Source organism: Sus scrofa, chromosome 16, assembly GCF_000003025.6.
Source record: "Sus scrofa isolate TJ Tabasco breed Duroc chromosome 16, Sscrofa11.1, whole genome shotgun sequence".
NCBI classification, from domain to species: Eukaryota; Metazoa; Chordata; class Mammalia; order Artiodactyla; family Suidae; genus Sus; species Sus scrofa.
The window spans coordinates 52,670,124-52,792,019 of record NC_010458.4 but is presented as its reverse complement, the minus strand read 5'-3'; the positions used below and the strand labels follow the sequence as shown (position 1 = coordinate 52,792,019).

The 121,896-nt window shown below is 49.4% G+C and overlaps 2 protein-coding genes and 2 long non-coding RNA genes across 7 annotated transcripts; 3 read left to right on the top strand and 1 right to left on the bottom strand.

The window, feature by feature from the left end:
• On the bottom strand, positions 1,012 to 10,194 carry LOC102158455. Of its 2 annotated transcripts, none has more exons than XR_001304780.2 (3): positions 10,108 to 10,194; positions 3,094 to 3,271; positions 1,012 to 1,469 (listed from the first exon to the last, which is right to left on the bottom strand). It is a non-coding gene; the product is annotated as an uncharacterized LOC102158455 (long non-coding RNA). The 2 variants fall into 2 exon arrangements; XR_001304781.2 differs by having other exon boundaries at positions 1,012 to 1,188.
• Positions 10,158 to 24,757, top strand: NPM1 (nucleophosmin). 2 transcript variants are annotated; one of them, XM_013990662.2, is made up of 11 exons: positions 10,158 to 10,432; positions 12,358 to 12,437; positions 13,274 to 13,393; positions 13,727 to 13,820; positions 14,121 to 14,227; positions 14,337 to 14,404; positions 18,186 to 18,243; positions 18,545 to 18,628; positions 19,385 to 19,486; positions 22,012 to 22,086; positions 24,384 to 24,757. In XM_013990662.2, the coding sequence occupies exons 1-11, from the start codon at positions 10,375 to 10,377 to the stop codon at positions 24,420 to 24,422; spliced, it is 885 nt and encodes a 294-aa protein (XP_013846116.1). In that variant the 5' UTR covers positions 10,158 to 10,374; the 3' UTR covers positions 24,423 to 24,757. The 2 variants fall into 2 exon arrangements, 1 of the variants encoding a protein (XP_013846116.1); XR_002339545.1 differs by having other exon boundaries at positions 10,249 to 10,432; positions 20,844 to 22,086; positions 24,384 to 24,565.
• FGF18 (fibroblast growth factor 18) lies at positions 31,774 to 67,153 on the top strand. 2 transcript variants are annotated; one of them, XM_013990660.2, is made up of 5 exons: positions 31,774 to 32,363; positions 32,532 to 32,568; positions 47,355 to 47,535; positions 58,882 to 58,983; positions 66,042 to 67,153. In XM_013990660.2, exons 1-5 carry the CDS (start codon positions 32,332 to 32,334, stop codon positions 66,392 to 66,394), a joined length of 705 nt encoding a protein of 234 aa, XP_013846114.1. In that variant the 5' UTR covers positions 31,774 to 32,331; the 3' UTR covers positions 66,395 to 67,153. The 2 variants fall into 2 exon arrangements, with proteins under 2 accessions (XP_013846114.1, XP_003134104.1); XM_003134056.5 differs by having other exon boundaries at positions 31,778 to 32,363; positions 58,877 to 58,983.
• LOC106508168 lies at positions 79,313 to 86,613 on the top strand. The gene is made up of 3 exons (XR_001304778.2): positions 79,313 to 79,612; positions 85,241 to 85,393; positions 86,011 to 86,613. It is a non-coding gene; the product is annotated as an uncharacterized LOC106508168 (long non-coding RNA).

Below are 121,896 nucleotides of genomic sequence, written 5' to 3'. Positions count from 1 at the left end.
GAGAAACTTCTCTTTCATCATGGAAGGTTTATCTCAAGATGTCCCAGCCCACTGGACTCCTAGAAATTTCACCAAGGTGGCAGACCCCTGAATTTTGTGAGATTTGTTTCCTATATTCTCATACATAAATGTCTACCCAAAATATCTAGAGTAATTGCTACTTCACGTTCACTGGGTCCAATCAGCATGATATCATTAATGTAACAAACCAGCTTAATATTTGTGGAAAAGCAACCAAAGTCCTTCCAGACTAGATCATGACAGAGGCCCTGAAGGTTAGATATAGCCCTGAAGTAGGATATTGAAGGTGCCTTGCCAGTTGAAAATAAACTGTATCTTGGGATGTGTTGATTTACTCCAGAAATCAAACCATATCTGGAACAGCAATGCAATAGAAGTTTATTTTTAATTTTTTAATTTTTTATTATAGTTGATTTCCATTGTTCTGTCAATTTCTGCTGTACAGCAAAGTGACCCAGTTACACATATGTATACATTCTTTTTCTCACATTATCCTCCATCATATTCGATTACAAGTGACTAGATATAGTTCCCTGTGCCACATATCAGGATCTCATTGCTTATTCAATCCGAATGCCATAGTTTGCATCTACTAACCCCAAACTTACAGTCCATCTCACCCCCTCTCTCTCCCCCTTGATAACCACAAGTCCATGTCTCCATGTCCATGAGTTTGTTTCTTTTCTGTATTTGAGGTTAATTTGTGTCATATATTAGACTCCAGATATGTGATATCATATGGTATTTGCCCTTCTCTTTCTGACTTACTTCACTTAGTATGAGAGTCTTTATTTCCATCCATGTTGCTGCAAAAGGCATTACTCTGTTCTTTTTGTAGTTGAGTAGTATTCCATTGTGTATATGTACCACATCTTCTTAATCCATTTATTGGTCAATGGACATTTAAGTTGTGTCCATGTCTTGGCTATTGTGAATAGTTGCAATGAACACAGGAATGCATGTATCTTTTTCAATGAAAGTTTTGTCCAGATATATGCCCAGGAGTGGTATCGCTGGATCATACAGTAGTTCTATATTTAGTTTCTTCTGAGGTACCTCCATAATGTTTTTCATAGTGGTTGTACCAATTACATTCCCACCAACAATGTAGGAGGGCTGAATAAGTTTATGATAATCCACTGTCATTTTCCAAGATCCATCTGTCTTCTACACAGGCCAAAAAAAAAAAAGGAAAGATGAATGGGGGAACGGGGTAGGAATCACCACCTCTTTATCTTCTTCCAAGTCCTTGATGGTGGCACTAATCTGCAATCCCTATAAGAATGCAGTATTGCTTCTGATTTCCTATTTTCATAGGTCACCATAAGTACACAGTTATAGTGGTTTCCACTTAGCCTTTTCTCCCATAATGGCTCTTATTCCACAGGTCAGGGAAGCAGAGTGGGAATTCTGCCAGTTGATGAAGATATCTATGCCAATTATGCATTCTGAAGCAAGAAAATGACAACCTCAGATTGGCCAATTACCAATTCAGGACAATGTGAGAGTCAGAAAGTCTCGACGGTAAGGTTTAGAGACAACTTTATCCAGAGGGCAAAACATGCTAAAAATTGGGTCTAGGTCGCAGTAGTAATAGAACTACAGAGTAGTCTGAATTTGTAGCCTCTGTAAGTGTCTCATGCCATGAGAAGGAGAAATGTGCCCCTGAAACCTGGAATGATGATAACTTTTTTTTTTTTTTTTTTTTTTTTTTTGCTTTTTAGGGCTGCACATGTGGCATATGAAGTTCCCAGGCTAGGGGTTGAACTGGAGCTGCAGCTGCAGGTGTATGCCACAGCCACAGTAACATGAGATCCAAGCTGCATCTGCAACCTACATCACAGCTCAGAGCAATGCTGGATCCTTAACCTACCGATCAAGGCCAGGGATCGAACCTGCATCCTTGTGGATACTAGTTGGGTTCTTAACCCACTAAGCCACAGTAGGAACTCCCTAGAAAGTATTTCATTTATTTACTTGGCCACGCCTACAGCATGTGAACATTCCCAGGCCAGGCATCAAACCTGCACCACACCAGTGACCCCAACCACAGCAGTGACAACACTGGGCCCTTAACCCACTAGACCACCAGGGAGTCCTAGAAAATACTTAAAAACTGGTTTCTGGGAGTTCCCGTTGTGGCGCAGTGGTTAACGAATCCGACTAGGAACCATGAGGTTGCGGGTTCGATCCCTGCCCTTGCTCAGTGGGTTAAGGATCCGGCATTGCCGTGAGCTGTGGTGTAGGTCGCAGACGAGGCTCAGATCCCACATTGCTGTAGCTCTGGCGTAGGCCGGTGGCTACAGCTCCGATTAGACCCCCAGCCTGGGAACCTCCATATACTGTGGGAGTGGCCCAAGAAATGGCGAAAAGACCAAAAAAAAAACCAAACAAACAAAAACAACAAAAAAAACTGGTTTCTATAGTTATTGTTTAGTCGATTAATTGAATCAACCAACAATAAACGTATCTACTGAGATAAGACACACCCTGAAGTTATCTCCCCAACATCTACTCCAGTCCTAGAGGATCCTGAACTTTCCAGTCACATGACTTGAGTAGGACTGACTTTTTCTTCAGTTCCAGGATGTGCCCTGAGTGGCCTAAATCCTTTGCTGTAATCCCCCTTCCCCTCCCTCAGGGACTGGATGACAGAGGAACAAGGAACCTAGTAGTATTTCCCAGGACATAGATGGGGAGCACTGAGGGAACCTTGACCAAAGGTAATCCAATCAGGAGAATCTCTGGACTTTTCTTTGACAGTTTGAAGAAAGACAGGTCTCCTACCCCCCTCCTTACCCTTCAGCCCTTGGAAATGAAGAGAAAGAATATGCATGAGGGAATTCAAACCAGGAACAGAGCCAGGGAGGGTGGAGTTGAGAGAATTTCAGAGTCATGTGGCCCTGGCAACGCACTTCACCACCGAGTCTCATCAGCCTTGCCTCTTTTTTTTTTTCCATCTAGTTTGAGTTTGACTTGGGGTTCTTGTGTGAATGTGGCATATTTCGCAGGCCTGACTTGGTAGGAGAAAAGAAGCAAACAGATTTTTCTTTCTTTAAACTTAAACTTTACCTTGTCAATTCTCCCTTCTCCATCCACGCAGTGTGTTGAGCGTTGCTTGGCGCTTCTGTCACTTTCAAGGTATTAGAATAGTCCCATTTTTAGGTGCCAAAAGTCTGGGTCAATTTAAGTTAAAGCTTCCATTTCTGATGTAGTTAAAAGCTTCTCAGGCCCACCCAGGATTAAAAACCTGCAAGAATGAAGGAGAAACATGATCTTTTCTCTATTTCTTCGCCTTGTTTTCTCCTCCTCCTCTATGCATCCTGCTGCTTTTGGGGTGCCCCAGTGTCAGGATGGAAAGGAAAGATAGGAGGTAAAAAACAGGGTCTAGCTTGATGGTGGTGGTTTAATCTGGCATCAGTGCCCTCCCATAACAGATGCCCAAATGCCAACCTTCGATTGGCACTGAAAAATTTTAGTGGAAACTGCAGCTTCAAGCTTTACCTTAAAAAGCAATAGACTGTATGAAATGGCAAAAATATCTGCAAATCATATACCTGATCTAAAATATATAAAGAATGCTGGAGTTCCTGTCGTGGTGCAGCAGAAATGAATCCAGCTAGGAACCATGAGGTTGTGGGTTGGATCCCTGGCCTTGCTCAGTTTAAGGATCCGGTGTTGCTGTGACCTGTGGTGTAGGTCATAGACATGGGTCAGATCTGGTGTTGTTGTGGCTGTGGTGTAGGCTGGCAGCTACAACTCAGATAAGACCCCTAGCCTGGGAGCCTCCATATGCCACAGGTGCAGCCCTCAGAAAGATAAAAAGACAAATATATATTTTTGTCTTTTTATATATATGTTGTATATATATATATACACACACACAACTATATATATACTATATATACTATAACTATATATATACACACATATATACTTATTTATATAAAGAATGCATATAACTCAACAGCAAAACAAAAACAAAAAAAAACCCCAAACAACCCAATTAAAAAGTGGGCAGAGGCTCTGAATAGATAGTTTTCCAAAGAAGACATACAGATGGCCAATAGACACGTGAAAAGATGTTCAACATCACTAACCATCAGGGATATGGAAATCAAAGCCACAATGAAATAACACTTCACACTTGCTAGAATGGCTATCATCAAAAAGATAAGAAATAACAAGTTTAGGAGAGGATGTGGAGAAAAGGGAACACTTGGGCACTGTTGGTGGGAATATAAATTGGTATAGCCACCATGGAAAACAGTATGGAGGTTCCTCAAAAAATTAAAAATAGAACTGCCCTATGGTCTAGAAATTCTACTTCTGGGAATGTATCTGAAGAAAACAAAAACACTAGGTCAAAAAGATATCTGCACCCCTATGTTCATTGCAGGTTGCCAAGACATGAAGCGTTAAGTATCCACAACAAATAAATGGATAAAATGTGATATCTATATCTATATCTAGATATAGATATAGATAGATATATATATCTATCTCAGATGGAGCAGCTGCAGGCCTGGACTTTGCCTGGTGCCAAATTGGTGGGTTGGCAAATAAACCACCATGAGTGTGAGCCACAAAAGTACCTACCCCAAACTTCTGTGCATAAAAACCAAAATGCCTGCTGCTTCTCTTCTGCCCACCAAATTTCATGTGAAAATATAGGTTGTCAAACACCCTAACCAAAATAAACATAGAGGAAGTTCAGCCTAGTCAAGCTGACCCACTGCAATGCCACCCAAACCTAGTCAAAACGAAATGATGGGAGTTCCCTTCGTGGCTCAGGGGTTGACGAACCTGACTAGCATCCAGGAGGATGCGGTTCGATCCCTGGCCTTGCTCAGTGAGTGGGGCCCTAAAAAGACAAAAAAAAAAAAAAAAAGGATGCATTCAGGAGGCTATTCAATGCTGAACTGATTGTAATATAACACAAAACTGCAAACAACCCAGATGTTCATTAGTGGGAAACTGGATAAATAAAACTAGAGCACATCTAAAATGGGATGTAAAAAAAGTCTTTATATGCTTCCATGGAATGAGGTCCAGGATAGAGCAATAAGTGAGGGCAAAAGAAAAAGGAAGACGCAAAACAATGAGAATGATACGTTATCTTTTATCTAAGGAAGTATTTCCTAGCTGTCTATTAAAAAGTCGTAGAAAGACAACTCAGTAGCAATAAGCACCGTTCACAACCAGAATGTGATCTCTAATACCTCCTCCCACTAAAGGATTCAGTGAATCCTTGGAGAAATGGCTAAATCTATCTCCAGGACAGGAAATGTATAATGTGAGCTTGGAATATACTATCATACCAAAAAGGAAGAAAGCTATCAAAGGCTACTGGAGCCATTTCACAAAGAATCAAAGCCAACTTGAAGGGGCTCTCACTGCCCAAGCTCGGTGACTGTAAGCACTGCCTCCCCACTCCTCAAAAAGAGAAGAAAAATGAAAACATTGGCGATATTAAAATTCATGTGCACATACACTTAAAAAACCTGAAAACAAAACAAAACAAAATAAAACAGGGTTCCACCTATTATTCTGAAAACAACCATATAATATAAAAGGAGAGATACATCATTTATGAACTATTTTTCTATTTTTCAGGGTAACCAAATAGTTCATAAGGGAAAGTTCTTTATAGAAGAATTTCAGTCAATAAATGCAGGGGGAATGATAAAATTAGAAATAAAGGAAGGAGGGAGTTCCCATCATGGCTCAGTGGTAAGGAACCCAACCAGTATTCATGAAGACGCGGGTTCGATTTCTGGCCTTGCTCAGTGGGATGAGGATCTGGCTGGCGTTGCCATGAGCTGCAGAGAAAGTCACAGACATGGCTCAGATCCCGCGTTGCTGCGGCTGTGGCATAGGTTGGCAGCTGTAGCTCTGATTTGACTCCTAGCCTGGGAACTTCCATATGCTGCGGGTGAGGCCCTGAAAAGCAAAAATAAATAAATAAATAAATAGAAATAAAGGAAGGAAACAATGGTCAGTGAAAACTTTTAGGTGAATGGAGGACTTTATAAAGAAGAATCAAGCTGACAATACCTGAATTTAACATCACAAAAAGAAAGACCACCAGTCATTTTGCGTACCTTGACACAACATGAGGTATTACAGCCACCTATGAAGTATTCTTGCCAAGAAAGTGAACATGATCCTGGTGAAGCCTTTATAGCAGAGCTGTCCAACATAATTTTCTGCAATGATGGAAATGTTTTTGTGTGCTTTCCAATACTACATCTAATTCTACAGCCATTAGCCAATGGCCACATGGCTATTGAGCACTTAACTAGGGAGACTGATATTTAAATTTTAGTTAATTTTAATTTACTTGAATTTTTTTCTCCTGCTTTTTATGGCTACATGTGTGGCCTATGGAAGTTCCCAGGCTAGGGGTTGAATCAGAGCTGCAGCTGCCAGCCTACACCACAGCTGATGGCAACACTGTATCCTTAACCCACTGAGTGAGGCCAGGGATCAAACCCACATCCTCATGGACACCAGTCAGGTTCCTTACCTCTGAGCTACAATGGGAACTCCTAATTAACTTAAATATAAGTAGCCACATGTAGTTACTGGCAGACACACCTGGTAGAGCATGTTATGTTGAAGCTTTAAAAAACTGTTTAAAGCCACAAGAAATGAAGAAGGGAAGTTGCCTAACAATTGCTGTGGCCTGAATATTTCTATGCCCCCCCTCAAATTCATGCTGAAATGTTATCCCCTAACAATGATGATATTGGTAGGTGAGGCCTTTGGGAGGTGATTCGGTCATGAAGGTGGAAAAGCCCTCATGATTAGAGCTTGTCTGAGATTCTGCAGAGCTCTCCCTGGCCCCTTCTACCACCAGAGAATACAGTGAGAGTCCTCCCTTGACCATGCTGGCCCCCTGATCTTGGACTTACAGCCTCTAGAACTATGAGAAACAAAGTTCTGTTGTTTATGAGTTACCCTGTCTTTTCCTTTTGCAGCCTGAATGGACTAAAACAGCAATATAGAAAGTATGACCGTATTTCTGTAAATAATAAAAGATGCATTTATTTGTATATGTATTTGTAATTAAATATCTGCCTTTTCATGTTCAAGTCTTTCTTAGAATATATTTAAAAAATTATTTTTAGACATCCATAAAGATATATGTAGAAAGTTACTATAGTTTTCTGCAGGGGCTGCCATAACAAAATACCACAGACTGGGTGGCTTAAACAACAGAAATTTCTCACAGTTTTGGAGGCCGGGAAGTCCAAGATGAAAGGGCCAGCTAATTCAACTCCTGCTAAGGGCTTTCTTCTGGCTCGCAGATGTCTGCTTTCTTACTACATCTTCACAAAGATGAGAAAAAGAAAGGTCTGGTGTCTCTTCCTCTTATTCTAAGGGCACCAGTCCTATAGACTGGGGTCCATCTTTATGACCACATTTGAGCTTTATCACCTTTTCACAGGTTCTGTCCCCAAATAGTCACACTGAAGGTTAGGTTTTCCACATACGAATTTTGGGAGAACACAAATATTCAGTCCATAACATTTATGAAAGTATTATTACTTTTTTTTCTTTTTACGGCTGTACCTGCAGCACATGGAAATTCCCAGAGCTAGGGGTTGAAAAGGAGCTGCAGCTGCTGCTCGGGATGCGGTCCCAGCTGCATCTAGAGGGAACCTATGCTGCGGCTTGCGGCAACACCAGACCCTTAACCCACTGAGCAAGGCCAGGGATTGAACCCGCATCCTCATGGATACTAGTTGGGTTCTTAACCCACTGAGCCACAACAGGAACTCCCAAATATTCTTTCCTTTTTTTTTTTTTTTTTTTTTTGTCTGTTTAGGGCCACATGTGCAGCATATGGAAGTTCCCAGGCTAGGGGCTGAATCAGAGCTACAGCTGCTGGCTTATGCTACAGCCACAGCAATGTAGGATCCAAGCCATGTCTGTGCCTACACCATTTATGGAGAAATGGATAAATTATAACATATCCATATTATGTACTAGTTGGACAAATGTCCAAAATATATTCTTGAATATAAAAAGCAAGTTCAACAATATATGAATCACATTAAAAAAAAAAAAATACAAAAAGAGCTCCCTTGTGGCACATCTGGTTAAGGATCCAGCGTTGTCACCACAGTGGCTTGGGTTGCTGCTGCAGTGTGGGTTCGACCCCTGGGCCAGGAACTTCCACATGCTGTGGGCATGGCCAAAAAAAAAAAAAAAAAACCCAAAAAATTCTCAAATACATAATAATTTTCTACTCACTTATATACAGTCTGGAAGTGTAATCACAAAACTATACGTGATTAACCTTGTACAAGGTCTAAATACTTCTAATTTTTAAAAAAGATAATGGACAATCATCACATTTTTAAATCTGAAAAGTGCAAAAACTTTTTTTAATTGCTTGACTCCATGAAATCATAACTAGACTAGGTGTCTGAAACAGAAACACAGCAAATGTATTTATATAATATGCACTATGGCTCCCAGAGAGTTCATGCTCTGTGCAAAACTGCACTGAATAATCATGGTCTAGAAAGCTGAAAGAAATTATAAAGTCATTTCAATTTTTCTTGCAGGGGCCCAAAGAACATTAACCCCTTCTCCACTCCCCTGTAGCTCTTTCTCTCTCTCATTCTAACACCTCTAAATCCGCCTCAGGCACAGTCCTCTCCTCCCTTTTATCAGCCTTTCTCAGTTCCTTTACGGATGTTCTCCGCTACATCTTTTCTCCCCAACAAGTGGCAATCCGTAGTAACTTTCCAAGACTCGGTTTTTTTCTCTAGTAATTGGTCACACTCTGCATTTTAAAAGATGCTAGAACCAAGCTGGTAAAGACTTTTTTCAGTTGGGAGCAGGGAAAAGCGGAGAACAGCTTAGTCCATTCACAAATAAGCATTGATTTCTCCACATTTTGAATTTTGATTCTGTTAATTATTGGTTCATGCGTATCACAGTTTATCTTCCCAAGTAGCCTATGTTTGGAGAAAAGGCGGTAGGGGATTGCTGTCACTATTTTTATTCTTTACAGTACTTTAATTTTTTAAATTTGTGTAAAAACCATAATTGTGGGGATCTTCAGCACCCCTGCCCGAGGAGCTGCGGTTGGGGGAAGGGTGGTCCTCAGTTTGACAGCGTACTTTAAGATACTCATTTCCAGGCTCGCTTCCAGAGTCTAAGTTTGTGTATTTCTTAAACGTCAAATGCCTTCTTTTCAGGCCAGAACAACCTTAGTGATGTTAAAGATTAAGAACTGCACAACCTCAGACACTGGACCCCCGTGTAATCCCCCGAGCTTTTAGACAGGTGTTAGTATTAGACTTGGAGCTAGAGAACCCTGTTTCTGTAACCACTCCGTCTGGGCACCTTACTTCCTCGTGGCGCGTCTCCCTGTCCGCAAAATGGGGATAGTCACATCTGCCTCTTACCTGTTACGTGGGGACATACGGTGGATACACAACCCTTTTAAAACTTTCTCTTTGGAGAAATCACCCAGGCTTGGTTCCTGCCCTGCTCATATGAAAGAGACCGATTTAGAACCCCCTGTTGGCCTCCCAGTGACGTAATGTCGAAGAATTTTAAATTCGGAGATGTTTCCTCAGAAAGGACAGGGGGTTAAAAACAGAACCGATTAAGTCTGGCCAGCAGCTACATCTTTTCTCCCCAACAAGTGGCAATCCGTAGTCCACTGTCTCTGGCACCTTAAGCTTTAACTTTGGGGAAACAATGAACTCTGGGCTCAGGCCTTCAGGCGAGCCAAAAAACTGGAAGTGGTTATGCCTGTTTGCAGGCCTGCGAGGCATGAGGAGATGGCGAAAGGAGAAATGAGCTGCTCTCTGGTTCACTTACAACCAGCTCGCCCTTCGTACCTAACCCAGCTAAGAGTTGCTGCCGCCATTTTGCAGGGTGGGCTGCGCAGGCTCTTGGCGCAAGGCCCGCGCTCCTGAGCGGGAGAGGACGTGGAAGGTTTGGAGGGTGGGGGAACGCGCGCTACGAGGGGGAAGTACGCGTGCGCACAGGCGGTGGCGGCGAAGTGGGTGGGACCAGGGTACGAATGCGCGTGCTCGGTGGGAGCCCGCGAAGTACCTGGAGGAGGTGGGGGGCGAGGTAGCAAGGAGTGATGTTGAAGAGCGCTTGCGCAGGAGAGAGACTGTGCGGGGAGGGGGGCTTCCGAGCACGCGCGCGGAGGCGGGACTTGAAGAGCTCTCGCGAGATCGTCAGGGTGCTATATATGTGCGCAGGGAGCCCGCGTCCTTTCCCTGGTGTGATTCCGTCCTGCGCGGCTGTTCTCCGCAACACTAGTGGATTATCTCCGTCCGCCTTCTCTCCCACCCAAGTGCGTGCCACCAACCCATGGAAGATTCGATGGATATGGACATGAGCCCCCTGAGGCCTCAGAACTATCTTTTCGGTAAGTACTGGCGTGTTGGGCCAAGGCCGAGCGCGGCCTGGTGGCTTTGGAGTGGGTGGTGGAAATCACACTGAGGCCTGGGCAGGTGGAGAAAGCTAAGCAGGCTGGAGGCCTGCGGGAGTGGGAAGCGAGCTGCTGGGGTCCTGAAGCTTAAGGATGGGGACCTGGGAGGGCGAGCCGGCACCACGGAGTGACTGGGAAGTAAGGGCGGCCTGAAGCGTGAGCGGTCCGAGGCCCAGGGCCTGAGTTAATGTGGAACCCACCGGTTTAGGGTTGGGCGTTAGCTGGGGCACGTGGTAGAGCTCCGGGCATAATTTTTTCCTGGGGTTGCGTGAGTTGGTAGGCTTCTGATTCCAGACTAGTGCCTGATGCTGGACTCCAGGTTGGTGGTGCAAGAGATTGTGGGGGATCAGGGTGTGAGACGTGGGCTTCCTATCTGGACGGAGAGGACAAATGGAGCCTGGCGTTGTCCTACAGGCCTAAAGGGTCAGGAGGTCTAGGGCCCAGACTCGGCCCGGGTTCTTCGGCCGGTTACAGGGGGATGGGAGCCGCGGCCCGGCGTGGGGAGGCCGCTACCGCTGGGAGCACGTGGTTGCCACGTGGTTGGGGGAAGGAGGGGTGTGGGCGCTACATCCGGGGTTCACTGGTGTCTTGTCACTCCGAGCCTGGGGTCCTGGGGCTTAATTGAGGATGGTGGACGGGAAATTTTAGGTGAAGTGGTTCGTAGCGCCAGTACTCTTGAGGTCTTTGTTAAGTGGTTAACATCAGTGCTGGTAGTTCTAGAGTTCTTTTTCTATCTCTCCGCGCTCTTTGCAGATGACTTACTGATACTCGGAAAACTGAAGGTTGCACTTAATAGTTCCAACCCCACAACGCTTGCTTCCAGAGCTGGTGCTTTACAAATGATTTGGGAGGTGGGCAGCAGAGGCAGCCTTCTGTTAAACTTGTAGTTCTATTACCAAGGTTTTGTTGCTCACCTCAATCACACAGTGCCATCCTAGGAGACTTGGGTTGGTTTTTCAACTTCACTAAACTTAATTGTTAAAGCCATTTTTTTTCGGTTAGGTTTTGAAGAAGTGCAAATGCCTTCAAGTTCATTTTGTTATATATCGTGCTGAGATATGTTAATTGAGCAGGAACATTTATACATCTCTTGCAGTAAATAAGTAGATGGCAATTAAATGGTATTATTTAAATTAAAATTTAGTTCTGACTATTAAAATCAGTTTGCCTATTCATGAGTGGTAATGGTAACATGCGCTATACATTAAGGGTTTTATTCTTAGCCGGTTTGAAAAGCTGGAGTTTCTGATCAGTTTATATCAAAAACGTTTGTGTTTACCCTCGGAAATATCCCTGGGATATTTCTAGTTTTGCCTTAGATATAATTTCTGAACAGAGTTTATATATATCACTTGTTAGTTCAGAGATGGATTGTGGACCCGTGTAACAACCTTTAGTTCTCCTACTTTGTAGTCTTTCTGTGTTGTAAATACAAGCTGTCGATGTATGTGTTTGTGTAACCACTGTCATTTCTAAATTGGCACTCCTCCTGGGAGTTGGGGTAGGTAATTCAACTTTTTAAAATAGTGGGGTTTTTATCAACATATGTTAGGTTTGGTTTAAGTTCCAGCTTTTACTAAATCTTTGATACTGTTTCCACCTAAGAAGAGTGTAGTTGAGCATAAAATAGTATGATGGAAAGGAGGAATTTATAAAACTATGAAAGTTATTTGCTCTATATGGATGTTATTTGATGTTTATAGACTTGTGTGTTCAAGAAGGCCTGTAAGAGGTACTTCTGCCTTGCTTTTTGGTAGCTAGAATAGAATAGTAAAATCAAGTAACTTTTGGTTACCCACAGTGACGTTTCATTCAGTGTTATTTTTCTCCTTGTTATAGTAGGGTTGTTTCCTCATTTACAGGTTGTGAACTAAAGGCCGATAAAGATTACCACTTTAAGGTGGATAATGATGAAAATGAGCACCAGTTATCTTTAAGAACGGTACGTAAAACTTTTCAAGACAAAGTACTCTCGATTTCAGACACCGCTTAATTTGTGTGGCTTAACATTAGAAAAGTATTTCTATAGTTGTTGTATATGCTTGGTTTTCCACGTGTGTTATAGAAAACCTGCCGTCTTTACCACTCATTTGATATTTTGAACAGTCCAATCACACTGTTCAGCTTTCCTTATTTTCACTGTTACTGTTTCTCTATTTGCTTTTTAGGGCCGCCCCTATGGCATATGAAAGTTCCTAGGCTAAGGGTCAAATTGGAGCTGCAGCTGCCGGCCTACACTGCAGCAACACAGGATCCGAGCTGCCTGTGCAAATCTGCACTGAAGCTCCTGGCAACATGGGGTCCTTAACCCACTAAGGGAGGCTGGGGATCAAACCCGCATCCTGATGGATACACATTGGGTTGGTAATCCAATGAGCCACAATGGGAACTCCCCAGCTTTCCTTATTGTGTCATCTACTTTTCTTGAGTTGTATTAAAAACTCTTTAGGGTAGTGACAAATATACATCTTGTTCCCCAGAGACTAGGCTATAGCCTACTACTTAAATTGTAGGTGGCCGGTAAATGTTAGGCGATTCATACTGTGAGTTAACAGTGGTGATGGCATAAGTATGTGTCATCAAATGCATTTTAGTGTATTTGTTCAAAGTTACTGAGTATGAGACTAGGGTCACATAAAACTTGAAGACAACTTTGAGCTCGTCAGTTTTCCATCAGTGGTAATAATGGAAGATGAATAATTATTCTGTATTTTAAAAAACTCATGGGGGGGCATTGTAAAATAGTGACAGTTTGAAGTACTGTTTTTCTATTCACAGGTCAGTTTAGGGGCTGGCGCAAAGGATGAGTTGCACATTGTAGAAGCAGAGGCAATGAATTATGAAGGCAGTCCAATCAAAGTAACACTGGCAACTTTGAAAATGTCTGTACAGCCGACGGTAAGGGCACTTTTATGCTTGGGATTTTATGTCCTTCTAATTCTTAACATTAAGATGGGTATCATTTAGGTTACACTAAGGAGATTGGGGAATGAGCTTTGGTTTTTCTTATAGTCAGAACTGTGTTGTCATTGGGGTTGACTGATCAACTCTTGGAACAAGGTGGTAGCTGCTTGCTTATCAGAGGTGGAAAAAAGATTCATTGGTTTGTTCATTTGGCCAGATGGGTTTGCTTCTTCAGTAACATTTTTAAGTATGAACAGGTTTTATATCAAACATATAATCTTAATTTTCTTCACACTATTTAGTGATGGATAAATTTCTCCTTTTTAGGTTTCCCTTGGGGGCTTTGAAATAACACCACCTGTGGTCTTACGGTTGAAGTGTGGTTCAGGGCCTGTGCATATTAGTGGACAGCACTTAGTAGGTATGTTATTTTTGTGTTATGTTGTTTTATTTTTCAGCAGCTACTTTGTTGCCAATTTGGAATAGGGTGTCTTTAGTTATAGTACTACTTACTGTCTGAGTTCAAGTGGGAATCTAGTCATTTGTAGCATGTAAAACCCAGTAATGAGTGTTAGCACTCAAAATACCTTTTTTTAAAAAACTTGTACCTTTTTTACTGTTTTTCTATAGAATCTCACTTTCAAAATACTCAGTATCCCTTTTTCTGAGTTCCTGCTGTTGGTTGAGTTTTCGTGGTAGCTAATAACGAATTTTATTGCAGCTGTAGAGGAAGATGCAGAGTCAGAAGATGAGGAGGAGGAAGATGTGAAACTTCTGAGTATATCTGGAAAGCGTTCTGCCCCCGGAGGTGGTAGCAAGGTTCCACAGGTATAGATGTGATTTATTGCACATTGAACTTCTTGTGGCCTTTTGTTTGGTAGTTTGGATTAATTATAATTAGTACTTGCTTAGGATTGTGTCCGTTTATTTTTTTAAGAAAAAGGTAAAACTTGCTGCTGATGAAGATGAAGATGATGATGAAGATGATGACGACGATGACGAAGAGTAAGTAGTATGCCCTTAGAAACCTGACATAGTTGCATGGGGAGTTATAAAAATTATTGAGAAAAATCATCCTGTGGGATTCGTGACAGTTACAAAAGGTAAATGGTCAGTGGTTGTCAGTTTGGGTTAAATGAACTGAGGTAAAGGCTGGAGTATGCAGCATTTCCCAAATGCATTTGACTAGGTGACTTTTTAGTCTGTGATCACATTCTTACATGCTAACAAGTCAGGTGTTGATGATGAATAGTTTGTAATAAATGGATTGAGGAGAAAGAAAATCTGAGTAACGCCAGCTACATCGATTTTGTAGGTTGTCATGTGAAGTATTTTCATCACAAAGGATCTTGGCATGTGATTGTCTGGCCCTCATGAGAAAATACGATTCTATGGAGTTCCCGTCGTGGCGCAGTGGTTAACGAATCCGACTAGGAACCATGAGGTTGCGGGTTCGGTCCTTGCCCTTGCTCAGGCGTTGCCGTGAGCTGTGGTGTAGGTTGCAGACTCGGCTCGGATCCTGCGTTGCTGTGGCTCTGGCGTAGGCCGGTGGCTATGGCTCCGATTCGACCCCTAGCCTGGGAAACCTCCACATGCCGCAAGGGCGGCCCAAGAAATAGCAAAAAGACAAAAAAAAAAAAAAAAAAGGAAAATACGATTCTAAAAGAGAGTAGGATTTTCCTGGAGAATTTTAAGATTTAATTGTAAATAAGATTTGATATTTTTATTAGGCCAGGCTATGGTAAATAAAGTGCTATCCATTTTATGGAATAAAATGGTATTCTTTTCCTATATGCTGTGATATGAAAACTTCAATATATTGAATTTTTAATTGCCTGTCAACTTTGTAATTGATAATTAATTACCTGTGTGTCAAACTTAAACTCAGTGTAATGAGTGTTTGTTATTACTTTGCTTGAAAGACATTTCCTGTCTTTCAAATGAGGATGATTCCTGCTGTAACTACAGCATAAATAGTTTGTTTCTCCCTGCCATGTCAAGTTATCCTTGAGGTAGATTGGGAGGGAGGAATGAAAAGTGTAGATGGTGTCCAAGTCCAAAACAGTAAGCTCAAGAAAAGTTCAGGAAAGAAATGGTAGTCAGATACATAGAGGTGGGGGGCAGTGGATGCTTTAAGGGGTGTGGCCAGAGAACTATGTAGTGGGTCACTTTGGAGGACAGTTTTTAGGGGACCGCCATAGTGTTGGGCCCTCAAGTATGACTGGCATGGGGCTGTGCCCCAAGTGTACAGTTTTACACCTTTGACCACAGTGGGGGCTGGGTCCCAGTGATGCAGGGACAGCATGGAGTTTCTGTGTTGTGTGCCGCAGGGGCCAGGTCAGGCATGAGGTGGTGGGCAGAAGGAGTGTTACTGGTTCTTCACTGAGGTGGCACTGGGATTTGCCTTGATACCACCCAATAAAATGTTACTTAATTTTTTAAAAAGTTAGTGTGGTATTTTCCCATAGAAATGCCCTTTTCCCTATTTTATTAGGGAGTATCTTAATAAAATTGCTTATGATAACGGATTTATAGAAACCATTGTCATTTGAGTATGAGGTAGCACATGCAGTTATTGGATTCTAGGGTCAGAATTGACAAAATTAAAAATCACTTAAATCACTTTTTACTATTTGATTAGATAAAATTTACAAATACATACTCCCATTCCATTGGTTCTTTAGGTTCATTTTCATGACAGTTCTTTTTTTTTTTTTTTTTTTTGTCTTTTTGTCTTTTGTTGTTGTTGTTGTTGCTATTTCTTTGGGCCGCTCCCTCGGCATATGGAGGCTCCCAGGCTAGAAGTTGAATCGGAGCTGTAGCCACCGGCCTACGCCAGAGCCACAGCAACACAGGATCCGAGCCGCGTCTGCAACTTACACCACAGCTCACGGCAACGCCGGATCGTTAACCCACTGAGCAAGGGCAAGGACCAAACCCGCAACCTCATGGTTCCTAGTCGGATTCGTTAACCACTGCGACACGACGGGAACTCCCTCATGACAGTTCTTTGCAGAAAAACTTTTAATGTTCATAAAGTCAAATTTATTTCTAGTTTATTATTCTAGTGCTTTTGGAGGCAAACCGAGTCACACCTAAGAAACCATTGGCCAAATCTTTGCAAAGTTTTATAGTTTTAGCTCTTAACTTTTTGATCTTATGTCCATTTTGAATTTTTTATATGTTGTGAGTTAAGAGACAACTTTTTTCTATTCCGGATGTCCAATAGTCCCAGCACCATTTGTTAAAGACTTCTTTCCGCTTTGAATGGTCCCCAGCACCATTTGTGAAAGACTTTCCCCATTGAATGGCCTTTGCCCTCTTGTTAATAGGGTGAAGTTAGCATGAATAAGAGTTTATTTCTGGACTCCTCAGTGCCAGTCTATGGGAATATGTTGATCCTTTGGCCAGTAAAACACTATCCTGATTTCTGTTTTGTGGTTTTTATAAATTTCAATTTGAAATCACTTAATGTGAATGCTTCAACTTTGTTCTCTTCCAAGGTTGTTTGTGGCTACTTTGGGTTCTTGGAATTTCAGTATGAGTTGTAGGATCAGTTTATAAGCCAGCTAGGATTCTTTTAGAGATTGTTAAATCTGTAGATTAATTTGGAGAGTTGCCACTTTAATCTTGTACTGTCTGTGTGTGTGGAATGTTTCTATTTTAATTTCTTTAAATATCCATTTTCTTTAAATTCTCAGCTGTAAAAAACAACTCACTGTTTACTATCTTCACTATTTAAGTCTACAGTCCAGTAGTTTTAACCATATTCACATCGTTGTGTGACATCTCAGAACTCTACTGAAAACCATAACTGTTGAACAAAAAGTCCCCATTTCTGCCTCCTCCCAGCCCCTGGCGACCATCAATCTTTTGGTTTCTGTAAAAAGTGATTACTTGAGATATTTCAGTGTAAGTGAACTTACACGGTATTTGTCTCTTTGTGATACCTTCTTTCACTTGGCATTATGCCCTGAACACTTATCCATGGGCTGCATTTGACAGGATTTTCCTTAAGACTGAATATTCCACAATATGTATACATAGGTATATGATGTGGGTTTTTTGCCTTTTTAGGGCTGAACCCAAGGCATATGGAGGTTCCCAGGCTAGGGGTCCAATTGGAGCTGTAGCCGCCAGCCTACGGCCACAGCCACGCCACGTTGGAGCCACGTCTTCAAACTACACTACAGCTCACGGCAACCCACTGAGCAAGGCCAGGGATCAAACCCTGCTGAGTCGTGCCGGGAACGCCTATGGATTTTTTTTTTTTTTTTGTCTTTTGTCTCTTGTCTTGTCTTTTTAGGGCCACACCTGCGGCATATGGAGGTTCCCAGGCTAAGGGTCTAATCAGAGCTGTAGCCCCCAGCCTACACCACAGCGACACCAGATCCGAGCTGCATCTGCGACCTACACCACAGTTCACTGCAACGCCAGATCCTTAACCCACTGAGCGAGGCCAGGGATCGAATCTGCAACCTCATGGTTCCTAGTCAGATTCGCTTCCACTGCGCCATAGCGAGAACTCCTGATTTTTTTTTAATACATTTTTAACTGTTGAACATTTGTGTTTCTTCTGCCTCTTAGTAATTAGGAATGTTATGCTGCAGTGAAGATGAAAGCACAGATTATCTTTAAGACCATGCTTTCAGTTCTTTTGTCAACCCCCACAAGTTTGAAAGTTCTTTATACCTTGATTGACTAAGCTTGTAGGTTCATCCATTTCCTGGATAAGTTTTTTAGATTTTTTGAGTCCCTCAGTAATAAGGACTTGCTTCATTTGTAGTGACGATGATGATGACTTTGATGATGAGGAAGCGGAAGAAAAAGCTCCAGTAAAGAAAGTAAGTAAGACACAGTAAAGTAAGATTGTCAGAAATGGCTAAAAACAGAAAATGATGGGGATTTTTTTAGTGCTGTTGGCTTCGGAGACAGTCTCTAAGTCCTGAGTAGGGCTGTCCTGGAAATTTTCCTAATAGTGGGGAATGATCTATTTTCTTCAGCTGTATGGACTTCTCCCTATTATACCCCTTTTGCCAAGATAATTGTTTCCTCTTAGTTTGCTGCTTTTATATGGTTTGGCAAGTTTTATTTGCACTAATAAGTCATATAGGAGGAGCATTGATTAATAATTTCTAATTGCAGTCAATACGGGATACTCCAGCCAAAAATGCACAGAAATCAAACCAGAATGGAAAAGACTCAAAACCGTCAACACCAAGATCAAAAGTAAGTGGTAACATACACATCAGTACAGGCTCCACTGAAGTAATTAGGTTCTAGAACCTAAAATCTGTTAGACCTTTGGAGAACACCTGTGGTTGGTAAAAATGCTTGTTGGTAATCACTCAAATACATAGACAGTTGATCCTTGAACAGTTTATGTTTGAACTGCATGCACGGGTCCATTGTTACACAGGATTTTTTTCAGTTGTAAATACTCCAGGACTGCACATCCACCTTTTGGTTGAGGAACCACAGATGTGGAGGGCTTGTAATTAGTTACACACAGATTTTCTGTCACATAGAGGGCCAGTTTATTGTGTAGCTGACTTCTAATGGAAGAGAAAGTCAACAAAGATTTTTTTATTGTGATACGAAGTTGTGTCAAGGGTCTTATAGTGCAGTTTCTCGGTGTTGGCTGCATCTTGGGGAGGTGATCATTTATATGCTAGGGAATGGGCCTCTGGGCATCAAGCTGCATTAACTTTCTTGCTTCCTTTATGTGTAGAACTTGACCTGGTATTAAATACAAATGTAGGCTCAAACTATTTTCTATTCTCTAAGGAATAATTTAAGCACAAAAAATAGCTGCTGCAGTGACAATGCTGGATTCTTAACCCACTGTGCCACAGGAGAACTCCTATACTTGTTTTTCACAAGAAAAGCTTTGTAAGAATTTCATTTATTGAGAAAATTCAGATAGAATGAGTCTTAACAGCTCTGTGTACTCTTAGGATGTTGAAATTTGCCTTTTTTTTCCAGGGTCAAGAATCCTTCAAAAAACAGGAAAAAACTCCTAAAACACCGAAAGGACCTAGTTCTGTAGAAGACATTAAAGCAAAAATGCAAGCAAGTATAGAAAAAGTGAGTAAAGCTGTCTTAAAGAAAACAGGATTGGTTTATTTCTCCTTCAGATGATGCCTTTCTGGGATTTGGAACAGGACTCTTCTTCCTCATTTTTTTATCTTCAATACACCACTCCTTTTGTGGTGTGAAATTCCTTCAAAAATGGATTACAAGTTACTTACATTATACTTCATATGGTGATTTTTTTTTCCCCACACATTTCAATTTACATATGCTTTATTTCCCACTAAAAGGAATACAAGTAAATAAGTCGTGGGATACATTCTGTCTTCAGATTTTAAAGTGAGCTCAATGAGAACATTTACCTTTGCCTGTTCTGGTTCTGGTTATAAGATGCTATGGAGCCAGCAGGGGGCGTATGAATCTTGTCTAAAATTTCACACAGCTGCAAGAGTCCAGTCTTTGGCTGCTTGGTATTGTAGGGGTTTTTCGTTTTTATTTTGTTTTTTTTTTTTACTTTATTTTTTTGCTTTTTAGGGCCACACTCCTGGCATACAGAGGTTCCCAGGCTAGGGGTCTAATCGGAACTGTAGCCGCGAGCCTACACCACAGCCACATCAACGCCAGATCCTAGCTACATCTGCCACCCAAACCACAGCTCACGGCAATGCCCAGTACTTAACCCACTGAGCGAGGCCAGGGGTTGAACCCAAAACCTCATGGTTCCTAGTTGGATTTGTTTCTGCTGCACGCCATGGTGGGAACTCCGGTATTGTAGTTTTTTTTTTTTTTTTTTAAATGACTGACTCTAGTCAGAAACATTTTCCAACATTGAGTAATTTTTATCTTTTGCACGAAGGTGTTAGCAGTCAATGACATGATAGTGATGTCTTGACTTTTGAGTGACTAATGTTTACATTTAGTCCCTTTCTGTCTTAAGTAATGGGAACCTGTAAGAGATTAGCATTTGTCCTGTTTGATTGATTTGGTGTGGGGGCTACACTTAGAAACTTGAGTGGACTTTATAGAGTATGGAATAATTGCTTTCAGTGCCTTAATGTATTTGAGAGAAACTTAATTCCGTGAATAATATTCTTAGATCCCAGTTACTTACTGGGAATAGATGGGGTGGTGAAGTTTACTGATTCTTTTCCCCATGTTTTTTTCTGTGCTCTCTAGGTTCTACATGGCCTCAATAGATTTCCTTTGCTTGTGCAGTTATGAGTCAGTTGGAGAACTAACGTTTTAGAACCAGGATGTATTTTTTTTATCTTGCTTTAGTACTACTGTAAACATTTTAGCCTTCCGGTATCTCTGCTTTATTTTTATCCCTTGGATACAGTGCTAAAAATGACATTTTAGATACCCCTCCCCCCAATGTTAATATGGTCCTATCTCCTTGGTTTAATTGCAGGCGCATTGAACAGTCCTGGGCACTACTGGTAAATTAAGCCCAAAGATGGGGAGAGAGGAAAAGGAGAAACAAATATAGTCCATACTGAGTATCATCAACAATCCAGACTGAAGTCTTCTATTTTAATCTCGATCCCCTTTGCTGATTTTGTCACCTGCCCACGCCCCCTTCCAGGCTGGAAGCAATCTCTTAATTGCCTAAAGCACTTTTCTTTTGACTGCTATTACTCAGTGATCCTTAAACTTTGCTTTCTATTACTTGTGCATTTGCCTCACCTCTTTGACCGTGTTTTAATCACCTTGTATCTCCCTAGCTGTTGAATAAATATTTGAATCAAGTAAGAACGTATGTGACAATAATTTAAAAGTGTGAATTATGGCAAGGTTTATTTTCTAGGTGATAGAGGCAGTTAAATAAATTATACCGGAGGCCTTCTTGATCTTTTTAAATGAATAGAAGGTTCAGGTTACAAGAAAAATCAAAATAGGAAACAAAAGTCATAAAATTCATACATTAAGATAATTCTAAAGCAGTGATAAGTATAAACATTTCAAGCTCTTTTAAAATATTTGGAGATGCAATGCTTTGTAAATAATGTGCTGCTACTATTGTGGTTTCTTCCCTATGTCAATAATTAAAAGGAATTCTGAATTTTTTAGAGTTTAGGGAAATGTAATAGTATTCCCCCCTGCATTTGACTTCTTAATATCCCTTGAATTGACTCCCAGGTTAGCACTGTGCTGGGCCGAGGTTCTTGGTATATCTTTAACAATTTTCGGCACTAGTATATATGATACTCGAGAGGACTATGTTTTGTCTTTGATCCTAGGTCATAGAGGGGATGATGAAGCTGACTTGTTAGATCATACAGCAGGCTGTCAAGTTGACATCAGTGATGAACCACAAGCATAGCATACTTTGTGTTTTTAGAGTGATTGGGAGGAATTTGAAACTTGATGCGCATCAGTCTGAGAGTACCATGGAAGACCTAGGTTCCAGTGTTGTACAACAGGTCTAGGGATAAAAAGGATTAAAATGAAAGAGTTGAAAGGACAAGGAGTGGCTCTCAATCCATGCAATAAACAGCATGCAGATCTTTGAGGAATTTCATACATATCTCTAAAAAACAAGTGTTTCTTACCCTTAATAATGGCTTTTGTCTCAATAGGGTGGTTCTCTTCCCAAAGTGGAAGCCAAGTTCATCAATTATGTGAAGAATTGTTTCCGGATGACTGACCAGGAGGTAATTGAACTTTCTGGAGACATGACTAATTCCAAAATTTATTGTGATTTATTACATTATTTGTTTAGTCTCTTTAGGTGTTGGCTTCTTTTAAAAGGTTCCTAACCACAGACAATACTTCAGATTAAATACATGGAAAGTCTTAAGAATTTAGTTGGCACAGAGACTGAGAAGACATTTTTTCCCAGCTTTCATATAGTTAGTTGGTAAATTATCTCTTGGTTACTGAACTCGGTTTGGTTTGCTTTTGGTACTCTGTTGGCCAAGGAAATGGGCTGTGGTTTTCCTTACTGCTCCATTTGGCTACTTTTGGGCCAGTCTGGTCCTTTGCTTTCTTGTGAGTTGGCAGAAATGATTTTCTGCATAAATGTTATGGGAAGCACATTTTGCTGAAATCAAGCTGAGTGTAAAATCTGGAAGAAGCCAAATTGTACTCTATATACTGAGTCAATGTTAGGTTTTTGTTTTTCTTTTCTTTGGGTGGGCTGTGACAAGTAGCTGTGGGGTCTCAGTTAGTTCCCAGACCAGGATTGAACTCCACAATGAATATTCAGAATAGCAGACGTTTAGTGAATGTAAAAGTTCTATTGTTTGTTTTTTTTAAAAAGTAGTAGGCAGCTGTTAATTCAGTATTGAAAATGGTGGAGAGTCAGATATAAACCATTGTCTATTAACTAACAGGTAAGCTAAGAGATATATAATTTCAACTAATAGCGAATGAGGTGGTAAAATAAAAGTCACAAGAAAAATTCAGATGAAGATAAAATAACAACCAAAGTTGCAAGGGCCTTCCACACAGTATAGCATCAGTCTTGTGGCTAAAATAATTGAACACACTGCTGTCAGGAATATTTTCTGACTCCCAAACTGTAAGCATATTTTCAAATGGCCAGGATGAAATCTCTGCCAGATAGTAAGTATGATGGCTTGGGTTCTTATACCAGAGATTATAAAATTATCACTTTTCTTTCAGAAGAAAAATTGCACAAGCAATGAGAAGAAATGATCACTATTTGCAGCTATACCATAAGAATGTGACACACTTTAGCTGTAGATAGTGATCATAATGTTGCTTTTGAGGGTTTGGGTAGTGAAATCACTTCCAGATGGGGCTTGAGAAATAATAAGCACGTTTTTGTGGAAACTCACAAAGAACTATGTCCACTGTATTGTAGTGGAGAGGCTACAGATAAAAATTCTGTACAGATGTTTGTGTAAAGGTGCAAACAATGTTTACTCAAAAGTTGAAGCAAAGCATAAATGATGAAGGCGTTTGCTGTCCCATTTTTGGGGGGGGACAACGGAGTATCATGAAGTTCTTATTCTATACTTAAATAAATGATTCAAGAATGGCTGTTTGTAGACATCCAATATTTGTTGAAATCCAATGACTGTTTAACTACTATTTGAGAAATCCCTACTTGAAGCACTTTATTGAAGAAAAGACTCCCAGAGTTCTTGGTGATATTTTAAATAATCCATTGAATTAAGCCTACTTATTTCTTTTAAAGAGCAAGAACAAGTCACTGAAGTCCATTGCTTTAAAGGGACTTGTGGCCAAAAACATCAACTATTTTCTTTTTAAAAAGAGTCATTCATGAATAGGAAAAGAAACACCACTTGAAGTAGATAATACTGTACTTACATGATTGTAATTGGAAGTGGGTTTTTTTTAAATCACTTGAAGGTTTTGGTGTTTACATGGATGCTATTAAAGACCAGCATGAGGATAAGCAGATTGAAGTCTGTGTTAAAGAAGGACATAGAAATGGATGAGGGTGGTTGGTTGCTTTTTTGTGTTTTGAAAGTCATTAGTGTTTTAAGTCACTAGGAGATTTCAAGAAGGAAAGGTAAGTTAGTTATGGACGATGATGATAATGTACTGTCATGCCAAAGAGCTTGTCTGAGTAGCTAATAAGTGGCAGAACACGTTCAGTATGTATACTGTCTCTAGTGCTAATGCTAGCATGTGTTCTCATTAATGAGTGTTCAGTAGACAAAACGAAATAATTTGGATGCGATTACTGTAGACACTTAAAATGGAAACAAACTGTAGGCTGTAACTAAGGACAAATTCTGCAAAACAAGGAACTGTTGAAATTTCACATCAGGAAAATACAATTACCAAGGAGTAAAGATGATGGCTGGGTATACATTTCCTTGAAATCAGTGAACCCCTTTTTGGTGGTAGAATGAAAAATAGATAAATTGAACTGTATAAAGAGACATGGTTTAATTTATTGGTGTCTATGAAGTGTTGTGGTTTTTTAACCACATTTCTTTTTTTTTTTTTCCAGGCTATTCAAGATCTCTGGCAGTGGAGGAAGTCTCTTTAAGAAAATAGTTTAAACAGTTTGTTAAAATTTTCCGTCTTATTTCATTTATGTAACAGTTGATATCTGGCTGTCCTTTTTATAATGCAGAGTGAGAACTTTCCCTACCGTGTCTGATAAATGTTGTCCAGGTTCCATTGCCAAGAATGTGTTGTCCAAAATGCCTGTTTAGTTTTTAAAGATGGAACTCCACCCTTTGCTTGGTTTTAAGTATGTATGGAATGTTATGATAGGACATAGTAGTAGTGGTGGTCAGACAAATGGAAATGGTGGGGAGACAAAAATATACATGTGAAATAAACTCAGTATTTTAATAAAGTAGCACTATTTCTTCTGTTATTTATCCTCTTTATGCTTTGTCAAAGTATGTGTACATAAAATGTATCCTGAAATCTTTGAGATAGTATCCTGTCCTATCCCTCCAAATAGTTCTGCTTTCTTGGGGTTAACTGATCTATCTTCGGGAAGGATTTAGTGCTTTTACCTTCCTACCTCTTGATAATTATAATCACATGAGGTTACCTATCCTCTTACCCTAGCCTTTTCGCTCCCAAAGAAAATCTGGCATGTTAAACAGACTGCAGCAGCCTTTCTCAACTGGGGCTTTTCTGCACTGCAACCGAAAATGATTTCTATGGCTTTTCTCAGTTTAGACGAGATAGTACATAACATTTGGTAGGGAGGTTAATTGATTGCATGGAGTGGTTACATGAGGACTTTAGGAACTAATCCTGAGGACCTGTTTATCTTTTACCAAGATACAGTGGCATGATGGGGCTGGATTCCTGTTCCTCTGGTTTTGCTATGATATATCCTCCAGTAGTTTGCTCATACAAGGGAAGAGCATTTTGAGTTTTTGCATATCTGAAAACATCTTTTTTGATGTCAGGTTATGTGCTGCTTTGTAGGCTGAGTTTAAGTGCATCTCTTTTGGCCTAGTCTTTTCTGTCTTTGTATATTTTTTATGCAACCAGTTTTTCTGAGAGCTAATTAAGATTGCTTTATTGCTAGTATCCTGGAATTTTATAAGGTGTCTTGTCTGGTTCTGGGCCATCTCCTGCGAAGATTTAGTAGCTTCCAAATGCTTCTACTTGGTTCTTTGGGGAATGTAGTATCTAAAGTCTGAAGAAACTTTCTCATCCCATTCATTGTTTATTAGTTTCCTACACCTCTAGCCTGCTTATCTTTTATATTAATTAGGAGGGTGGTACTGGCTGACTGTTCCAGATACTTTGATGGGGGTTTTCCAGAGTAAAACTTATTTTTGGAGGGTGAGGAATAATGGTGTATTAGCCAGTAGTATCTCAGTTTTCAGGTGTTAGGTACCTCTTCTAGTCATTTCGTGGATGACTTCTAGTGGATTTCATCATTGATAAGTTTCTTCTCATCGGCCTTCTCTATTGTAGCCTGTAGCATGGGGAAGTCACTGGGCCAAGGATCAAACCTTTTCTACAGCAGTGACAAGGCAGGAACCTCAGTTACTAGGCCACCAGGGAACTACTTATATCTTTACTGTAATGGAAGCTCAGTAGGAGATAGAAAATGTTCTTTGACTGGAAAGGATGTTTTTGTTGTACCTTTGATTTTTTGAAAAATCACCTGCTTTAAATTGATAGGACAAGCCCAAATCACATAACCATCCTACATTTTAATTAGAAAGTTGCTGTGTTTAAATAATGCCACAGGGAACCTATGTATGTTGTAAGTTGAGTCCTTTCTTCCCTAGTGTTGGAGTATGTGATGTCGGAGTGATAATTGTTAGCAGAAGTTACTTAATAACATAATCAGAAATAGAAATATACGTTCTTCATAATGTCTTTTTAAGAAATTCTTTTGCATAATGTCTTGAAATTTAAGTCAATTTTTGAGTTCCTTTATGTAGAAGTTAATTTTGGTTTACTTGATAAGGCTTTTATGTGGCAAGAAACCTGAAAGGGACCTCTAACCGTCTGAGAGCAAGTAATTGGCCTTACTCTTTGTCCAGTTTCTTAGCTCATTAAATAGAGCTAATCAAATGCAGATAGGGCTTGGGTTTTGGAAGGGCAGGAATTAGATGATTTCTCTGTGGCTCAAATCATTAAGATATGAGCCAACTAAATATGATAGTAATTTGAAATCTGAACTGCTTCTAGGGTTGTGACTTGCCTTTGTATGGTACACACTATTAGGTGAGATTGGCCATAGTTAGATCAATATTGGTTTAGTTGAAAACGATTAGGATAACCTACCATGGAAAACACTTTTTATTTTTATTTTTAAAGCTTTTTTGGAGTTTTATGAGACCAATAAAACAATTGCTTTTCCATTGTTCCTACTATTACTCATTGATTTAAAGTAGAGGGAGCTGTAAGAAAAGCTGGTTTATTTGTTTGGGAATTAAAATGCTTTTAGCAGGAATAGTAATTGGTTTAGGTGTGTCTGGAGCTTGAGTCTTTCTTGTTGAGGGAATAACTTCAACTTAAGCTAGTCTGTTGCATATGTTGCCTTGATGGCTTAGTCCTCTGTAACAACACCATGTGTTACTCTACAGACTTTTTTTTTTTTTTCAATCCCATTATTGCCTCCACTTGTGCCTAACTTTGGAAAACTTTTCAGAGCAGAGGTTGATGTCTTAGCAACCCTGAAAGTAGCTATTTCGAGTGTAAGTATCCTAAATTCAGATTTTCATACAGTGGTATTTCAATCCACTGTTGGCTACATCTTTTGGCCAACGGACTCCCCTTCACACTGCTACTAACATCAGACTCCAGTAAGTAGGAAGTAAGAATGGCATTTAGAGACCACAGCCTGGGTGGGAGTGAGGCTCATAATCCTGAGCTCAGGAATTGTTAGCAGACTTTATCTGGGGATGATTAGATCAGACCCCTTTGGAAAAGCAAGAGGAACACTAATAAGCACTAGGAGGACAGAGATAGACTTGTCAGCGTTTGCAGGAAGCTTCTCTCCATTTAGTATCTTAATCACATGCGGTTAAGCCATGAGGAAGAACTCTATACACAGGTAGGTACCTAAGGCCTGAAACAGCACAAGGTAGGTTAGTAAAGTAAGGCCTTTTGGGGGGTGCAGATCCGGCTGTCTGAATTAGTGGGTAGTGCAAATAGTGGTTTATGGGATAAGGGCTTTTTGTCTTTTTAGGGCTGTAGCCATAGCACATGGAAGTTCCCAGGCTAGGGGTTGAATCGGTGCTACAGCTGCCTGCCTACACCACAGCCACAGCAATGCTATATCAGAGCTGTATCTGACCTATACCACAGCTCACGGCAACGCTGGATCCTTAACCCACTGAGCAAAGCCAGGGATGAAACCTGCAACCTCATGGTTCCTAGTTGGGTTTGTTACCACTGAGCCATGATGGGAACTCCCTGGAATAAGGTTTCTAATGGTGTGTCTTAAAGCTTGCAGAAGCTACTAGCTTGAGGCAATGGGCCGGGGCGGGGGGATGTGTTAAGAGTCACGCCAAAAAAAGTTGGTCTGGGCTGTGGAGATGCAGGGTTATAAATAAAGTTCAGAAAGTCTAAGCCTATTTCCCAGGCAGATCTTAACCAAAGAACCAGTTGCTCCCTGACACATAAACTTGTTAGTAGATCCACCGTTTTTTAGAAACTAAGCTTTTTTTCATAGGGAAGTTCCCAGTCCAGGGATTGAACCTGTGCCACAGCAGTGACTACGCTGGATCCTTAACCCTCTGAGCTACCAAGGAACTCCTGTCATACATTTTAATGCTGTGAAAATACCAAGAGCTGGTTTCCAGACCATTTTCAAGCTGCATCTGTGATAAGGGTCTAGAGTAATGAACAATAAAAAAAGGTTAACCCCTCCAGGGTTTGCCTTCCATTGGGCAAGCAGCATACATTCTCAGCTCCCCTTAGGACAACCAGAGATTTTGCAGATGAGAATCTGCTCAGAAAACAATTTGCTCAAACCTAGAGCTGGCAATTGAACGTAGGTATGCCGTCTCCGAAGCCAAACTAGCACACAGCCACCTGGCCTCAGCTGCTGTGCTTGGACTGATACCATTTTTGTTTTCCTTACTGCTGCTGTTGCACCATTTCAATGTATCACCTGCAGTAAATAAGCTTTTCAAAAAGTAAACTGGAATTTGACCCTTAGTTTCGAAGCCTTTGATAAATTGCCAGGTGGGTATATCCACTGTTGAGTACTACTTGGAGTAATACTGATAAGAGCAACAAGGGATGAGGATAAATCTCAAACAGGCTAAGTCAAAGAAGCCAGACACAAAAGAACATGCACTATGATTCCATTTCTGTGAAACTAGAATCGTGCCAGCAGGTTAATGAGGATTTGAGACTAGTGATGGATATGGGGAGGTTGCTTGAGAAAGGTGTCTACATAATTACATTTGTCAAACTCCAAGTACTCTTAGAGGAGATGCTTTTAAGTATTACATAACTAGTGTCTAAAAAGGCCTTTGAGAGCTACCTGTTGGCTTCTGACAGGTGCCATTACCTGTTTTCACCTTCTTGCCACTCTTGGTTAATTAACCCTGCCTGTCATCTAGCTTTTTCCTGCTTGTAGGCAATTGACAATTTATGCCTAGAATATTTTGCATGGCTTGGCTTTCCCATCTTTGGGTCTTAACCTAAATAGGTCTTTTCTATCCTGTTGGTTTCCTTCAAAGTATTAGTTTGAACTTATCTCTTGGCTTATTTGCCTACTGCCCATCTTCCTTAGTAGAGGTAAAGTGCTTTGTAAAAGCAGAAACCTTGTTAGTCTGCATCCAGGGCCTGACACAAAAAATGACTACATAGTGACTACCAAATGAGTGACCCTATTAAGTGCTATGTGAACATGTCAAATTCAAATAGAAAAGGCTCATTTAAGAAGATTCATCTGGGAGTTCCTGTCGTGACTCAGTAGTAAGGAACCCAACTAACATCCATGAGGACCTCTTTCAGTGGGTTAAGAAGCTGGTGTTGGCATGAGCAGACTTAGATCTTTCTGTGGCTGCGGCATAGGCTGGTGGCTACAGCTCCAATTCAACCCCTAGCCTGGGAACTTGCATATGTCGCGAGTGCAGCCCTTGAAACACCCTCAAAAAAAAAAAAAAAAAAAAAACTCACCTGCATGGTAAATTGATGGGTTTGAAGGTGTGAATGATGGAGAAAAGGGAAATGACAGGATTTGGAGTCAAAAGAGATTCTCAACCATAAATTGAGAGTGATCCTACCTTCCAACTTCATGAAATTGTGGAAAAGAAAAAAAAGTGATAATAACCTGGAAAACAATTGGGATTATTAATGACAGCTAAAACATTTGGCACCTTCATTGTGCGCCAGACTCACAACACAACTATTGTTACTTTTCTTAGCCATGGTTTGTCGATGAGGAAGCAGTTACTGAAATTGATGAGTAAATGTTGGAAGCAATACTCAAAACCAGGGCCTCTTTTTTTTTTTTTTTTCCTGGCTGCACCCACAGCCAAGTTCCTGCACCACAGCTGTGGCCATACGGGATCCTTGTGCCAAAAGGGGACTTCCCAGGACCTTTGGGTTTATACTGTTGCTCAGAATTTCTCTTGACTGGACATTTGGATCAATCTTATTGGGGTGATGGCTTTATTTGTGAAAAACACTATCTGAGTCTTGAAAAAAATTGCAAGCATTTTAGAACATAATTATACACCCATTCCATTCAAAAGTAATAGAAAATAGCAGTAGTATAGGAAACTGGAAGTATGGTTCTTAGCCAGGAGATACTTCAAACACCCCACTTTCGTAAGCCAAAACCACCTCTTGAATGTTCTGTCAGAGGGCTTTATAAAGCAAGCTCAAGGATGGTGGTGATGTCTCAGGCCCCAAGGGCAGCATTTCTATGCCTGTTTTGTGGTTGGTCATCACATCCTGTCTTACCAGTTCTGGCAATGAGAATGTCTAAGTTCAGTCCAGTGCTTCACACAACTTTCTCCATCACTCAGCACTTGGTTTTAAAAAGGTTTTCTACACTTGTGTTCAATGCGGAAACAGGCTATCTTTAAGATAGCTTCAGCTTTGAAAGGGAACTTAAAATAGCTTGCAGGGTGGCCTGATAATCAGAACAATTGCTGATATTTCATTTTCCATGACTCTAGGAAGTAGCACTGTTTGACAGGGCCTACCTTAGTTTTGCTGGAAGTGAAATGGGGATAGCAACCCTAGCCAATGGTGCAAGAAGGTTCTTAACCAAATAGTCTGATTCCTGCGTTTTGCCTTTTGAGCTTGTTCAGTTTCTTTCATGCTATGACTGTTTCCCTTAGTATCAATCAGGCCAAGCAGAGCCTGGCTGCCTGGAGCTATAGACGGTGTGAAGCAGTTGCCTGAGACAAGAACACCCAAATTTTGAGGTTGGTGGGAAGGACAGGAGTCATGCCTCTGAAGAGATAGAGGCGGTTAGGCGAGATGTCCTCAGAAGGGACCTGATTAAGAGTCAAAACGATCAGTATACAAGGAGTAACGAATCTCAGTCTGGAGGCCAGAAGAGGGCCTGCAGTGGTCGCTGACCAGAGTCCTGCTGGCTCCTCCCGGGCCTGCACAGCCCGACTGGGCTGGGCTGCAGCGAAACTTCAGGACCGCTAGGTGGCAGCCGTGCGTTTCCAAAGCTGTCTCGCCTACTGGAGAGCCCAGCTGGGATCCGACCCGGGAGCTCAAGGTGGGGGGGGGGGAGATGCGTAACAGACGCCCTGGAGACCCTCTCCCCCTCAACGGCAGGGACAGAGACTGGAAGAGGGCTCACTTGGGTTGGCCAGCCGCCCGAGAGGGTGTCTGGGACACACCACGATCCTGCGTGGACTCAAAGGGCGGGTAAAAGAGACCCCCCCTTAAACGGAGCCGCCCCGAGGGCTGGGCCTGACCCGCCCCCTCCCGGCTCCCCACTCAAGCGCTGGTTGGTGTGAGTGAGTGCGACTAGCGAATGTGGGCGCATGAAGACGTTCCGCACCTAACTGCGTTCTTGGGGACCGCTGCCTGTCCAATTCCGGCAGCGTTGCTCCGTGGCGCGGGTCATTGCGCCCAGACACAGAATTCCGACGGCTTCCAGCGCTCACCAGCTCCAGCCTCGCGGGCTCTGCCCCTTCGGAGCTGCTGGTCCCGTCGCCGAGAGTCTGAGCGCCTCCCTCCAACCCAGGGCCGCCAGGAGAAGGAGGAGGCGGCAGAGGAGAGGCCGCGGCAGGCAGGCAAGCAGGCAGAGCCGCCTTTGATGTGGGCGCGGCGCACCCAGGCGAGCTGAGCGCCCGTCCGGCCGCGCCCCGAGGGGGGAGCCCCCGGGCCCCGCATCCTCATTGTGCCGGCTCGGGCCCGGGCCCGCCCCCGGCCCCCCGCCCCCTCGCCGCCCGCGCGTAGAAAACGCCCCGGCCGCCGCCAGTGGTGGGAGGCGGCGATGCGCACGGCCGGAGAGACTCGGAGGAGGAGACATGAGCCGGCGGGCGCCCAGACGGAGCGGCCGTGACGCGTTCGTGCTGCAGCCGCGCGCCCCGGCCCCAGAACGCTGACCCCTGGCCCCGCGCAGTCCCGCGCCCCATCCGGAGAGCACGCCCCAGCTTCCAGCCCCGCCGTGCATGCTGCCCCCGGAGTGAGCCTGTCAGCCAGCCTCCCGCGGACGCCCGGACGGACGGCCAGCCGGCAGTGAGCAAGCTTCTTCGCACCGGCCGGTGCCTCCTGCACAGCGGCGGCCGCCCCGCAGCCCCCGCGCCAGCCCGGAGGGCGCAGCGCTCGGGAGGAGCCGCGCGGGGCGCTGATGCCGCAGGGCGCGCCGCGGAGCGCCCCGGAGCAGCAGAGTCTGCAGCAGCAGCAGCCGGCGAGGAGGGAGCAGCAGCAGCGGCGGCGGCGGCGGCGGAGGCGGCGGAGGCGCCCGGTCCCGGCCGCGCGAAGCGGACATGTGCAGGCTGGGCTAGGAGCCGCCGCCTCCCTCCCTCCCAGCGATGTATTCAGCGCCCTCCGCCTGCACTTGCCTGTAAGCGCCCGCTCGCGGGGCTGCCCACCCTGCCTGGCAGTCTGTCGGTGTGCCTGTGGTTCTGTCTGCCTGCCCAGCCGTTTCTCCGACTTTCCGACTGCATATCTGTCTGTACCTAGGTCCCCCTCCTTCCAGTCTCACTGACGGCCTCTCCATCTCTCTCCGCAGGTGTTTACACTTCCTGCTGTTGTGCTTCCAGGTACAGGTACGTGGGCTCCTGACTCTGACCTCTCCCCCACCCCCGCAACTGCCTCGCGGTACGTGTCGACCCCCCTCCTCCGGGCCGCGCCCCCTCCCTGCGCCCCACCCCTCCTGGGCGCCGAGCCCAGTGCACCTGTTCCCAGGGCGCGGAAGGGCGGCTCCGCACGCGCCCAGCGCAGGAGGGGGGACCGGCCAAGGGCAAGGGGCTCTGCTGTGGGACTCAGGCTGGCGCGCGCTGGCGGGGCTACGGCTGGGAGGAGATCCCCGGAGCCGGCGGGCTCAGACGCTGCAATGTGCCCGGTTCTAGGCCCCCCGGCTCGCAGCGGGTGAGGAGTTAGGACGTAGGGATTTTCTCTGCCAACCGTCCCTTAACATCTCCGCTCGCTCTTCTAAACAAAAAGGCTCCTTTCAGACGAGTGGATTTGAAGTCCAGGGAGAAAGCTTCAGTTGTAAATTACTCTGTGGTTTCAAAGGCGTTTGCAGCATTGAGAGGCAGAGGGAGAGAGAGAGAGAGACAGAGAGACAGAGAGAGAGACAGAGACAGAGAGAAAGGGAAAGAGACAGAAAGAGGAGAGGCTCGGGTGAGAGGAGCAGAGCAGGGTGCCTGGGCCGAGGGACCACTGCCTGCGAGGCGGCTCCGGAACGGCCGCGCTCCGCACACCCTTGCCCAAGGTGGGGCAGCCCTCAGCTGGTTCCTCGCCTCACTCCCCGCTTGCTCGCTCTCCTGAATCAGAAGAGGGCTTGGCGCTCGGCCTGGAAAGCACTTGCTAAAATCTGATCTGTTACTTCAGCAGCTTTCAGACTCGGGAAGGTCTTGGCACGAAGACAGTTGGAACACTTGGGCTTCCAAAGCCCTGGAAATGAAGGAAACGCGTTGGGGTGGGGGGAAGAGAAGAGGGGCTGAGGGAGCGACTTCAGCCCCGATTAGAACCAGACCAGGCTGCCTCAGTTTGGGGGGGATGGGGGGTGCAAAGGGAAAGGGAATAGGAAGTGCCAGCTGCCCTAGCCCCCCATCCACTTAGAGCTCTGTGGGAGGGGCCCTAGGAGGAGCTGGACTGGGGCCAAAAGAGATTATCTGCCCCTTCCCCCTCTGGGTTGAAGGCAGGTGTCCTCACAGGGTTAGAGAGGATGCTTAGGCTTTAGCTTTCTGCATTTGGGAGGTGCCCAGGGAGAGCACAGAGCAGGAAAAATGTGATTCTCCTAGGTGTGCGTGTTGAGTGCTGTTGAGACTCTGCGGTCTCTTAGAGCCGGTGGTGGTGGTGGCGGCGGCGGATCTGCTTATCTCCCCTCCCGCTGCTGCCCAACAGGATGGGCACTGAGCTAGTCGGGGCTGGGGGCTGGACAGACGGATGAGTTCTTTCCCTCTTTTGGCCAGGCTGGGGTCCCCAGTGACTCTTTGAATCAATACCACTGGAGTCAGTAACTTAAGACTGGCTGTTTGCCAAAGCAGATGTGACCCTGTATGTGGCGGGGGCGGGGTGGGGAATGGCTGGTGTCAGAGAGGCCAGTGCCAGGCATGGTTTGCAGCTGAGTCCCCAAGCAGAGAGCAGACCCCAGGGTCACTCCGGGGCACTGTGTTTGTCCCACCAGGGTGAGAGCTCTTTTTCTGTGTGCTGAGCCTCAGGGTGGGGACGATGAAATGGGCATGAAGTAGAGCCTTGGCTTTGGACCTTGTTGCCTGCTGCCTCTTGGTCCTTGAAGTGGGGCCCTGGAGGGCTGCTGTGTGGTCTTTGTGTTCTCTGGGGGAATGCGAGGGAGGACTTTGCATCCCACCTCCCCGTTCTGGCCAGAGCTAGAGCCAGCCTCTCGGGGAGAGAGCTGGGTGGTCTCCGTCTGGGTGAGGGGGTCCATCTGGCTTAGGTCTTCCAGCAGGTGAAGGAAGGCTCCTCTCCCCTTCTCCTACCCCCCTCTTCCTTTGCAGCCTTTCCCCTTCCAAACTGCCTTCGGACTGACCAATGTTTTTAACTCAAGGTCTTTGCACCCTTCAAATATCTAAGGATGGGATGCTGGGGGGAGGGGTGGTTCCTGAGACACTTGAGGGCAAAATGGTGCCCAAATGTACTGCGGCGGGGAAAGGGTTTCTAGGCTCCCCATAGATTTTTGAAAGCACCTGTGATTGCTGAAAGATAAAGCAGCGCTACCCTAAGGGTTATAGGCAACATTGGCACCATCAAGTCCCCCTTCATACTCTAGGGACAAGGTGGAGTGGTCATTGGAGGCGAGGATGAGGGGGTGGGACCCCCGTGTGTGTGCTAGTTGCAGGAGGTCCCACCCCGGGGTCTGCTTTCCACTGTGGTGTTGGACCGATACTGGGAGAGCAGCTACTTCCTTTAAGGGTGCGTTTGGAGGGTGGCAGTGAGAGCGCCTGTGGTGATCAGGGCCCGGGGGGGGGTGCTCTCTGCCCCATGGGGGGAGCTCAGGGCTTTGGCATCCTGAGGGCTGGGCCTGAACCCCAGCCTCATCTTTTCCTATCAGTAGACCTAGCTTCCTCATTTGTGACAGGGGTGGCCCTGAGGCGGAAATGGTCCATGATAGGTGTGGAAGAGGTTTCTCGAATTCTCAGCCCCCTGGGAGGGCGCCTTGCTGTGCTGGGAACTCTGTACACCTGTGCCCTTCCTTCCCCCACCTCCATGTTTTGGGAAACTGGTCCAGTCCTCGCAACAAAGTTTCTGGGCTCCTCCCCTCTTCCCATCCATCCCCAGCCACCAAGCCCTGAACGGGCCCCCTGGCCCCAGCCACATTTCCCTGAGCACAGTCAATGCCAGACACAGCCCTCCCACCCCCATGTGGCGAGCCCCGCCCTTTTGCATCCGCAACCCCCTGGGAGTGGGAAGCTGGGAATTTAATAAAATCCCTTCTCCACACGACTTGGGACACCGTGGATATCTCAAATCGGAAGAATTTTAAAAATTTCCAAGGGGAGCAACCGGCGTGACCAGTAAATTGCTTTTCTGCACTTGGCTGAGCGCTGACAATGACACCGGGCTGGGCCTTTCACACAGCTCACCCGGCACCTGCCTGACATTGTTCCTGCCGCCAGGCTCGGCTAGGTCCTGGCCTTCCCCAGACAGGCCGGGCGTGAGGCAGGCCAGGGCAGGGGGGCTTCCACCGGCCCCTTGTCCATCCCTCCCACAGCGCTGCTTCCTCCCTCCCTGCGAGCCTTGTTCAAGTTTGGAAGTTTCCTTCCACATCCCCCTTGCCTGACCCCCCACACCTGGGCTCTTCAGGTTTAAAGCCTTCCTTCAGGCTGGCCAGGATGGGAAGCTAGAGACAGAGTCCTTTGGGACTTGAGGAGGACAGAAAGCGGTTCTCTTGGCTCTTTTCATTTCTTTTCTTTCCTTTTTTTTTTTCTTTAGGGCTGCAAGTGTGGCATATGGAAGTTCCCAGGCTAGGGGTCGAATCGGAGTTACAGCTGCCGACCTACACCACAGCTCACGGCAACGCCGGATCCTTAACCCACTGAGCGAGGCCAGGAATTGAACCTGCGTCCTCATGGATACTAGTCAGGTTCTTTTCCACTGAGCCGCAAGGGGAACTCTGGCTTGTTTAATTTCTTAAAGCAGCGACTCATCCATCCATCTGTCCAGTCAGGTATTCAGTCAACAGATACTTGCTGGGGGCCTACTTCTTGCTGGCCCTTGAATAAGACTAGTCTATTCCCGGCCTCAAGGAGCTGCCAGTCTAGAGAGGGAGAGTTCTAGATAAACAGGGGTTCTTCAGTCCCCTCTCCCCACACTGCGGGGTGTCCAGAAGCAGGGAGCATCCTTCTGACAGAGGAGGAAACCAAGGCTGGGGAGACAGGACCTTTTATTTGGAGAAAAAGTGCTGCTTATAAGAAGTTCACAATGGCTCTTGCGTCTGGAGGCTGATGGCTCTTTTTCTACCATTCTGCAAGGGAGACTGCAGGGGGAGGGGATAAGAGTCCCGATTCACAGGTGGAGAAACTGAGGCACAGAGTGGAGAAGGGATTTGTTCTAGGCCATGGGTAAAGACTCAAGACTCTGAAATCGAGATCTTTTATTCCTCCCACGCCAGGCAGACTTTTTCAGAAATACTGAAATTATTCAGAAAGAATGCTGAGGAGAAGCCTCAAGAGCCAGGCTTTGGGTCCTTGGTGAGAGATCCAGTGGGATCCTCATGATAGGCCCGTGTGGTAGGGGATGCTCAGAGGCCAGGTGGGCGTCTCTGTGGTTGAGGGCTCTGACTTGGTGTCTGCAGGCCCTAATCTGCCTGGAATATTCTGGTCTGAAAGGGTTTCGGAGCCAGAGGTGGGTGTTTTGGGTGGGTGGGGGCCTGGGGGATCCAGCGCTCTTCTCCCAGCTTCTTTCTCAGCATGGGGGGAGGGAGGAGGGGAGTGTCACCCGCGTCTCACAAGTGTCACCTGTTCTGAGACCAAGAGGTGGACTTTGAAAATGTCTTGCAGTCAGCCTGGCCAGTGTCCTGCAGGCTCTGGGCAGTGTGTCAGGGCCATGGCGCTGCCTCTTCCCTGCCCTGGGCAGCCATGAGGGCACAGTGGGCCCCCAAAGGGAAATGGAAGGGGACAGGGAGGACACTCCTTTTGATTCTGACTTTGACCTACAGCAGGGAAGTTGTTGGCATGGGAAATTAGGGTGCAGATGGGTCATGCTCACAACTATACTGGAAGCTACCGCCAGGTATTACTGTCTCATTGTGTGACTGACACGTTCTCACAGCATCTGGGTGGTGCCTCACAACCGGCCTGGAATTAGGGAATTCTACAGGAGGAAGAAAGTAAGGTTCAGAGGCATGAAATAATCTGCCTTTGGTCACACAGCGAGAGAGAGACAGAGTGGGTTTCCACTCTAAGGGGCCTAACCTGGGACCCAGGCTCATTAAAGGCTCTAGAGTCTGCTGGCCTGGTTCAAATAGTCACTCTGTCTTGTCTTGGCTGTGTGACCGTAGACAAGTTACTTGACCTCTCTGGGTCTCAACTTCTGCATGTATAAAATGGGAAGAAAACAACTAACGAAACAGTCCCTACTTCCCAAGGGCATGGAGCAGGGGAGGGCGCAGCGGCCAGTGGTTCGAAGTCTTGTCTGCATTTCAAGACCTAGTCCCTGTGCCTCTTGCTCTGGGAGGGCCTGCCCTGCCCCCCGTCAGCAGGATAAGCTCCCCTTGCCCATGACACTGCCACCTCCTGGTGACTGAGGAGAGGAGAGGTGTTGATTATTTCCTTTCCAAGGGCAAGGGTTGTCTGATGAGCATCTGTGTGCCCCAGATTTGGGGCTGGGTTGGGTTTGCCCCCGATTCCCAAGGATCCATGGCTGAGCACTTAGGAAAGGTCAATGCCGAGGGCCCTGCCAGCGTGGCCCAGGCTGGAGGAGAGCCACTGGGCCTCGGAAAGGGCTGAGGCCTGCTGTTGGCACCTTGGGTCTGAGTATGGGGATTAGTTCTGAAGCATCAGTGGGTAAGTGGGTCCCTCAGGCTTTAGACAGGCTTGCCGGTTGTGGCGGGGAGAAGTTTTGAGTTTTCTTTGCTCTGACATCTAAATGGAAAAGGGCCTCAGGCACATTTAAAATGATGCTGTGCCAAAGACAAGCCTCCCACGGGCCACAGAGCAGACTGTCAGGATGCCTGGGTTGGAGTCCTGGCTGTCACTGGCTCATTGTATGACCTCCCTCTCTGTGCTTTGATTTATCCACCTGGGTATCTTTGAGGTGAACGAGGTGGCCTCTGTGGTGCTTGAATGTGGGGGCTTTGGCATAGGAGAGGCCTTGGTTTGAATTTTGTCTTTGCTGCTCTGCAGCTGTTCAACAAATTCCTTCCTTCCTTTCTTTCCTTCTTTTCTTTTTTTTTTTTTCTGTCATTTCCAGGCTGTACCCATGGCATATGGAAGTTCTCAGGCTAGGGGTCAAATCAGAGCTATAGCTGCTGGCCTACACCACAGCCACAGCAACGCCAGATCCGAGCCATGTCTGTGACCTACACCACAACTCATAGCAATGCCGGATCCTTAACCCACTGAGTGAGGCCAGGGATCGAACCTGCAACCTCACGGATACTAGTTGGGTTCATTACTGCTGAGCCTCGACGGGAACTCCCCAGCAAATTTCTTAAACTTCTACCCTATGCACCTCAGTTTTCCCCACCTGTACAATAGGGTAATGAGAGGTACCTACTTCTTAGGGGTTATGGTGAAGACTAAATAGGATCGTGCACACAGAGTAGACCTCCCTGTGGCCAACCCTCTGTAAATAATCGAGTAATTGCTCAATCAATGATATGCTGTGTGTGTGTGTGTGTGTGTGTGTGTGTGTGTGTGTGTGTGTGTAAGATGCTGCAGGGTGCTGAAGAAAGCTAGGAAGGACACACTCCTTGCATTAATGGCATCAGGCCCCCTCTAGCCTGAGCATAGGCCTTGGGTTTTGGTCTGGATTTAATCCTCACTGCACCACTCACAGGCTGTGTGGCTTTGGGAAAGATCCGTAACCTCTCTGAGCCTCTACCTCCTCATCAGTTGAGAAATAGGAATAGTAATACCACTCCTTGGGCCTGTTGGGAGGTGTAATTGAAGCCATGTCTTGGACCTGGTATGCAGTAGGTACTCAATCATGGTGCTGCTCCTCATGAGCAGTCAGCAAACATTTGTGGGGTGCCTCCTGCCTGGCTGGCCCTGGACTGGGTTTTGGATGGGATGAAAACACATCTTAGGCTTCAGCGTTTTCCCCAGTGTTCCCTGTGAAGAGCTGGCCGGTGCTTTGGGCAGCTTTATTTACCACTCTCCCCATCCCCATCATGGAACCCCTTAGCATGTTAATCAGTGCCCTGTGACACAGTGTGTTCTCTGCTGGGGCTCCCAGGGATGTATAGGAGCTCGGGCTCTAGACCCAACCCACCTGGGTCATACCCCACCTCGGCCACTTGGTCGCTGCATGACCGAGTGAATTCTCTTTGCTTCTCTGAGGCTCATCTTTAAGGTGGGCATCAGGATGAAATTACCCTCTTGGGATTGCTGGGGAGGTGAGTTCTGGTCACTGGTGGAAGCGCTTGGCCCTGCGCCCGGATAATTGTAAGTGCTTGGTAAATGGGAGCTGCAGTGACGCCTTTGACTCTGCTGTGCCTAGAGGCCTGCTTGTCTGCCAGCTCCTGGTTCCTGGAAGTCAAGGGAGGTCTGGCCCATCCTGAGGGCCCTGTGGCACCTGGCACAGACCTGGCCTGCAGCATGAATATTGGGCCAGTGAGTGGAGGGGTGAGGAGCAGCTTCTCTGGGGGCTGGGCACCTGGATTGAGCCCCCAGCCCCACCCCCAGTATGAGGCACAGGGCACGCAGGACCTGTCCCAGCCCCCAGGGACTCGAGAGAAATCCGAAGGATCTGTGCAGGGGGACAGAGGCTCAAAGATGCAGCGGGTAGTGTGATAAAGGGTCCTGAAGCCAGACTCAGGGCAAGGATGAGGATCTGGCCAGGGAAGGTACCCCATTTGGATCTCGAAATAGGAGCAGCAAGCTGGGTAACGACTGTGAGCCTGTGTGTGTGTGTGTGTGTGTATGTGTGTGTGTGTGTGTGTGTGTGTAAAAGCCCTTGCAGGCACATGGACCATTTCTACATGGAGCAGCCCAAGGGGCTCAGGGACTCCAAGCCCGTTGGGGTGGCTGACACAAGTTCAGGAATGGAGGTGATGCAAGAGGCCACGGTGGGCATTGAACGCTGGAATAAAGGGCTTGTCTATTACCTCTTTAGCAGGCATGGACCACGCCTCACATGGGCTTCAAGTCAGAGGGACTGGAAAGAAGGAGGAAGGGAGGAAAGAAGGGAGCGTGGGTCTTCAGGGGTCCTTCCCCCTCCTTCAGACTGGCTCCAGGGTTGCCTGGCCACAGCACCCATATTGACAATCTGTACAGAGAAGGCTGATGTATGGGGAGAAGGCGCTCCCGGTCAGCGCCTTGGGTGGGCAGTGCCCCTCCCGTGCGGATGGCTCAGCCCTGCCAGTCAATACGTCGATAGCCCCCGGAGCTTAATGGACAGGCGGGGGGGGGGGGGGCAGGGCCCTTTGGAGCCTCACTCTGTCCTGGCTGGGTGGGGAGTGGGGAGCGTGGCAAAGAGAGAGGAGCGGTCTGGGGCTGAGAGGTGGGTGGGGGCATCTGTCTGCGGGAGCCAGGCTCGGATTCGGGGCTGGGCCCAGCCTTCCTCCTCCCGTTTCTGTCCAGGAGTGTCAGCGACAGGAAGCTGAGAGCCAGAGATGGGTCCACTTCTTGGCTCCATGAGTTTCTGTACCCCTCGGGCAAATCCCTTGGCCTCTCTGTGTCCCCCTTCATCATGGGGACAGTAGCCGTCCTGACCTGCGAGGCGTGAGGAGACAGCGCCTGGAAAGTGCTTAGCTCGGGCCCTGGCATCGAGCAAGTGCCCTCGAGCGGGGAGCCAGCATTAGTTTCGCTCTCAGCGACAGTAATCACGCACCAGCACTGTGGCTGGTATCCACTCCTGGGCCCGAGTCCAGGCCTGCTCTCGAGGAAGAGGTTGGAAGCTGCGTTTCAGGGGGGAGGGGGCCTGACTCTCTAAGGGACCACTCCTGGAGCAGGGTGCCGGTCTCAGGTTCGAATCCAGAGTTTGGAGAAGCCCCGAAAGGCCTGGGCAGGGCTGTCCCCCGAGGCTGCTGCTGGGGGAGGAGGCAGGCGGTGGTGGAATGTGGCCCGAAGTCTGTGGGCTGCCCTCTCCTGGGACCACGGAGACCCTCCCTTTCTGGGCAGGCGGCCTGGAGACAGCGGCACAGATTGTATGAGGCTTCGAGGATGGGGACCCGGGCGGGAGGGGGCAGTGTAACCCCATATCCTCCTCTCTGGGGTTCGGGGTGAGCTCAAGGCCTTCCGTCGTTTTCTGTTGAATCCTCCACCACGGTCCCTGCCCCATGTCTGGCTTGTGGCAGGGGGCAGTGGCTCTCCTGAATGGGTGAAAGGAGATGGGTGACAGAGAGAAGGGAGGCTGAAGCAGGCCAGGGGGAAGCGTGGGGAGCGTGGGTTCTAGGCTGAGCTGAATCGAATCTCAATTCTTTTTCGAACCCATTCTATGCCTTCTGGACGAGCAGTGTAACCTCTCTGAGCCTTAGATTCCTCATCTGTAACATGGGGATAAGAGTCACACCAACCCATAGGGCTGCTCTGGCGATGACCTAAGATAAATGCCCACAGTGGCTCTCAGCACAGAGGACGTGCCTCGTAAGTAGTGGCTGTTTAGAAAACAAAACAAAAGAAAAAGAAAAAAAAATAAGATACTATTGTTATGAAAGTTTATCTGAGATAAACAGTTGTGAACCGTTTTATTCTGCTGGTGAGAAAACTGAAGGTTAAAGAAATCTAATAAGTTGGGGAGTTCCCGTTGTGGCTCAGTGATAACGACCAGATTAGTATCCATGAGGATGCGGGTTCAATCCCTGGCCTCACTCAGTGGATTAAGGATCCAGTGTTGCCATGAGCTGTGGTGGAGGTCGCAGGTATGGCTCAGATCCAGCATTGCTGTGGCTGTGCCATAGGCTGGCAGCTATAGCTCTGATTCAACCCCTAGCCTGGGGACTTCCATCATGCCTCAGGTGTGACCCTAATATTAAAAAAAAAAAAAAAAAAAAACCAATAAGAAATGTATTTTTTTAAAAAAGACATCTCATAAGTTGGTGATTTAGCATGGAGCCAGGTTACCCCTGAGGTCAATGAGCGCGAGTTATCTTGTTGTTTTCTGTACATTTTATGTATGTGTATTTTGGCTGCACCACAGCATTGGGAAGTTTCTGGGCCAGGGATCAAACCCACACCACAGCAGTGACAATGCCGAGTCCTTAACCACTAGGCCACCAGGGAACTCCTAGTTATCTTGTTGAATGGATGTGATGAGGGCGTGCTGATATAACGTGTGTATATAGATGATGTGTGATGTGGCAGGTGTTGTGGGGAGGTGGGCCCCGGAAGAAATACGAGCCCCCCCCCCAAACATGCCTTCAGAGCCGTGAGTGGATCAGCGAGGCTGAAACCTTTATTAAAGGGAACAATGGTGGCTATTGGAGGCCCCATTGGGAGGGGGGACCTGGGTTGATGTCTTGAAGCCAGCCCTGGGTGGGGAGAGCTCACCCAGGCTCTTTCCACCCCACGGTAGGTTCTGCACAAGGTGACTGAAAGAGGAGGCCTGGAAGGTAGGCAGGGCTGGATGGGAAGAGACCACGTGTGGTCTCTGTGCTGTAGGTGGAGGGGAGCCCAGCAGATTTTGGAGCAGGAAGCCCCCTCACCTCATGCGCTAGAGAGCTGCACTGACGAGGCCAAGACTGCAGGTGGAGGACGGCGGACGGTGGGAGTGGGAGGGTCTGTCTCACGGAGAACCACATCCAGCATCCCTGCTAGGGTCTGGGAGGCAGACCTAGAGGGGACAGTTGGGTGTATTGAGCCCTTGGTGCCTCGGTGCAGTTCCTGGATCAAGGAGTGAATGTTTCTACCTGAGTCCCAACCCCCAGGGAAGGGAGGGGGCCACCTGGGGGAGAACTGGGGTTTCAGTCAGACTGCAGGGGGACCCCACTATAGGCCACCCTGCTGTGGGAAAAGCTCCCTCTACCCAGAAGATAACCCCTGAGTATGGGGTTGGGGGAGGAGAGACTTTTGTAAGGGACCTTGCTCTGCCCCAGGAGACACCGGTCTGCTGGCCCTGCTCACCTTTCAAGAGCTGCAGCATTTGCATTTCTGTCACCTTGCAGCTTTTCTGCACCCCTGGTGATGATGCATCTGGACACGTGTTAGCCAGGTGGAGAGCTGCCCTGACTGTTCTAGGAAGGCCTGGAAGACAGGCTCCCTCTTGGGCAGCGAGGCCAACTGACCTGCTCCCCAGCTAGTGGGAAAGAAGGAGGGAGAGCATGCTCCTGAGTGGCCTTTGCATGAGCTCTGCAGGCAGGACCCTGGAGCTCTCTGGCCCCGGGCAGGTGCCTCAGAGGTCCAGTTTGTGGCATGGATTCTAACTGGTGCCTACCTCTAGGGGTGGTCAAGGGAATTTGACCAGGTATTATGTCTTGAGAGTGTCTCAGAGTGCCTGGAACAGAGGAAAGCTTAGCAATTGATAAGCTTTAAAAACCCTCTGTCGGGAGTTCCTGTTGTGGCACAGCAGAAACGAATCCGACTAGGAACCATGAGGTTGCGGGTTTGATCCCTGGCCTCGCTCAGTGGGTCAAGGATCTGGTGTTGCCATGAGCTGTAGTATAGGTTGCAGACACGGCTCAGATCCTGCATTGCTGCAGTGTAGGCCAGCAGCTGCAGCTCTGACTCAACCCCCAGCCTGGGAACCTCTATATGCCACAGGTGCTGCCCTAAAATAGCAAAAAGAACCCCCCAAAAACCAAAACACAAAAAAGCAATCCTCTGTTGGGCACTCTGCTTGTCTGCGTGGTAAGGTGATAAATGGTGAGGCTGATTTTGGCTGCCTGGTTTTCCCCATCATAGCCATAGTTATCCAGCCAACATGTGCTGGGTGCCTCCTGGTGGAAGAGCTGGAGATTCAGGGATGAACCAGACGAAATGGACTCTGGGGACAGTAAGCCATGACAGTGGTGTCCAGAGGCTGTAACCGAGCCTGAGGCTGGAGGGCAGGAGGCACTTCCAGAGGAGGTACCTGAGGACCGGTGTCAGCCAGGCAGAGGGGGCCAGGTGCCTTTGGCGGAGGACCCGGCATGTGCAAAGGCCTGGAGCACCCCTGTCCCCGCCCCCCCCAACACACACACACACACACACACACACACGGAGGTCTTGCCCAGGAAGCCCAGGGGTCTCCCTGCCTTTTCAAAAGGACAGACTCTGTTTCCATGTCAGAGGCCACTCTGCTGCCTCCCTGCGGAGGCAGAGATGCGGCCACAGAGTGTGGCTTAGATGGTGGAAGCTGGGCAAGATGGATTGTTCCCCCACATCCCGGGGAAGGGCCACTGGATAGCCCCTGCTGACCCTGGGTCACCCGTGCTGCCTCTGTCCAGTGGGCCAGGGAGAAAATCGTTAATGGGAGGCCGGCTTCTGGGCCAGGGCTGCTCCCCTCGGGGGCCTGGGGTGAGGAGATTGGTTTGACCTCTGGTCGATAAGGTCTCCTGTGAGCAGGAGGAGATCCGGAGGACAGGGAGGAGGGCTGGAGGCCTGCCCTTGGGGGAGGGGACAGGGCCGGACCACCTTGGGAAGCCATTCCAGAAAGATCGCGAGCCATGGGGTGGGATGGGGGGCATCTTTAGGACACCTGCCTGCCAGGTGTGGGCCTCGAGGGGCCCTGCGGCTCTACGGTCCCTCAGCCTCAGGATGTGAAATGAGGCCGGTCCCGGGGTCAGTTTGGGCCGTGAACAGGCTGGCCATTGCCGGGAATGGAAGTGAAGAGTATACATACTTGGTGGGCCAGCGGCCAGGCCCGGAGCCACCAGGCTGTGCAGCTCAGAGCAACCTACTTAACATTTCTGAGCCTCAGTTTCTATATCTGTTAAATGGGGGCAAAAAACACTCCTGTGTCCTAGGGTTGTTGAGACGATCAAAAGCACTAACATCCTCCCAGACTGTAATCTGAGCAGCAGAAGGGCCTCATCTCTAAGGACGGGCGCGTGTGGGAGCGTCTGTATCCTCTCAGTAGTTATTTCTACCGGGCAACTGTTCTAAGACTTTGTATGTTTAATCTCCGCAGCAACCCACGCGGCGGGTGCCATTGTCACCACTCTCCTTTTGTAGGGGAGGAAACCGAGGCACAGAGAGGTCGTAACTTGCCCAGGACCCCTTCGCTAGGGAGTGGCTCGCCCTGGGTTTCGAACCTGGGTCCGGCTCCTGATCGCACTGGTGGGGCAGGTGCGGCCCAGTGAGGTGGGGCTGAAGGCAAGCACTTTGGGGCCACAAGGCCTGGGGCGGACTCTATCATTGCCTGCTCTGTGGCCTTGTGGGTTCCGCTGCGGAGCCTCAGTTTCCTCATCTGGGCTGTGGGAGGATGCTTCTGCTCTGAGGATGCTAGCGAAGGTTAAATGAGGTAGTCCAGCTGAGGTGCCTGTGGGGAGGGGTGGGAGGACGTGGGCAGGTCACCCAGGGCTGGGGTGGGAGGACACAGAAGCCTGGCCTGGGCATGGGGTGTAGCGATGAGGAAAGCACAGTCCTTGCCCTGGGGAGCTCACAGCTGAGGGGTGAGACAGCGCTCAGGCTCCCCTGATTCCAAGAGCTCCCCAGTGGCCTGAGTGGCATCACGATCTGATGGGAATGGGGTCTTGCAAGCCTAGAGCAACCCAAGAACGCTGTCTAGACTTGAAGGATTATTCAGCTTTCTGGCTAAGATGGCCTGGGACAGGCGAGCAATGAGCAGGGCAGAGGAAGACCTAACTTAATGCTAGATGGGATAAGAGGAGTCCAGATCTTCTCAGAGTTCACTTGTTCATCCCTCTATTGACAAATGTTTGCATTTCTACTGTGCTGTGTGCTGGGGATATAGCAGCACACAAGTGGCGGGGCAGGGGGTGGGCAAACAAAATCAGATAAATCGATGTTATGTCAGGTTGATCGATGCTAAAAAGCAAAGCATAGTTGAGAGCTGGAGAGTGACAGAGGTGACAGAGGTGGGGCTGCCTCAGAAAAGTGGTCAAGGAAGTCCTGCCTCAGGATGTGACATTTGAACAGAGACCTGAATGAACCAGAGGAACCAGAAAGCAAAAAATCTGGGAAAGAACTAGGAAGTAGAGGAAAGAGCAAGTGCAAAGGCCCTGGGGCATGTGTGCCTTTTGTGTTTGCAATGCTCAGAGGCCCAATAGGGCAGCCGGTGTAACTGGTGGGGCGAGAGGAATGGTAGGAAAAATGTTGGGGGCTCACCTTGCAGGCCCTTGAGGCCTTCATGGGGACTTTTATCTAAACATGATGGGAAGTCCTAGAGAGTTTGGAGGGGGAGGATTACATAAGGTGACTGGCTTTGGTGGAAGATGGATGGCAAGGGGGAAAGAGGAGAAGCAGGAGGCAGGTGAGGACGCAGGTGCAAGTTGTCCAGGTGAGGGGCCGTTTCGGGGAAGGGAGCCTGGAGAGATACATGCTGGTATAGCCAGCAGTGGCTTCCTGGCAAGTGTGGTCAGGCATGAGCTCAACCTCTAGGGATAAAGGGAATTTCAACGTGAGCTGCCCAGCAAAGTCTTCTCCATGAGGGCCTGAAGATGTGGGCAAATGCTTGGTGGTGGTGGGGAGTCTGAGGACTCTTGGGGTACGGAGAGGAGACACCCCACCCCCAGCATGAGCTCTTGGGGGAGAAGTGACAGTGGGCTCTGGGGCATTTGTTCCCAAAACGGAAGTTGCCAGGCCTACCTCCTCCCACCCAGGACCTAAACAGCCATTATAGGCCCTCTGTCCTCCCTCTCCCATCTCCATACTGACTTTGGTACCTTTCTTCCCATGTGCTCACTTCATCCTCACAGCCACCCTGGGTTGTGGTCAGGGCAGGGGCTCTGCCCCACTGTTTCACTGGGGAAGAATCTGAGGCAGAACAGACCGTGTGCCCAAGGTCCCGTGGAAGTCCTCTGCGCCATATTTCTTGCTTTCATTTGGGGTCATGCTGGAAAGATAGCAACCTTTGTCAGCAAATAGACCTTGAACCTGAATCTTAGCTTTGCCACTTCCTGGCTGAGCCACCTTGGGCAGGTGCCTCACCTCTCTGAGCTCCAGTTGCCTCATCTGTGACATAGGCGAGGTAAGCGGGCACGTGCCAATGCCTGGCCCAGAGCTGGCACAGGAGGAGGCCCTGGCTCTTTGCTGTGAATGGGGTTCCTGCGCACAGCGACGCTCGACTTCCAGGGTGGCTCACTGTCACCCCTTTCCCTGCGCAGGTGCTGGCAGCCGAGGAGAACGTGGACTTCCGCATCCACGTGGAGAACCAGACGCGGGCTCGGGACGATGTGAGCCGTAAGCAGCTGCGGCTGTACCAGCTCTACAGCCGGACCAGCGGGAAGCACATCCAGGTCCTGGGCCGCAGGATCAGTGCCCGCGGCGAGGACGGGGACAAGTATGGTAGGTGCCAGCCCCTCCTTCCCCCTCTCCCCACCCCTTGCACTGTGAACCCACTCTGGCCTCTGAGACCTCCGGTTCAAATCCCAGCTCTGCCACGTCCTGGTGCTGAGCCTTTCTGGGTCTCGGTTTCCTCATCTGTAAAATGGGGATGCAGTCGTGCAGCCCTGAGAGCCTTGTTAGGAGAGTAATAACGGAAGACACCCTCTTGCTGGTAAATGCCCCATTAAGGCCAGTCGTCCTGGGTATCAGTGGCTTGCCTGATGGCCTAAAAAGGTTGCTGCTCCCAGTGGCATTGCTCACCTGCCCCAGGTTCAGATACTCAGAGAGGTAGGAACTCTGGGGAACTGCTTTTTGGATGCTGCTGGTGGTGGAGGAAATCTGCCTGGTGTGAGTGTGTGCACATATGTACATATGTGTGAGCTGTGTGCGTATGTGCTCAGGGGGGGCTTGAGCTTGTGCACCTGTGGGGCATGAGCACTCACAGCACTTTGGGCCATGGGGTCTCCTTGACCCGCCCTTGACCCCGGAACTGCACAGCTTTCCTCTGGGGTGTTTAGGAACCATCACCTGCCCCAAGCTTCCTCTGCAAGGGGTCTGGGAGATGTGCGACCCTGACTCCCTTCCCTCCCCAAGCCCCCCACCCACAGAGACCCTCATCAGTGGGGGAAGCAAGCAGGACTCCTCCTTCCTAGAGCTTGGAGGGTGGATTTGGGGCCAGACCCTGAGCAAATACTGACCGTGTCCCTGCTACTTCCTGGCCTCCCAGACCCAAGCTCTGGGAGGTGTCTCAGGCCCCAGCCTGAGCTGGGGGGAGCTGGGGCTGTGGGTGGCAGGCTGAGGCCAGGGTCCTCTGTGTGTGAGTGTGTGTGTGTGTGTGTGTGTGTGTGTGTGTGTGTGTGTGTGTGGCTGAGCCTGCCAGCCTGGGCTTTGCCGAGATGGTGCCCCGCCTGCCCGCCAGCCCCTGCCCATTGCCGTCAAGACATGACAACAAGACAAATACTTTCTGGGACCTTTTATCTTGGACACCATTTATTTTCCCTCAGCCCCGGGGCAGGACTGACCTCATGGTAGGGCCCAAGTGTGGCAGCTGCACTGCCACTGGGGGCTGGGCCAGGCCGGGCAGGGCTGGGCCACGCCGGGCTCCCGCTTCTCCAGGCCAGCTGCCTCCCCTTCTCCTCCTGCCCCGTGTCTCTTTCCGGCCTCCGTTCCCCTCCCTCCCTCTGCCCCCTTCTTCTTTTCTGGCTTTACTGGCATTTCTCTCTTTGAGTCGTTCTCCCCTCCTGGTTCTTTCTGCCCATCTCCCAGTCTCCCCCCTCGCCATGATCTGTCTCTCTCCCTGCTTCCCTCCCTCTGACCACGGCTTTCCGTCCCTCCCCCCACCCCACCTCTCCCAGGCCCTCTGCTGGCCGCCTCTCTGGGGCCTCGTCTCTCTGGGCCCCCCTCCGCGGGCGCCTGGCTGTGCGGGGCAGATCCAGGTGCGGGTTTTCCCTGGGATCTGCTGTCCAGTTGCTGCCAGGGAAGGGGCAGCTGGCTGGCTGGGGCGGGAGGGAGGTGCCCGCCTGGGGAGTCCCGGGAGCTCTCGCTGGCCCCTCCGGGCTGGGAGAGTACAGGGGGGTCAGGCTCTGGTCTGGACCATCTGTCCAGGCTCTGAGATAGGAGTCAGGAGTTTGGGAGGGAGAAGGGGCCAGAAATGGCTGGCCCCCCGCTCCAGAAACCACTTGCCGCCTCGTTCCCTCTGCGCGAGCTGGAGAGTCAGGGGAGCTCACCTGCCGTGACCTTGTCTTCTCTGGGCCTCCCTCTCCCTTCTGACATCACATGGGCGAGGCTAGAGCTGTGGCTCTTACACATCAGCGTGCCTCCGAATCACGGAGGGAGCTCGTTAAAATGCTGATGCTGCTTTGGAGGCTCTGGGGTGGGGCCCGAGCTCTGCATTTCTAACGAGCGCCTTGGGGCTTCGGGCCACCACCCTTGGAGCGGCCACGGCCTTGCCCATCTTGGCTTCCCCTCCAGCTCCACAAACTCTCAATCGAATGATTCTCTGTCGAGACATATGTTTATCACTCCTCCAACCCCCTGACACCCAGTGCAGCAAGGGGACCTAGCTGGCCGAGGAGGCTGCTCCCTTTAAATGTCGCATTAGAAACGCAGATGAGGCAAAGGGACCCCATCTGTGAGCCCTGGGAGAGGAAGTGAGACAATGGAGCCAATTGAGGCTTCCAATCTAGATAATCAATACAAATATTATTGGGAGGGTGATTTATGGGGCCAAGGCAGCCAGGAGGATGGGGCTGCGTTAGAGGGCGGCCCTGCCTATGGGGGAGGGGAGGCTATGGGTCCTTAGTCAGGCCAGGGGGCCCAGGACGGTCCAGGAACCCACGGCCTCCTTCCCAGAGCTCTGTCCAGCTGAAAGCAGGGAGTAATCTGAGACCCGCATTCATACACAGCGAGAATGCCGTCTGGGAATTTCAGCAAACATCAGGTCTAAACCATCCCAATAAATGCCTGCAGTCTGGAATCCCCACAAACCCTTGGAATCTCAGATGTGAGTCTGTAGGACCTGCAGAATCTCAGATTCGATGGCCTCCTGAGGCACTAGCCTCCACGGGCAGGTGCAAGACCCAGGCCCACCTTTGTCTGGGGGCCCTGCCTGGGAGCTCTCGGTCGGCTTTACAGTGGCAAGCAGTCTTTTGTGAAATCTGCATCGATGTAGCCAGGCTTCTAGACCAGGCTCTTCTCCAAGAGGGTCTCCCCATGGCTCCTGAAGCTTTCCCAGAGCACTTGGAGGGCCCTGAGGGTGGCTATTTCACATATGAGGGACTTTCTTAGCTTTGGCTTGGAGAGAGAGGTTTGGTAGCCAGGGGGCTCGAGGTTTAGGTAGTAAGTCCCCCTGGCTATGCGGGGACACGGGGTGGCGGGGGGAGGCCCCCTGCCCATCTGGGATTATTACATCGCCCCTCCCTTTCCTGCCCTTGGTCCTTCCTGGTCCCTGCTGTCTCGCAGGTAGGTGCTACCTTGATGAAACCGCCCTGGACCAGCAGGCAGGATCCCTAGCTTCAGTGGCAGCTCTGCCATGGAGCAGCTCTCAGTGCCTGGGACGGGCATGTCTGGCTCTGGGCTCAGTTTCTTCACTTGCCAGAGGAGGAGGAGAAGGCTCTACTCCACCTGCCTCCAGCTGGGATGTGGGGGCATCAGCACCCCCTGGCTGCAGGAAGCAGGGCTGCTGGGTGATGAGACTTGAGTCTTAGCAGAGGAGAGGTCACCCGGGCCAGCCTTCAGGGAGGGATGGGGGCCCCCCGCATAGGGGATGGTGCTGTGGGGGCCCTTTGGCTTTTATAAGTCTTGTGATTGGCTGTTCCTGCCTGCTTTCATTTCAAGAAAGGACTTCTCTACTTGATAAGAACAAAAACCCCGAACACCCAAGGTTTTGCAGTAGGCCAGCCTCCAAGACTGACAGTGGTCAGACAGGCCTGAGCAGGCCCCTGGAGGTGCTACGACAGCCAGGGAGGTGGTCTCTGGCGAGGCTGAGCCTGTGGCCTCTGGAATCAGAAGGGATTTGAAGCTCGGCTCCATCACTTACGAGCTGGAGACCTTAGCTGTGAGTTAGCCTTTCTAATCCTGGTTACTCTTTTCCAAATCGGGGTATTTGAGATGAGAGGCTACCTTATGCTCAAAGATGATATATGATTACTAGAGCAAGACCATTCATAATAAATAACCACCTGGACTCATTGCTGTAATACGGGGACTGGGGGATCCGTCGTGGGCTCAGATCAGGGTGCCCCTCACGGGAACGGGTCCCTGGAGCTTCCAGAGGGATGCTGCCTCTCTCTCATCAGTGGGGCCTGACGAGCTGCAGGGAGAAGAGGCTCCTTTAGCATAATTCCACGCAGCAGGGTTGTCTGGCCGCGCTCTGGCTGCCGTCTCAGGCTGGATGTGGAAGAGTGTTTGGATCCTTCTGTTGGGTGTGATCTGGTCTCTCAGGTCACACAGGGGTCCCTCTCTCACTTGGTGATACAGCGTTGAGGGAGACACACCTGGTCCCAGTCCTCAGGGGCTCCCAGGCCAGAACCCTTGCTCTTTCCTAGGGGCTGACTCTCCATTAAGAAGAGCCTGGGCCCCTCACTCTCTGGGTCCCCTCAGGCCCTTCCTGTCCCTCCCTGCACCTGGGTTTCCTCACGTTGTTGGGGAGGCAGGGGGCGAGGCATAGAGCTGGTACCCCTGGGATTCCTCCAGCTTGGCTCTGGCTTAGTCTGTGATTCCTGCTGTGTCGCCGTTGCTCACTCAGGGTCACGGGGTGCCAGCCTGCCTCCGGCATGGGCTATGCCCCACGAGGCACCCTTCCTGAACCCACCCTGGCTCACCCTTGCCCCTCTGAGAACACGAGCTCCTTGAAAGCAATAAACATTTTGCAGACAGAACACTGTAAACCAACTGCAATGGAAAAAGTAAAAATCATTAAAAAAATAAAAAGCTTTTTGCCTAGTACATGGTCTGTCAGAAAGCAGGTCCTCCTTAAAAGTTACTAGATGGGAGTTCCTGCTGTGGTGCAATGAGATCGGGGCATCTCTGGAGCACTGGGACACAAGTTTGATCCCTGGCCCGGCATGGCTTGGCACCACACGGGTTAAGGATCCCTCGTTGCTGCAAGCATAGGTTGCCGCTACAGCTGCATCTGATCCTTAGCTCAGGAACTCCATATGCCGTGGGGCGCCCACAAAATTTTAAAAAAGGTTACTAGGCGAATGAGTAAACATAATTATGGGGCAACGCACAGCACAGTCAGAGGCTGACTTGCGTGTCTCGCCCAGGAATGTATGTGGGGTCTTTCAGAGCTTTTGCTGAGCTGGTGATGGAAGTGGGAGGGGGCCCTCTAGTCTCCTTTGCCTCATCCTGGTACCTGCTGGAGGGCCGTGCTTCAGCAAGGGGCCAGGTCTTTAGGGCTGCTTGGTGTGGCTGAGGCAATACACACCCCTGCCCCAGCCCCCCAACTTTCTCTCTGAGTCTGATGCTCCATGCAGCAGTCCAGAATGTGTCAGTCAAAGGCTCTCATCTCATTCAGAATGAAATCCAAGTCCTGGCATGCCCTGGCTCCTGACTAGCCCTCTAACTTTGGATTCCACTGCCCTCCTCCTCGCCTGCTCTGCTGCAGCCCCATTCAGCATCCTGCCCCTTGAACATGACTCGCCAGGCCTCTCCCCAGCCAAGGGCCTTTGCTCCAACCTCAGGCCGGAGTGCCCTTGCCTTTCTCCCGCATGTCCTCAGCCTTTTGCTCCCTCCCTTCACTCAGACTACTGTTCAGTTGTCCCCTTACCAGAGAAATCCTCTCTCTGTCCTCTCTTCCTAGCACTTCTTGCTACCTGCCATTCCATTGTGTATTGGTTACTTGCTCTCTGCATTTCCCGCTAGAGTGCCACCTCTAAGGCTAGGCGGCTTCTGTCTCCCCATGCGCAGAGCCAGCCACAAACCAGTGCTCAATATATGCCCGAGCTGGTGAATTCGCTGGGAGTGTGGACGGCCCCCTGCCCCCTGCCCTGGGCACAGAGCTCAGCACACAGTAGGTGGTTGGGGAATCCGTGCTTCCTCCCACCTCCTCTCCCGTCCTCCCTTCCCGCCAGCCTTGCATCACGCAAAGGTGTGCGGTGAGCCACAGAGCCCGAGGGCTTCTCCCGGCTGGGAAGGGGCATTCAGATCTCCATCTCAACCCCTTGCCCTCTGAGCACCTGCCCCATGACTTCTGTCCCCAGTGAGGAGTGGCCACCCACCCCTGCTGACTCTGCAGCTCAAATGGCCACATGAGGGCTCCAGCTAGGATTAAATATAGCTCCTGATCAATCCTATCGATTCTTTCCCTCTTTCTTTCCAGCAAGCCCACGTGGCCTGCCAACCTCCTTGGGGGACGTTAGGAGAAAGGGAACCATGAGCACCTTTGGAGAAAGGCCACAGGGGCGGAGGTGTGTGTGTGTGTGTGTGTGTGAACAGCAATGTTGAAACATCTCCAGAAAGGATCCTTCCCCCCGCCCCCACTTCTCTCCTCTCCCCTCGACCTGGTCCCCCTTCAGAGGGGAGGAAGGGAGCACTGATTCCGTCTGACCTTCCTGTGCCTTTTGTAGCAAGGACGTTTCCTTGCTGGAGGATGATGCCTGGAAAGTGGCCAGCAGCCCTGTCAGCATCTGAACTGTAGCGGCCAGCCGCTGCTGGCCACCCTGTGCTTGGCCTGGGTGCGGGCCGGCTCTGAACAGCATCTCACTGGCTCCCGGCTCCTCGCTGCTCTCTCAGGTCTTGGGGGCTTTACCCCGAGGCTTGGGGGAAAAAGAAACTGATTCTCCAGCTGAGTTTCTTCTAGTTGCCTTTCTCTGGGTCCTGTCTCCTGTGTTCCTCTTTGTATGTGTCTCTCGGGGTCTCTGCCGCTCTGTATTTCCCCGCTGTTTCCTACCCTTCAAACCCAAAGTGTTCAAGGCGAGGCCCTGGATTGCGTGCAGGGAAGCACGGCTAGAGAATCCTACCGCAATCGGCCAGTCAATCCAGCAAAGTCAGTTCTCCTTCCTCTGCCATCGCCGGCCTGCCTGTTCCGCTCTGCCTACTTCTGTCTGAATCTCTCTATCTCAGACTAGCTCCGGCGTTACTCTGCCTGTGTTCCGACTCCTGGTCCTCCTGTGTGATGCTGGATTGTAACTTAACTGCTCAGTTTCTTCATCTATAAAATGGGCGTGAGAGTTCCTACCTCATAGGGTTGTTGGGGCATTTCATGTTCAGGCTCTAAGCACAGGGTCTGACGAATGGTAGATGCTCAAATAAGAATTAGCAGTTATTTTGTTCATTGTCATTGTTACTCTGGGCATTTAAGAGAAATCTGGGGTGGGGCGGGAAAGACAGTGTGGGTTTTTCTAGAGAGCCTTTCTTTCCAGCTCCTTTGCTTTCTCCTTCCTCTTCTCCCTTGTCTGCTTCCCTCTCCGATGCTGGAGAAGGGACTGGGCCCTTCGAGTTCCCAGCACCCAGCCATGGGCAGGCGCTGGGCTCCTGCTCCGTGGCCCCTGGTGGGCCTGGCCCTGTGGCCTTTCCCTTCGGGGAACTGAGCTGTGGGGGCCCCCCCATCCTGTCCTTGCTTGTCTATCTGGTGCATGCAGCCTTTCCTTCTGGTCCAAACCAGATCTGAAGCCATTTCCTACCTCTCTGGCTGTGGTTTAAACCCAGACTTAGCTGCTCCTCTAAGCTCCCCCCATATCCCAGAATCGTCTAGAAGGTACCTTCCTCAGGATGACCGTAGGCACCCCTTCCTCCCTCCGGGTCCTGTGGGGGTGGAACTGGGGAGGTCTGGACCCCAACCTTTGGCTCTTTGGGCATCCCCACCCACAGACCTCAGCCCTAAGAAGCTGAGGTCAAAGCCAAGACCTTTCCTGCCCGCCCTTGGTGTTTGTTCATTCTCTGCTCCTGCCCTCTGCAAAGGGAGTGGCATGGAGGCAAAGTGACCGGCGGGGGAGACAGGCTAAGACCCAGATTTCTGGGTTAGCAGCCTGCCTGGGTGTGAATCCTGCCTGTTTTTATTTATTTATTTTTTTTAATTTTATTTTTGCTATTTAGGACCGCACCCGTGGCATAGGGAGGTTCCCAGGCTAGGGGTCGAATCAGAGCTACAGCTGCTGGCCTACACCACAGCCACAGCAACGCCAGATCCAAGCTGCATCTGCAACCTATACCACAGAGCACAGCAACACCGGGTCCTTAACCCACTCAGCGAGGCCAGGGATGGAACCCGTGTCCTCATAGATACTAGTCAGGTTCATTACCACTGAGCCACGATGGGAACCTCCTGAGGAGGTGACATTTGAGTTGAGATGTCAGCCTAGGAGATGAGAAGCCGCTGCTTATGGGAAACTCTGGGCAAAGCCAGCTCCAGGTAGAGGAGAAGTGCAAAGGCCCTGGGGTGGGTGTGTGCTTGGTGTGTTAGAGGAGGAGCACCAAGGGGGGGTGTGGCCAGTGGGCTGTGAGTGAGGGTGGGAGGTGGGGGCAGGCAGCAGGGGCCAGATGGAGTGCCCCTTAAGGGTCCCCGTAAAGAATCTGGCATTTGAGTGGGTTGGAGATCCTTGGGAGGCTTTAGCAGAGAGGGGACACAGTTCGTTTTCTACTTTCACAGGATCCCTCTGGCCGATGGGTTGAGAGACTGCCGGGGGGCAAGAGTGGCAGAGAGAGGAGGAGGGGATGCCAGGCTGGGGAGGAGGGAGATAGTGTCCCCCCCACCCCCCACCTGGCCTGGGACAGACGTGAGAATGGATGCGAACGGAGATGAGGTTTCTAGCTCCTGAGGGCTTCATCTGGGGGCCTTGGGGTCTTAGGTCATGAGACAAGGGGCGCGTGATGCTGAGAACCAGGCAGGCTCTGGGGCAGACCTGGTCTGGGTGGGCGGAGTCTCTCTTTCTCTCTTTCTGAGAACTGCTGCTGCTATTGCTCCCCAAAGACTTTACATAATTCTGGCCCGGCTCCCTCCTCATTATGTCATGCGCCCGAGCGGAGTCTAGGTCACTCCATGGCTTGTTGCGGTTGAGGGGGAAGAACAGATTTCTGGCCCCCTGGGTGCAGACTCTCCCCACACTGGGGTGGGGGTGGCGAGGCTTGGGGGGGGGAGGTGCAGTCGAGCCCCTCCCCAGGCCCTGCGGATGGCTTAGGCAGAGGCCAGCGCTTCCCCGACGTGCCGTGGTTGAGCAGAGGTGGGGGCTGTGCTCTGAGCCAAGTCTCCCTAGAGCTGGGGGCCCTCCTCTGGGATCCCGGCCGCAGCAAGAAGAGCCAGGCAGAGCTGAGGTCAGCCCTTCCAGCCGGGTTGCTTCTCCGAACCTCAGTTTCCTACACTGTAAAAAGGGAACCAAGACACCCACCCTCCCTGGGGATGTGCAACTTTAGCATGCAGCCGGAGCTGTTCTGAGGACAGAGGCCCTGGCAGACAGAGCTGTTTCCCTCTGGGACTCACTTGGGGTCCTGGGCCTGGCCCCTGCGGGCTCCCCCTCTTCTTACAGTTTCCTGTCCCTCCCCCTCTCCAAACCGGGAGACAATCAGAATAGGGTCAAGCCCCATCTCCACGGCAGGGGTGAGGAAACTGAGTCTCAGAGGGGTGTGGGGCTTGCTCAAGGTCACGCAGCCAGGATGGCCGTGGCAGAAATGGAATCAGACCCCATGAATCCCAGCCTAAGGCATTTTCCGATAGACTCTTGGTGTGGGGTACCAGCGACCCTGGAGGATGCCGAGGAAGTTGGGGACAGTGGGAGCACCTTGGGGAGGCCAATTCTGCTCTGCCTCTGCCTTTTTTTTCCACTCTTTTTTTTTTCTGGGAAAATAGTTTTGTTTTACAGTCATTAGGAAACTTAAACAACAGTTACTGAGCTTCCCCTATCCGAGCCTCTGAACCCAGGGTGCTGGATCCTTTATATCATTTTAGGGAAGCCTTGAAATAGCTGTTGACAGTAGGGATGACTGACTAGCCCCATTTGACAGGTGAAGAGACTGAGGCCCAAGGTCAGACAGGTGGCAAGTGGGGTCAGGAATTCAGAGCCATATCTGTGCACGCCAAAGCTCTCACCTTTCCCTTTACATACGCTGCCTTCATCAGAAACTCCTCGGAGTTGAGGACCCTTCTGACCCCCCAACAACCCCCATCCCATGGGGGCCCTGAGCTTTGTGAAGAGATACAGAAGGCAAGTCCCAGAGCTGCTCTGATGCTTGGCCCTTGGTTCCCAGGGACCAAGCTAACAGGAGACTTATAGGGCGTTTGAACTAAGGGGAACAGGCAGCCTGAAGGGCTTGTAACCCCTTATCTCGATGTTGGTTAATATTCTCAACTCCGTGTTTACTGGGGATGGGGGAAGGTGGAGAGAAGAATGTGCCCCCCACCCTTGTTCCTAGAATTACTAAATTCTTGTTAGATCTTTAAATTTTATGTAAATTCTTCTTTTTTCCCTTGGAAAGATGGGTATCATATTTTAATTAGTCGTGGTGTCAAAGGAGGGCTAGATTAATTATTGGAAATCCTGAGTTCCAGATGGTTTTAATTTTCACAGCAGGGCACCAGGGTATATATTTAAAAATTTTTTTTATTAAAATCATACCTAGTGTATTTTAGGGGCACGGAGGTACACTCTTTGTGGCTCCAAGGATACTGTATTTAGGGCTATGATTTTTGTTATGGAGAAGCAAGTCCCTTGCCACTGAAATTACAGTTTTGTGGGTGAGGGAGGGGCAGGTGCTGGGAAACAAAAGGTCAAAGGAGGGAGGGACAGAATGGGGGGGTCATAGGCAAAGAAGGCAGTTTTGGAGGGGTTGGAGGGAGGTGGTTGCGGGGCGGGGGAATGGGCCTAGGAATTCAAGCTCAGAAAAGGCACATGACCCACCAAAGTCACACGGCACCCTACTGTACAGAAAACGTGGAGTGGCAGGGTGACAGGGAGGGGGCTTGCAGTATCCCTAATTGAGGCAGTCACCCTTTGGCCACTTGATGTCCTTGTTCAGTCAGGCCTTTGGGGATCAGCTCTGGACACCCCTAGTCCGGAGGGGGGCTCTATGAAGCATGGGTGGTTTAGCATGGGGTCCCCAACTCTGGACTAGGGGATGTTGGGTCCTAATTGGGACTTCTGGGCTCCTGGGAGTTGGTTACCCCTCAGCGTCAGTGGCTTTGATTGAGGAAAGTGAAATTTTATGCAGAGAGCATCCTTTCCCCAGGGCCTCGAACCACTGCTCCCAGGCCCTTTCCCACCCAAGTGGACAGGGCACTCCCTCGCCTCCATATCCCCGGGGGGAGGTGGGGAGGGGATACTCCAGATGTTTGCCCTGGAGGAAGGGGCCTCTGACCTAAGTTTTGGAGGAAGTAGCTTGGCATTCCCCAAGGCAGTTTGTGTGTGTGTGTGTGTGTGTGTGTGTGTGTGTGTGTGTGAGCTCACGAGCATCTGTCTGATCCCTTAGGCCAGAGACTCCTGCTTCTCTGGGGTTATTTGTGTGGCTATCGGCCCTGTTTTGGGGAAGGGAGTTAAAGGGGGGTGGTTCGTGGGTGATGAGGGCGAGAGAAGGCACACCGATCTTTGGATCTTTCACCACAAGGGACAGAATGCCCCTCTGGCTGGAGCGATCTGGGTCCCAAGTAGAGTCCAGAGGAGCTGGGGGAGGGGAACAGGTGTCAGGCAGCTTCTCTCCCTGCCTGAGGGGCAGGGGGCTCCCATGAGACCTGTCAGAGCGGTCCCCTGGGCCCGATTTTGGGCAGTGTGGGGGTCCTGGGACATTGTCGGGAATTCTATTGCTGAGTCTTTAGGCCACGCCACTGTCCCCGGTAAAAAAATGTGTCTTGTTCTCCTTCTGCCTTTCGAAGCCCAGCTCCTAGTGGAGACAGATACCTTCGGGAGTCAAGTCCGGATCAAGGGCAAGGAGACGGAATTCTACCTGTGTATGAACCGGAAAGGCAAGCTTGTGGGGAAGGTGAGTGATGGCCTGGAATTGGGTGGGTCCCCTCGGCAGCTCTGGGTAGCTGGAACAGTGTGTCCAAGGCCCGGTCAGCTTCAAATGGAAGCACCTGCGAGAGACAGAGAGAGAGAGAGAGAGAGAGAGAGAGAATGTGTGTGTGTGTGTGTGTGTGTGTGTGTGAGATCGCTTCCTCTCGCCACTCCCACCTTGTCTCTGTCCCCCCAGGCGGAGGGATCCGTGGCTGTGACCCAGGGGAGCTTACAGCACTCTGATCTCTCCTGGTGGAGGTGGAGCTTGCTCTTGAGTGGGAGAATCCTTGAGGGGTTCTGGGGCTCCCTGCCCGAATGTACCTTATGTCTGGGAACAGGGAACCAGCAGGCCAAGGGCTGGGGGCTGCAGCATTGTTTTCACAATCATCAGGGGTTTACGATTCCTGGAAGCAGTGCCTCCGGAACCCAGCAGCCTCATCAGTGCTGGGCCTTCTGATTCTAGCCTTTCAGGAGGATTTTATTTCTTTGGGACAGGCTAGAGAGCTGCACAGAACACATTACACAGCAGGGGTGAGGGGTGATGGTGGACCCACAAGCCAGGGGTTCTGAGCCTCCTGCTTTTGCTGTGTGTCCTTGTTGGTGAAGCTCACACACTTGCTTCCTTTGGATGTTCCAGTGGAAGGTGTTACTGGCAGTAGCTCTATGATGGAATCAGGCCCCATGTTCCCTTCTCTCTGCAGGGACCCTGCTCACCCCCTTTCCAGCTTGTACAAGGGTGATTTCTGCTTACAGGTGGCGTGGGGAGTGGGTAGAGGGCAACCCCAGATTCCAAGGAGGACAGCTTCTGCTGCTTGGGGGCAAGGCCCAGGGTGATGATTTGCATCTGTTACACCTTGTTGGAGGGAGAGAAGCCTGATCTCAATTCCTGTTTAAGCCAGTGGTTTGGGCTTCCTGAAACCCCCAACTTTTAGTCCTCTTCCCCTCCCCCATACCCAAGTGCCCAGAGAGCCGGTAACAGGCCAAGGACCCCAGCCAGGGTATTGTCACTTATGATTGCTTCATAACAACAGGTACCAGTAGGCTCTGTTAATTGAGCACCTACTTTCTGCCTGGCCCTGGGCAGAAATGCTCCCAAATAATCCCGTGAGGTTGGTACCACCACCATCCCCCTGGCACAGATGAGAAAGCTGAGGCTTGGCCACGACCGGGCACTCCTCCCAGGTCCCACATTGGAGCGAGGCAGGCTTCAAAGCCCGGTTTGGAGTCCAGCCGCCCTGCCCACACCAACTGAAGCTTCTCAAAGAGCAAAATAATAGTAATCCGCAGAGCGCAGCCCTGGGATGCCGAGGAGTGGTTTTCATTAGTGATTCACTTTCCGCGCGTCCCGAGGCGAAGGCGAGCCGGCCGGCGAGGGGGTCTGGGGCAGGGGCGGCGGGCGCGCCGGGCGCCGGGTCCCCTGGCCTGGCCGTGCGTTTCCTGTGGCGGCGCAGCCAGCCCCGCGTCAAGGCGCTTTGTTCTCCTGCCCGCCTGGGCCGCCTCCCAGGCCCAACCTGCCTGCAGTTGTGGACTCGGCTTTCTTTTTCTTTTCTTTTTCTGCCCCCCTTTTTCGCTCTTTTTCTGTGTAAAGGAGGAGGCGCACGCAGCCCGCCGTGCCAGTGCCCGCGCGCCCCTCCCTCCCCGTCTGCGCGGTTCCCGGCATCCTGACCCCAGGAGGGCCGGCCCGGGGTCAAAAGAACAGCCCCGTCCCCTCGGGCCGCTCCCCGCCGCCGGCCGCCCTCCACCCGCCCGCCGGCTGGCCGCTGAGTCACCGCTTCCACAGGAGCCGGCTCCGATTTCCTGCCCCTCGCCCTCTCGCCCGTCATTAATATTGGGGACGGTTCAGCTGGCGGCGGGGCTCGGCGCAGCCCCGGGAGCCCCGGCCCTCCCTTCCTCTCCCCTCCTTCCCAACCCCCTTGCGGCTGCTCCCCCCATCATCCCTTCCTGCTTTCCGGGCTGGCCTGGGAGGCCCCAAGGGCATCCCCCTCGAATCCACCTGTCCCAACTTTGCCCCAGGGGCAGGTTCCCCCTGTTGGCCTCTGCCTAGCCCAGCGCCCCTCTCGCTCTCCGGCTCCCGCAGCTGGAAGCCCCAGATCTTTGGGTCCCTCTTCTGTCACAGACTCCTGAGCCAGTCAGGCCGGGTCCTGGGATTACCCTTGATGGCTGATGTGTGTTTGCTCCTTCCTCAACTCCTGCCTCTTCTGGCCTCCTACCATTGCGAGAAGAGTGTTCTTCTAGCTGCCTTCAGGCCTTGCCCCACTGCCCCCGCTCAACTTTCTAAAGTGCCCAAGGATCAGGTCTCTGCCCCCCAACCCAGCTCAGAACCAGTTCCTGGATCCTCACCACCTACCTGAGAAAGGCTGCATTCTCTGGGGAGAGGCTCTCTGCCTTCATGTCACAGACACATGGCACTGCCAGCCCCCGCTCCCTGGATGGGGACTTGAGGCTTTGTGTGTGCTGTGTGTGCCCTCCGCCAGGACTGCCCTTCCCTCCACCATCTGCCCTGAGTACTGGCTCCTTCTTCCATAGCCTCTAGTTCGTGCACCCACCCCGGAGCCCACAGCCCCTCACACAGCCCTCTCTTGCTGGTCTGCTAACCTGGATTGTCACTGTCTGTCTTTGTGCCTGCCTCCCCGGCTAGGCTGGCAGCTCAACGAGGGCCAATTCTGGATCTGTCGCACACCTGCCCCAAAGGCTGCAGAGACACCAATGAAATAGTCACGTGGTGCCTTGCTTTTTGAGGACTGACTTTTCACCTACAGCCAGAATTAGCCCCATCAGGCCTGGGAATCAAAGTGCCCTGACCTCACTGAGTCTCAGTACCCTCACCTGTAAAATGGGAAGAGAATGCTGGCACTTATCTTAGTAGGCACTTACTTAGTAAATATTAGTTACCTTCCCTTTGAAGCCGGGTCCTTCACTTTGGGGCCTCTTGACCTCAGCTTAGGCCCTGGCTCCTTTGGAGGAGGACAGCTTTCTCGGCTGCTCTTGACCCTGAGTGTTGGTCTTCATGCATCTGGCCACAGCTGGACACATCGTTGAGCCCCCAGCAGAGCCTTTTCCCATGCTGCAAGACCCTTGGCGGTGCTGCCCTCTCTGCTGCATTGAACCCATCCTATGCCAGAGCTCTTCTCCTGAGCTCCTGGGAGATAGGTGGTCCCCCCTCTCCATGCCACCTCTCTGGGTCCCACATCCACCTGACCCAGGGAGGCAGTACTTCCTTTCATTCCATACATAGTTGTTGAGTCGAGTACTATGTACTAGGCAATTTTTCGATTTTTCTCATCTGCCCCCTCCTGTGTGGTCACTGGTGTGTCCTCTTTGGGGGCAGCATAGGGCCCTCGGCCCTTTCAGGGCAGGGGGTACCATGCCCACCACCCCATCTTTGTGAAGATTGCTTTGGTGAGAAGCAACTGAAACCCAATTCAAAATGCCTTTAAGCAAAAAAAAAAAAAAAAAAAAAAAAAAGGAAAAAAAAATTCCTTTTTTTTTTTTTTGCCTATGTAACTAAAAACTTTCAGGGGGTAGTTCTAGTTTCAAGTAAGACTAGAACTAGGGGCCAGATGATGTCATCACTATTCAGTCTTCAGATCAAATAGAAGGAATCGGACTCCAGTTTGGAAAGACGGAGGTTGGAGGTGGTAGAGGGGAAAGATGATCAAATTCTACTAAGTCACCAAGGTTCTGGGATGGGCTATTCCCGTCCTCTCTAAATATTGATGATCTGCCTTGCCTGAACCAATTGAGTCAGCATTTGGGGGGATGAGGCCCAAGCACATGTGTTTTTTTTTTTTAAATCTCTGAGGGGTTGAAGAGGTAGTCAGGGCAGATGGTCAAGCCCCGGGCAGCCTACTGTTCGCTGCTTATCTGCTGGGTCTGAGTTTGTGGTGGGGAACTCATGACTGTCATAGGCCCCATGGCTCCCCCAAGGGGCTCCTGACCTCTGGAGCATTGGGAACCTCAGCTTGAAGCCCAGTTTCTCAACCCAGACGTGTATGAGCACGTGTGCCAGGCACCATGCTGGCCCTCGAACCTCCGAGAACTGGCTTCATGCTGATGGTGGCTCTGTGGTCCTGGGGCAGGCGAGGTGTTTAGATGGGCAGCGCCCACCGTTCCATAGGCTTTCTCCTCATGAGCCTGCCTGTCTGGGACTAGACAATAGAGAAGCGAGCTGCAGTGGCAAAGACAGGTTCAGATCCTGGCTCTGCCACTTAACAAACTCCATGACCTTGGGAAAGCCATTTTTGCCTCTTTGAACTATTTCCTTCTACCAGCTAGAGGCTACCTCAGCAAGTTAGGAGGATTAAACGAAATAGTGGGTATGAAATGCCTGGCCTATAGTCGGCGATCAATAAATGCTAAATGAGGAGTTCCCTTTGTGGTGCAGCGACTAGTGACCATGAGGTTGCACGTTCGATCCCTGGCCTCGCTCATTGGGTTGGGGATCCCGTGTTGCCATGGGCTGTGGTGTAGGTCACAGCCAGGCTTGGATCCTGCGTCCCTGTGGTGGTGGTGTAGGCCAGAAGCTGAAGCTCTGGTTCAACCCCAAGCCTGGGAACCTCCATAGCCATGAGTGCGGCCCTAAAAAGCAAAAAAAAAAAAAAAAAAAAAAGCTACATGAATGAGTGAATGACTGGGGAGACCAAGGCAGGCAGGCAGAGCGCTCCACCCCTCTACTCACTCTGTCCCCTTCTCAGCATATCCCCCAGAAGGGGCCTCTCATAGCTCGTGACAGTCTCAGGGACATTCGTAGGGGATCCAGGAGGCAGATTTTCTTTTTGGAGGAGAACCCATCTTTTGGTGTCCCCCCCACCCCCATCATTTCTATCCTAGGAGAACTCTCATCCATTTACCCACAGATGCTCTGAGCACCCCTGTCTTGGCTTGAGACCTGTGCTGAGCTGAGAGAGCAACTGACAAGCAACCCCGACCTCCTGAAGCTCTAGGGCTGCTGAGGGGAGGCGGGCAGATAGAGAATTGCTCTCTTGGGAGGTGGGAGGAGGAATGGATGTTGAGGGGGTTCAGATGAGGGGGTGTATGAGTCCAGTAAAGTCTGATGCTTAAGTAGAGGCTTGAAGGAAGAGGAGGAAATGGCCAGGGAGCTAGGTGGCAGTCAGGGACGGCTTCCCAGGGGAGGCGGTCCCTGACCTGAGCCTTGTAGGTCGAAAGCAATTTTCCAGGCAGATATTCTAGGGTGGGGAAACAGCCATAGAGCAGGCTTTGTCCAGTTTGCTCCGACTGTTCCATTGAGACTGGCCAAGGGACCTGGACTCAGGTTGGACAGACAGCTTCCAGAATTACTCATGAGGGCTCCCCCCTCCCCCAGTCCAGAGACCCCTGCTTTCTATCCCCCTTGAGGCTCATAGGCCCCTCCCCTGGCCCTTGGCTTCCCTCACGCAACCCCTCACTGCTGACCCCGCCCATAATGTCCTCTGGGGCCCGCGTGTGTGTCTCCCAGGCCCGCCCCCTGCCCACTCTGCAGCCTCCTCGAAAGGTCTCTGCTCCAGAGAATGTTTTCTTACCCCGTCTGTCCCTTTACTGCAAAGTTCAGCACTTTGTCTGCAGGGCCCGAGCTTGCCCTCCGCTCAAAGGTGAACGTTCCTGGAAGCTCCAGCCCGTTTTCCACTTCAAACAAAAGGCTGGAACTCGCACCTCAGTCTCCACGCACAGCCAGACCGCTGGGCTTCCAACTTGGCTGGGCATCTGTCCGTAACGAGGAGTGGGCCCGGCCTAAATTTGGAGATGTTCGTTGGAAACTCGAATGCTGCTAATTCAGGCCTTCCAGCTTTGTGTGTTTCCCACTCTTCCACATGGAGCAATTTGCCTTTCTCAAGGAAGAGATTCAAAGCCTGCTTCCCACCGCCTTTTGTGCAGATCGGATCCAAGGAGGGAGGCCAGACCGACCAAATCACCTGCTCTTCAGAAATGCTTTAGCGAGTTCCTACTGCACGCCAGGCCCATGGATACGCGTCATTCCCCATAACATCTCTGTGAGGCAGGAGGCCTTGTCCCTGTTTGGTCCAGGCGAGGAGTCCAAGGTTTAGAGAGTGGAATCAACTAGCCTGAGGTCACAGAAGGAAGTGTTAGAGTTGATGCAGCTTCGGACTCTGAATCCAGTGCTCCTTGCCTGGCAGAGTCCCCCAGGGGGTTCACCTGGGACCCAGAAATCTCAGAACCATGAGTACAGGCCTTGGAGTTTGGCTGTGCTAAAACTATTTTTAGAGGCTCCTCTCCCTCTTCATACCAGATATTAAGATGGAGCACATCCCACACGAAATGTAATTTACAGTTAACTGTGTAACGGCGGAGTTGAGTGGCAGTTGAGGAGTTGACTTCATCTCAGGTTTATTGCCCATCGGTTGGGACACCTTTCCATTGCATGTGATAGACCACAGTCTCAGCTCTTTTAAAGGAAGCAAGATATTATTGGCCCACATAACAGTGAGGTAACTTGAGCATTGGAGGCAGCTCGGTCCAGAAGCTGAAAGATGGGAGGAGGACTTGGTTTCGCTCATCCGCTTCCTCTTGGCTTCGCTTCCTCCAGGTTGGCTTTGTGGTCGGACAGAATTTCCCCTCGTGGTGGTACAATGGCTGCCTCCACTTTAGCCTTACGTGTTGTCCAAGTTTAAATCGGCCTTTGTTTTGGGGGATCACTTTATGCAGGGATCTTGAGCAACACGGATTGGATGGCTCAGGCCACCTGACTTGCTCTGCACCAGTCAAAAGGATGTTTTGATGGGTCATGTCTCCGTCTCTTGTCCTAGCGGAGCTGGGGTGGAAGCTCCTGGCTGTAGGTGGAGAGTGAAGAAGAGATGATTCCTTAAATGATGGGGGGAGTCTGTCAGTCCCCTGATGGGTGAGTGGGGAGGATGCAGGGGCCAGTATGACAGATCCAGGGAGTGAAATCGCTGAGGCCAAAGCTTGGGTCAGGTCCTGTCCACTCGGCTATCCCAAGCCTTGGCCACCTGCTATTGCCCACTCGCCGTAGCTCTGCCGCTTGCCCCTGCCCGCCCCCGTCTCACCTCCTCGTGCTCTCTCCTCCTGCAGCCCGATGGCACCAGCAAAGAGTGTGTGTTCATCGAGAAGGTCCTGGAGAACAACTACACAGCCCTGATGTCAGCCAAGTACTCTGGCTGGTACGTGGGCTTCACCAAGAAGGGGCGGCCACGGAAGGGCCCCAAGACCCGGGAGAACCAGCAGGACGTGCACTTCATGAAGCGCTACCCCAAGGGACAGGCAGAGCTGCAGAAGCCCTTCAAGTACACCACAGTGACCAAGCGGTCCCGGCGGATCCGCCCCACGCACCCCGGCTAGGCTGGCCCCGCCGTGGCCCCGCCAGGCCGCCCCAGCCCACACTCACACTCACGGAGAACTGCAATCAGAGGAATATTTTTACATGAAGAAATAAGGAAGAATTTCTATTTTTGTACATTGTGTTTAAAAGAAGACGAAAACTGAACCAAAATTCTTGGGGGAGGGGGCGCGCTAAGGATTTTATTGCTGACTTGAAACCCCCTATGACAAAAGACTCACGCCAAGGGACTGTCGTTACGCACAGGTGCTTGTGTCTCTCTGGGGACAGACAACTCTAAACTCGTCCCCAGAGGACTTGAATGAGGAAAACGACACTCTGAGAAACCAAAGTCCTTTTTCCCAAAGGTTCTGAAAGCAAAAAAGCAAAAAAAAAAAAAAAAAAAAAAAAAAAAAAAAAAGCAAAAAAAAAAAAGAGAAAGTGAGAAAGTAGTACCCCCTCCCCCCAACAATTCCTCTCCCCCCTTTTCCCCAATCCCCTCTCCCTGCCCCAAACTCCAACAAAAATCGCTCTCTGGTTTGCAGTCATTTATTTATTGTCCGCTGCAAGCTGCCCCGAGACACCGCGCAGGGAAGGTGTGCCCCTCGGAATTCTCGGCGCCTCGACTTCCGACGACAGACGGCCTCGTCCAATCCTGGTGACCCTGCATTGCTCGCAGTTCTGGAGGATGCTGCTAATCAACCTTCCGTGACTCACGTGACCTAGTACACCAATGAATAAGGGAATATTTTAAAACCAGCTATATTATATATATTATATATATATAAGCTATTTATTTCACCTCTCTGTATATTGCAGTTTCATGAACCAAGTATTACTGCCTCAACAATTAAAAACAATCAACAAATTATTTAAAAAACCAGGAGGCGAGTGGTGGCCCGGGGGCAGGGCTCAGGCACCCTTGGTGTTTCATTCTTTTTGGTCTGAGGTCGTTTGCTCCTTCATTCATTCAGGCATTAGTCATTCATGCGTCTAGTCATGCCTTCCTCTATTCATTCATTGACTCAGGCTATGCTCCAGGCACTGTTCTAGGCACTGAGAACGCAGCCTTAGACAAAGCAGATGGAAACCCTTGCCTCCGGAAAGATTAAACTGTAAAGAGTCATTGATTCGATGGTTGACTCAGTCATACGTTCACATACACGTGTTCTCACATACATTTACTCGGCACCTCCTATGTGTCAGGGCTGTTCGAGCCACTGGGGATTTATCAAAGAACCCAAGGGAAAAAAATGACAGCCCACAGGGAGACTGCACATAGAGTAATTCTCTTGACAGCCATGATTCCTTGCTGCCTTCATTGATTTATTAATGGAATTGTTTATTCAATTGCATATATATTTTTTTAAGCCCTGACTAAGTGCCAGGTACTCATTTAGGTACTGAGAATTCATCAAGGAACAAAACAGACCCCCCCAAAAAAAAAAATGTGTATCTCCCGGAGTTTGCTGTCCAGGGCTTATGGATGGAGTCATGTGTGGCGCTCACACCCGGGTTTTGCCAGGCACAGGCTGAACAAGGCAGTGCTGGTGGTTACTGACCTCCTGGTGATGGAGCGGTCTGAGGGCCCCCGTCAGGAGGGGACTTGGTGTTTCTCTCCTCAGACTCTCACGGGTTGGAGCACGAGGAGGATGTCTGGCCTTGAACTTCCAGGGCCCTTTTCTTCTAGTTTCTCAGGGCTGACCCAGGATGTGAAGGGGGGGCAGGGGGGGATGCCGCGTTAGTCTTGGGGTGGAAAGCAGGTCAGGCAGGAGGTTGAGGGGAAGGTGCCTCTTCTAGGGTCCTGCTGCTGTCGCTTGCCTCCCTTGAAAATGCCCCCTGCCACGAGTGGCCAGAAGAGGTCCCCCTGCGGAGAGAAAGGGACAGGGGAAAGTGTAGGGGGCAGAGGGCTCCCGGGCAGGGAGGCAGCTTGGCTTCTTCCAAGCTGCCCGCTCCCTCTAGGACCTGCCTCAGTGCTCAGGCCAAACACCATTCTTGGTTCTGAGCTTCATCCCTGGGCCCTCGTCTCATGTCCTGCATGTGCCTGTGACAGCACATCTCCAGGGACTTTTGTGAAGTCCTTTCAGACACACCATCTCCTTGCGACCTTGGGATAACTGGGGAGCAATGTACTACCATTATGGCCAAGGTATAGATGGGGAGACTCAGAAAAGTTTAGCTGCTTTCCCAAGATCCCAGAATTAGTGGTGGGGCTGGTACCCAACCCTGTAGCCCCTCTAGGATTGCCATAGCTTCCACTTGGTGAGTGCCTGTGGGGTGTCAGACCCCAGCTTCCTGTCCACCTCCCCAGCTTCCAGAAAACATCCCTTGTGTGAACTGAGGTCCCTCTGACTTTCACATTTGACAGATGAACAGCCTGGGGCTCAGAGAGATCACCCACGTGCCAAGGCCTCAGTGAGCAGCTGACTGAGTCTGAGACCCTTGAGGATAATAAGTGTGATTGTAGTTGTCATTTATGGAGCACCTATTATTTGTCAGTTTCTTTCACCCTCTATTACTTAAGTGAAACAATAACCCTGTGAGATGGATATGTCCTGTCTTGGGCACTGAAAGTTTCAGAGAAGTGATAGGACCTGTGCCGAGCAACCCAAACTAGAAAATCATGGTCCCAGAATTCAGTCAATCATTCATTCATCCAGTAAAAATGTGGTTCATTCTGTGCCTCATGCTGTTTCAGGGGCTAGAGATACCGCAGGGAGCTGCACAGAGCCCCTGCCCTCTTGGAGCTTACATTCCGCTGGGAAAGATGCAGGAAGCCAAGCAGATATAGAACATGATATCAGATAGAGGTAAAGTGTAGGAAAAATAAAATGGGGTGAGGGGGCTATTTTAGATAGAATGGTCAGGGAAGGCCTCTGAAGCGGGGACCTATGCAAACACTGAGGGGAAGAGCATTCCAAGCACAGGGAACAGAGAGTGCTAAGGCCTGGAGGCATGTCTGGAATACGGAGGGGCCAGTGGGGCTGTGGCAGAATGAATGGGGGAGGGAGGCAGAATTTTGGAGGGGGCCAGACCGTGACTTGAGCTTTGATTCGGAGTGAGATGGGAGCCACATGTGATGTGCCTTACACTTTACAGGGACTGCTCTGGCTACTGTGTGGCGAAAGGTGGGCAGACTCCAGCCTGGGGCTGCCTGAGGCCAAAAGGACCCTGCACTGCCTCCTACTGCTGGCTTTGCCTGCCTCCTACCCCAGTACATCCCCCAGGGTCTCCATCCCCAATCCACAGGCAGCCGGCACCTCCCAGACCCAACACCTTGCCTTTGCTCCATCACAGGGGACCTGAGGCCAGGGGTGACTTCCTTTCCTTGGCCCTCTAAAGACTCACTGGCTGCCCAGCAGCGAGTTTCTTCGCCCGTCTGAGTCTGACTTTGGGAGATGGAGACAGAGATTTCTGGACATTTCCTGAGCTATGAGGAATGCATTAATGATAAGCAGTGGGCTGGTGGGAAGATTTCTCCATCAAGGATGACGTCTTAGGATGCTTGCTTTGGGGCAGGGGGTGGGGTGGGGTGCTGAGTGAATGTTTCCACAGTCCAGCTGAGTAGAACCCTAGTAAGAACAGCCACCACTTTTGAAGCCCCTACTATGTACCAAACACAATCTTTTGCTTTTTTTTTTTTAGGGCCACACCTGCTGCATAGGGAGGTTCCCAAGCTAGGGGTCTAATCGAAGCTACAGCTGCCAGCCTACAGCAGAACCACAGCAAAGCTAGATCCGAGCCACATCTGTGACCTCCACAATGGCAATGCCGGATCCTTAACCCACTGAGTGAGGCCAGGGATTGAACCCGTAACCTCATGATGCTTAGTTGGATTCGTTTCTGATATGCCATGACGGGAACTCCCCCAAGCACAATCTTATTGAACCCACCCAACCAGTCTTTGGGGTGGGCATTTTTAGCCTCACTTTATAAAACAGGCTCAGAGAGGCGGAATCACTTGCCTGAGGTCACACAGTAAGTAGAGAAGCTAGGTTTTGAACCCAAGTCCGTCTATCCCGAGAGCTATGACTTGATGCCAGCCTGGATGCTTGGAGCACTCAACATCTGTCCAGAGTTTCCGTCTTTCCCCCCAACCCCATGGGTCCTGCCTCAGTGTCCATCACCCCCCAACCCCCCAGAGGAGGGAGACAGATATAAACCACATTTCAGGTGCCTGATGACAGCCCATCCTTGACCCCATGGATCCTCCCCAGGATGACCGTGTCCTAGAGGTCACGGGGATCTGGGACTTAAGGCACCTGCATTTCTTTTCTGCTTGGTCACTTTGCCAGCTGTGTGACCTTGGGCACGTCACATCTTCTTTTTTAGCCATGTCCCTCCTCAAGCCAATTGTTTTTACCTTGCAGGGCCCATGTAATGTTCAAAAGAGATAGCAGGGCAAATAATTGGGGATTATGCCTGCCCAGCAAGAGCTGGAAGGCAGGCGTTTTATCCTCAATCTTTTCTTGCCATTTTCCTTCAACCTCCTCACTTTAGACAGGAAGGGAATCATGACCCAGACAGGGGAAGAGACCTGCTCCAGGGCACCCAGCGAGTTCATGACAGAGCCCGCTAGATGACCAAGGAGCAGTGGTGATGCCGATGATAAATGCAGTGGGGTATATGGGCTGCAGCCGAGGGAGAGGAGGCAGGGCTCTTTCATGGAGGTCAAAGTCAGGGGGCCCCTCCAGTGATCAGCGAGGTCCCTCTTAGCATCCTTCCCAAGTTTGCTTCTCTGAGCCAAAGAGGCAGAGTGTGGGAGAAGAGGGCTGAGGTCTCTTGATCCCGGACTCTCATCCCCTGCCCCCAAGCCCTGCAGTGGTGACATGTGCCAAGCGTTAGAAGTGAGTAAAGGGGTGCCTTGCCTAGCATTTCAAGGGGCCAGCAGGCAAGAACAGGTCCCCACACTGGGAAAGAAGTGGGTTTGGGGATGAGGGTACGCTCTCTCCTTACCTGCCACCCTTGGCGTGGTTTGAATCTGTCTCCTCCTCCTCCTTCTGCTTCTTCTTCTTCTTTTTTTTTTTTTTTTTTTTGTCTTTTGTCTTTTTGAAGGCCGCACCTGTGGCATATGGAGCTTCCCAGGCTAGGGGTTTCATCAGAGCTGTACCTGCCAGCCTATGCCACAGCCACAACAACACCAGATCCGAGCCACGTCCGCGACCCACACCACAGCTCATGGCAACGCCAGATCCTTAACCCACTGATCGAGGCCAGGGATTGAACCCGCAGCCTCATGGTTCCGAGTCAGACTCGTTTCCACTGCGCCATGATGGGAACTCCTCTGTCTCCTCCTTCTATGGCCACCCCTCCCCTGACTACTTGGGTAGGAGAGGGACGTGACACCCATCAGACACCTCCTGTGGACGGTGGCGTGCACACACCCTGTCCAGGATGGTTCCTGGTGCAGAGGGAGCATTTGGTACCTTGGTTTAATAGTAGTAATCTGTGATCACATTTGATCGGCACAAGAACCTTGCAAGCTAGGTGTCAGGAAACCCATTTTGTAGATGGGGAAACTGAGGCCCATAGGAGAAGGCAGTTGGCCCCGGGTTTCACGGTAGAAAGTGACGGAGCCAGATGTGAAGCTAGGCCTCCTTGTTCCCATCTTCTACTTCCTCGCTTCATCCTCTTCATCCCTGCTTTTGTTGGGGGTGGAGAGGAGAACAGAACATGGAAACTTGGGGCAAGAGAAATAAAGCCTTCCTACTGGGCGGGTGGAGAGGACGTGACAACCAGAGGAGGCTGGGTCTGGGGGTGTTCCTGTCAACCAGGTGGGGGAGGGGTGGTAAAGCCCCAGGCCGAGTGCAGGAATGAGATGCTCTCCCGGCTCCCTGCCCACCTGGAGCCTAACAAGGCTGGGCTGGGATGCCTCGGGCTCGAAAGCCCCGTAAATGGGCAGAGCCCTCCCTCCACAGCCACAGGATCGGGGCTTCCAAAGAAACAGTAGTGAATGAAGTGCTAAAGATGTGAAGGCTGCTCCCCAACCATGCAATTAGGGAGTGGGTCTGTTACAAACATTAGGCGGGGAGTTGGGGACCAGACGGCGGCAAGGATCACCCTGCTCATCGTGTCCCGGAACCGCCTGGCCCCCTGGCTGAGGTTTCCAGCTCTGGCAAGGAGAGAAGGTGGCAGGTAGCCCCGGCGTGTGGACCCCCCCAACAGAGCAGGCCAGCAATTAACCAGGCATTCCTCCCCTCCCTGGGCAGCTTCACCGACCTAATTAGCACTTGCTAGAGTTTCTGCCAAGCTCCTCTGCTTGCTTACTTGCAGAAGGAGCAACTCTTCGAATGTTCTAGCCTGCCAAACTGACCACTGCAGCTGCAGGCACCATTGTAGCCTCTGGGGTGGGTCAGAGGTGCTGGCTGATTTTATTTATTTATTTATTCTTTATCTTATGCTTTAGCTGCACCCACAGCATGTGGAAGTTCCTGGGCCAGGGATAGAACCCGTGCCACAGCAGCAACCTGAGCCAGATCCTTAACCTGCTGTGCCACCGGGGAACTCTAGTGCTGGCTGAATTTAAAAGACTGTCGTAGACTGAAGTTTCATTTGCCGAAGCCATGCAGGGCTAATGGTCACTGAGCACCAGCTTTGTGGGGGCATTTTACCCAATCCTCTTATTTAATTTTCTTACCATAATCCTCTGAGATAGGTGTTCTTTTTTTTTTTTTAAGAGGTGCACATGTGGCATATGGAAGTTCTCGGCCTAGGGGTCGAATAGGAGCTGCAGCTGCCAGCCTATACCACAGCAATGCAGTATCCGAGCTGTGTCTGTGAGTCTGTGATCTACACCACAGCTCATGGCAATGCCAGATCCTTAACCCACTGAGCGAGGCCAGAGATTGAATCCACATCCTTATGGATAGTGGTTGGGTTTGTTACCACTGAACCACAATGTGAACTCCTGAGGTAGTTTTATTTTTTTATTTTTTATTTATTTTTTTTTTTTTGCTTTTTTTTTTTTGCATATGAAGGTTCCCAGGCTAGGGGTCGAATTGGAGCTACAGCTGCCAGCTGATGCCACAGCCACAGCAACGCAGGATCCAAGCCACCTCTGACCTACACCACAGCTCACAGCAATGCTGGATCCTTAACCCACTGAGCGAGGCCAGGGATCGAACCCTCATCCTCACGGATTCTAATTGGGTTCGTTACCACTGAACCACAACGGGAACTCCTAAGATAGTTATTTTTATCTGCTTCCTACCAAGGAGGGAACTGAGGCTCTGAGAATGTCAAGGTCAGGAAGGTCAGGTCTTAGTCAAAGTCATCCATCAGACTCCCTGAATCCTGCCTGTGACTCTTGTTACCACAAAGCAGCCCCCACAGGGAGTTGGTGTTACCCTCTTCTCTCCAAGGACAGAGGATCAGAGGGCAAAGTGACATGCTCAAAGTCACTCCGTTATTAAGTAGTGGAGCTGGAGGTGGGGGTTGGAGGGATGAAATATTCTAGGTAGAAGCAGCATCATGTGCAAAGACCTGGCTGAGAGAGCAGGGCTTCTGGGAAAACACAGCAAGGGGGCCAGGGGAGGGTTTATGATTTCAACATAGGAGTGGCCACTTGGCTGGCAAAGATGGAGGAGGGGGTGTTACTGGAGGACTCGCCCTGGGTCTCTGTTTTGTTGGGGAGCCTGGGAACCCGGGCCAATGGACATTAACGATGGTGGTGATACCACACCTTCCTCAAGCACCTCTGGGGGCTGCTTTAGAGTCCCATGTGTTTCTAGTCCCCATCAGCTCTCACCTCATGGTTTTCGCAGCCACTGAGGATCACGGTCTGCATCAGTGGTTCCCAACTAGGGTGACCTCCGGACACTGGGCTGTGTGGGGGGACACTTTGACTTGTCACAGTAGGGGGCTTGCTACTGGCATCTAGTGGGTAGCGTGCTAAACACCCTCCCATGCCCAGAGCAGGCTCTACAACAAAGAATTACCTGGTCCAAAATGTCCACTGTGCTGAGGCTGGAAAACTTTGGCCCAGATCCATTCTTTCAGGAAAGTTTGGGCAAAATGGTGATTTTCTAATTCTATCATGTCTTCTGCATCGATCGACTGGGATTCTTCTGTACACAGGAACTTTTCTCCCTAGAGACAATTACTGCAGGAAAAACAAGGGCCTGATTCTTTTTTTTTTTTCTTCTCTTTTTACGGCTGTACCCGTGGCACATGGAAGTTCCCAGGCTAGGGGTCGAATCAGAGCTGTAGAGGTCGGCCTACGCCACAGCCACGGCAACATGGGATCTAAGCCGTGTCTGCGATCTACACCAGGGCTCTCGGCAACGTCGGATCCCCAACCCACTGAGCGAAGCCAGGGATCGAACCTGCATCCTCATGGATACTAATGGGATTGTTTCCATTGAGCCACAACGGGAACTCCTGGGCCTGATTATTTATTCACCAATTTTCAGAATAATTAATTAACTAGCATCCTCCAAAGATAACCAAAGTCTTTTTTTTTTTTTTTTAAAGTATCACCAGCGGAATTTTAAGAAATTTTATGTCTTTCAATCCATGACAGTGATTAGTCTTTGCGAAGTTCAAGTTCTTCCATCTTTGACCGGTGACGACTCCAGGGAGACAAGACTGGAGACATTTCAACCATTTGACATGAGGGTCTTGTGTTCTTTTGTCCCTGTCCTAGTGTTCTGGTAGCTTCTTTGCTTCCAGGGGTGATGAGGTAGCTCTGGTTCATCTTGTCCTTTTTTTCTTTTTTTGGCTTTTTAGGGTGGCACCCTCAGCATATGGAGGTTTCCAAGCCAGGGGTCAAATTGGAGCTGGAGCCACTGGCCTATGTCACAGCCACAGGAACACAGGATCTCAGCAGCGTCTGTGACCTACACAGCCGTGCACAGCAACACCGGATCCTAACCCACTGGGCGAGGCCAGGGATTTTACCTGCATCTTCATGGATACTCGTCAGATTCTTAACCCACTGAGCCACAACAGGAATTCCCTATCTTGTGCATTTTAAAGCTCTTAGCACAGTGCCCGGGGCGTCCCGAGTGCTCATTTAATGCTGTGACTATCGTGAGAACAGAAACCAGCCCCTCCGAGCTGCTTTCCTTCAACCCCCACGGCATTTGGACACTTGCTTCCTGTACCCCCAGATGGTCTGGGGCAGGTCCTGAGCGTGATGAAGATTCACGTTAGCCAGAGACGGTGGCAAGCAGTGGCTTTGTTGGGCAGTGGGACCTGCCAGCCAAGAGAGCACATCTATTAGAAGCCAGGGTAAGCCGGCAGAAGAGAGGGGCAAATTAGCTAATTCAGGAGTCAAGGCCTTGCTTTTGTTTTCACTGTCAGTTTTAATCCTGCCGTAACCTTTGACCTCAGCCTCGGGGCAATTAGTGCCTGCAAGTGAAGTGGTGGCGGGTTTGAACCTCTGCCATCATCCCCGGGCTGAGTCAATACCTTTGCATTCTATGACATGTAATTGAGGCAAAAGGGTTTATTTAAGCTAACAAATGATTATTTCCCACAATAGAGCCTCCATCCCAGTTAGTGAATTGGCTCTTCCAGGCATCCTATGTTTTGTGTGCGACCAAAGCCTGGATTTCACTGACCGCTTTGTCCTCTCCTCTCCTCTTCCTTTCTCCTCTCCCTCCTCCCACCCCTCCCCTTTGCCCTCACAATTCATTTCAGTAAATTCAAAGTCACTAGCATTCACGGGGCACCTCCCCTCCATTAGGCTTAGGCTGTAGGCAGGCCAGGCCCTTAGATCCCAGGACAATTCTGGCTCACCCCCGAAGGATCTCACAGCCTCGTGACAAAGACAGACACATAAACAGATAAATTATAAATTATGCTGTGATGTGATAAGTGCAAAGTAATTCAACAAGTCTAGACAAAGAAGATAGATGGTGTGGAGGGGTCTTTGTGCAGAAGAGTCTAGAAGGGAGACAATACTGTAGACATTTGAACCATTAGACATGAGGTTTCCATGGGCCAAAGAGGGATTTTGTCCAAGTGGCCCGAGGGTAGTTATTCAAAAGAAGGTGGCACACTTGTCACTACGGAACACAGATTTGGTTCGGGTTCCCTGCTCCCCTTATGGGGTCTTATACTTCAGAGAAGTCTTGTGCCAATCTCATGCTTAGGAGCTGAGTCTTGATTCATCAAAGCCCATCATGCTAATTGCATTCCCCCTGCCAGTGACCGGCTTAAGACAGGGCCACCTGACTCTATTCTGGCCAATGAGCTATGGCGGGGAGGGGGGCATCTGAAGTAGTGGGAGAGGGGACATGTTTCTATGGAAGTTTCTTAACCCTTAAAAACAGACACAAGGAAATCATGATTCCTTTTCTGAGTCTGGACTTTGGTGAGGATGTGATGGCTGGAGCTGTCATAGCCTTCTTGCAACCATGAGGAGAACCTGTTGTTATATTGAGGGTAGCAGAGCGAAGAGATGGAAGGATCCTGGGTCCACGATGCCATTGTTCAGCTGCTGAACAAAGCAATCTGGGGCTTTCCTGCCTTGAGAAGTCTCATGTTCAGAGATAACAAAATGTTCTCTTTCAGCTGGATTTTCTGTTATGTGCTGCCGGAAACTTCCCAACTAACAAGGAAGAGGAGGTAGAATTTGAAGAATGAGTCATGAGAAGGAATAGGGCATTTCAGGAAGAGGATACAGCCCAGATAATGGTGCTGAGATAATGGTGCTGAGAAAATAGGAAACGTGCATCATAAGTGCACGGAAGGCTTAGTTCTGAGAGGTCAGATAAGGCTCCGCCAGGTTAGTCAGCATCCCATTTCCCCTCTGTCTCTGCCTCCCTCTGTTCCTCCATTCCTCCTGAGAGGTTCCTCTTCTTCAGGCAGCCTCCTCTCCAAAGGTAAATGGGAGGGAGATGCAGTTAGCAGCAATCTCAGCCTAGACATAAAACGTTATTGAGTATTCATTCTTGGCCCAGGCTTATGCTAGGCTGTCCCCTCTGGACAGAGTGCCTAGTCCAGGGACTGCGACAAAAACGTAAAACCTATGTTTCTAAACATGTGATCATTTTCAGAAGAGTGGGGTTTTAGATGATTCATGGGCTAATATTTGTTTTTGTTTTTTTAATTTGAACAGCTATGAATTTATTTTAATGATCGCTTTCTATTCATGGCAGAAATACACACTTTCTTTTTAAATGTATTTAAGCAAAGGAAAAAAAGAGTTCATTTAAGGAAAATTACCTGGTAATATGGTAAAACTTGTGCAATGAGAATTAAATAGCTTGTACATGCATGTGTGTATGCTCAGGTTTTTTCCTAATCATTTGAGAATAGACTTCCGGTCCCTTAGGAACTACTGTTGTGTGCATTTTATGTCCCATTACTGGGAGATGTCATGCACATATATGATCATCCATGCTCTTACCGTATTCAGTTGGTCCAGAATTTTCACTCAGGATTTGTCAGACCATGAAAAGCCTCTCTCATGTGACAGAAGCTATGAGACATGAGACTTGGGAGCTGTTGGCCTGTTCCTTGCCCTGCCAAGGACCCTGGGCTGGAGAGAGGAGGCAGGCAAAGAGAAGGACAAATAGGAGATAGAGTAGGTTCTCATTATTCCTGGTAGTTATGTTCTACAAAGTGACCACAAACTGAATTAGTGACTATCCAGCCGTTGCTCCTAGGGGAAATATGGGGTTAGGTTCCTATGAGGCCCTGGTCACAACATTTTCATCAACTGATCAATGCATAGGCTTGTTTTGCTTGTGTTTCTGTTTAAAGACACCTTATTTAACATCACAGTTGATTCACTAAACTCACAGCCAGTGGCACTATAAACTCAAGCCTGAACGAATCTTATCTAACACACATGTTTTCTCTCTAAGGCTCATGGCAGCCTTCTTGCACTTAGGACCACTAGAGAGTATTTCTCAACAGTGAAATCACCCACACAAAAGCACTCAAATGAGAAGAAAAAAAAGAGTGCCATTAAATAGATGTACAAAGGACACCTTTTGCACAATACAGGAGCTGAGACCAGAAAGCATAGAGTCACCTCTGCTTGCTTAACTTTTGCTGGGAATGTGTGTGGCAGATGACTCAAATTTTTCACCACTCTGTGCATGTCCACAAATAACTGTGAAAATGATCTAGGGGTTGCCAATAAATTTTAGCAGGCAGACAAATTCCCAAATACAGAATCCATGAAATATGAGAATTGACTGTAAGATAGGTAGATTGATGAGGTGGGGAGGTGGGGGGAAGGGAGGGAGGATGAGAGATCAGTTTCTCAGCTCTGCTGGGATTTGAGTCACTGCCTCTAGCTACTTCCCTGCTCTTATTATGGTTTGAATATTCGCTTTTTGTTTGATATCTCGTCTAAGATATTTCAAAGTCCTTTCCACTTCCCACTGCCTTTTGTTTTGCCCCAAGCCAATTCAATCAGTGTCCTGTTGCTTGCAACCGAGAGTTCAGGGCTTAGTATAGAAAGCCCTTGGTACACAGTAGGTCCTCAGAGAATGTGGGTCCCTTTCCTCATGGAATGCAGGGTTGGCTAAAGGTAACCAGTGAATGTATGTCCTAGGGAAAGACAGAGGTTGGGAAAAAAGGGCTATATAATAATAATAATGTAAAAAAATAGGGAGCGACATATTTCCAACTCTTCCTTTTACCCTTAGCAGGAGCAGTCACTTCTTGCCATGTTCCAGTACAGATGGAAAAGTCACTGAATTACAAACCCAGTTGTAAGCTATTTTTGGTGGAGTTGTGGGGTGTGTGTGTGTGTGTGTGTGTGTGTGTGTGTGTAATGTACGCATCGGGATTCTTGGCCACGGCCTCTGTTTGTATCAGCTGTCAGCAAATCAGAGGCGCCATACACGTTTGTCATAATTCATTACATTAATTAACCACGTTTGAGAACTGGGCACAGGCCAGAGGGGATGCGGGGGAGGGAAGCCTCCACATTGTTGTGTCTGAACCTCCTGGGTCAGAATTTCCACGGTTTGATGGGCTGCCATCGCCTGCACATGTGTCCCCTGACACGCGGACCTTGATGAAATCATCATGTTTACATCTCTGAATATTCTCTGCAGATGATGCCCGTGGCGGGAAGCCAGAGGCAGAGAGCATCCCAGAATTTGGCTCTGGAGGCCCATCTCTGAACCCAAAAAGAGTTTGGAATTACCCTGACGTCCGATACCATATTGGGCACCCTCCGCTAGCCCTCTCTGGCCAGGTCCCTGGGCAGGCTGCCTGGGCAGGCTGCCTGGGCTGGGCCTTCTGCAGAACAAATGGCGCCGGCCATGCACCCCCACTCAAGGCGTGGCGGGGGTGAAGCCATGCTCTCTCCTCATTCCCCCTTGGAGTGAGTGCCAGCTGCCAGGCTCAGGACTTGCAGGTAATTGTTGACTCTTTTGCCACATCCAGTCTCCCTCTACATCCTACTCATTCCTCTTCATTACCATTTCTCAGGGTCTTGGACCTCAAGGCTGCTATCATGCTACCCCATCTGGGTCTCCATCACCTCTCACCTGGACCATGGCAACAGCCTCCTCCCCGGCCTCCTTTTCTCGGTTTCTCCCTTCCATCTTTCCTGCAGGCTGCAGCCAGAGGGAGTTTTCCACAATGTGAAAACCTCTCCTGTTGCTGTTCCTCCAGTGGAAACAGGTCCTTCCCATTGACCTGCGGATTCTTATGACGGCTGTCAAGGCCCTTCCTGGCTGGGCCCTGCCAGTCATTGATTCGCGTCCATTTTTAAGCATTATTCTCCAGCCTCCCTACTGTTCTTCCAGTAAGTTTCTGTTGCCTAAGTTAGTTTCTATTGTGTGCCGTCAGAGACCCTGACTCCCGAATCACCCAAGGTTTTATTTGATCTGTATGTTATATTAAGGCAATTTTTTAAAAAAAAAGATAAAAATACCCTGCTTTCTTACCTTGTGCTCAGTAACTGGGCCACCAATCAGTGTTTAGCCACTGAGTCTTTGGTGCTTAGAAACTAGGTTCTAGATGACATTGTTTAAACTACTGGATGGAACCTTACCTGAAGCCAGTTCTAAACATTACCCAGTTATTTTAGTCAACAGATTCTCTTAATGTTAGAATTAAATGTCCTGTGACTTTCAACTTAACACAGACTTTGAATTACGAACTGTTTTTGGACAAGGACAATGCCTGCTTCATCCTGACCATATGATCTGCTAGGGTAGACTTTTTATCTGTATCATCCAGGCCTATTACCAACCTCGTCCCTTCCTTGGTGTAATTACCCTCTACACATCTCTTACCATTTATGAAGTGCTCTCACATCCACTATCTCATTTAAAACTGCCAACATGTGTGGGAGGCATGTGTAACTGTACCTACTTTATAGATGAGAGAACCAAGGTTCAGAGAAGTAACAGGCTGCTTTACTTCTCACGTTGTTAGTGAGAAGCAGGGCTAACTTTTAAATCCTGTCCTCTGATTGAGATCTTATACAGTTTCTTACATTCGTAAGTGCATGAGTGCATGCAAGAACAACAAAAATGACCAAATGCCAGCGAGGTCAGAGAGCTTGCTAGGCTTTGGAAATACACCAGTGAACAAGGCAGAGTCCCTGTCCTTAAGGAACTTATTGGAGACACAGACCTTGGCAGCGACCCATGATGGGGGTGCCTCTTCATTCTGAGCCTGAATAGCTGGTCAGCAAGCCACCACTGGAGGGGACAGAATTCCACCCTTTCCAGTCTCTTCATCTCACTGAGTAAGGTTCCAATTCCAGGCTTAGGTGGGGCAGGGGGTGGGGAGTGCAGGTTAGAACAGATGCAATAGACTGTGTGATTGGGGAACAGGCTATTCTGCAAGAGGAAATTGAGACACTCTTAGGAAGGGGAAATAGGAACAACAAGTGTCCACTATAATTCAGGACATTTACTGGATTCCAAGGCTGTCTTGCCTGGGTATGGTCAAGAGTTAGAATTGCTACACTCTGGCTTTTAGTAAGTGGTTTCCCAATTTGGGACATTAGGTTTTTTCCCCCATAAAGTCCTTTTGACTTATTTTGGAACCATATTCTATGAATAAGAATGTTGCTAAGCCTTCTCCTGAGAAAGCAGAGGTTGGTGAGAAGAGCCAGTGCATTTTTTTCATTTTCTTCTGCAGTAACATAAATACCTCCTCTGCGCTCCCTCAACCAAGGCAGGCATGATTAATCGAGCCTAGCATTCTTTCCCCTTGAGCCCAGATAAAGCCCCAGAAATCTTATTCCAGCTACAACTAATTGACCAGAGTTGGCACATGCGGTAACACCTATTTGCCAGTCCTGTTTTGGGGACCGTGGGACAATGGGAAAAGTCCCTTCCTTTCTCTGGGCCTCAGTTTCCTAGTCTGCTCAATAGTAGCCCAAATGACCTGTCAGGTACTTTCTGATTCTGACTGTGCGGGAATGGAAGATCTTTAAGGTAGGAAGACACTTCTGTAGGGCAGGCTTTTAGGCTCCAGATGAAATTTACCCTCTCTTTTTCCCTCTCCTCTTGGGGCCTTCGGGACTGGGACGTGGGTGGGAATCAGGTCATGAGCTGGGACCTCAGACTAAATACTTTCCTCCTTGTGATCTGTGCAGGGACAGTGCTAGAGAACCCCCAAGCCTCAGGCGTGTGGAGTCCAGGAGCAAATCAATCAAGATGGTCACCATTTATTGAGTACATATACGCATGCCTGGCCCCACCTCTAATCTTTAGCACAACCCTCCAAGTTAATATTCTCTCTCTCTCTCTTTTTTTTTTTTTTTTTTTTTTTTGCTTTTTAGGGCCACACCCACAGCATACGGCAGTTCCCAGGCTAGGGGTCGAATCAGAGCTGCAGCGGTGACCCACACCACAGCCACGTGGGAGACGAAGCAGCTCACAGCAACCCACTGAGTCGGGCCAGGGATCTAACCCACAATCCTTGTGAATACTAGCCGGGTTCATAACTGCTGAGCCACAACGGGAACTCCAGTGTTCTCATTTTGTTTCAAACTGAAGTCTATTTGATTTACAATATTGTGTCAGTTTCAGGTATACAGCAAAGTGATTCAGTTATTTTTGTTCAGATTACTTTCCAGGATAGGTTATCACGAGACACTGAATACAGTTCCCTGTGCTATACAGTAAATCTTTGTTGCTTATCTATTTTATTATAACAGTTTGTATTCATTAATCCCATACTCCTAAGTTATCCCTCCCCTTTCCCTTTCCCTTTTGGTAACACCTTGAGTTTATTTTCTATGTTTGTGAGTCTATTTCTGTTTTGTAAATAAGTTCATTTGCATCATTTCTTAAAAAGATTCCATGTAGAAGTGGTATCACATAATAGTTGTTTTCTCTGTTTGACTAACTTCACAAAGTAGGGTATTCATTAGGTTCATCTATGTTGCTGCAAATGGCGCTATTTCATTCTTTTTTATGATTGAGTAATATTCCATTGGATGTATCTACATTTTCTTAAGCCAGTCATCTGTCGAAGGGCACTTGGGGCTGTTTCCATATGTCAGCTGTTATAAATAGTGCTGCTATGAACATTGGAGTGCATGTATCTTTTTGAATGAGAGTTTTCATCTTTTCCAGATATGTGCCCAGGTGTGTGAGTAGAGGCTCATACAGTAACGCTATTTTTAGTTTTTTTTTTATGGACCCTCCCTGCCATTTCCCATAGTGGCTGCACCAACTTACATTTCTACCAACAGTGCAGGAAGGTTCCCTTTTCTCCACACCCTCTCCAGCATTTATTATTTGTAGACATTTTTTTTTTGTCTGTGCCTGCAGCAGGTGGAATTTCCTGGGCCAGAAGTCGAACTCGCATCACAGCAGCGACCAAAGGCCCCTGTGGTGACAGGGCCGGATCCTTAATCTGTTGCACCACAAAAGAACTCCTTATTTGTAGACTTTTTAATGATGGCCATTCTGACCAGCGCGAGGTGGTTCTTCACTGTGGTTTTAATTTCCATTTCTCCTGTAATTAGCAATACGGAGCATCTTCTCATGTGCCTATTGGCCATCTGTGTGTCTTCTACAGGGAAGATGTCTGTTTAGGTCTTCCGCCTTTTTTTTTTTCTTTTTTTTTTTTTTTTTGGTATGTCCTCATTTTTCTCTTACCAAAGAGGGTGCTGACCTCTGAGGGTCTTCACCCACACACTCACCCAGTGGCAGAGTCAGGATTAGAGCTCAGGTTCTGTGTCCATAGCTCTTTCCCCAATTCTTCCAGCTAGAGAGGCCCCTAAGGGTCTGATCTTTGGTACTTAATGGGATTTGCCAGACCCAGCGCCACCCCTGGCATGCCACTCTGTCTCTTCAGCCAAGACTGCCACCCCGACCGTCACGCTGCTGTTGCTCTGCCCAGCTCCTTCCCTCCTTTCTGGCTTCTGTGTTCCCTCTGTCTATCAGCCTATGCCTGCCTTCTCTTTGCCGGGTTGCCCAGGACTGTGATGCTTCACACAGATGTCTAGAGAGGGTAGTGCCCGAGAACTGACGTTCTCCTTCCACGCTGCACCTTGGCCAGGGACAGGCTGATACCGGAGCGCAAAAGCCCCCGTGCCCATGTTCAGAATCTGTGCAAACTCTGAGGGGTAATGCCCAGCCCAGAGGCTCCCTGCGGGATGGAGCTGAGGCTATGCCTTTGCCCTAGCTTGCGCCCTTGCTTGGCTTCCTTCCTTTCCCAGTTGTCCTCCCCCTCCTTGCTGCCTGAAAGCAATTCCTTAATAAATCATTCGCTCTCAAATACTCAGCACAGAGTCTGCTCTGGGCAACCTGACCTCAGATACTTTCCTTCCCTCTATTTCGTAGGAAATTACTCAATCATAATAACTGAGATTTATAGAATCCATTGCAAAGCGTTTTTGGAGAGATGATCTTACATAGTTCTTCTCATAAGCAGTTCTCTCTGCCGGGAATGCCCTCCCACTGCCCACTTCACTGCTGGTCCCAGCTGGATCCTCACTTCCTCTGGGAAACTTCTCTGCTCAACCAAGTAGCATGATGTTCGCCTTGGCCTCCCCCATGTGCCGGAGACCTGCTAGATACACATCCATCCTGGCTCCTCAATGCCCAGCCTCCTGTGCAGTTAAAGGAACCGGTGTGATTGGTTCTAGCCAATGGAACCTGGGCAAGTGAGGTGCATGACTTCTGGGCCAGGCCATAAAATGTTCCAGGCAGTCCTCTGTGATGCCTCTTGCTTGCTCGTTGGCTGATATCCAGTAGGAGACTCCAAGGAGGCCTGGCTCTCCTAATGACTACAGAAGTAGAAGCCCCTGCCAATACATTACACACTGTCTTCTTAAGCCTCTAAGATGCTGGGGTTATTTGTTAAAGCAGCTGACATTGAATGGCCTGACTAATACACCCAGCATCTTGTAATTTATCTATTGTAACAGTCATGCTACATTATAATTGGGTGCTTATCTGCCTCACTCAGTGGGCTGGAAGCTCCTTGAGAGGAGCTACAAGATTTACCTCTCCATCCCAGTATAAGAAGATGTTCCATGTTTGTTTGTTCAATGAATACATGAAAGCATGGTGAGATACTGCGTAATAGTCTAGTCTGCAGAATCTAGGGTTGCAGTGGCTGGAGTGGAATCCTTTCTCTCCCTCTTGTTGCTTGGACCACTGTGGGAAAGTTACTTCCCCTCTGAGTTTAGTTCCCTAGTCTGTAGAGTGTCAATAATAGGTATACCCACTTCATAGAATTGTCTTGAGGATTAAATGAGGTCATGTGTTTGGCCAGAGCCTGGCAAGTTGTAAGCACTCCATAAGCATAACTCTTATTATTATCGTAGCTATTATCATCCACAATGACTCGGAAATTCAGAGAGGTGGCTTGGCTGACCCAGGATCATTTAGTAAGGGGCAGAAAGAGCCCTTGCATTCAGAGCTTCCTCTTTCTGCTATGCTTTGAGGAGTACGTAGAGAGCTTACTGTCATTTTGGGCTTTTCCCCTGGAGTTCTGGGTGATAGCCAGTATCCCCAGGAGGAGTGGTGGTGACCTGTTTTTTTTTTTTTTTTTAACACCTCAGGTGCTAAGCTGAGGCAAAGGGTCTGAGTGACTTCCGCAGGGAGAATCATGCCGTTGGGTGAAAGACCCCTCAGGGTGGAGACCTGGCCTGCAACCAGGCACCCCAGCCTGGAGGAGACAGGTTGCACCCTGGGGGCACCTCTTGTTGCAGGAGGTAGGCATCAGTGCATGCAAGAACCATGGCAACCTGCGGCCAGCGACTTCCATTTTCCAGGCCCTTTTTCTTCCCCTGTCAACTTCTATCTCCTCCTCCTCCTCCTTCAGAAAAATACTCAGCAGTTTTCGAGCTGCTTTGGCAGTCTCTGAGCTTGAATTTCAAGACTCACGGCCTCTGAGGATGGGAGCCCAGAGGAGGGTTTTGAGCTCTGTGAAACCCAGACGGCAGGAAGCGCTGGGGTTTCCTGAGGGGTGGGAGGAGAGGGGCACGCCAGGGTTTCCCCAGGCTGCAGGGGAGGGGCCCCAGCTGGAGGCTGACTTCGGTCCCCAAGGAAGCCTGGACTCAGCTGGAGAGAGAAGGCCCCCCTGCCATGCTGAGGCATTTCACGGGATCCTGGCCCCCTCAGTGATGAGCCCCCTACCCCCTGCAATCCATGCAAAGTGCCTTCTGGGGCCAGTGATGGCCTGCTCTGTGGGGGATGAGCTCAGCCCCTTTCCTGGTCTCCTCTGCCCCTTCTGGGACATGATGCTTTGCCCACCACCATCCTCTGCCATTGTCCCGGCCTGCCCTCTCTGCCCCCTTCACCACCTGATGCCCTTCTCTCACCTTTCCAGATCCTCGCCTTGTCTGCGAGGCCCTCGCCGTTGACCCACTGGCCTCCTCCAGGCTCAGGTGGGCTCTCCCTCCAGGGCTGCGTGGAGCAGGTCCTGTCCTAACCCCAGGACCTTAAGGGCGGAGTCTGTGACTTCCCCTTGGAGCGAGCGCCTCAGTGAATGAACCAGTGAGAAGAAATGAACAAATGAGTGAACAAAGGAATGGAAAAGGGGCTTCCCCTGCCACGGAGGGGCTGAGTCAGTGAGACCACGAGATGGTGAAGGATCTTGCCCCAGCAGGAGTGAGTGGGGAGCTCGGGGTTCCGGGGCGACCCTGGGGGACAGAGGCGGCGGCAGCAGCAGCAGCAGGAAGGCGGCCTCGATGGATGGCCGGGGAAAGGGGCTGCGCTGCCCATCATCCAGAGAGGACCCGGAGGGCCGAGGGGTCCTTTTCCCCAAGCACAGCCCCCCATCGTCTGTCCAGACTCCTGTGTGCCCTTAGGCTCCATCCGTGGCCACGCTCGAGGAGAACCCGCCTGGCCCCTGCCCTGGGGTTTTCTTGGCAGGATTCTCCTTGGAGGCTGTTTCTCTTGGATGAAGCCTCCCTCTGACCCCTCCCCCCTCCCCAAGTCCCCATAAAATGTTCAAAGTATTTTCTTTTACTCAATAAAGCAAACAAAGATGAGGGCAGCCTGAAGTCCTGAATCTGCAGCCCTTGGCTTCACTCAGCCGGGCTCTCCAACCACCTCCACGCCGGAGTCTCCGGGGACCTTTCCATCCGCTCCACTAACCAGATGGGAAGGTGAGGCTCCGAAGGGCCAAGGTCATTCTGCTGAGTGGCCAGAGGAGACTTGACCTGGACCTTCTGACTCAGCTCTGGGGAGAGCCAGCCCCTCTCGGTGGCCTGTCTCCCCCTCACTTGGATTCCCGTGGGTGACAGTGGGCCAGGTCCTAGGCGGCCTCGGCGGTGAGGGGCTGCAGCTCTTTCTGCAAGAGGCTTCCACGTGTCGCCGTGCATCCCTGCCCACCCGCCGCTGTGGGGATCCCTCCTGGGGTCCTGCGGGGACAGGTGAGATTTGGGTGGGCGTGCGGGACAGGCAGACCCACAGAGAGGAATGCGAATTGACTCAACACACTCCACATGCCAGGCATGTATTGCAACAGCCCCCTAGTCTGGGATTAGTATCACCATTTTACCGATGAGGAAACCAAGCCCGGAGAGGTGGCATAGATCATGCCGGGGGAAGGGGTGGAGCCGGGGATTTTTTGAGCCCAACCTTTGTCAGACCCCAGAGCCCAGGTTGTAACACGTCTTCTCGTTGGGTGAGAACTTGAGATGGGAAGGTGGGCTGGTACAGGTGTGGACTCTAAAATTCCAGGCCCAGGGGAGGTGCTTGCCCAGCTCCTGGTTTCATGCCCTCCAGTGATCGAAGCCCAAGTGTGCCCAAGCAGATGGGGTCTTTCTGTTCTTGCATGAGTCTGGACTCTCCCTGTTCAATCAGTCTTTCTAGAAGCCTAACCACCTACTTTGGTCTCTGTGAAGATAGATGCTCTCCAGTCCTTAAGTGTAGGCTGGCCTCCCTTCTGCCTGCCCTCACCCCACAGCCCTGTAGGGGGTGGAGCCCGCTCCTCAGGAAAGGGGGTTCCCTCTAGACAGCCCTACCCTCCGTCCCCCTTTCCATCGCTGGCCCTGGCCAGCCCCCTGGGCCCCGGCTCGAGAACAGACACCCCTTTGCCAAGCACGGAATGGGAAGGGCTGGGCTGCAGCAGCCCCAGCCAGGAGTTCCAGCCAGGGAACGGGATCAAGTACGGATGGGATGACTGGGGCTGCCGAGGGGCTGGAACCAAGGCACAGGGACCTGGGGCTGTGGCCGGCTTGGGGGTGGCCTGGAGGTCAAGGCAGGAGCAGGGGGCTCCCCATCCCCAGCTCTGCCTGAGTGTGATCGTCAGGAGTCTCGCAGCTGAAGTTGGAGGGGGCACAGAGTGGGAAATATGCGCCCCTGGCTCTCTTCTTAAAGGCGCCAGGTCTCTGATAGCCTGGGCAGGGGCCAGGGGGCATCTCAGCCTCTCAGTTCTGGGGTCAGAGCTCAGCGCCTTCCCACAGGCAGCGGGGCTGAACTCTCTTGGGGATGCCCTGGTTTCCCGCTTCCTCACCGTAACAGCATCCAGCTGGACCTGTTCCCACAGGAGAGGCCATGGGGCTGTGGCCCTCATTGACCTTGTCCTTTGGAGGCTGTCTTGGGCCAGGCCCAGAGAGGCACCTCGGTCATGCCTAAGGAGCAGATGACCTCATGAAGGGACCGGGTTGGAGCTGTGATTTGGGACCCCAAACACCAGTTAGAACCCTTCCCTGACTCAGTTTCCTCTTGGCCTCCCAGACCCAGTGCAGCCAAGTGGTCTGAATGGATTCCAGCTGGGATGGGTACTCGCTAGTTGGACTGTTCTCTGAGCTCCCCCCACCCGCCTCAAGGGCTCCTTCCCTTTGGGTAATGAAACCTCCATTCAACCCCAAGTTCCTGGCCCCGTCGCACATCTGCATTCCATGATATGTTCTTCACGTGTTGTAAGTAGACGTTGTAGCTTAGTATTTAAGGCGCCCATCAGGCCGAGTCCAAACCACTCTGCCCACCCCAGCTGCCTCAGTTTCCTCATCTCTAAATCTAGCCACAGCCAGTAATACTCTGTCAGAGGACTGTTGAAAGGATTTGCTCAGTTAATGCAGCCAAAGCAATGAGAACAGGTGCAGCAGATGGCAGTCAGAATTTGAACTCAGATCCAGCTGCCAAAGCCAATTTTCTCTCTGTCACCATGTGCCCTGGGATTGCATGCTCCCTGGGAGCTAGTGGCCGGTGAGAGCCAGGGTGGGGGCTGAAGCTGGGATTTCACCAGGGTTTTGGAGGCCAGTGGCCTTCTCCAGCCGGACAGAATCAGCTCCTCCCTCCCAGGAGCCTGATGTCATGAATTCCAAGAATGATGGACGGTCGTGCAGGGTAGACATGGCCCTGGAGTCCAGCAGTCCCTTCTTCTCCCGGGCCTCACCTTCCCCATCTGTAGGTTGGGAAGATGGACAGAGACAGTGTGAGTCTCAGCTGAGCTATAAGGCAGGAGAAAGCTTTTAGGACACACAGTGGGCGAGGCCTCCCAGGTTGGACGGCAGGAAGGGGGCCTTCAGAGCAGGGGGAGTGAGCTGGCTGTGTCCACAGCCTCGAACCTTGTCCTCAGCCAGCAGCTGGGCCTGGACGCCTGCTTCTGTTCTGGGACTTCCCTGCTCCAGGTTGACCCCTTCCCTGCTGAGGAGGCTTCTGCCACCCATGCAGAACGGCAGTGCCTGGGTGCTTCCGTGTGTGTGAATGCGGGCCGGGTTCTTGCAGGTGCTGAGATGGAGGGGGTCCTGAGCTCAGGCTGTGCCCTATGCACGGAGCCCCCGTGGGGTCAGCCTGGGCTGTCAGCTCAGCCATCCTTCCCGGAGCCTCAGCAGTCCTTCTGGCTGCTGCTGCAGGCAGATTCCCGGCGAATGGTGCTCCTGAGACTGCCACGGGCCCAGGCTGCGTCATTCCCACCCTCCCTGAGCCCTGGGACCAGCCGGGCAGGGCTCCAGCCCTGGGAACTTCGCCTGCTGCTACTTTTTTTTTTTTTTTTTTCTTCTCCTTCGAAAACTTCACTCTGTGATTCAATGAAAATGTCCTCTCCCCATTGCCTGGCTTGGCCAATCTGACCCTGTAGGGTAGACAGCCCTGGTCCTGGCGTCCAGGCTCTGGTCTGTGTTCTGCCTCGGATGCCCTATGTGACCTCAGGAGAGTCCCTTCCTCTCTGTGGGCCTCAGTTTCACCATCCGTAAAATGGAGCTGGAGGTGAGGGTGCATCTAGCTAAGAAGGAGAACTGCCTTTGTGCCTTCCCAGGCTTGTCTCCTAGCGGGCCCTGTTCTTTCTTTGCAGAGTTTATCCAGAAGTCCCAGCTGGACTTCGCTCCTCTGCCCTTCCCACCAAAGTAGCTTACGGATCACTGGTCCCAGGCCCAGCTGTGGTTGAAGCTCATATCTCAGTCCCGAGAAGGTCCACCTCTGAGATCTAGGCCCCAAGTGTTCCCTCTTCCCTGCCCTCTTACCCCAGGCTAGACGCAAAGGCACCCCTTCATGTGGGGCTCTACCACTAGAGGGCGCCCACTACTCCCCAGAATGTGATTAAAAAACAAAATCAAAAATGCTTACCCCAGTTGAACTCAACTGTAACAGCCCATGTTTATGAGGTCTTATGGATGTCAGGTGCTGTTGTTGTCCCTGCAGCATCCCTAGGAGATGGATGGTGCCATCACTTCTCCTTAACAGATGATAAAATGAGGAGAAGTAAAATGACTGACCCAAGGTCACCTAGCTGGCAAGTGACAGAGCTGGGACCAGCACCCATGTCCAAGCAGGATCAATCTCAGGACCAAAGCTGCAGGTTCGGTGGCCCCCAGAGTCAGTTATCAGGTTGAGCCACTTGTTGCCATGTGGACCCAATGCAGTTAGAGCCTCTAGTGTGTTTCTCTTTTGTTTTTTTTTTTTGGCCATGTCCATGGCATGTAGAAGTTCCCAGGCCAGATATTGAACCTGAACCACAGCAGTAACCTGAGCCACAGCAGTGACAATGCCAAGCCCTTAACCACTAGGCCACAAGGGAGCTCTCAAGCCTCTAGTTTTTTAAGCCTAAACAGTCATTTTGATATTTGTGTCATCTTGGAAAACTAATTTGAAACTAATTTTTAAAAATTAAAAAAATTTAAATAAAGTTTTAAAAATCTTGGCAGGTGGGTGGGGAGCCTGAAGTCAGACACGTTAAAGGTTTTTCTTTAAAAAAATCTTGGTGGACCGAACAGACCTGTAGACCAAATCTAACCCGATACTATGTTGTGAGGGCCTGTGGGATCCTTGAGGCAGGACCTCTATCTCAGCCTAGGAAGGTCCCCCAGAGAAAGAACACCTAACCTGAGGGTGAAGAGAGATTAGGAAAGGGAGGTGGTAGAAGAGGGAGGGTGAACCGGGCAGTGGGGATGGCCTGAGCAAAGGGTGGAGGAGGGAGCCATCGGGAGCGGAGTTTTGTGAACATCTGGCTCTGTCATGGTGCCCGTAGTACCCCTTCCAAGGGAGGCTGCCCTTGCAGGTGGCCCCCAAGCAGGGGTTTTGGTTTTGAGGGGTAAAAGGAGAAGGAGAAAGGGATTCCCTAGAAACATGCCAGAGATTCCCTTAGCAAAGGGCCAACAAATTCTAGGGACAGAATATTTTCTGCCTTGGTTTAAACTGAATTTTATTCTTTGCAGGAATATCCCTGGTCATGGGCCAAAGTCCCGTAAATGGGTGGCTTAGGGAATGAAGGAGAGAGGGCTATGTCCACGCTTGGGGGAATGTGGGGCGAAGAAGGGCCAGTAGCTGGTGGCTGAGGTGACCAGAGAGGCAAAGTGACCACAGGACAGCCGGCAGTGGGCTTTTGGGGGGGGGGAAACAGCAAACATCAAGGGGCAGGTAGGCATCTCCTCTGGGTCACCTCTGACGTCATCAGAAGGGCACTGCCATTCCTGTTGCTGCGTGTGTGGTGGGGCTGGAGTGACTGCATCTAGAGATTGCGAGGAAGCGTGGCCCTCTGACTTGGGGTTACACATGATGGGATGGTATTTGGTTGAGCTGTTGGGAGGGCTCCAGATGCAACAGAGTCCATGCTCTGTGAGGAACGGTGGTTTGACCCAAATTAAGATGGCCAATATTTTCATCCCATGAGTCAGTCCTCACTGATTGGCTGTGGCTTTGCATTAAGAATGTCAGGCTGCGATGGTTAGTTCAGCCAGGGAGAATGCGGAGATGGATTAGTGATGCCTGCCAAGGGTGCAGAAAGGGGGACCTGTTGCTTGTGCACCTCCAAAGGAAAAGAAGTTCTTGTCTTTGCTCTTAAGTTCCCTTGAGCCAGGTTCCCCTCCCTTTGGGACTTCAGACGTTTCCCCTCAGAGGGCCTGATTCCTCCCCTCTGGACCCTGAATCCACATCTGTAGAAGGGCACTGCAATGTGAATTGTGGGAATAATACCCCCCCTGCCTATCTTGCAAGATGCTATAGAGGTGAACCAACCTCTTTGTTATGTGATTTCATTGTTATAAATGCTTGTCTATGAGATTAGATGCAGTTCCTCATTTTAGGCATTCTGACTCTTTCAGGCATTTTAATATCTGCTAGACCAAGACCTTCTGCAACTTAATCATTCTTTTTTTTTTCCCCAAGTATTTCAAGGCTTTGCTCTCACAAGGGTCCTTCCAGATGAACCCCAGGATGATTTCACAAAGTTGTGACAAGAAGTAAGATTTTCTCCGGTTACTGCATAATTTTATGGAGTTTAATGCTGAAGAGTGTGGGCTGAGAAGAGCAAATCCAGGCCTCACCCTCCCCATCTGGGTGATTTGGGGCAAAGACTTAACCTTTCCAGCTTTCATTTCATCCTCTGTAAATGGGGCTCCTAGTGGCACCAACTTTATCAAGTCCTCAGTGAAGATTTAATAATTCCTGTGCAGTGTTTAGAAACTTGCCAGGCACATGGCAAGCCTGCAGTAACTGAGAGCTAGTGTTAGTGTCATTTGGTGGGATCTCTGTTCCCTCTGCTACCTGCTCAAGCCTGTGGTCCACCCATGATAATGATGGCAGTGTTGGGGGGCTTACATGGGGTGGGTACCTGGAGGAGCCAGAGGTTGTTGAGTGACCTCAGACCACATAGCACATGTCTGTGGAACAGGCTGCTACCAGGGACATCAGAATAAAAGCTGAATGATCCCTGACTTCAGGGGCCACAGTGTAAGGAGGAGGCAGACACAATATCCCAATACCATCCGGGTGGAAGAAGGTTCTATCTGTCCAGAGAGAGAGATGACACCCTGCTAGGTATCTGGGGTGCTGGAAGGACTTCCAGGCAGAGGGCATCGATAAGAAAGTTGGAGGCATTTAAGAAGTTAGGCGTGGCCAGAGCAGCTGCATCAGGAGACAAGTTTGGGGAAGCCTGGGCCATTCCACCAGCACTTTGAGTGGCGGGCTAAGTGGTTTCGGCTCTATTCTGTGAGCAGTGGGGAGCCAGTAAAAGTCTTAAAATGGATGGAGGGAGGTTAAGACCTGCTGCGAGCCATGTTGGGGAAATGAGAACTTTGGGGAGGCATTTGCAAGGACTCCCTGGGGACGTCCTTTGGCGGGTGCTGACTGTGGCCCCAGGTGAACTCCCTGGCACAAGCAGCACGGGGGCCCTGTCTTCTACACCAGCTCCGGGAGCTGTGGTACAGTCACCTCTCTGCTCCAGCTTCTCTGGAAGTATCTTCCGCCTTCCTTTTCTCCCTTGGCCCCTCCCTCGCTCTTTCTGCTTCCACAGCCGGCTCTGCCTCCAGTTACCATTAACGCCACCCTCCCCTTTCTTTGGTCCTATTGCCTGATCCTGGCGAAGCACCACCACCACTTTCTAGCTTCATGTTCCAGCTTCATTTTTTCCCTTTTCAAAGGAAACCTTATGTGTCTGGACACAGAGGACAACTGGGATGAAAGCAAAAACAAAAGATGTCTGAGCAGCTCAAGCTCATTGTCCCTACATGTTGGAGGTTCAGCCCACCTGGGATCCTCAATTAGAGCTTAATTCTTTTTTTTTTTTTTTTTTTTTTTTTTTTTTTTTTTTTGTCTTTTTGCCTTTTCTAGGGCCGCTCCCGCGGCATATGGAGGTACCCAGGCTAGGGGTCGAATCGGAGCTGTAGCCACTGGCCTACGCCAGAGCCACAGCAACGCGGGATCCGAGCCATGTCTGCAACCTACACCACAGCTCACGGCAACGCCGGATCGTTCACCCACTGAGCAAGGGCAGGGACCAAACCCGCAACCTCATGGTTCCTAGTCAGATTCGTTAACCACTGCGCCACGACGGGAACTCCTGTCATTCTTTCTGATGATAAGCACAGCAGGCACATGGTTAACATTTTAAGAAAATGCAGACTTGTAAAAATGGTGTGATGCTCACTTTTATTGTTAACCTGGCTGGGCCACAGCGCCCAGGTCAAACATTATTCTGAATGTGTCTATGAGGATGTTTTGGGAAGAGGTTAACGTTTAAATTATAACCAGTTGATTGATGGTGCTGTGGAGTTCAACGACGTCCATTCTGATTTTCTGTCTTCCAGGTCTGTCTAAGGCTGCTTGAGGATTAGTAGTGTCTCCAAATACAATAGTGGATTCGGCTAGTTCTCCTGGCCCTCCTAAGAGATTTGTCGCACACATTTTGATGTTTTGTGACCAGGCCATACACATTAAGGATTGTTATGTCTTCTTAGAGTGCTGACCCCCTTTTTCATTGTATGATGTCCCTCTTTATCCCTTTAAAATTTTGGACTTTGAGTAAAGCAGATTGCCCTCCATAGTGTGGGTGGGCCTCACCCAATCAGGTAAAGGTCTGAATAGGCCTGAAAAGACTGACCTCCCCAGAGCAAGAGGGAATTCTGCAGCAGATGGCCTTTGGACTTGAATTGCAACAGGAGCTCTTATCTGGGTCTCCAGTCCTCTGTCCACGCCTGCAGATTTTGAAGACAACCTCTATGACTTGGACATGGTGATGACTTTTTAGATACAACACCAAAGGTATGATCCATGAAAGAAATAATTGCTAAGCTGCACTTCATTAAAATGGCAAACTTCTGCTCTGTGAAAGACAATGTCAAGAGATGGAGAAGACAAGCCCCAGACCAGGAGAAAAATCTTTGTAAAAGACATATTTGAAAAATGACTGCTATTGAAAATAAATGAAGCATTCTTAAAACTTAACCATAAGGAAATGAACAAGGCAACTAAAAAATGGGCAAAAGTTCTCCTGAACAGACATCTCACCAAAGAGGATATACAGGTGACAAGGAAGCATATAAGACATGTGAAAAAGTGTTCAACATCATATATTGTTAGGGAATTTCCAATTAAGATGACAATACGGTAACATTACACACCTATGAGAATGGCTAAATCCAAAATACTGACAACACCAAATGTTGGTGGTGAGGTAAAGCAACAGGAACCCTAATTCATTGTTGGTAAGAATGCAAAATGGTACAGCCACTATGGAACACATTTTGGCAGTTTCTTATAAAACTAAACATACTCTTACTATATGACTGAGCAGTTGTGCTCCTTGATATTTATCCGAATGAACTAAAAACATATGCTACCACATAAACCTGCATGTGGATATTTATATACACTTTATTTATAATTGCCAAAACTTGGAGGTAACTAAGATGTCCTTCGGTAGGTGAATGGATTAATCAACTGTGGTACATCCAGACAAGGGAGTATTATTCAGCACTAAACAGAAATGGGCTATCAAGTCATGAAAAGACATGGAAGAAACTTAAATGTATATACCAGGAGAAAGATGGTAATCTGAAAAGGCTGTTCCCCATTTATCCCAACCATCTGGCATTCTGGAAAAGGTGAAACTATCAAGGCAGCAACAGATTAGTGATTTCCAGGGGTTAGGGAGGTGAGAATAGATGGAGCACAGAGGATTTTTAGGGAAGAAACTCTTTTTTATGATACGGCAATGGTGGATACATGTCATTATATATCTTTCCAAACCCATAGAATGTACAACACCAAGAGTGAACAGAACGTAAACCATGGACTTTGGGTGGTAATGACGTGTCCATGTAGGTTCATTATTGTAACAAATGTACCGGCTCTGGAGCAGGATGAGGTGAGGGAGCTTATGCCTGTTTGGGACAGGGGCTTATGGGAACTCTGTATTTTCCACTCAATTTTGCTGTGAACCTAAAATTGCTAAGAAAAAAAAAAAAACAAAGTTTATTCATTTTTTCTTTTTTTATTTTATGATTTTTATTTTTTCTGTTATAGTTTATTTACAGGGTTCTGTCAATTTCTACTATACAGCAAAGTGAGCCAGCTGTACATACATATATTCTTTCTCTCACATTATCCTCCATCATGTTCCATCACAAGTGACCAGATAGAGTTCCCCGAGCTATACGGCAGGATCTCATTGCTTATCCACTCTAAATGCAATAGTTCGCATCTATTAACCCCAGACTCCCAGTCCATGCCACTCCCTTGCCCTCCCTCCCCCTTGGCATCCACAAGTCTGTTCTCCAAGTCCATGAGTTTCTTTTCTGTGGAAAGGTTCACTTGCGCCATATTAAAAAACAAAGTTTATTGATTTAAGGAAATCATCCCGTCAACAGAACCACTATCAAGAGCAGCATATCATACTTCCCCCTGTGGAAGAGTGGATTAAAAATCTGACTGCAGCAGCTTGGGTCACTGAAGAGGAACAAGTTCGATCCCTGGCCCAGTGCAGTGGGTTGAAGGTTAAAGTGGGTTAAAGGATCTGGCATTACTGCAGCTTGGATTCAATCCCTGGCCTGGGAACTTCCATATGCCATGGGAGCAGCCTTAAAAAGAAAAAAAAAAAGGAGCAGCATATCTTTTTGGAAAATGTTTTATAAAATGTCTGTCTATATTATATATGCATTTATTATTTCTACAACTTTGCTTTTTACCTTATTTTGTTTTAGCTCTCTTTCATTGATACTAACATCCCCTTTTCTTCAATGGATGAATATTGTACCATAATTTATTTAATCCTTTTTACCACTCATTTGCATTATTTTAAACTTCTTACTATAAATGCCATAACAAAATTTCTCTCTGTATGTGTCTGCCCAAGTTTTACTCTAAAAATTTTTTTTTGGTCATGCCCTTGGCATGTCCTAGTTCCTGGGCCATGGGTCCAACCTGAGCCACAGCAGTGACCCAAGCTGCTGCAGTGATGACGCTGGATCCTTAACCTACTGCACCACAAAAGAACTCGCCCAAGTTTTACTTTAAGATAAATTCTAGATGTGAACTTGTTCCATTATCTTCCAAAAATGTCGACTTTATTTACATTGCCACTAACACTATATGACAAGATCTGTTTTCTCATACTCTCAGTACAAATATCAACCTTTAAAATCTTCATCAAAGAAGCAAACTTTTTAATTTTGTTTCAAGATAGAGTTTTATGATTACCGGTGAGCTGAGGACCTTTTCACACATTTAATGGCCATTTGCAGTTCTCTGTGATGCCTTTAAATGCCATTGCACATTGTACATCCTCTCAGTATTTTTCCTTGAAGCAGTACTGCTTTTAAATATCTCAAAGAGCTCAGCACAGCATTTAAGGCATAGCAAATGATTGAATAAATGCATGGAAAAGCTGGACCACTTCAGGTCTCAGAGATGGTACACGGTATGGAGAAATTCCGTGTGTCCTGTTGTGAGGAGTTCTGGAGGTTCCTCCCTTGTGCAAGGGCCTGGTGCTAGGACCAAGAACGCCCTCCCGCCCAATGTAAGAATGTGGAGCTCAGCATCCTCTCAGACAACCACGTTCTCACTTTAGTGGGTGCCTGCTGGAGTAAAAGACACTACATTTATGAACTTCGTAAGAGAGATGTGTTTCGGAGGAATTACTCTGCAAAAAATCGTAGAGCTGGATACTAGTGAGATGTCCTGAGAAAAGATAAAGAACAATAACCTGGGAAACCTCCAACGATTACTGCTGAGTGGGCACTGAAGAATGGGCCACACCCACTGGTGTTCCAGCCAATCAGAATGTTCAGAGTCCAGACTAATTCAGCCAACCAGACCTCAGCATTCTCTGATGCAGCGTCTGGTGGCCCTGCTAGTAACCGATTTCGGCCGATGACAGAACTTTAGGGGCTCAGCTGGAGAAGTGGTTGACCAGGGCACTTTTCAAGAATTAAGAGCCGATTGAAAAAGTAAAGTCCACCCAATTACTAACATAATAATTAACATTTACTGAGCAATTACACATCATTCATGTTCAAAATGCCCTCAGAAGTAGCCTGTCTCAAAGTGGTATGGAGTCCTTGCCCCTGACTGCCCCTGACTGCCCCACCACTCTGTGAAATAATAATTGTCATCACTGATATATTTAATGATTACTTCCTGTGTGCCAGGTACTGTGCCCTTAGACTTGAACTGCACCCAAGAAATGGATGCTCTTTTTTTTTTTTTAAATAGTCGCACCTGCTGGCATATGAAAATTCCCAGGGCAGGGGTCAAATCCCAGCTGTAACACAGGTTACACAGGTTCCGAGCTGCATTTGTGACCTATGCTGCAGCTTGCTGCAACGTAGGATCTTAACCCACTGAGTGAGACCAGGGATGGAACCTGCACACTCACAGAGACAATGTCGGTCCTTAACCTGCTGAGCCACAATGGGAACTCCAAGGTGGGTCCTCTTACCATTTCATTTACTTAGTGACTGATCAAATAATAATAATGAAAACTCTGAAACTTATATTACGTATGTCTCCTATTGGGAGAGACTTTGACAAAGGTGGAAAACGGGATTCTTGATCCTTCATGCAAAACCAAACCAAACAACCCAAATCCCAAACCCAAAGTCTAGCCCACGTTGTTATTTAACAAATGTGCGTGGACTGAATGAATAAGTGGGGGAGTGAGACATTACAGGAGACCCACCGGAGAGCCACCAAGAGTGATAGACGACAATGCATGGTAGGACCCAATAAATGTTGGCTGAATGCTTGAATACAGGACTGGAAAAGGACTGCGTGTAATTAGGATCCAAGGCAGAAGATGTGAGAAATGGACTTCAGGACAGTGGGACCTGGGTGCTTCACTTCCTTTGCCCTGTCCCAACCTCCCACGTGGTCATCAGAGCTTTAAAATCAGTTTCTGAATGGGTCCCCTGCAGGTGGCCCCAAGGTCCAGGAGTGCTCACATTTACATTCAGAGGCTCCAGGACTGTCAGGTGAACACACACAGACCTTGAGTCACAAGCACATAGTCCCACACGTGGGTGGTTGTGTTTATTATCCTGTGTACACCCCCATGACGACTCCCACACGGCTTTGAGGATCTGGCGGAATTCCTGAAAAAGGAATTCACTCCCTACTCCCTTTTGTTGCGGTTGATGGTTTGATGGCTCAATCGCCCACCACTTTTACTAGGCACCTGCTGTGGGCCCAGCACTGTGCTGAGCCGGTGGGGGTGGGGTGGCAGCGTGTCCTTGAGGGACAGGAGAGAGCGTCCCCAACTTAGGAATCAGGAAGACTCAGGTTAAGGGCGGGCGGGAACCCAGGGCGGTGCTGGTGGGCCCGTTTGGGAGAGCTCGTCAGAAAAGCTACGCAGAGCTGGCTCCAGTTCAGACATCTTCCAGGAACACAGCAAACAACCACATTTTACTAATTATAGCAAAGGAAAACACGCTGCGATTACAGCTAAATTACATTAAGACATAACTGGCAGGCTCGGCCAGGGCTCTATCTCTCTGGCTCAGCTTTCAGCCAGGCTGGGCGGGGACACAGGCAGGCAGGCGGGCAGGCCAGCGAGGCCTTGGCCGGGGAGGGCCCCTTAGCCCCGTTCTCTGTGGGGTCATGACCCTGGCATGACTTTGGGGAGTCTCAGGGCCAGTCCCTGTTTGTATGACCAACAACTTCTCCTCCCCAAAAGGGGCTTCCCCAGGCCCCCCGGGCTGGAACCACATGCTGAGAGGGCCGCTGAGTCATTCTGTCCCTCTCGGAGCAGAGGGTCAGAGAACATCAGGGCTGCAAGGCAGCCCGGGGCCAGAGCTTTCGTACGTAGGAGGTAACTTGAGTGGGTTGTTTTTGCAAAACTTCTCTCCTGCTTGCAGCCACCGACTCTGTCTTTTTCTTCCAGGCCCGTGGTCTGCACCTGCCCCAAAGGGCCTAGCACCTGTTTGGGGAATGGGGGTTTGGATCCGCTGCCCCCATTCTCCCTGTAATTCTTCTCAGAGGACCAACATCTGATTCGTGCCTCACTGGTAGGAAGGAGGGAAAGAAGGAAAGACGAGGAAGGAAGGAGGGAGGGAAGGAGGCAGGGAGGAAGAGGAGGGAAGAGGCAGGCTGGAATCAGCGGAGGACAGACTTACCTGGGTGCTCTCCAAAAGCCAGGCATTTTCCAAATAGTATCTTCTTGACTCTTCACAACAGCCTTGAGGATAGGAATCCAGCCTATGCTTCCATGGGTTCTAGAGCTGCACATTCTGTAGGTGTTCACTAATCATTTCATGATTTCTTTCTTTTTTTTCTCTTTAGGGCCACACCTGCAGCATGTGGAAGTTCCCAGGCTAGGGGTCGAATTGGAGCTGGAGCTGTGAGCCTACACCACAGCCACAGCAATTCAGGATCTGAGCCATGTCCGTGACCTACACCGCAGCTCGTGGCCACGCTGGATCCTTAACCCACTGAGAGAGGCCAAGGATGGAACCCACGTCCTCATTGATACTAGTTGGGTTTGTTAGTTCTGAGCCAAAGTGGGAACTCCCTCATTAATTTCTTGAAGTGAGGCCAGACTGCTAGGTCATACTGCTATTTGTAGGAGGGGCTACTGGAGCTTGGCTGGGACAGTGACAATCATGATGGGGCTGGGATTCAAATTCAGCAGTTTGGCTCCAAAGCCCCCTCACCCATTCCCATACCCAGGCTGCTCACCTTTGGGTGCTAATGAGAGTGGCCACTCTGGTGATCACCGAGCCCTCAGGTATGATGGGAGCTTGGCATCCAGCCTCAACTTTGTTGAGCTTGGGGCTGAACCAAGGGTATGCTTTTATTCTGCCAGACACTATGCTTTAAAATGCATGATCTCAGAGTTCCTGTCGTGGCTCAGCGGAACCGAATTTGACTAGTATCCATGAGGACGCAGGTTCGATCCCTGGCCTCCGTCAGTGGGTTAAGGATCTGGTGTTGCCGTGAGTGGAGGTGTAGGTTGCAGACGTGGCTTGGATCTGATGTGACTGTGGCTGTGGTGTAGGCCAGTGGATACAGCTCTGATTTGACCCCTAGCCTGGGAACATCCGTATGCCATAGGTGCAGCCCTAAGAAGACAATAAATAAATAATAATAATAATCCATGATCTCATTTCATTGTCGCACCATATTGGGGACAGGGCAGCCCTTAAAATTGTCATTTTTTAGATGAGGACCCTGGAGCTCAGAGAAGGAAAGTGACTTGCCTGAGCTCACACAGCCACTATCCCGGGCTGCTGGGATTCCCATCCTGATCTGTGCTCTTCACCAAGCAGCACACTGTCGGGGCAGGTCCCCGTGGAGCCTGCCCTTTGGCTACTTCCTCAGGGCTTGTCCGATGGCCAAGCACAGGGGGTGGAGTGGGAGGCCTTCTCCCCTCCGAGGACAGACCCCATGGCTGTTCCCCAGGCCTTCTGACTATGAGGACAGTGTTTGGCCAGGGCCTCTGGGCTCAGCTCAGGGAAAACACACCAGCCTGTGCCCGGTGCCTGTGGAGCTGGGCTCATCCCAGATCCAGGGGCAGCAGGAGGTGTGGCCTTGGGCATGAGGAGCAGCTGGGCTGTGGTCTGGTGGCCACTGTGTTCGGGCCAGTTATGCTGGTGTTTACAATCCACATTTTTAATAATCTGATGTTATGCTTGGCCCTAGATCCCTTCTGCAGGGCCTAAGGCTTGCCTCCAAGATGGTCTTCTAGTTCCTTCCAACTCCTGCCCTGAAATGAGCTGGAAAGAGTGAGAGACCTAGAGGGAGATGGGGGACCACAGAGGTGGAGCAGAGAGGGAGGGAAAGCTACCTGACACTTAAGGAGCTCCCGTGATGTGCCACATGCATGTCTTACATTCATTTTATCTGACTCCCACAGGAACCCAGTCTGGTGTGTTTTCTGTGCTCATGCTGTGGGATAAAACCAAAGTCCAGTGTCTGAAGCTGCTGGCCAAGGTCACACATCCGGGTGGGTCAGCTGGAATTGACCCCAGGTCTTTCCCACGATGCCTGCTGAGCTCGAGGTGCACCTGGGAACTCGGCTCCCCTGGGAGGTCTCACCCACCCCAAGTCTTACACCTTTTCCAGGGGCAAGCAAGCTTTCTTTCTAGGTTTCAGGGAGAACAGAGATGAGTGGCTACTCTAGGGCAGAAAAGTCCAGACCTTGGGCTATTCCTTTCCTCTCCTCTCCCATTTAGTCCTTAGCAAAGTCTGCCTTGTCCCAGGCTGGGGTGGTGGCGTAACTTAGCCTGGCAGTTAAAGGCAGAGCTTTCAGCCCACGGCTTGCCAGCCCCTCAGGCTCCACTGAGTCAGGATGGACAAAGCCAGGTCTTTCTTTTTAGGAAAAAGTCCAGTGTAGAGCCAGGCCTGGCTGAAGCTACAAAAAGTCTGTGTTCTCCAGGTCCCTACTTTTGCCCCTTTCTGTCTTAATTCTCTCTGATGTTAGACAGGCAGTGAAATCAGATTGCAACACCACACTTACTAGCTGCGCGAGTCATAACTCTGATAATTACAGGGTATTAAATGATGCAACCAACAAGGGCTTAATTTCCAAAGTATACAAACAACTCATACAACTCAACAGCAAAACAAAAAACAAAAAAACAAAAAAACAAACCCCCCAAACCCAACCCAATCAAAAAAGATGCAGAAGACCTAAATAGACATTTCTCCAAAGAAGACATACAGATAGCCAGCAGACACATGAAAAAAAAAGCTCAACATCACTCATTATTAGAGAAATGCAAATCAAAACTGCAATGAAGTACCACCTCACACTGGTCAGAATGGCCATCATTAATAAGTCTACAAATAAATGCTGGAGAGGGTGTGGAGAAAAGGGAACCTTCTTACAGTGTTGGTGGGAATGTAAATTGGCACAACCACTGTGGAAAACAGTATGGAGAGTCCTCAGAAAACTAAATACAGAACTACCCTGTGGAAGAGCTATCCCATTCCTGGACATTTATCTGGACAAGACTACAATTCAAATAGATACATACACCCCTATGTTCATAGCAGCACTATTCAAAATAGCCAACACATGGGAACAAATATCCACCAACAGATGAATGGATTAGGAAGATGTGGTACATATACACAATGAAATACTACTCAGCCATAAAAAAGGTCAAAATAATGACATTTGCAGCAACACTGATGCAACTAGAGATAATCATACTAAGTGAGATAAGTCAGAAAGAAAGAGACAAATACCATATATTATCCTTATATGTGGAATCTAAAACATGACACAAATGAACTTATCTACGAACAGAAACAGCCTCATACACATGGAGAACAGACTTTTAGTTGCCAAGGGGGAGTGGGGGGAGTAGGATGGACTGGGAGTTTGGGGTTAGTAGATACAAACTATTGCATTAAGAATGGATAAGCAATGAAGTCCTGCTACATAGCATAGGGAACTATATCCAATCACTTGTGGTAGAACAAGAGTGAAGATGATATGAGAAAAAGAACATACATATATGTATGATTGGGTCACTATTGTACAGCAGAAATTGACAGAACATTGTAAATCGACTATAATAAAAAATTTTTTTTAAATTGTGTTCCAGAGACTAGGCTGAGGACTTTCTGCCGTTCTCTACTTGAGAATCCTCAAATAGCCCATTGAAGTCGTTGAGATTATTGGCTCCATCATACAGATTTGGCATTTACCTGTAATTACACAGCTAGCAAGCAGCAGGGGCCCCATTCCTAATGGCCCTGCCACAGTGCTTTCTATGACTATGGCTCTGAATCTCAGTCTCCTCATCTGTAAAATGGGACTGCTAGTTCCGACCTTTTCAAAGAGGTGGTATAATGATGTGATGAGAAAATGAAGGTAACATGCTTCGGACACAGAAGGTGCCTGAAAGATCTCAGTTGCCTCGGTTTGTCAGTCATTCAATATGTGTTTCGTGGGGTCCCACCTGTGCCCGGTGCTGGGCTGGGTGTTGGAGGGAGCGCGGGATCGCGGGAACACGCAGAGGGAGTCTCACCCCCTGCTTACAGCTCAGTGGTAAAGAGAAGAACTAAGCAAATCATAACATGGAATTGATAGGATGATTTCCAAGCATGCCCGCTGCTGCAAGAGACGTACAGGGTCGGGGAAGGACTGGAAATGGGTGAGGATGACCCCCGGAAGAAACCAAGGTCAGGAAGCCTCTGCGCCCTAGGGCACTGGGAGACTCAGGGCTGAGAAAATAGGATGCTTGAGGGTTGCTCCTCGTTTTCGCTGCAGCAGCTGCCAAAGCCTGGGGTGGCCTGATCCTAGCGGTTCAACCTGGCCCAGGTCAAAATATGCCCCTTCTACAGGCATGTGTCACCTGCTGGGCAGCTGGGAGCTTGTCAGCAGATGGCGGATGGGGATCTCTTGTCTGAGGTCTGTGGAGGTCAAGTTACAGCCTGGCCTGCCTCTTATGGCCCAGCTGTGTGGAGCTGGCCTAGCTTTGTCTGTTGTTGAGTTGACTAGAGCCAGGCTGGTTCAAAGCCCATCTCCTATGAGTAACATCCCTTTTTAGAGCCTCAGTTTATCTGATCTGTGAAATGGTTATCTTAATAACCACCCCGTGATTATTTTGAGACTTTAATGGAAGAATGAAGGAGTTATTATTGTGCTTTACTAAAAATCTCAGAGAGTATTTTATCTGCCAGCTTACACCATGCTAAGGATTTGACAAGTTTTGGTTCATTTAATTCATATCATACCCCCCCGGAAAGAGGTGTCTTTGTAATCTGCCTGTTACAGATGGGGAAACTAAGACTCGGGAAAAGTTAGGGAACTTGGTCAAAGTCACAGAACTGTGACAGATTTTTACCAAAGGAGAGTGAACCTCATCAGAACACTGCAAATGAATGGACATCACAACTACAATTTACAGGGTGCCCACTAGGTGACAGGCAATTGTGCGTGGACTTAAATCTGCCTGCTTCAAAGGTGGCTTCTCCACTTTGACTCCAGGGTCTTTGTTGGTGGGAGTTTGGGGACGCCCGTTCCCTTTAGCCCTGACCTGCAGGACCATAGATATAGACAGAGGTTCAACAGGCTCTTTAAATGTGATTACACATACAATTAGGATTGCCGGATTTAGGAAATAAAACTATTTTCAGAAACACAGCAAATATTTTTTTAGTGTGTGCTCCAAATATTCTAGTTCTGTCTTAAACATGGATATATATCTATATTAAAACATTGTTTGCTATTTATCTGAAATTTGAATTTTCCTGGGCATCCTATATTCTTTCTGGCTACCCTATGAACTGCCCCAGAACCACCTTGGTGGGATTAAGAGAAGACAAGTTTTGTCACACAGCTTATTACACTGCCCATTGTGCTATATGGATTGGTATTTTTAAAAAGCCCTGGGGAGTTCCCATCATGGTGCAGGGGAAATGAATCCGACTAGGAACCATGAGGTTGCAAGTTCGATCCCTGGCCTCGCTCAGTGGGTTAAGGATCTGGCCTTGCCGTGAGCTGTGCTGTAGGTCGTAGACCGCGGCTCGGATCTGGCTGTGGTGTAGGCCGGCAGCAACAGCTCCAATTAGACTCCTAGCCTGGGAACCTCCATATACCGCAGGTGTGGGCCCCCAAAAAAGGGCAAAAAAATAAATAAATAAATAAATAAAATTTAAAAGTCCTACAATTATCTTGGGGCTGGCTATCTTGCATTTTGTGGGTTTAAAAATCTTCAATTTAAAACAGGCTACAGATAAGCAATAAGGTCCTACTTATATTCAATACCCTGGAATAAACATAATGGAAAAGAATATGAAAAATAATGTATATGTATGTACAGCTGAATCACTTTGCAGTATAGCAGAAACTCATGAAGCATTGTCAATCAACTACACGTCAATAAAATAAATTTAAAAAATAGGAGTTCCCGTTGTGGCTCAGCAGAAACAAATCTGACTAATATCCATGAGGACGTGGGTTCGATCTCTGGCCACACTCAGTGGGTTAAAGATCCAGTGTTGCCGTGAGCTGTGGTGTAGATTGCAGACACAGCTCGGATCCCGCGTTGCTGTGGCTGTGGTGTAGGCTGGCGGCTACAGCCCCACTTTGACCCTTAGCCTGGGAACCTCCATATGCCGCGGGTGCCCTAAAAAGGCAAAAAAAAAAAAAAAAAAAAAAAAATCCCGCCCGAAAAAACAAGCTACAGCATTTTGTAACCTTAGGTTGATATCTGCTTGGAAATGATGGCCTGTGGACCAAAACCAGTTCAAAATAAAATATATTTTATTTATACAAATAAAGTTTTATTGGCACATGACCCCCGCGTTTGTTTACAGATGGTCTCTGGCTGTTTTCACAGCACAATGTCGGAGTGGAATTGTTGGACAAGAGAGCATATGGCCCACAGACCCAAGATATTTACTGTCTGGCCCTTTTTGGGAAGTTTGCTGACCCCCTTGTCGTTATTCCTATTGATCAGAGCTTGCATTCTTCGCAGCAGCAACATACAGGTGGTCCTTGCATGTGGAGGTGATAGAGGGGTGGAGACGTCCTTCCTAAGCCTCTCAGCATCTTACCTGACACGTGGTGGGTGTCCAATGGGGGTGAGCCCTCTCCCACTTTTTTCCTCGCATTTCCTCCACCTTCTCCCCTTGGAAAGGGAGCTCCCCAGTCACCACCCCCCTCCCTCCACGCTCATGGAGGTCTGCTCTGCAAATTCAAAGCAGGTTTCTGCTGCGTTTTGAGCCCTGTCTGCTTTTCACGAATTTCACCTGGCTAAAAATATCGTGTGCATAATCCCCTGATTAAAACCCTCAGCCGAGGGGGAAGGTCTGCACCCTGATCCTGGGCGGCCCTCCCTCTCTGTGCTTGACAACCCCATCTGCCTGTCAGTTGGGGTGCAGAATTTGGTGAGTGAGGGTTCAGCTGGGTTTAATCGCAGCCCTCCTTGGAGAGGGTCAGTGCGCAGATTGGAAACAGGGCAAGTGCTGGCTCCGGCAGCAGCGTGTGAGAAAACACCCATCGTCTGCGGCTTCTTACCTGCCTCCCTTCCCCTATAAGCCACCTCTCCTGCCTAAACACCCAAAAGGAGTCCTTCCTCTTTTTTTTGTCCTTTTAGGCCTGTGGCATATGGAGGTTCTCAGGTCAGGGGTCGAATCAGAGCTGTAGCTGCCGGCCTACACCACAGCCATGACAACATGGGATCCAAGCCGTGTCTGCAACCTATGCCACAGTTCATGGCAACACCGGATCCTTAACCCACTGAGCAAGGCCAGGGATCGAACCTGCGTCCTCATGGATGCTAGGCAGATTCGTTTCCACTGAGCCACGACAAGAACTCCCGAGGAGTCCTTCCTCTTTTCCACATCTGTCCATCCACATATCCGTCCATCCACATATCCACCCCTCCAATCTCAGAGCCAGTTTCCCAGGGAACTTGACCCAAGACAAACTCTCTCTTAATAGTCACATAAACTGTTGTCGAGAACTGTAAAGGGCCTGAGATTTTACATCTTTACAGTTTAACATGTTGGCTTGTACTGTTTCGTGGATGCTGGCAGAAGACACAAGACTCCTGGGTCAGAGACAAAAGACATAATTACCTAGAGCAGAGCCGGCAGCATGAATTTCACAGATACGAGGGGATGTGGCGGGGCTGGGGGAAGTTGCACATGCAGTGGGCTTGTGTGACAGCTGAGGGACCCCAGCTTGAAGAAACTGGATCCTTACGACGGGCCGAAATCTTGCCCAATTCTTGCCCCAGAGGAAGACATTTCCTCCGTTATCCTGGATAGTAGACAGGCTTGCTCACTGCTCTAGAGGCAGACATCACCTATCTTCCAGGATTAAAAAGACAGCGCCTTGGCTCCCAAGATGTGCAGAAAAGTGAGAAGCGCACAGAGAGCTGTCTCCCAACAGCTGTCACTTTGTTAACCTGAACAAACTAGCGGAGCTTTCTTACCGATCGTTTGGTTCATAAGATGAGCAGCGTTCACAGTTGTCACGAATTATTGCAGGTCTCTATGCTTGTAATGATACATCACTCTTTAACTGACCAAGAAGCCATGAATCCTCCAAGGCAGTTTCCACTCGGAGTTACACTTATTGCCTATGGTCGGAAGCAAATATTCAGATACTAATAATGGTGTGTCTTGTACGTATTACTGATGTTCTTACGATGATTGGACATGATGGGAAACCTCTATGCTTACATGACCATTTATCACACACAGTTTAGGGAAGCCAAAAATGACAGTGAAGTTGGCATTTGGCTATTGGCTTTCCAAAGCTGAGACCAAGGCTGAAGCCAAATAGCATATTTGGACTGAAATCTGAGGCCGAAATCGAAGGTTGAGGCATCTCAAATTAGAACACAGAGTACTATTTTAATACCACTCCATTCATTCAGAATAAGCTGACATGGAGAGTCGGGAGGGGACAGGGTCTGTAGGAGTAGGTGAGTGGGGGGGGGTCACTTATCATATAATCTCCAGTGACCATGGATATGCTCTCTGGGAGAGAGGAATTCTAAGGTTGGGCTCTGCAGGATGAGTAGGAGTTAGCCAGGTGGGAGTGAGGAAAGAGAATCTCAGGCCAAAGGAGCAGCATATGCTAAGGCTCAGAGTGAGAGAGAAAGTGAGCGCTTGAGTGTTCTGGAAACTCAAGAAGCTCAGAGTGCCTGGAGCATAAAGATCAGGTGGGGTGTGTGTGTGTGTGTGTGTGTGAACCGGGGGGCGAAAAGCGAGACCAGGCTTAAGATCAGGGTGAACTGTGCAGACGTGCAAGGACTCAGGCTCCATGCTGAATGTAGTGAGGGCCACGGCAGGACTTCAGCTAGGGCTGGTGATCAAGGTTGTGCTTTAGAAGGATCCTCCTGGACAGCAAGTGTGCAGAGTGGATCAGAGAGGGCTGGCTGGAAGCACAGCAGCCAGGGAGCAGGCTGATGTGTTTCAGAGGGAGGAACGGAGTAAGCCTCCCACCCTGTGCCTGGGAGGAGCTGAGTGGAGGTCAAGGGGAGTCCCTCAAGCCCCAAGGACGCCTTCTCTCTGCTGAGGATTGAGCAACGCTCATTTTTTTCTCATGCGCACATCCCCTGACAGTAGAGGTAATGATTCCAGATCCTGTTTCCCTGCCTGCCCTTTGGCCTGACTCAGGTTCTTTCTAGATCTTCTAATCGCTGATATTTCTAGGTCAGGCTACCTGAACTGGTTGGCCAGAGTTGGAATAAAAGTAATGCTAAATTAAGAGATTCCCAGGTGACTCTATGCACAGCCAGGATTCAGAAGCATTGAGTTAGTCAGTATCCTGGAAGACTTTTGCTCATTTCCTGATCATGAAATTCAACCTAGTGTACTTGTCGTACTGGGACCAAATTAATATCCAAATACATCTTAACTCAGGAAGACTCAGAAAATAAATTTTGGCTTTGTAGAAAGAAAAAAAAAAAAGAGTGATGGCAAAAGATGTGAGCCCTTGCTATGCACCAGGCATGGGCTCAACGTGGTCTCGTCTTGATTCCATTGAGCTGTGGTCACAGTGCCTGGCTAAGCAAGACAAGGTTAAGGTTAAGTGACTTGGGCAAGGTCACCCAGCTGACAGAGGTCAGAGTCTGGGTTCGCCCCAGATCGTCTCATTCCAACATCCAGATGCTGGACCACAGCGGTGAACCGCCATCCCAAACAGGAAGCACTCTAAGCCAGGGGAGGCAGGCGGAGTTCAATGCGGTGAATGACAGGACAGACTCTGACCCAGCAAAGTGGCCATTGGCTGGACACAGCTGTCTGTACTTGGAAATCCCAGCTGAATGGTAGCTCTGCGGGAGACAGGTACCCACGGGGACTTCTGAGCCCTTGGCTGTGTGCCAAGCATAGCGATGGCCCGGAGGAGGCATCGTTCTGGCCTCCCTGCTCAGAGACTGGCTATCTGAGCCCCTGATCTGTTTTTCGCGTATTTCCTGGGCTCACAGCATAGACTGCATCTCCCTGACCCCTTGCAGCAAAGTGAGGCTGTGACTAAGATTCGGTTCATGGAGTGTAGGTGGCAGTGATGGTGCCACTTCTCGGGCCTAAAGCCTCCTGTAGGATCCTTTGTATCTCTCTCGTCTTCCACTTCCTGGCCTTTTGCAGATGATTCACTAGGCCCTGACGTCCTAGGAGATGCTGGAGCCACAAGATGGGAAATCCTGGGTCCCCGAGTGACCGCCTGAAGCAGAGCCACCAACCTCTTCTTGTCATGGGACTTGACATGAGTGAGAAATAAGTTTGTCTTTGGTTGAGCCACAAGACATGTGGAGCTTTTCACTTCTTGTTGTTATTTAAAATTTTATTTTTATTTTTTTTTTCCTTTTAGGGACGCCCCTGCAGCATATGGAAGTTCCCAGGCTAGGGGCAGAATCAGAGCTGCAGCTGCCAGCTTACACCACAGCCACGGCAGTGCCGGATCCAGGCCGCATCTGCAAAATACACCGCAACTCAGGGCAACACTGGATCCTTAACCCGCTGAGCAAGGCCAGGGATCGAACCTATATCCTCATGAATACTAGTCGGGTTCTTAACCTGCTGAGCCACAACAGGAACTCCAATTTTATTATTTTTTATTCAAGTATAGTTACTGTACAATATTATATAACTTTCACCATTTTAATTTTATTTTTATGGCTGCACCGGTGGCCTGTGGAAGTTCCTGGGCTAGGGGTTGAATCAGCGCTGCAGCTGAGGCCTCTGCCACAGCCATGGCATGCCAGCTCTGAGCTGCATCTGAGACCTATGCCACAGCTCTCAGCAACGCTGGATCCTTAACCCACTGAGTGGGGCCAGGCTTTGACCCCACATCATCAGGGACGCTATGTCAAATTCTTAACCCACTGAGCCACAATAGGAACTCTATGATTCACCATTTTTAAAGGTTATACTCCATTTATAGTTATTATAAAATATTGGCTATATTCCCTATGTGGTACAGTATATCCTTGGAGCTTATTTTATACCTGAGAGTTTGTACCTCTCACTCCCCTCTCCCACGTTGCCCCTCCTCGCTACTTATCATTATTATTATTACTATTATGATTATGGTATCTTACTTGGCTACTGCAGCCCACCTGGTCCAGCCTAGACTTTGTGACTCTGGTCCTCAGCCCACACGCAATGCTTGCTGCAGCCACGGAAGCTGCTTCCCTCTGCCCGTCTCTCTCTCTCCACTCTGAGCTGCACTGGGATTGCTGAAGCAGCCTTGCTGCCGTCCTGGAATGGGCAGCTCTCGCCTTCTGTGGCTTTAAGGCCGTTTGGTCCCATCGCTTGGGTGGTGCGATGAAAAGAACCTTTGGCTCAAACCTGGGTTTGGATCTCTGCTCTGCCATTCAGAGTCAGTTAATGAGCATTTATCACTTGCCGGGTACTGTTCTACGGGCTTTAGAGGTACTGACACCCGGCAGCCTTGATGTAGGCACCATTACTGTCCCCACCAAGGTCACAGAGACATAAGGGAAGGAGCATGGGTATCTGGTCAGCCTGGCTCCAGAGCTCAGGAGTGTCCCACCACCTCCTTCCTCACTCGCTTCCCATGCAGGGCGCAGCTTCCCCATCACTCAGTCAATGGATCAGGACAGTCTTTCCAACATTTTGGAGTGTGAAAATGTGCTGCTTCTAGAACCCAGAGCCCCACCCTGTGCTCCCTTCCTCATGGTGGGAGCTGTAAGATGCGACGAGCGGTTCTTTACTTCCCTTACTCCCTCGGGATTGACTCAGCATCCCCCAGGACTATGGGACCCCTAAAAATGGCACTCACGTGGCAGATCCCTGAACCTTCCCATGGTTTTCCTCCTCCTCTCTGTAAAGCAGGTTTCCGACCAGCGTCTCCAGCAATATACCTGCTACTTCTGCTTTTTTTTTTTTTTTAGGGCTGCTTCCACGGCACATGGAAGTATCCAAGCTAGGGATCCAAGCTACCCACAGCTCACAGCGACGCCTGCTCCCTGACCCACCGACCCACTGAGCAAGGCCAGGGATCAAACTCGCATCCTCATGGATACTAGTCGGAATCGTTTTTGCTGAGCCACAACGGGAACTCCAACTTGCCACTTCTTGTTTGTCTGGTCTTATGAGCCTGCCATAGCTTTCGGCTATACCGCTTCTCTGTTCGGACACATGGCAACGGCCATCTGCTTGCAGGATCATTGTAATGACCAGTGTCCCCAACTTCCTAAAAACCTAGTGAAACTGTTTAGAGTTGCACCATAGCCACGTGGTCAGGGAGACCTCTGAAGGGGCGAGGGGACCAGGCTGGTGCAGAGGGAGAGGCTGAGTGACCATGCAGTGGAAACAAAGGCTCCCTGATCCCACGGCGATCTCTGGGGCTGGGACGCGCTTCGAGGTGGCTGGAATTGAGGCACAGGGTCCAGTTGTTGGGTGCGGGCTGCCCCTGGGAGGGGCAGAGCCTTGGGTGAGGCAGCTCTCTTTGGGGAGGGTGGTTCCTGCAGTGGGACTCGGCGCTGTGCCACGGTCAGCTGACTCTGTGGGCCGCTGGGGGGGCCGAGTGCCTCTGTCCTGAAGGGGGCGATCTCCACGGGGCATCAGATTCCTCTCTGCCTCCTCCAACCTCCATGCTTCTCAGGGTCCCTGCTGTCCACGACAGTGACTGCACTTATGCCTTAGTATATTGGCTTCTGCCTTCATGTCTCTCTCTCTCTCTCTGTATAAAGTTTTCTGAAAGAATACATCAAAAACTGTTAACACGGGTTGGGAACTAGGTTGCTGGGGAAACAGTATGCAGATGGCTGACTTCTCACATACACATTCTTAGTTTCGTAGCATGTGCTTTCATTTTTACATAGCACACCCATCTGTAAAATAAATGAACAATGATGCTAGGAAAACAAAATGCATCAAAACCTACACATCATTTCCCAGGCAGTTTACAAAATCATCATGAATCACACTTTCCCTAGTTGTCAAAGTGTTTAAAAACCATTTCAGCATCCTTTAAACATCTTACAAAAGGAAATGCACACGCTTTTCTTTCAAAAGGCTTTGCTCTCGGAGTTCCAGTTGTGGCTCATTGGGTTATGAACCTGACTAGTATCCATGACCTGGATCAGTGGGTTAAGGATCCGGTGTTGCCGCAAGCTGCAGTGTAGGTTGCAGATGCAGCTTGGATCCTGTGTGTCTGTGGCTGTGGCATAGACTAGCAGCTGCAGCACCGATTCGACCCCTAGACTGGGAACTTCCATATGCTGGGGGTGCTACCCTAAAAAGACACACACGCACACAAAAAGCTTTGCTCTAAAGCATCGAGTCTGTACTGTGCTGGCAGTATCTCGTTTAGTATCTCACTTTACCCACGTAGTTCCTTGGGGTAGGTTTTCTTATTACCCAGTTTTATCGGTGGGGAACCTGAGGCCGAGAGAGGTTCGATGATGGTGGAGCTTGCTCGTGAAACTGCCCCTTTTCCTTGACACCCCCCCACCCATGCCCATCGTCCTCTCCAGAGGCAAGGCGGGGATTCTCAGAGACAGCCGGCTAGTAAGTAACTGAAATACATACAGATGGGGAGAAGACCTAAGGGGAAACCAGGGCACTGCTGGGCCTTGAACCAGGGCTTCTGACTCCCAGGCCAGACCTGGGCCCCTCAGTGTTGGAGCCCAGAGCCGGCTCAGGAGGCCTTGAAAGAAGCGCCATGGTGGCCTGGGAGGCCAGCGGCCTCGGAGTCAGGAGGTCATCACCCCGCCCTGCCCTGTTCTCAGTTTCTCACCCCAACCAAGGGGTCAGGGGGGAAGGGACTTTATGGCCGAGGGGATTTATGGCAGAGACAACAGTTTGTTCTCTGAGCTGCACCAGCCTGCGCCACCCAGGGAGCAGTTTTACACACATCCTTGCAGCCCCCAAATGGGGTTTCCAGCTGGAGCTCTGGGGCCCACCCCTTGGCCAGAGCCCGAGATGGCCCCATTTCCCATCTGTGCAGGAGCCCTACGGGGTCCGTCTGCTCCTGTGAACCCTCCATGAACCCCGGAGAGAGAGGGAGCGGCTTGGAGGCCCCCTGGTAGGGGCCAGACTCCTCCCAGGACCCCAGCCAGGGGAGGAACGAGTCTTCTGGGATCCCCTTGCTGTTCCCCTGGAGAAGTCCGTTTACGGTCCTGGGCCCCTCAGATCGCTTAGGATTGTCACCTTCTCATTCCTCCCGAATCAAGCCCCTCCCCTTGGTTCTCCATCGCCTCATCTCCAGCTGATCATATCATCTGCTCAATGTCCCCCCGCTCCCAGAAGTCCCCCAAGAACTGCCAAGCCGACATGGCCAAACTTGAACTGTCTGCTGCCTTCCCTTTCTCTCTTGGCTCCCTGTTCTTGGCCACGGTACCTCCACTTATCTCAGCTCTCAAGCCAGAAACACGGAGCTCTCCTTGACGCCATCATCTTTCATCACGAAGTCCTGCCAACGCTGCTTTAAAATATCTCCCAGATCTGGGCTAAACCTCAGAATCTCCTCTTCCTCAGCATGTTTTCCTCTTAAGGCCTTCACTTGATTGGATGAGGCCCTCCCACATGATGGAAGGTAATCCGCCTTCCTCAAAGTCTCCTCATTAAAACGTAATCTCATTTAGAAAATATCTTCACTGCAACATCTTGACTTCTCTTTGACCAAACATCTGGGCACCATGGCTTGGCCAACCTGACATGTGAAATTAACCCTAACCCTAACCCTAACCCTTCCATATTTTTGTATATATGGAAGGTGGATGGCTGGATGGCTGAACTGATCAATGAGTGAAGAGTGGATGATTGGACAGGTGGATGAGAGGATGGATAGCACGTGGTTAGGTATGTGTTTGGATGGGAGGATGAATGAAAGAAGGAAGGCATGGGCGGATGAATCATGGAATGAGTGGTTGCATGAATAGGTAGGGGGACAGACAGGTGGATATGTGTATGATGGGTACTTGATTGATGTGTGGGTGGGCCGGCCAATAGACGGTTGAATGGTTAGTTGGGTAGCTGGACATTGTCTAGTGAATCTGTGGTTAGATGCAGGGCTTATGGATGCGTGTGCACATGCACTGATGGATGGCTGTGTGAATGTGTGTGAGGAGTGGTTGGATTGATGCATAATTGAATGATTAAATGTGTAGATTAGATATAGGTATATATAGATGGAAGATGGGTCAATGAGTGAATGGGTATGTGAGTCGATGTTTTGGCCAGTGGTTTTCTTTGGGAAAATGGTAAATTGGGAAACCCTAAAGATAACGAGACCTTGATTATGGAAGACAGAGTTGGTAAAAGGAAAACAACATATCTCATTTCCATCTGTGTGATTTATACCAGTTCCTTCATTTCTCTGAGCCGCTGTTTCTTTATCTAAAAAAAAAGATAAATAAAATTCTATCTACCTGGCAGGGTGCTGTAAGGCTCAAGGGAGGTATGTGTGCAAGTGTCTGGCCCAGGGCCCTGAATATTGTTAAGTTTTCAAAAATGTCAGTTTAATGCATTCCTCTGCCTCTCCCTTCTTTCTCCCCTACACCTGGGTGGTAGGTTATGATTTATACGGCAGAGTCATGCTGAGGTCACTTTCGGATCCCCCACCCCAGCTGCAATATATACACGCCCCTGCCATTGCTGATGTGACTCCCTGAGCCCCACTCTGAGGCATCCAATAGCTCCCTCAACCTCTCTCGTCCCCAAAGCGACACCTCATGCTCCAGCTGGGATGACTTTTTTGTCCTCAGTGGACCAAAGACAACATCAGGGCCTGCCTGCTGCTTCTCTTTGACTCTTCTCATGATACTTATACATGATGAGAAACACATTCGGTCCCCTTGCAGGGGCAACACTTTCTTCAGGAGAGATGAGAGATGTCCAAGCCCCCCCGCCCCCCACACCCAAGTTTCTATCAGGGGCCTTGGTGGGAAGAAGTTTATGGCTCTAGCTTGGGAGTCTGAAAAACCTGGGTTTGAATCCTGGTTCTGCCATTTAGGGGATGTATGATTTTGGGAGTGTCACTTTCTTTTTTCTGAAACTCAGTAGCCTCATCTGTAAACTGAGAATAATATTGCCCAAGCCCATTGTGAGAAAGAAGTGAAGCGATGACGGCCAAAGTGTCTGGCACATAGTAGGCACTAAAGGAATACCAAGTCCCATTACCATCCTCACTGGAAGAAGTCTGCCTGGGAAAGAAAGCCCTAAGATGCCAATTTGGGTTAGAGCCATGTGTTTGGAGCCCAGTGGAGTAGTTGGTAGGGGAAGGATGGTGAATGTATAAATCGAGTGATTCATTCACTAACATTTATTTAAAATCCGCTTAACTGAGGTGTGGTTTGTGTACCATAAACCGCATCCACTTAAAATGAACAATCCAATGAGTTTTGACAGATGTATGTACCAGTGAAACCACCGCCACCACAGTCAAGATCCAGAACGCTTTCATCACCCCCTTTGTGGCCCATCCTTCCTTCTAACCCCACCCCCAGGCAAACCCTGATCTACTTTCCGCCTCTATGGATTAATCTGCCTTTTCTAGAATTTTGTATACATGGAATCACACGGTGGGAGCTCTTTGGTGTCTGACTCCTTTCACTCTGATGAGTGATGTGGGGATTCATCCATGTTGTGGCGTATATCAATAATCCATTTCTTTAAATCGCTGACCTGTGGCAGTTCCCGCTGTGGCTCAGCAGGTAGGAACTTGACTTGGTGTCTGTCAGGATACAGATTTGATCCTTGGCCTCGCTCAGTGGGTAAGGATCCTGAGCTGCCACAAGCTGCAGCTTGGATTTGACCTCTAGCCCAGGAACTTCCATACGCTGCAGGTGTGGCCTGTGGCCGTAAAAAGAAAAAAATAAATAAATTGCTGACTCATATTCTGTAATATACCACCTTTTGCTTGTCATTAACAATTCTTTATTAATTTATTCACTCACTATTCAAAGGCTTCTTTGTTTATTACTTGCTACTTTGTTTATTCATCCAGTCCACAAATATCTACTGCGTGCCTACTCCATGTCAGGTACTGCTCTGGTTTAATACCAGAGCATATAGGTTAAAGGTATATATTGTAAAGATACATATAAGTATATAATTATATTAAATATAATATATACTTATTAGAGGAACTGAAGCTAAAACAGTAGACGAAGCAGAGAGAGCCTGCACTGAAGGAAGGAGATTATATTCTATGAGATACAAGCAAATAAATGTATAAAGTAACAGACTGTGATAAATGACATGAAAGGAAATAAAAAGTTTGGGGCCGCAAGCCTGAAGGAGGGTCCGGACTGAAAACAGGTTGGGGCTGGTGGATGTTCAGAGAGCCTCGTTAAAGGAATGAGACGCAACTAGAATCCTAGTATCCAGGAATGAGACTCACGAGGTCCGCCCTGAAGGGAGTCATGTGGACGGAGGACTGAGCCTCAAGCCTCCCCAATCTTGGGGACAGCGGGATGAAGGGTCATCAGTCAAAGCAGCAAGGAAGATGCGGCCAGAGGGCAGGAGGGGAGCCAGGGCACGTGGGGCCAGAAGCTGAGCGCCAGGCAGGTATCAAAGAGGAGGGAGGGGATCACATGTGCCCGCGGCTGCAGGGACTTGAGGAGGCGGTCCTGGAGCAGGAGGGTGGCACACTGACCGCTGGAGGTCTTTGGTGTTCTAGAAACTCGGTAGTCATGGAAAGCGGGGATGGGGATGTGGGCTCGGGAGACAGGGAGGCCAGGAGGTGGAGTGAGGGAACGCGGATGCTCCTGAGGCCTCCTGCTCGAAGAGGGGTAGAGAAGTGGGCTGATCCCTGATGGAGGGTGTGGGAGTCAAGGAGTTTATAATTTTTTTCTCCGCGCCCTTGGCATGCGGAAGTTCTGGGGCTGGGGATTGAACCCACGCCACAGCAGTGACCTGAGCCCGAGCAAGGACACTGCTGAGCCTTACAACCTCCTCCTGGGAGTCTGTAATTTTTAAGCTGGGGGCTGTTTGACATATTTTTATGCCAGTGGGATGAAGACGTTCATTCTCTCTCTTTCTGGTGCTGTTTACCCCATTCTTTTTTTCTCATTTTTTTCCTAGAGTTTTGCCTCCCTCACCTTTAAGCAATGGCTTTCTATGGAGGGGGAGTGTGTCTCGGTGGATCTCAAGGGACAAAGGGTATGCCAGGAGGAGGCAGCAATGGAGACAGAAGAAATACGAGCCTGTCCAATGGACTCCCCCTCCCTCCCCTCAGAAGGGCCAGCTGGCCCTGGGGAGAAGGCAGCACCCAGTCGCCCCAGTTCCTGGTGGAACTGGGAAAAGCATCACCTCGATGTTGCTGAAGGAGGAGACTGGGTTGGGGAGACTGGGCCGCGGCAGGAAGTGTGCCCCTTGGCAGGGACTCGGCCTGGCTCTGGGGAGGAGGTGAGCCCAGCACCTGCTCTGAGGTCACCTCCCTGGCCCGTGGGCCTCAGGCCAGCCCCTCCTGATGTCCATTTCCGCCAGCCTGCAGGCCTTGGGGACTGGGAGGGCCTGGACAAGCAGCCAGGAGGGGCTTCCCTGCCTTTGGACAGGATCCCACTTGGACACAGCTTCTTTCCTTTGGAGGCTGCTTGGGAGGGTGGGTGTGGAGTCCGACAGACGCGGGCGTGAATCTGGTCCTGGGATATTTTCGAGGGAAGACCACGGTGACCAACTTGTCCCGGTTTAGCCAGGACTTTCCCACATTTAGCACTGAAAGACTCACTTCCTCTAAACCCCCCAGTCCCAAGCAAACCAGGGGGATGGGTCACCCTAGAAATAAGCAGCAGATGTGGCTGAAACTCAAGGGAAAGAACTGACTCATCCGCTCCATGAGAGGCGGTGGGCGAGAGCCCAGGCAGCAATCCTGGCTTCACACTAACTGTGAGACGAGGGCAAGTAGCTGAACATCTCTGTGCCTCAGTGTAGCCCTCTGTAGAATGGGGATAATCATAGCTCCTACTTCCCGCAGTGCTATTGTGACGATTATACATAAAGTATTTAAAGTTGCCTGGCTCATAATAAATACTCTATAGGTATCAGTGATTCTGTATTATGTGTAACCTTAGTGCCCAAAGTATGTACTCAGTCAATGTCTGCTTGTTAATTAGTCTATCTATTGATCGATTGATCCATCCATGCAACCTTCAATCCATCCATCCATGCAACCATCCATCCATCAATTATTTAGTGAATTTGTGCATGAATGGGGTTACTTTGGTAAGAGCGTGTCCAATGTAATGGGGAAACCAGAGGAAAGGGAGACTGATTCTTTTTAGCAGGAATCAGAGGCAACTGCACAGAGAGGGTAATACTTGGGCTGGGTGTTACAGGTTGAGTAGGAGTTTTCCAGCTAGACAAGGATGAGAAGGCCGAGAAGATCCCAGCAGAAAAGGCTGTGCAAAGGCACAGAGGTGTGAGAGCAGATAAGCAGGTTGCTTCAGCCCAGGCACAGGCTGGTTTCAGACACAGCACAGCAACTCTGTTATCAAAGCGACCAAATCCCACAGAGGCTGGTGTTCCTAAGAGATTTTCCTACACTCATGATTGCAAATGCTCTTCCCCATGCCGAGTCTATGTTTTTCAATCTGTACCCCAACACTCAGCTCAGTGCCTAGTATGTAGTAGGTGCTCAATAAGTATTTGCTGCTCATCAGCTCTGTACCTGATGCTGGGTGAAAGGACTTGGGTGTACTATTCTCATTTAATCTTTGATTTGACTGTCTCTCATTCTATCTATCTATCTATCTATCTATCTATCTATCTATCTAGGCCTCACCCACACCGCTAGGGGTTGAATCGGAGCTACACTTGCTGGCTTACACCACAGCCACAGCAATGCCAGATCTGAGCCTCGTCTGTGACCTACACTGCAGCTCACAAAAACGCCAGATCCCCCACCCACTGACCGAGGCCAGGGATCGAACCTGCATCTTATGGATACCAGTCGGATTCATTTCCACTGAGCCACAGTGGGAACTCCCAACTGTCTCCCATTTTAAAGATGAGAAAATTGAGGTGTGTAATAAATGCCTTGCTTGAGCCAGAGCCAAGGGCTGATAAGCGAAATGCCGGCATTCCAAACCGAGGAATGCCTGCCTCCGGATTAAGCTTTTAACCACTCCTTCACATATTTCTTTAGTATTTGGCAAATGGTACCTCTGGCTACAGATCTAACAACAGGAGGAGGCTGGTTGAATCCTAGGATCTCTGCTTCTACTCTGGTGGGAGGTGCCTCTGCCCAACTCAACTCAGTAAACAAGCCTAAGTCCCTGTACACAAGGGGAGGCCTCTGGGCGCAGAGAAGAGGCGGATGAGCTACTTGGCTTCACACCCCAGCTCCGTGCTTCCTAGCCGTGGGTCACTGCTCCTCTGTGGTGTGTCACTGCTCCTCTGTGGCCTTGGTTCCCCTCTTCTAAAACAGGGAATTAAATGAGTTGGCCCATGTGAAGCACTTGGAGCAGTGCTGGGTGAGCGCTGTGCACCGGCTGCTGTTCTAACGACCTTCGTCATACAGTCCCAGGCCCTGGGCAGCCCTCAGATGGGGGGGACACGGACTGGAGCACCGTGTGACCCTGCCCTGGAGAAGCTCAGGGGACAGTGAGAGAGGATGGCCACAGGAGCTCAGAGGAGTGAACTGAGCTGCAGACCCACTTCTAGGAGTCATGGGCAGGCAGATTTTATTGGATTTCCAGGGGTAAGAGACAGCACTTGGAGGGCAGGGTGGGTGAAAAGTTGTGGAAAATCAAGCCCAGGGAGCTCAATACGGGCAGCGAAGGCGGCACCCCAAATGGGGTGACCAACCACCCCTCAGCCCCCAGGCACATGGGGACATCTGGCCACCCTGGCCTCAAGGGAGACCGAAGGAGCAGCCAGAGGGAGGAGAAAAGCAGGATGATGAGGAGCTGTGTAACTACCATTGCTGCTGGGAGACCAAGACATGAAGCCCTTGGCTTTGGTGACGTGGCCAGTGGCCATTGGTGGGGGATTGGATGAGAGTAGCTTCCGGAATGCAGGGTTGAAAGTTTGACTGAAGTGGGTTGAGAGCGAAAGGGTGCTAGGGAGGTGAGTGTAGACAACTCTTCTGAAACATTTGATTGAGAAAGGGAATGAAGTCCAGGGCTTTTTAAGTTGGGAGCAAAAGGAACATAAAAAAATATTGTCGGGAGTTCCCATTGTGGCTCAGTGGTTAGCAAATCCGACTAAGAACCACAAGGTTGCGGGTTCGATCCCTGGCCTCGCTCAGTGGATTAAGGATCCAGCGTTGCCATGACCTGTGGTGGAGGTGGCAGATGCGGCTTGGATCCCGAGTTGCTGTGGCTCTGGCTCCAACTGGACCCCTAGCCTGGGAACCTCCATATGCTGCAGGTGCAGCCCTAGAAAAGACAAAAAGACAAAAAAAAAAAAATATATATATATATATATATAGTCAAAAGGGACACAGCAGAGAAGGAGAAAATGGAGATTCAGGACAGAGTGCATTGATGGGAGTCAGACTAACAGGGGAGGTGGCACAGGGGAGCCCGGCTGTGGGGACTGGCCTTGGATTGCCACTGGACTAGCACCTCCCCAGTGAGGGGAGAGAAGGAGATCAGGGGACAGCCGGGGCTTTAGCTAGGGGAGACACAGAGACTCTTGTCCGAAAGCCTCTGTCTTCCTTTTGAAGATCAAGACATGCTCATGTCTTGAGGGAAAGGGGAGGGGGCTTGGGCAAGGGTGGGGGCAAGGGTGAGGGAGGAAGGGCCATCAGAGGGTTGAAGAGCAGGAAGGAGCAATGCCACAGCCATCGCGGAGGGAGGGAAGGCAAGCTGGCTAGAGCAGAAGGGGGGTCACCCGCTGCAGTGGGGAGACGGTGATTCCGGAGACCATGTGCCCGGCTGGGTGAGTTTCTTCAGCTGAGCTCAGCTGTGTGGGACAGGGGCACAGGAGGCTGGGGTGGGGGGCCCATCCAGGCTCATGATTCAGCTGGGTTGGGGTGATGGAGGGGGAGAAAGGGCTGGAAGGGGAGAATATATAGGGATGGCACTGGTGGCCACGGGATCTGGGGTGGAGGAGGGGCACAGGGACTCAGGTAGGTGGGGGACAGAGAGATGCTGGAACAGGTGGATGCATTTGAGAACCGAGCTAGGTTGGGGCGGGGGGTGTTGGGGGCAAGTGAACCAGAAAG

Bases quoted from the DNA above. Each gene is read 5' to 3' on its own strand.
- NPM1 (XM_013990662.2), top strand. From the start codon at position 10,375: ATGGAAGATTCGATGGATATGGACATGAGCCCCCTGAGGCCTCAGAAC. The intron at 13,821-14,120 runs GTATGTTATTTT...ATTTTATTGCAG, and splicing joins TAGTGGACAGCACTTAGTAG to CTGTAGAGGAAGATGCAGAG. The intron at 18,629-19,384 runs GTAAGTGGTAAC...TTTTTTTTCCAG, and splicing joins CGTCAACACCAAGATCAAAA to GGTCAAGAATCCTTCAAAAA.
- FGF18 (XM_013990660.2), top strand. From the start codon at position 32,332: ATGTATTCAGCGCCCTCCGCCTGCACTTGCCT. The intron at 47,536-58,881 runs GTAGGTGCCAGC...TTCGAAGCCCAG, and splicing joins CGAGGACGGGGACAAGTATG to CTCCTAGTGGAGACAGATAC. The intron at 58,984-66,041 runs GTGAGTGATGGC...CTCCTCCTGCAG, and splicing joins AAGGCAAGCTTGTGGGGAAG to CCCGATGGCACCAGCAAAGA.